The sequence below is a fragment of the Augochlora pura genome, chromosome 7, assembly GCF_028453695.1.
Source record: "Augochlora pura isolate Apur16 chromosome 7, APUR_v2.2.1, whole genome shotgun sequence".
In the NCBI taxonomy this organism is placed as follows: Eukaryota; Metazoa; Arthropoda; class Insecta; order Hymenoptera; family Halictidae; genus Augochlora; species Augochlora pura.
The window spans coordinates 41,125,054-41,262,222 of record NC_135778.1 but is presented as its reverse complement, the minus strand read 5'-3'; the positions used below and the strand labels follow the sequence as shown (position 1 = coordinate 41,262,222).

General features: G+C 35.6%; 22 protein-coding genes and 1 long non-coding RNA gene across 42 annotated transcripts in view; 9 read left to right on the top strand and 14 right to left on the bottom strand.

Moving 5' to 3' along the window:
- The window catches only part of LOC144473513 (ATPase family AAA domain-containing protein 2), a 12,545-nt gene extending 1,646 nt beyond the window's left edge, over positions 1 to 10,899 (bottom strand). Inside the window, 17 exon segments of the mRNA XM_078187434.1 lie at positions 1 to 2,497; positions 2,779 to 3,673; positions 4,061 to 4,096; positions 4,428 to 4,613; positions 4,689 to 5,167; positions 5,255 to 5,441; positions 5,709 to 5,890; positions 5,959 to 6,276; positions 6,359 to 6,651; positions 6,770 to 6,984; positions 7,116 to 7,300; positions 7,302 to 7,366; positions 7,474 to 7,540; positions 7,678 to 7,849; positions 8,033 to 8,390; positions 8,475 to 8,703; positions 10,244 to 10,899. The exon segment at positions 1 to 2,497 is cut by the window's left edge and continues 1,646 nt beyond it. Coding sequence (XP_078043560.1) covers positions 2,408 to 2,497; positions 2,779 to 3,673; positions 4,061 to 4,096; positions 4,428 to 4,613; positions 4,689 to 5,167; positions 5,255 to 5,441; positions 5,709 to 5,890; positions 5,959 to 6,276; positions 6,359 to 6,651; positions 6,770 to 6,984; positions 7,116 to 7,300; positions 7,302 to 7,366; positions 7,474 to 7,540; positions 7,678 to 7,849; positions 8,033 to 8,390; positions 8,475 to 8,703; positions 10,244 to 10,249 — 3,963 coding nt within the window. The 5' untranslated portion in view covers positions 10,250 to 10,899 and the 3' untranslated portion in view covers positions 1 to 2,407.
- Positions 10,900 to 12,013: 1,114 nt separating this feature from the next.
- On the top strand, positions 12,014 to 13,837 carry Spase22-23 (Signal peptidase complex subunit Spase22-23). Its single transcript, XM_078187505.1, has 5 exons — positions 12,014 to 12,446; positions 12,731 to 12,806; positions 13,216 to 13,302; positions 13,387 to 13,490; positions 13,583 to 13,837. The coding sequence occupies exons 1-5, from the start codon at positions 12,304 to 12,306 to the stop codon at positions 13,710 to 13,712; spliced, it is 540 nt and encodes a 179-aa protein (XP_078043631.1). The 5' UTR covers positions 12,014 to 12,303; the 3' UTR covers positions 13,713 to 13,837.
- Positions 13,838 to 14,129: 292 nt separating this feature from the next.
- On the bottom strand, positions 14,130 to 16,531 carry Noa36 (zinc finger protein 330 homolog Noa36). Its single transcript, XM_078187493.1, has 6 exons — positions 15,816 to 16,531; positions 15,477 to 15,647; positions 15,156 to 15,387; positions 14,880 to 15,044; positions 14,559 to 14,636; positions 14,130 to 14,482 (listed from the first exon to the last, which is right to left on the bottom strand). Exons 1-6 carry the CDS (start codon positions 15,933 to 15,935, stop codon positions 14,268 to 14,270), a joined length of 981 nt encoding a protein of 326 aa, XP_078043619.1. The 5' UTR covers positions 15,936 to 16,531; the 3' UTR covers positions 14,130 to 14,267.
- A 435-nt stretch (positions 16,532 to 16,966) lies between these two features.
- Positions 16,967 to 19,967, bottom strand: Taldo (transaldolase). Its single transcript, XM_078187492.1, has 6 exons — positions 19,777 to 19,967; positions 18,927 to 19,050; positions 18,001 to 18,240; positions 17,804 to 17,929; positions 17,566 to 17,702; positions 16,967 to 17,485 (listed from the first exon to the last, which is right to left on the bottom strand). Exons 1-6 carry the CDS (start codon positions 19,871 to 19,873, stop codon positions 17,211 to 17,213), a joined length of 999 nt encoding a protein of 332 aa, XP_078043618.1. The 5' UTR covers positions 19,874 to 19,967; the 3' UTR covers positions 16,967 to 17,210.
- Positions 19,968 to 20,432: 465 nt separating this feature from the next.
- Positions 20,433 to 23,481, top strand: Ift52 (intraflagellar transport 52). Of its 4 annotated transcripts, none has more exons than XM_078187477.1 (7): positions 20,433 to 20,634; positions 21,480 to 21,602; positions 21,686 to 21,903; positions 21,980 to 22,088; positions 22,177 to 22,459; positions 22,539 to 22,787; positions 22,860 to 23,479. In XM_078187477.1, exons 3-7 carry the CDS (start codon positions 21,774 to 21,776, stop codon positions 23,127 to 23,129), a joined length of 1,041 nt encoding a protein of 346 aa, XP_078043603.1. In that variant the 5' UTR covers positions 20,433 to 20,634; positions 21,480 to 21,602; positions 21,686 to 21,773; the 3' UTR covers positions 23,130 to 23,479. The 4 variants fall into 4 exon arrangements, with proteins under 4 accessions (XP_078043603.1, XP_078043604.1, XP_078043602.1 ...); XM_078187478.1 differs by lacking the exon at positions 20,433 to 20,634 and adding an exon at positions 20,753 to 21,064 and having other exon boundaries at positions 21,706 to 21,903; positions 22,860 to 23,481; XM_078187476.1 differs by lacking the exon at positions 20,433 to 20,634 and adding an exon at positions 20,755 to 21,064.
- An 874-nt stretch (positions 23,482 to 24,355) lies between these two features.
- Positions 24,356 to 25,865, top strand: Nf-yc (nuclear factor Y-box C). 2 transcript variants are annotated; one of them, XM_078187496.1, is made up of 5 exons: positions 24,356 to 24,409; positions 24,712 to 24,844; positions 24,909 to 25,376; positions 25,451 to 25,624; positions 25,692 to 25,865. In XM_078187496.1, the coding sequence occupies exons 3-5, from the start codon at positions 24,909 to 24,911 to the stop codon at positions 25,863 to 25,865; spliced, it is 816 nt and encodes a 271-aa protein (XP_078043622.1). In that variant the 5' UTR covers positions 24,356 to 24,409; positions 24,712 to 24,844. The 2 variants fall into 2 exon arrangements, with proteins under 2 accessions (XP_078043622.1, XP_078043621.1); XM_078187495.1 differs by having other exon boundaries at positions 24,358 to 24,524.
- A 94-nt stretch (positions 25,866 to 25,959) lies between these two features.
- On the bottom strand, positions 25,960 to 32,912 carry LOC144473552 (uncharacterized). The gene is made up of 3 exons (XR_013494606.1): positions 32,783 to 32,912; positions 26,936 to 27,233; positions 25,960 to 26,387 (listed from the first exon to the last, which is right to left on the bottom strand). It is a non-coding gene; the product is annotated as an uncharacterized LOC144473552 (long non-coding RNA).
- Eya (eya transcriptional coactivator and phosphatase 2) lies at positions 32,776 to 48,214 on the top strand. 4 transcript variants are annotated; one of them, XM_078187461.1, is made up of 9 exons: positions 32,776 to 32,911; positions 40,050 to 40,171; positions 41,268 to 41,436; positions 42,338 to 42,515; positions 43,605 to 43,740; positions 44,161 to 44,244; positions 44,786 to 45,048; positions 45,167 to 45,623; positions 45,729 to 48,214. In XM_078187461.1, exons 2-9 carry the CDS (start codon positions 40,060 to 40,062, stop codon positions 45,908 to 45,910), a joined length of 1,581 nt encoding a protein of 526 aa, XP_078043587.1. In that variant the 5' UTR covers positions 32,776 to 32,911; positions 40,050 to 40,059; the 3' UTR covers positions 45,911 to 48,214. The 4 variants fall into 4 exon arrangements, with proteins under 4 accessions (XP_078043587.1, XP_078043583.1, XP_078043584.1 ...); XM_078187457.1 differs by having other exon boundaries at positions 44,161 to 44,256; XM_078187458.1 differs by lacking the exon at positions 32,776 to 32,911 and adding an exon at positions 33,151 to 33,210 and having other exon boundaries at positions 44,161 to 44,256.
- A 67-nt stretch (positions 48,215 to 48,281) lies between these two features.
- 26-29-p (C1 family peptidase 26-29-p) lies at positions 48,282 to 52,767 on the bottom strand. 4 transcript variants are annotated; one of them, XM_078187452.1, is made up of 12 exons: positions 52,571 to 52,711; positions 52,066 to 52,115; positions 51,830 to 51,982; positions 51,573 to 51,745; positions 51,395 to 51,499; positions 50,944 to 51,103; positions 50,673 to 50,865; positions 50,389 to 50,606; positions 50,213 to 50,313; positions 49,625 to 49,756; positions 48,724 to 48,913; positions 48,282 to 48,641 (listed from the first exon to the last, which is right to left on the bottom strand). In XM_078187452.1, exons 2-12 carry the CDS (start codon positions 52,103 to 52,105, stop codon positions 48,457 to 48,459), a joined length of 1,650 nt encoding a protein of 549 aa, XP_078043578.1. In that variant the 5' UTR covers positions 52,106 to 52,115; positions 52,571 to 52,711; the 3' UTR covers positions 48,282 to 48,456. The 4 variants fall into 4 exon arrangements, with proteins under 4 accessions (XP_078043578.1, XP_078043579.1, XP_078043577.1 ...); XM_078187453.1 differs by lacking the exon at positions 52,066 to 52,115 and having other exon boundaries at positions 51,830 to 51,965; positions 52,693 to 52,767; XM_078187451.1 differs by having other exon boundaries at positions 50,389 to 50,865; positions 52,575 to 52,714.
- Positions 52,768 to 58,377: 5,610 nt separating this feature from the next.
- LOC144473514 (unconventional myosin-Ie) lies at positions 58,378 to 87,348 on the top strand. 3 transcript variants are annotated; one of them, XR_013494601.1, is made up of 22 exons: positions 58,378 to 58,621; positions 64,545 to 64,670; positions 65,369 to 65,458; positions 65,551 to 65,645; positions 65,917 to 66,094; positions 66,284 to 66,446; positions 66,590 to 66,697; positions 66,871 to 66,999; positions 67,718 to 67,914; positions 68,186 to 68,353; positions 82,529 to 82,699; positions 83,022 to 83,188; positions 83,390 to 83,603; positions 83,722 to 83,952; positions 84,156 to 84,440; positions 84,602 to 84,757; positions 84,839 to 84,978; positions 85,039 to 85,190; positions 85,332 to 85,685; positions 85,786 to 86,118; positions 86,280 to 86,457; positions 87,223 to 87,348. XR_013494601.1 is itself a non-coding variant. In XM_078187435.1 (21 exons), exons 1-21 carry the CDS (start codon positions 58,619 to 58,621, stop codon positions 86,354 to 86,356), a joined length of 3,537 nt encoding a protein of 1,178 aa, XP_078043561.1. In that variant the 5' UTR covers positions 58,378 to 58,618; the 3' UTR covers positions 86,357 to 86,834. The 3 variants fall into 3 exon arrangements, 1 of the variants encoding a protein (XP_078043561.1); XR_013494600.1 differs by lacking the exon at positions 87,223 to 87,348 and adding an exon at positions 87,005 to 87,136; XM_078187435.1 differs by lacking the exon at positions 87,223 to 87,348 and having other exon boundaries at positions 86,280 to 86,834.
- Positions 68,274 to 76,311, bottom strand: LOC144473544 (uncharacterized). The gene is made up of 3 exons (XM_078187497.1): positions 75,949 to 76,311; positions 70,846 to 71,058; positions 68,274 to 70,443 (listed from the first exon to the last, which is right to left on the bottom strand). The coding sequence occupies exons 2-3, from the start codon at positions 71,055 to 71,057 to the stop codon at positions 69,732 to 69,734; spliced, it is 924 nt and encodes a 307-aa protein (XP_078043623.1). The 5' UTR covers position 71,058; positions 75,949 to 76,311; the 3' UTR covers positions 68,274 to 69,731.
- Positions 87,349 to 87,738: 390 nt separating the features above from the next.
- LOC144473536 (odorant receptor Or2-like) lies at positions 87,739 to 90,393 on the bottom strand. 2 transcript variants are annotated; one of them, XM_078187484.1, is made up of 6 exons: positions 89,937 to 90,393; positions 89,582 to 89,762; positions 88,873 to 89,466; positions 88,593 to 88,700; positions 88,107 to 88,259; positions 87,739 to 87,869 (listed from the first exon to the last, which is right to left on the bottom strand). In XM_078187484.1, the coding sequence occupies exons 2-6, from the start codon at positions 89,672 to 89,674 to the stop codon at positions 87,810 to 87,812; spliced, it is 1,008 nt and encodes a 335-aa protein (XP_078043610.1). In that variant the 5' UTR covers positions 89,675 to 89,762; positions 89,937 to 90,393; the 3' UTR covers positions 87,739 to 87,809. The 2 variants fall into 2 exon arrangements, with proteins under 2 accessions (XP_078043610.1, XP_078043609.1); XM_078187483.1 differs by having other exon boundaries at positions 89,582 to 90,393.
- LOC144472019 (uncharacterized) lies at positions 90,248 to 114,876 on the top strand. Its single transcript, XM_078184648.1, has 3 exons — positions 90,248 to 90,412; positions 108,198 to 108,351; positions 114,779 to 114,876. Exons 1-3 carry the CDS (start codon positions 90,248 to 90,250, stop codon positions 114,874 to 114,876), a joined length of 417 nt encoding a protein of 138 aa, XP_078040774.1.
- Positions 90,817 to 93,971, bottom strand: LOC144473535 (uncharacterized). The gene is made up of 5 exons (XM_078187482.1): positions 93,651 to 93,971; positions 92,572 to 93,165; positions 92,136 to 92,243; positions 91,645 to 91,797; positions 90,817 to 91,130 (listed from the first exon to the last, which is right to left on the bottom strand). Exons 1-5 carry the CDS (start codon positions 93,888 to 93,890, stop codon positions 91,071 to 91,073), a joined length of 1,155 nt encoding a protein of 384 aa, XP_078043608.1. The 5' UTR covers positions 93,891 to 93,971; the 3' UTR covers positions 90,817 to 91,070.
- Positions 93,937 to 97,779, bottom strand: LOC144473550 (uncharacterized). The gene is made up of 6 exons (XM_078187506.1): positions 97,495 to 97,779; positions 96,671 to 97,264; positions 96,379 to 96,486; positions 95,805 to 95,957; positions 94,981 to 95,072; positions 93,937 to 94,046 (listed from the first exon to the last, which is right to left on the bottom strand). Exons 1-5 carry the CDS (start codon positions 97,777 to 97,779, stop codon positions 95,004 to 95,006), a joined length of 1,209 nt encoding a protein of 402 aa, XP_078043632.1. The 3' UTR covers positions 93,937 to 94,046; positions 94,981 to 95,003.
- LOC144473533 (odorant receptor 82a-like) lies at positions 98,716 to 100,449 on the bottom strand. 2 transcript variants are annotated; one of them, XM_078187480.1, is made up of 5 exons: positions 100,159 to 100,449; positions 99,489 to 100,079; positions 99,222 to 99,332; positions 99,004 to 99,156; positions 98,716 to 98,805 (listed from the first exon to the last, which is right to left on the bottom strand). In XM_078187480.1, the coding sequence occupies exons 1-5, from the start codon at positions 100,399 to 100,401 to the stop codon at positions 98,746 to 98,748; spliced, it is 1,158 nt and encodes a 385-aa protein (XP_078043606.1). In that variant the 5' UTR covers positions 100,402 to 100,449; the 3' UTR covers positions 98,716 to 98,745. The 2 variants fall into 2 exon arrangements, with proteins under 2 accessions (XP_078043606.1, XP_078043605.1); XM_078187479.1 differs by lacking the exon at positions 98,716 to 98,805 and having other exon boundaries at positions 98,925 to 99,156.
- Positions 101,682 to 103,669, bottom strand: LOC144473534 (odorant receptor 82a-like). The gene is made up of 5 exons (XM_078187481.1): positions 103,293 to 103,669; positions 102,576 to 103,166; positions 102,226 to 102,336; positions 102,008 to 102,160; positions 101,682 to 101,823 (listed from the first exon to the last, which is right to left on the bottom strand). Exons 1-5 carry the CDS (start codon positions 103,533 to 103,535, stop codon positions 101,761 to 101,763), a joined length of 1,161 nt encoding a protein of 386 aa, XP_078043607.1. The 5' UTR covers positions 103,536 to 103,669; the 3' UTR covers positions 101,682 to 101,760.
- Positions 108,531 to 114,818, bottom strand: Ehbp1 (Eps15 homology domain containing protein-binding protein 1). 3 transcript variants are annotated; one of them, XM_078187441.1, is made up of 18 exons: positions 114,344 to 114,818; positions 113,607 to 113,814; positions 113,343 to 113,524; positions 113,050 to 113,261; positions 112,839 to 112,974; positions 112,496 to 112,726; positions 112,088 to 112,277; positions 111,776 to 111,942; positions 111,483 to 111,705; positions 111,176 to 111,346; positions 110,566 to 110,646; positions 110,381 to 110,494; positions 110,045 to 110,245; positions 109,775 to 109,924; positions 109,484 to 109,701; positions 109,211 to 109,399; positions 108,907 to 109,024; positions 108,531 to 108,765 (listed from the first exon to the last, which is right to left on the bottom strand). In XM_078187441.1, exons 1-17 carry the CDS (start codon positions 114,445 to 114,447, stop codon positions 108,943 to 108,945), a joined length of 2,859 nt encoding a protein of 952 aa, XP_078043567.1. In that variant the 5' UTR covers positions 114,448 to 114,818; the 3' UTR covers positions 108,531 to 108,765; positions 108,907 to 108,942. The 3 variants fall into 3 exon arrangements, with proteins under 3 accessions (XP_078043567.1, XP_078043568.1, XP_078043569.1); XM_078187442.1 differs by having other exon boundaries at positions 112,496 to 112,648; XM_078187443.1 differs by lacking the exon at positions 111,176 to 111,346 and having other exon boundaries at positions 114,344 to 114,817.
- Positions 114,877 to 116,278: 1,402 nt separating the features above from the next.
- Positions 116,279 to 119,582, top strand: LOC144473523 (cytochrome P450 6k1). Of its 3 annotated transcripts, none has more exons than XM_078187455.1 (7): positions 116,279 to 116,374; positions 116,815 to 117,018; positions 117,125 to 117,494; positions 117,817 to 118,157; positions 118,240 to 118,473; positions 118,695 to 118,946; positions 119,034 to 119,582. In XM_078187455.1, exons 2-7 carry the CDS (start codon positions 116,835 to 116,837, stop codon positions 119,198 to 119,200), a joined length of 1,548 nt encoding a protein of 515 aa, XP_078043581.1. In that variant the 5' UTR covers positions 116,279 to 116,374; positions 116,815 to 116,834; the 3' UTR covers positions 119,201 to 119,582. The 3 variants fall into 3 exon arrangements, with proteins under 3 accessions (XP_078043581.1, XP_078043582.1, XP_078043580.1); XM_078187456.1 differs by having other exon boundaries at positions 116,327 to 116,374; positions 116,946 to 117,018; XM_078187454.1 differs by having other exon boundaries at positions 116,348 to 116,374; positions 116,799 to 117,018.
- Positions 117,963 to 122,113, bottom strand: LOC144473529 (uncharacterized). The gene has a single exon (XM_078187467.1). The coding sequence runs from the start codon at positions 121,585 to 121,587 to the stop codon at positions 120,172 to 120,174; it is 1,416 nt and encodes a 471-aa protein (XP_078043593.1). The 5' UTR covers positions 121,588 to 122,113; the 3' UTR covers positions 117,963 to 120,171.
- Positions 122,114 to 124,821: 2,708 nt separating this feature from the next.
- LOC144473546 (uncharacterized) lies at positions 124,822 to 129,117 on the top strand. Its single transcript, XM_078187501.1, has 6 exons — positions 124,822 to 124,849; positions 124,914 to 124,972; positions 125,287 to 125,460; positions 126,177 to 126,380; positions 127,248 to 127,534; positions 129,009 to 129,117. Exons 1-6 carry the CDS (start codon positions 124,822 to 124,824, stop codon positions 129,028 to 129,030), a joined length of 774 nt encoding a protein of 257 aa, XP_078043627.1. The 3' UTR covers positions 129,031 to 129,117.
- Positions 129,118 to 130,378: 1,261 nt separating this feature from the next.
- LOC144473547 (uncharacterized) lies at positions 130,379 to 131,746 on the top strand. Of its 2 annotated transcripts, none has more exons than XM_078187503.1 (3): positions 130,379 to 130,593; positions 130,683 to 131,194; positions 131,257 to 131,746. In XM_078187503.1, the coding sequence occupies exons 2-3, from the start codon at positions 130,692 to 130,694 to the stop codon at positions 131,393 to 131,395; spliced, it is 642 nt and encodes a 213-aa protein (XP_078043629.1). In that variant the 5' UTR covers positions 130,379 to 130,593; positions 130,683 to 130,691; the 3' UTR covers positions 131,396 to 131,746. The 2 variants fall into 2 exon arrangements, with proteins under 2 accessions (XP_078043629.1, XP_078043628.1); XM_078187502.1 differs by having other exon boundaries at positions 130,380 to 130,593; positions 130,657 to 131,194.
- Positions 131,392 to 133,199, bottom strand: LOC144473545 (uncharacterized). Its single transcript, XM_078187500.1, has 3 exons — positions 132,679 to 133,199; positions 132,321 to 132,597; positions 131,392 to 132,251 (listed from the first exon to the last, which is right to left on the bottom strand). The coding sequence occupies exons 1-3, from the start codon at positions 132,837 to 132,839 to the stop codon at positions 131,781 to 131,783; spliced, it is 909 nt and encodes a 302-aa protein (XP_078043626.1). The 5' UTR covers positions 132,840 to 133,199; the 3' UTR covers positions 131,392 to 131,780.
- Between the last annotated feature and the right edge of the window lie 3,970 nt (positions 133,200 to 137,169).

Sequence of the window (137,169 nt, the reverse complement as noted above, 5' to 3'; positions counted from 1 at the left end):
TTTTGTTATTTACATTATCAAAAATTACATGACAAAATAATGAAATTACTTTGCTAATTCCATTCTAAACGGAAAACATAATATACAAAAAAATAAATACTACATAGTGAGCATTTCTAAAGTTCAGTCTTCTTCATTTCTATCCTCTTAATAAATTTTAAGTTCTGATTAAATGAGATGTAGCCGTGAAATTTTTAATTAATGGGAAAGTAGTAAGATGCAAAACGAGTCCATTACTTTTTGACTGCATTCTATTATAGTTTTATACTATCAATGACATATTACATTCCTAAAACAGCTATTTGTTATCAATCACATAGTATTCTTTTAGGAATTTCATTATGTTCATTAAAACAAGTCTGACTACCTGTTGGCTTTATTTTGCCTACTAAATCATTAAAGTTGGATGAAGAAATGTATTATCATGTACAATTTGTGCATAAATGAACACCATGTATGTAGTTGATTATAACAGGAAGAACCACATTACTTCCAGTCGAACTGATCAAAGTTTTTCATCACGCATACATTATCTGGTAACTCTACTTCTTCACAGTTACAGTATGAATCACAACCAGTATATGAATGTAGAATGTAAATTTTACATTAAAATATTTACTAATATTTATATAGATAAATGTTTCCTTTGCATATCTTTAAGATGATTACCGAGGTATTTCACATTTATAGTAAAGCTTTCAATTCTGTCCACTTCTTTAGTAATGGTACAATGAAAACTTATTTGTATTTATTTCGTTTAGTATGGCTTACAACTTTGGTCAAAATAATGTGAAGAGCATGAATTGTATTTCAATTGTATCTTAATTACCATAACTAAACTCAATTCATCACATAAATTTCATTTAATTGCTTGCTCTAATAAGGATCAATTAAAAGTACTAATCTAAATAACAGACACTAATAATAAATAACATTATAATGATTCATTGGATTAATGCATTTAAGAATAATAGTATATATCATTTTTACATACATTCGTGTAGAATCATTAAATTAAATGTTATTTTAAGTTCTAGGTACATTAAATTCTCAATACCTGTCATTTTATTTAAACGATTTAAATCAAAACTAGAATATCGCTTTACTTGGGCAGATATGAGATTTAAATACTCAATGAAGTTTACTGCCAAATAACAACTAGAAATCGAAATGATAACTAACGAACGCTATCCAATACTACAATAAATTATTTTTAATAATAAATTATGTACAATGCCGAAATTTGTAATATGCAGTATTTAACAATGATTATATGATTTGGAATGTATTTACATATATAATCAATGTGTGTCTAAGTTTTTTTATGAATTTACCAATACATAAAGTAAATTTACTGACACTACGATACAGAAATGTCAGTTGTGTAGTAGGATTATTTTGCAGAAATTATCAAAGTATTTCTCATTTTAATTACACATTTTTGTAAAGATTTTCTAATGTAATACGACTTCGTCAACCGGAATAACGTAAACTTATACATGTGTATTTGAACTTATGCATCAGGATATGTCTATATTCAACATATACATCTACGTTAATCTAAAAGACTGTAATAATCCAAAGTAACAACTGGTGCATACAATGAAAGTAAATGTGTTGCCTGCATTATCCATATTGATTAATCGAATACTACTTCGTGAATATACAGCAAAATAATTTGATCTCATATACTGTAAAGTACCATGTATAAAAAGTATAATTAAGTACAAGTTTATTAAATTACTATCATCTTTGTATAACCATCATTGCAACATATTTTGTTGCTGTGAAACAGTATACTCCTTTGTGGTGTCGCTTTTCATAGTTAACTTGGAAATACTTTGCAAGTATCCTATGAAAGCTGACTTCCATAAAAATTAAAGTGTTTAGTATTCTATAGTACAAGAAATTCATTTCGTTATAATCAACTCCAATTTCTACAAATATTCTAATTAAATAAACAATATACAAATTACCATTAATATACGTCCATTCAAATATGAACATTGTTGACTAATAAGGATAGTCTGAAATTAGCTATGACGAAAGCCAATAAGGTTATAATAATTTGTAATTTCATATTTAGAAGATGAGACAAACGGTTCAATTTTTTAGCTTGACATATAATACTCCTTTTCGTGTAAATTTAATGCATTGATACATTTTATCATGTCCTTAAATATCAAAGTTTAAATATACCGTAATGTTGTTTCATTTTACTTATAAGTATATATGCAATAATGAGAATTGCTTCCTTCTATCAATTATTAGCAACTATGAAAATCAAAACAAGAAAATATACCTTTTTACGTTATCTTGTGTTTCAACAAGAATAATCGATATTCTTTGTTCCGTGTAAATATACAAAAAAGTATTGTTATAATGATACTAAAGATAGCAAAATGACTTATAGCATTTCTGTCTGATTAGCGACATGATGCCCTTTCTCGTACGTTGTCTTGAATTCTTCAAACCGTTTTACCTCCTTGAGCAAATCCTACATATATATACACAAACAGAAATTATAAAACATTTGATACTATTATATTATTTACTAAATATTATCTACTGATATAGATTCTATAAATCCGTGCAAATATTTAAAGGATAGACTGCAAATAAGACAAATAAGTGTCATGAAAAATAAAATAAATTATAGAGAACTTATGACGACATTGTAAAATAGTTATACTTGACTCACAATTGAATGTCGATTTATTTGAATAAGTATATAAATGTTGTAAATATATTGCATTTAATAAAATAGACTGTATTTACCTTTGGCAGTGATTTTCTATCATAACTCTGAGCATATTTTCCTACACAGCGACTCAGTTGCACATAGATGTCACATAAAACTTCGACCGGGAAATCTTTCGTAACATCGACAGTATGTTGCCATGCAGTTTCCAACTCATTCTTATCTACAATAAGTTTTTCGTTTTCCTCAAATCTGGCTGGACTAGAATCACTCTCGATAGCAAACGATAACTCGTCCATACTCTCTCGCCTAGACGAGGAATTAGATCCAGCATTCTCCGTGTTTTTCTCATGTTTTTCTTCTTCTACGAAACATATATGGATATTTTCAAGCTCGTCGATCCGTTGTTCAGTGACACAATTGGTTTGTGCTGTTTGCGCGTCTTTCGAATTTTCGTTTTGCGAATCATTTTCAGTGTCAGAATTATTGAACAACGGTACATGTCCGTTCAGAACACTGTTTGCCTCAGTTTCGAACTCTTGGAATTTTTCTAAATCAATGCTGGTAGTTTCATTAGTTAGACAGACTTTGCTGTCAAAAGTAGTAACGCTGTCATCAAATGCAATTTTTTTCTTCTTATGGACCTTTTTCACGAATCCCCTGGCCCAGGCAGGTATTCTACGTTTTCTAGAATTACTATATCTCTTTCCGTTCACAACAAGAGCATGACTAGGACTTCCAGTATCTTTTTTCTCACTTCGTTCAGTTGTCGACTCAGGTTGCTCTAGCGTTGATTTAGATTGGATTTTATTTTCAGTGTTATGATTACTTTTACTTTCGATAACCCTACGATTTTTCGAAATTTCACGACATTTGTCTTCAAAGTCGGAATCCAATTCTGCTTTTATTAACGCATACGCATTGTCACGAAGGGAACATGCGCGATGTCTTATCAATTTATCAGCTGGATCTCTGTGAAAAACAAAAACAAAACAAAATAAATGTATCCAAAAATAATTAAGAAATGATAATGATCGAGAAGCTGTATTAACTAACTTTAGTGGTCTTCAATATTAGATACATGTATGAAGTATTTCATAAAATTTATATATCACACTAGTCACACTGGATTCATAAAAATAATAAGAGAACGTTCACATAAACATGTATCCTGAGATACTGATAGATATCAATACTTAGAAAAAAGCCCGAACAGAATACATGTTTATATAAATAATTGTTATTATTTCTACGCATATATATCCAAGTTATTCTCGATGTGTTCCATATATAAGAGATTGAAGACCACTTAACTACAGAGCAACAACAGCAACGGATAAACAGGAAAATCTGGACTACCTCTTCAATATTCCAAGCGAAGGCCTATCACGTAAGCTGATAAGAAAACACACAATATGAATGTCAGTATGAACTTTAATTCCATTATTTATATTTATATAAGTTATATGAATAATATATAGTGAAAAATAAGTAACAACATTAATAAATATAAATAATAGCAAATAAAGTGCAACAAAACTATTGAAGAATGATGTATTTTCAATCCCAAAATTAAATTGACTTCTATAGCATATTATAATATAATACAAACCGTAAGTAAACAAAAATAGTATAAGGTCTTTGTATAATCCTGTTTTCGATTACTCTCAGATAAATTTAAATAACGGATTTAATAATGTAATTCATATACGATGAATCAACGAACCTATCAGGATTATATTCTAATGCATTTTTGCAAATTAGATCTATGTCGTCAAGAAAATCCCTGGCACAAAGATAACAGTGCATATCAATCTTTGTCATCATGGTTTCCAAGTCCATTGGCTGTTTTATAATCATGTTATAATCTGGTACTTCTTCCGTATCCACTGGTTTTGTGAACATGAAAAATCTAGTTAAAGAAATTTGTATTATTTAAATATCGTATAGTACACGAGTAGACAACAAATAATGTAAATATATTTACTGTCGATTCCTTGCTAGTTTTGCACAAATTTCTCTTAAAAAGATTCTTAGTTCTCTCAAAGAAACTTCTTCTTTTTCATATAATATCTTTCTCTCTTCTTCTGTTAATTTCTTTGGTATGGGATCCGGTGCTAAAGGAAGTTCTTCCAAAATTTCAATTTTATCGTCCTTTATTTTAGGCGATTTTAAACTTTGAATCATAAAAATGGGTCGGAAGAATTTCGATCTTTGTTCGGCCGTTGGTGTTTTCATCGAATAAACTTCCCCACGAAGCTCACTAAAGAGACTTCGCAATTGGTTAGGGAGATCTTGATACATCGTATCACTCGTAGCCAAAATTAGAATAGGCAATGAAGGATCGAGTGCTGCAATACGACACAAGAAAACTGCTTTCACAGTTTCAGGTACAAGTGGCCACCATTGATCAATTGACCGAATATAAATTATGGACGGTACATTCCTGGCAGCTTCATTAAATACCTACATTAGAAGAATGAATATACATTTTAGAAGATTATGTTTCGTTCATATAATATCTATTTGTTTTTAGAACTGTCAATAACGAACTTGCACACAGGTTTCTTCTGGAGATCGTCCACTCTCCGCAAAAAGGGTACTAACGTCTAATGTTTGAACGGGTAGATGTTCCATGTGATATAATAACGCTTGTGCTAAATGGGGCCCTTGACCTTCAGATAAATTTCCTCCAGAAATTAGTAACCTCGGACGATGGATTCCTTTAGTAATTTTAACTCTGAAAAAATATCTTTAATTTTATTAAACTAAAACTTATGCCATTAAAAATTAATACAGTAAGACAAAAAGTGTTATGTAATCTATTTCGTTAAAAACTGGATTATTGTAACAAGTGAAAGTTAAATGTACCGTTTTTCTGTAGAATCATAGAATCATAGAATTAATAAATATGGTAAGAATGGTATCCATTCAATTTACTTTAAATTTCCTATTTATAATATAACACTTTTAACTTCTGAATCTTTCAATTATAAAACTTCATTACTTCGCCATAACAGGATTGATTCCTTGAGGAAATACTCCTTTTATGGAACTTATTAACTCCTCCAGTGGAGGTCCTAGAAGAGGTTCCATAAATGCTTGCAATTTTCTTCGAGCACAAGGCGATACTCTTTGCGATGATGAAACGAGCATAGAACTGGCTTGTAAGAAATCTCGCTTTTTTACCTATAAAACATATAATCTAGTATTATATTAATTTATGATCGATTTACTGTTCGATAAGAAAAACATACTTCGACACGTTCAGGATCCAGAAGTAATCGATTGCTTGTCATATATATTTGGGGATATGTTCTTCTTAATCCCTGCAAAACAGCTTCAGTGCATAACGCCCTTAAATCTGATCCGCAATAACCTGTTGCCTTTTCAGCTAGTATTTCTAACAATTGTTCTGATGGAGAATTTTTCCATTTGCTGACATGGATCTTTAAAATTTCTAATCTTTCTTTCATGGCAGGTAAGGGGAAAAATAATTCACGATCGAAACGACCAGGTCTTCGCAAAGCTGGATCAATAGCATCTATTCTATTTGTTGCTCCAATAACTATAACCTAGTATAAAGTAGAATAATTGTAACCAATGATTAACAAGTTACTTTTATGCTCTGCATACGTAAAGTAAAAAATACTTTACCTCCCCTCTATCACTGAGGCCATCCATAAGTGCCAGAAGAGTAGACACAATACTAGCATGAATCTGATCCTGCTTCGTACTTCTAACAGGTGCAAGGCCATCTATTTCATCGAAAAATATTATGGACGGTTTCATTTGTTGAGCCTGCTCAAATAACAAACGTAATTGGCGTTCTGATTCTCCAACCCATTTAGATAGACAATCTGCGCCTTTTCTCATAAAGAATGCCATTTTTCTACTGCCTTGACTACATTCGTTTGCCAGTGCTCTAGCTATTAATGTCTTACCAGTTCCTAATTATTTAATATGAAATATTAATTTTAAAAATATACACTTTCATACACTGATGAATACTAAAATTTACGTTGAAAATATTTAATCGCATGATTAGAAAAATATTCAAAACAATACCTGGTGGGCCATGAAATAATACTCCTTTTGGTGGAGTAATGTGATAACGGTCAAATACGTCTGGATACATCATAGGAAAAACAACCATTTCTTTAAGGCAGTGAATGTGTGATTCTAAACCTCCAACATCATTAAACCTAATATTAGTATCTAAAGTTATTGGGTTTATATCTGCTTTGCGATCAGGTGGTCCACCTTGAGGTATTGCCGATTGCCTATTATGAAATTAATAAAATAGAAAACTCATTGTACAATAATATTATTATTTATTCCATTGCATACTAAAATCAATGGAATTATCTACAGATAATTTGAAAACTATACCACTATGTATATCATACCTCACCTTGCTTTCTTGCTTTTTTTTTTATCGTAACGCTGAGGTTCTGAATCACTGGAATCACTAGAGCTTGTACTTTTACTCCTATGTTTACGTCTTCTCATGGAATTGCTAAGAACACTTCTTAGTGCCTTTATAGATCGTCGAACCGGTTCTACATTAGCTTGAAATCTATCTACAGTCGGTTTTTTTTTGACGTAAGCTATATTTTCTAGGGCCAGGTGAATCTGAAGATTCACTTAAATCACTATCTACCACTGAAACATATAGATTACAATTTTTTTGTAGACTTTATAACATCTACGAAAAGTTTTGAAGGTATGCATATATCAAAACGTGAATATCGAACCTGTAAGCTTCTTACCCCTTGGTAATTGTTGTTGCGTTGATCTCCTAGTTCGTTTAATACGTGTGTACATATCTTCATAACCCTGCAAGTATTAAAGAAAAAGCACTATATAAGTATTTTCAAATACTTTCATATGAATAAGATTAATAATGTTTAATTGAAAAAAAAGTTATATCTAAAAGTTAACGCATATTCATAAAATTATAAAAAAACATGTACATCTTCGTTTTCAGAATTATCATTATTTTCTGCCTTCTCGCTTTCTTGAGAACTGTCTTCATCACCTTCATCTTGTTCTACTTTAGGTTTTACATCTTTTTCAATTAAATTTCCTCCTAGTCTTGTCACGGGACCTTCTCTGAGCCTACAGGGACTATCAGATTTTCTTGTTCTGTAAAGAAATCGTTTAAACATGTAAATATAATTGTTAAATGATCATGTCGATGTAACGTTTAATTTGATGTACTTTTAGATATGTATATATTTCAAAGAAATCAAGAACATCCATGAGATAAAATAAACCCCTAATTTCAATTTTCCCAAAATTTATGCATTATATTAGCAAATGTTTTACCTCGCATCTTTTTCCTCATTTGGTTTACTTCTAGTTCCTATTTTCTCTTTATGTTCTCTTTCTGTTCTATCTCTTTCTTGTCTATCTTTAAGATCTCTAATATCTTTTTCTTGTTCTGTTTTATCCCTAAGATCACGATCAACCCTACTTCTACGTTCTCTACTATTTTGTCGATCGTGTTCTCCTCTCTCCCTCATGTGCCTCGATGAATTTTTATTGGGAGGATGATTCTCGCGTGATCTAAGAGGCATACGCTCTCTGAGATCACGTTTTCTTTCAGGGACTTCATCCACCATCTCTTTATCAGATGAAGAACCATGTTGTTGAAACATGGGATAACCTTTTAATGTTTGTGTCCCTGAAATAGTATTAAATACAGATATTACGAATATTTAAAGATCGTGACATTTATTTGTTTAACATTGATTTTAAGACTGTTTACCTAAAATCCAACTAGTATTAAGATTATCATACGTTTGCATTCTGTTACGTGTACTGCGACGTACGCTTAAATTGTTCATAGATATATGAGAATTTGTATTTGAATGTGATCGCAAAGTACGTAAACTTTTCACCCTTCTGGCATTAGAGCCAAGACTTCTGCTTCTAGGAATAAAAATATCTTCTTCTGTATCCATCGAATCCAATGCAGCATCATCATCTGACATTATCTAAAATATGTTAATAACAAAGTGTCTCATTTTCATATGAATGATTTAGAGGAAGATGTATTTTTCCTATTTAATACAACTTGATGCTGGGTTGTCACTTTACTTTCATTATTTTCTTATTTTCCATATGACATAATCCCAACTAAAATAATATCAACAATACATTAATTATATTTTATAACATTTATATTTAATATATAAATAATGTAATGATATATTTTGTTATTAAAATATCACTTTTCTTAATTCACATAATACTACTGGTATTAGATGCATTTTATTTTGTATATATTTAAATATTTAAAGAAAATTATATATCATTTTAATATTGCACTCATAAATTAATATAATACATTATTATATGAATATTATACATAATATATATTTCATTATCGATTTTTATGCATTAACCAAGCTTAGTAATAATTTGAGTTATTTCATTCTAAAATGAAAAATTATTTCATAACATAACATGCTTATTTATCTAATATAATGCCCTTTTCAATTTCATTTATAATAAATGAATATATATAATTAATATTCTTTATTATAAATTTCAATAACTCGATGTAGAGCAATTGTGTTTAAAAATTAATGTTTAACACAATAATACAAATAACCTGCAGACTGGTCTTTATTGATTATTAATACTGAAGCTACTTTAATAAATACATATAATCTTCGAAAATAATACTACTACATTTTTATTAATTCACACTCTATATACCAGACAACTACAGAATATACTGTCTATTTTATATTATTTTTATATATTTTATATAAACAAATTAACTGCCTTTAATATAAATAAATAAATAAATAAATATATATATATATATAAAATCTCTTAAAAACAATCTAATCAGTAGGAACATTAGTTCTAACTAAATAATTCATAATTTAATAATTCAATCCCCTTTTATTTAATTTTTTAAATTTAACTTTGTTTCAGTGAACTATAGCACATTACAAAATATAGATATGATTATTTAAGAATTATGCTTAGATTTTATCATGTATTTAAATGAATATTTATCAAACATTAAGTGTGCTATAGAAAATTACATAATCCATTTTTGAACAAATATTCATTACAGTTAAGATTGACTAATTTATAAAAATTGCTCGTAAAAGATACACTTATAAAATGTTAAAAACTGTTTTGCAAATAATTATATCGATTGACATAAAGCAGCAATATCAAAGAACAAAATTTTATTGACAGTTAACAGGTGTCTTTTCTTAGTCTTCCCTATTTTATATATTGAAGCACCGCCCATTTAGATATATTTTTACAAAGTCGACGATTATAAAAATACAGAAAACATATTTTATTAAAATGTGATGGGAATGTCAATGAGTAGTCGTATTAAATATAAAACAATATGAATTGAAATAAAAACTACTTATAATAATCATAAACAAAGCACCATGAAAGCAATTAGTATAGTCTTAAAACTGACGAGTTTTAACCTCTACAAAGCTTGATATTCAAAAACTTGAAAATACAAAATGGTTGATACGTGACTACTTAAATTACCTTCATCTGGCTAGTTCTTGCTGCCAAATTTCATTTAGATTAAAAACGAAATTTGTAACGTCCGTCATATGCCCCAGGTAAAGTATCACCACTTTCTCGATTGAGTGCACGTAGCGCATGCACACTGAGCCTTCACAAAGGTCGTTTTACAATCGACTATCGCTTAAAACTATTATACACTAAAACGTGAGAAATTAAAGCTTGCATAATGAACGTTACAATCGACAAGCTTGCCAATGAGATACGAAGGTTTTGCCAGTACCGGTATGAAAAAGCTTGTATTGCAAACAATCTCTTGTGTAGACAAACTCATACTGCAATTGACCGTAAACGTATTCGCATATCTAACCTAACCTGTTCACCAATTGTGACCACTCTGGCCACAGATCACCTTTAAATATACAAAAGTGACCATTACAACTAATTACATACAGTTCAATTATAATCTTTCAAATATGTTCGGTAAATTATTACAAAAATCCATAAACAAAAATGTCCTATTTTAGTCAAATATAGAGAATGCAACAATCGGTACGAATTATACTATTTTATAATTATTATTGTTATAATATAAAATTGCTTGTATTTCTTTCATAATATCTGAATATATCAAAAAATTATGAGAAATCTATTATAAATAAACATATTAACATCTATAAACATCTACTTTAAAACAAACATATTATAAATGAGTAGAAGAATAAATTTTATGATACGCATTTGATGAAAGAATAGCTGTGTTTAATATTGAAATTTCATTTTATTTTATATTGTAGCACGCAATCTTTATCGTTATTAAAAATTATGATGTAACAGCAGAAATGCAAAATCATTTTTGATAGCGAAACTTGAACCGTTTTCAAAAATTAATACAACCATAAGTCCTACTCCTGCACACTTTTCATGCTCTCTAAGTTGGCTCGCACGTCCCCACCATTTTACTGCGCAACCAGCTTTGCGCAAATACTGTAGAAAGGGAATGAGATACAATAAGGAGCACAGAACGATACCTATCATATTCTATGCAGTGTTGCGGTCATGGATAGGAAACTTAGCCGTACTCTTTCCACGTATCTGATTGGTTGGCGCGCCATCTGAGGCACACGTCGAAACCATGTTTTCTCTCCATTATCTTACCATTCTCTCTCCTTGCACGCAATCTTTTACACTGTGTCTCATTGTTGCTAAAATTCTTTAACAATTAGTTTTAATTGTTTACCTATATTTTTCGAGAAATACTCCAAAAACCTTTTGAAACCCCTAGTGACTTTTATGAGAGGCTAGTGACTTTTAAAAATACAAAATTTCTGAAATAATGCATAAAACGATCTATATGATCTACTAAAAAATCGCTTCTTTTATGTAATCGATTGCACAACCATTTGCAGACATCAATTCTATCAATAAACATTGAATTTCGAAGAAACAAATACATAAGAAACTAGAAGCACATGCTGTTCATGGCTGCCAAATATGAATTGACAGAATTACTCAAAAAAATGCTCCAACTCAATGTGCAATGGCTTAAACAATTGCTTTTTAATTTCTTATTGTTGATCTGTAACTGTTTTTAATTGCTGCTTCATAGTTTTTTAGAAATTTACAAAAAGCTTCGTGTCAACTACAGACTTTCACGAAGGACTGCAGTATTTTAATAATATGTACATGGGTGGTCTAAATGACGCGGTATAAGAATAATCTTATACCGTGGTTCGTACATAGAATTTCAAGCTAATTGATTTTGAACCCATAACAAAGGTTTCGGTAGAAATTTTGTTTCAGGTTCGCGATATTGTGTTCAATGTATCAATGGTCGTTGACAGTTGTTAAGATAATTGTTACAAGCAGTTGCAACTAAATTTGATTTATTTACGAACGCAACCATATGATTGACTTATTTTTGAACACCGAACCGGTGATCTGTCGTGTCGAATTGCTGACGTTGAAAAGCGAGCGACGTGATGATGATTTTGGTTAGAATTTTCTAACATACAAATCGAACAACTGATTTACCAAATAAAAGTTTTTCACATTCTAATCAATAGTATTAAAGTGTAATAATGCATTCTCTTTTTACGCGTGGTAATGCTATTGCAGCTTATGCATTGAGTGTTCTGGCGTGTGTAACATTTTGTTGTTTTCTTTCGACTGTATTTATTGATTATAGAGCCTATGCAACATTAAATACCGTAAAAGTAGTTGTGTAAGTATGGTTATATTATTTCCATACGTGTTACAAATATAAATTCGAAGGAAAATAAAGTTTTAATTTAATATCTTCAATTATAGTTTATTAGCTTCCCATGTTTGACATTTCTTTTAATAATTATATGACCTTTTTAAGAGATTTTCTTATTAATAATATTTGTGTTTCTAGTTAAACTATAAGGGTGTACGTCGCAAATAAATTGTAAATGCATAGAGCAACAATTAGTACTCGTATCATTAACAATATGTCAAATAACCATTTATGTTTCAATTTTACAGAAAAAATGTGCCTGATTATAGTGCATCAAGGGAAAAGAATGATCTCGGATATTTAACATTTGATTTACAAACTGATATCCTTTTCTATTTTATAAGTTATAAATTATATTAATACACTTCTATGGTTGTACTGCGGGGATGGAATTTTACATTTAAATTTAAATTGGTAATATGATTGAAAAATAGAATATATGCTATGAATATTTAATGATTTTGGTCTGTATCAACTGTCCTGCTTTTAAAATTATTTTAGCTGTTCAAATGTTCATAAAAGTTCAAATATTAAACAAGTATCAAAATGTCATAAAAATTGTTTGTTTGTACAGTTTTTAAAAATCCTGAAATTGCTAAGAACTAATATAATATAGGCATATTTCTACTATCAGCTTTATATTAGAAATTTTGTGTAAAATTGTCAATTGCAGTGTTTACATGGAGTGAATTTACATGTGAATAATGTATAGTTTCTTTACATAGACATAAATCTTACTCCGTTGTTTAATTGGAATGTTAAACAACTATTTTTATACCTCACAGCTGAATATCGAACAGAAAACAATGATTTTAACCAGGTATAGTAGAATAATGAAATATTCAAAACATTTACATCTTATTAATTCATTAATAGACTAAAAATAAAAAGTTATTAAATCTAGGTAATATTGTGGGATAAAATAGTACTTCGAGGAGATAAAGCAGCACTAGATTTTAAAAATATGAACACAAAATATTACTTTTGGGATGATGGTAATGGTTTAAGGTAATGTTTGTTGCTATTAAATAATCTCCTAGAAACTAAAATAAATGATATTAAAATTACGTAAATTAATGTATTTTTCTTAATAATTTCAGGGGAAATAAAAATGTAACGTTAACGTTATCATGGAATATTATACCAAATGCAGGACTTCTACCAAGCGTCAATGCTTTTGGTTTTCATACTTTTGAATTCCCATCGGAATACACATCGTTGCGGGTGTAAGGACATTTATACATGTAATATATTGATATTCATTGTTTGCTCATTGTTGTTGATATAAAATAAGTGTACAATGAATGTAATATTATTTTCATGTATTATTATTAAAAATCAGGTCATACACAGTTTCATATATGTTCTTGTTTTCTTTACATATATTTTAAATTTAGTACACATGTAACAAATTTAAAGACAAATTTGAAAAATACTAATCTGTCGCTGTGAATACTAATTGATAACATTTAGTATTGTGATAATGATAATTATATTTTTTAAGAAAAAATTGTACAAGTTCCGTTTCTTTGTCCTAAGTCTATGTGGAGAACTGTAAAATTATTCGGTAAGACCTGGTTCTTTTGTGAAAAATTACAAGGACAATTTAGAACAGTATGGAAAAGGACACAGAAAAACGTCGTGTAATTATCCTTCTACTGGCGACTGTAGAAAGTAGTTACCAGAAAATATATTATAATTTTTATAAAGGCAACAATTTATCGTATTTATTTTTACATTAGTGATATTTTTAAATTCTTGCTAAACATTGTTTTTATTAAAATGTTAAGTTCGGAGTAACTTCTTGTTGTCATTTTCTTCAGTTTCACTTAATGATTCATTTTGTTCCCCCTCTATTGCCTCTTCATCATCATCATCATCATCATCATCGTCGTCATCATCATCATCATCATCATCCTCATCATCATCACCATCTTCTTCATCTTCGTCTTCATCATCAAGAGTATAATTCTCAGAACTATAACCCTGAGATTGATTTCCTGTGATAAAGAAGAACGCATATTAATAACTTATTAAACCATTAAATGCACATTAGAACATAAACAATTTTTATACCATAATAATTATAATCACTTTCTTCATCAGATTCATACAATCCGCTTTGATTTTGTCGACCAAATTTATGAGTTCGTGCTGAAATAAAAATTAAAAACTTTATATGAAGAAATATCTGAGTTAATTTACTAAAAGAAAGTGACATCTTGTTTAACATTATAAAACAACTACTTGTTAAGCTAGTCTTCCTTTTAAATGTAATCTGTAAATATTAAGTGATAAAGATGATTATGTATCGCATGCAGTTGTTTATAATTTCTGTGATTATGATATAACTATATTATTGCTCCTGAATATACAAGCAATTGCTTTGTTACTTACTTGACATGCTAAGATCTTTCGTCTGAGATGTTTCATAACTACATTTTGGACAAGGTATTGGCTTATTTTTTTCATACTTGAAACCTTTTCTTCGGACATGGTCTTCACAATAGCATGTTTTACACCTCAAACAGGAGTACTGACCCAAACGATTGCACGATTGACCTGGAATTTTGAATCACTTTGTGTTACGTCTTAATAAAAATATAAAAATTACTGGCAAATAATAATAGTATCTAATATCAAAATTAGAAAATATTTTATCGATATTTTTACATTTAAAACTTTCTGCTTCCAAAACTTGGCATGATGCTTGATGTTCAAACTGGTCATCTTCACAAAGGAAGCAGTTGCAAAATGAGCAGCGAAATATTCTACCACCATGATCCCATACACCTCTTTCACATTCTTGACAAATTGCTTCTGCCAATGGACATATACATGCATGAGTTGTAAGACAGCGCCTTCCATGACAGATCCATGCTTCGCAATGATCACATATTGCACCCTACGATTTTATGTGCATAACGTAATTTCAAAATACAATTTTGCAATTATAGTAGTTGCTACTTTGGATTACTTCTGAAACAAACTTACCACCATACCTAATCCAGTAGTAAATATTCCAGGATGACGAACAATGCAATCTCCAGTTTTTAACATACATTTCATCTTTCCACAATGTGCACACAAAGGTAACCGTTGTAGACTTTGACAAAAATAGCAAAATGCCCTACTCTTCTGTTTCTTATTGCACTTATCACATTCCTATATCATCGAAAAACATAAATCAAATGTGGTTTATATATTGAAATTTAATATACAAATATATGTCTTTATAAATTTTCATATAACATCATAAATGTCATCAATTTTATTTAATAATAAGGAATAGTTATGTATTTTTACTTAAGTTGAGGTTATAATGATACTTACCATTACTGCATTGCAAGGAAATTTCGCTAGATCTACTTGATCTTTTGCAGTCCGAATTTCTTTTTGTCTCAATTTTTGTTTCTCCGCTTTTCTTCTTTGACCTGTCTTTTTCTTTGGCATATTGTAGCTTTTAACTTCAACGTAACTTGTAGGAGCTTGTTGGGCGATATTGAAGTACTATGTATGTATCTATGATGTAGTAGCATTCCAATCACATACAAGGTGTCCCAAAAATGACTTACAATCCGGAAATGGGGGGTACCGGATCGAAGATCGGTTCGAAAATTTGTTACGCGTATGTGTTATATATCTTGCTCTTGCAAATAAACATGATATCGAGAGCTATGATAGTATGTATATGTTTTCCGCAATCTTTTGGATGGTTTTTGGATTTCCTTAATAACAACATTTATACATTAAATTTTGCATTTCGAGTAAATAATTATCTTTCAGAAAAAGATATAAAGATACTATTCACTTGTAACATTCTTTCATTTTTTCGCGCTAACATTCAGGGCAATGAAATAATTAGCAAGGATATATTCTATCCAACTTGTCAAAACATTGTCTACAAACACATACATTCGAAACATATCTCAATGTACATTAAGTATGGCTTGCAAATTCGTTGGTGAATGTGGTCGATAATTCTACGAGGCGAAAAGTACAAGTCTAATATCGTGACGCGTGTTTCAGATGGAGCACTAGCCGTACGGAGACACGAAAAGAGTAAGACCGCAAGCATGGTAAAGGGAGACAAGCTACAGTGGTTGTCAGTGTGACTGTTTCACTTAGGTTGCGCTCTCTTGCTCACTCATCATTTCCTCTCTTTATTAAAATTGTGAGAACAGCACTGTTTAGCTGTGGGAAGCGTCAACGAATCAGAAAAAGACAGTTTAGTGGGGCACTATTGTACTAGACCCTACCCCTCAAATCTCTAGGCCACAATTTGATCTAGGGTCTATGTCGTCGCCTCACCATAGTACACTACTGGGACTACCTTATTCTAAAGCATTTTTATCCCCACTATTTTAATCTGCCTTTATATTTGCTAAAATATGAAATAGTAATACTGAATGTATGTATGTGGTAATAGGTACGTAATAGGTTCTATCTTCATAGTTAATAATATCTTGTTGATAAATAACACATTTGAGAGATTAAAAATTTATATTTATGTAACACCATCCTTATTAAAAAATATAATTTTCTTAGCAAAAATATGATCTCTATACAATTTTCCATATTGTTAATGTATTATTTTAAAGATTTAAAATATTGAATGTCTAATACATTCACAACTATTATTTCAAAATAGTTAATATTTTGCAACATTATTATTTACAATCAAATGTTATAAGTATATTATAAGTTTGGATAAATTTTTGGTCTTATTTAAGACTGTATTTTTTCTTGCAGTAATTTTTCTAATTTGCGAACGTCTACTGCGAACTTGCGAATACCGTCGCTTAATTTATCAGACGCCATTTGATCTTCATTAAGAAGCCATCTGAATTCCGCTTCATCCAAACTTATCTTCTGAAGATCGCTTTTCTTAGCTGATTCCACTGAAAGTGCTTTACGAATCGGTTCATTACTCTTTTCTAAATCTTCCAATAATTTCGGACTAATGGTTAAGTAATCGCAACCGGCTAGTTCTTTAATTTCACCTAAAGGTAAAAATTTTGTAATATATTACTTGTATGTGTAATTAACGTTTGAAACATTGTCACAAAGACCAGATACTTACCAACATTTCTAAATGAAGCTCCCATAACAACAGTTTTGTATCCAAACTTTTTGTAATAATTATAAATTTTAGTTACAGATACAACACCTGGATCTGCTTTAGCTTCATATGATTTCTTATCTGTGTTTGCTACATACCTAAAAATTGATTTCACTACATGTATCGCGTTATGTTGAAGTGTAAATTTACTTAAAAAATTATTTCTTAATCCTTTAGATTTAAATTTGTAGTATCTTACCAGTCCAAGATTCTACCAACAAATGGTGATATGAGAGTAACACCAGCTTCTGCACATGCTACAGCTTGTGCAAAAGAAAATAGAAGCGTTAAATTACAATGGATTCCATATTTTTCTTCCAATTCGCTACAAAATATGAAACATTTTATAAATTTCTGTTACAATTAGTATTTTTAATAATAAATTTTTATCCTTACTTTGCTGCTTGAATACCTTCCCAAGTAGATGCAAGTTTAATTAACACACGATCTTTGTTTACACCAAGTTCTTCGTACAAACTAATTAACTTTTTTGCTTTTTCAATACTGGCTTCTTTATTAAAAGATAGCCTAGCATCTACTTCTGTAGAAACTCTCCCAGGAACAATGTTTAAAATCTCTTTACCAAAAAGAACACATGTAATATCTAAAGCTGCTTCAACTTGTTCTGCCAAAGTACTGAAACAAATAAATAAAATTATGAGTCCATAATTCACTTGAAATACAGTTGAATGCATAAAATCATTATATCCATTACCACTATAATATTTCGTAAACACTTCTTTTTCATATACATTTTATTTACATTCTTCTTTTCGTTTCTCTTTACAAATTTTAATATTCTTCCTTCTTACCATTAATTTTTATGTAATGTAATACATTTTTTTCTAAATATTTTCCTTTATACTTCTTCCTATATATTGTATTGCTTTGTATTGTTTTTCGAATTGCTTTGTCATTCCTACAATGTCTTAAAGCACCTTTTAATATACTTTAATGTTAATAAAAAATCTATCACTACTAAGTAAAAATAATATACTTGTTTTAAATAAAGCTTTCATTAATAATCAATAAAATTCTAACACTAACTGTTGTAATTAATTACAGAATTAGCATGCAATCTTGTCTACTTCTTGAGATACAAGTTATTTGTGAAAAAATTCTGTAATTTGTTGTAAAATTATACATGCTGTTATAGCATAAATAAATTATAAAATTATATAAATTCTTCTAATAATGTCTCTTAACTAATGCAGAGAGAAAGATAAAAAGTCAATTTTTGTGAAAATTATTATGTACAAACTTATTTTAAATATTTCGAAAATATTTAAACACACATTCAGCATATTAAAAAAAATACTTACGATCCAGTTTTCTTCCCATAGTGCACAGCTTTATCAATTAAATGTGCATATTTTTTTTGGCTAGCAGCAGCAAGAATCAAAGAGGGATTTGTAGTTGCATCTACTGGTTTAAATTGTTCCATCGCTGAAAATAATGCATAAGAATTTATGATGTTCATAGGCATTATTAATCTATCAGGAAATTTTTATTTGCAGACAGAAATCTATTATTTTATAGATAAACCTTCGTATTCATATCTTAGAGGTCACTGAAGACATTCACAGATCACATGAATAATACATTATGATCATCCCATTATATATTTTTATTATAATAATAGTATATTTATACTAATTTTGCATTTAATAAAAAAAAATAAAATCTACGTAATAAAAACATTACATATAATTCAATTCATAAAATGTATCTTTCATTAAATTATATTTCATAGAATATGATAGCAAGTTTTAATAGTTCCTGGAGAAATAAAATCAATTTTTAATGCACACTGGATAAACAAGTATCATATAACTAAAAATACAGTTATTAAAAATAATGAGATCGTAACATCGGTCGATTTTGTAATGTTCCCCACTACCGGATCTATAACGTAATCTAGAGACAAACAAGTATTTTTCCACTAATAAAATGTAGGGTATTTTGTAACAATAGAAACAATTGTAAAATAAATATAGTATTTAAGAATCGCATACGAAATAAATGAATATTTAGTATTTTAACATGTCTATAATATTTTAGAATTAAATAACAAATACATTATACATTTGTCTTTGTCATACATTGTGATAATTATCTTCACCTTTGGCCGAACACGTTAGCTGCGAATAATTTTTTCTTTCGTTTACTCACCTTGGAAGTCACCAGTATCGGCGACAATTGTCGTGAATTCCTTTAATTGCGTTAACGAGCTTGCCATCTTGACTTTCTTCGATTGAGATTCGCTCATTATTACAGATACTTTTATATGACGACCGAAGATCGAAATTCCTGCTTCTTACGCTGGAGTGGTCAACCGCGATACACTTTACAGGATTGCCAACTTGTACTATATTACCGTAACTAGGATCTTCGTTTGATAATCAGCAGTACGGGTGGGGCGGTGAGGGAGGGGGGTCTGATTCCTTGATATCTTGACTTTTGCCTACTATGTACTCTTAAGTTTGCCCATAGGCTATTATAAATTGTAACGCTGTTTACCAAACATCAGCATATGTTTGTATATATGTATGATACATATGTATGTTATATATTTATAATTATATTTGTAAATAATCATAATTTTGATGTATAATATTTTCCAATAATTGCCTTAGCTGCACCGCTGAACAATTTATATTTGGCGCGTTGAAAATTCGCAATACAGAATGCCATGTAATAGTCAATGCATAAAAGAAATATGTTTCCGTAGAATTTTCGCAAAGTCATTATTGAATACATGTATATGTACATATTTATGTAGATTGTACTTTATTTGACTCCACAATATCGTAAGCTCTTAATTTATCGGCAACAATGTACATGACACCAAAATTATAATTCAATTCCAGAACTTCAGAAAATATGCTATTGAAATTTATCGGCGAAGTCAATGCGGAAGTAGCAACATTAATTTGTCTCCTGTTTCTAATCAGATAACATTATAATAAAAATTGTGTTACGACTTTTATTGTCCTTATTGAATTATACTATTCTACAAAAATATACTCAGTATGTATAATATTTAATTTCAAATAAAGATGGAATTTGCATACTTATTTAGGCAATTTTTCATAATTGCGCCGAAAAATACACTTTTCTTATAATAGAAACGATTCATATAATTAACAAATAAAATGAAGTCTATTGTATTAATAATTGTTATGACAACACTGTCTTAAAGAATTTCCGAAATGCATGTATCAATCATTATTGTATACCGCTAAATTGTATATTCTAAAGAAAAGTATATCATTACGAGTGATTGTGCATTGTAGGACTATCATGATAAGAAATAATTAAATAATGCAGTAAACACATTATTGATAAGAATTATGGTTCTTACATAATCATGTTTCTCAATTATCTCATGTTGCTGCACCTATCTTTATCTAACAACGATATGCAACTGTTTGAAATCTTGATCGCGCGAAAAACATTTGTAAGTTCATATAACCGATTCTTTGTGCTACCTTACGTTCATTATCTGCTAATTTAACGAAATATTAATTAAGAAATTTAAAGGTGTTATATATTATTTCATTGCATACAATATTCATTTATTACTAGTACATAAGATTAAAAGTAGGATATATATATATACTATAAAATAGAACTGTAATATAGTACAATATGCAATATACGGGTACAAAACTACGTATGTACATGTACATCCTATGTATTTTAAGGCTGGATATAACATAGTTGCTAATGGTAACGCTTATAAATACAAATGTGTAGTTCGAATCATACTGTTATTAGTACAAGAGCCAATTCAGAATACGTAATTTATTTGATTGCAGTATTTATTAAAATTACAATAGTAAATTAATATTCGATATGAGCTCAATTTTCAGCGGTGGTGATAGTAGTGGTAATACGAATATTATTATTTTTGATGCTACCAAGTGCAAGAGAAAACTGAATGAAGAATTTAAAGTGTTGCAACGAAAATTGAAATCGAAATGGAAATTTGTTGAGTATGTAGTAACATTTTGCCTTTTTTGTTTTGTTTATTTTAATTTGTGGGGTAACGATTTTGTAAGTTGTAATTCTATTTTAGAAACAATGATCCATTAACAGATGAAACTTTATCAACATGTAAAGTGCTAGTGCTGCCGGGACCTCAAAATAAATTCACGGAATTGGAAATGAACTCCATTCGAACATTTTTAAATTCTTCTGGTCATATTTTAGTCATGCTTGGTGAAGGTGGTGAAAATAAATCAAACACAAATGTAAATTTCTTACTTGAAGAATTTGGTATAATGGTGAACAATGGTGGAGTATTTGATAATACGATGGTTTAAATAAAATTAATTTTTATGAATTATACTGATTAATATTTATCTTTTAGATAGTGTAATTCGTATGAGCTACAGTCAAATAATGCATCCAAAAGAATGTTTAATTTCCCAGGGAATGTCAAATAAATCAATATTTTCAAAAAATCATGATGAATATATGTAAGTGAATTAAACATAAAATAATAATTATACCTAATAAAAGAATGGAATATATAAGATTTTTAATACTTTTTTCTTCTGTTTCTAGAAATACAAAATATTTGTATCCATATGGTGCAACCTTAAATGTGGCTCAGCCATCAGTAGTTGCATTATCTAGTGGATCACTTGCAGTTCCAATGAACAGACCCATTTGTGCATATTATTATAATGAAGCTAGTGGTGGTAAATTAGTTGTCTTAGGTTCGTCGAAAATGTTAACTGACATGTATATTGAGAAAGAAAAAAATGATGTATTGAGAGAAATGATATTTGACTTTTTTGAATCAAAAGAAATCGTGACTAAAGAATATCAAATGGATGATGTAGATGTGAGTTCTAAAAATTTTATGTAAATTGTACATACAGTAATATTATTCATCATAATTAATGTTATGCTCCCTCATTTAGTTTTGGGAATACAATTTTGTGCCTGACATAACTCAACAAGCAGACAATCCAAAAGTATGCACACAAGATATGGACACAATGGATAATTCTTACGATTATACTAAATTATTCAAGCATCACTTGTATTCAATAAATTTAAACATGGTACCAGCTTGCATAAAAGCTTATGAAGTTTTAGATGTAAAACATGAACCTTTAAGCTTAATTCCACCACATTTTGAGTCTCCATTACCTCCTACGCAAGCATCAGTAAACATTTTTTTATTTGTACCAAATATGCTGTGAATTGCATAAATCCATGTTCAAAGATTGTTCTTTCAGGTTTTTCCACCAAGTTTTCAAGAATTACCTCCACCAGCTTTGGAACTATTTGACTTGGATGAAGCCTTCAGTTCTGATCTACTGAAACTTTCTCAATTAACAAATAAATACATGGCAACGAAAGATTTATCAAAAGATGTTGAAGTGGATCATTACATCAGAGAATTTGGAAGCCTAGTAAGAATACACAACACTAACATTCACACAGCAAAAGAAGTGTTAAATTCTGTCTTCCAATCTATATGTAGATATAAAGCCATGCATGAATAAGAAAATAGAGGTACTTGTAAAATTGTAAATACGTTTTGTATTTATTTATTATGTTATATATAAGCATAGAAATATATTAAATGATAATATATTACGGTAAAATGTTGCATTTCTTAAATAAAAAATTTAAAAATTTAATCACATTTTTCAAATTAATATTAAATAATAGTTTAAACAATATAACAAAATTCTAATATATCCAAAAAGATTATTTATTAATAGTACTCTTCACACCTATACGTTTTATTTACTCTTAAAACATAAAATTGTATAAATTATGAAAATTTAAAATTAGCAGGTATCGCATACATATAGGTTTTTATACTGATTTTGTATATACGTTTAATGTAATTTTGTCAGGTTTCCAAAAGCTGTAATATTCACTTAAAGTTTTCAAGATCTGCAGAGATTCTAATAATTCTAAATATTAATACACAACATAAAGTTCTCTAAGTAAAAATAGAATTCTCATTAACCTAGATTAACCGTATCTGGTATTACAAGTTCAATGTTTTTCTCGTTAGGTCACAAGTCCCCGCTTTGGTTTGCGTAACCACAGAACCTTCTAACTCGACAAATATAAGAAAGGTATATTTATCGATACAGTGCGAATTCTAGGTATATTTACCTGAAATTTTTTCATGAATTTCACGATTTTTCAGGATGTATATTATTTTTTAGCGAGGTTTTACATAACAATTGGGAAGATAGATATCTTATAGATATCTTTCATTTTCGAAGGTCAAGGTCATGTTAATGTCATAGTGTTATACATGTCTGAATAGATTATTCGTTCAGCTATACAATAAAAAATGATCATAGAAGAAAAACAGTTTTGTTGGATACTATTTATATTACGAAAAAAATTATCCCTCGGCACATAAGTATCCAACAAAAGTGTTTATAAGCGTATACACACTTGCATAGAGTGAAAAATTAATGTTTATAAAATGTTGATATTACATAAACTTGAGTAATTCAGTAACAAAAGGAAATAAAAATGATTCTTGGAGTAATTTAATTAAAACTTTAATTAAATCCAGGGACTGTAATAAAATGAATCGATAACCATGATGCAGATAACTATGTATACAATATTGATAAAATAGAAATTTACATTCTCCACATCTGATACAGAAAGTATGCGTTATTGCCATCTTGCATGAATGCATTGAACTAGAAAGCAAAATAATTTCATGTATAGTGGAGGCAGCACATTTGCTGATGCAAACAATAAATCTGTTGTGAGTTCCAGTGATTGTGAATAAACTAAAACATTTGTAAGTTAATTGGTGTCAATTAAATGCTGCAGGATGGTATTTAGAGTTTAACAAATTTTGTTTTATATCGTTTCAAAATTAACTCATAAAAAATGTCGGTATTTTTTGTGAATGCGTAAGTAAGAATATTTACCTTCCCACTGTTAGGTTATGTACATTTTTTGAATTATTTATATAGTTAACGTAGTTTAAAAAGATGTATCGTACTTTATATTGCAAAATTATGAAACCAGTTAAATAGATAATATTCTATTTCATAATAATAATGATATTAACAATGGTCATTATTTGAAACCATTCAGTAACCAAGATAGCGAAGTTGAAGGAGATTCTAATGGAGATCTACAAATTGCATCACCTGGTAATTCCGAAGCCCAACAGGCTTTGGCTCAGTTTTGGCCAAAGGTTACAGAAGAAATTAAAAAAATTACTACTGTAGGTACTACATAAATATTGTACATTTTATGTGATCAATACTAATGAATTAATGCATTTGTAGATGGACTTGAAAACGCAATCGTTACCATTAGCAAGGATAAAGAAAATAATGAAATTAGATGACGATGTGAAAATGATTAGTGCAGAAGCTCCTATGTTGTTCTCTAAAGCAGCAGAGATTTTTATACACGAATTAACATTAAGGGCATGGGTGCACACAGAAGATAATAAGAGACGTACACTTCAACGAAATGATATAGCAATGGCAATAACTAAGTATGATCAGTTTGATTTTCTTATCGATATAGTGCCTAGAGATGAGTTGAAACAAAGTAAAACACAAGGTGAAAGTACTGTACGTACATCTATGAACTCGGATCAGGTACATTACTATTTTCAATTAGCGCAGCAACAGGTGTCTGCTAATCAAAATGTTCAAAGTAGTAATGCAACAACACAGCCCATACAAATTGTACAACCATCTACAGGACAGATACAGACAATCAATATAGGTAGCCCAGTAGAACAGGTATATTATTCGCTTTTGCAATAGAAGCGTATTAACAATTTATCGAATCGTTTAATTGTTTATATGAAATTTAGGAAAGCAATAGTGCAAATACAACACAAACAGTAACAGTACAAAGTCCGCAACAAACGTCGAGTCAACAAGTCATACAGTTACAACAACCTCAGCAAACGCCTACCACACAAACTGGTGGTATACAAATAGTGCAACAAATTGTAACACCCAGTGGAGAAATACAACAGATACCTGTATGTATTTTTATTATAGCGTTTAGCAAACTAACTTATCTTCATTCACACTTATGTTTCTTTTCAGATACAATTAACACCTCAACAACTTCAAATGATTCGTATGCAAGTGCAAGGTGGAAGTAACCAGCCAATTATAATTCAAACTGCTCCAATACAAGCTCAACCTCAACTAATACAAGTCGCGCAAGGCACTCAAGCACCTGTCTTTCTGCAAGCAAGCGGAACCGACAATGAGTAAATGTTAATTAGTTTTAAGGAATATTTAATATTTAGTAATTTAATCCTAAACACGAAATAGGATAAAACAGTAAATGTAAGCTTACATGGTAAAGAATAAAATTTTTTAAAATTATTTCTGTGAATAAAACATCTTTTGGACCTTTTACCTACATAATTTTATAACATAATAAAAGATTCATTTAACTAACGGATATTTGCAAAACAAGTAATCATATCCAAAATTGTGAAGATTTTGCGATCGTTAAAAATTTTGTAGAGCTCTTTTTGAAGAGCAAGCACGTATCGGAGACCGGTTATAAGATGCCAATCGAAGGGTTGTCACTGAAGCGAAATGAAGTGAATTGAAGCGAGGTAAAGCGAAGAATAAAGATAAGCAGCAACGTAAGATGTAATCTGATTCGTACGTCGCGTTTCTTAGCCGCTGGCTGCTTCGCATGGCTGAGCTTAGGACTGGCTGGTGCAACTTGTATTATGTTTCACGTTGCTGTGGTTCTTGTCTGGCAAGTCCCGAGCGCGAAACCTTCAACAGTTACGAAACGTCATGTAATAATAATATATTGATATTTATGGACCTATTGACAAAACGTAATCAACAACTGTTAATGTTACGATTAAACAATATAATAAATACATAAATATAAAATAAGGAATAAACCGATGAATGGAATATACATATATATTTCAGAAAAATTTGTTTCTTTCTGCCATATTCAAACTTATAAAAAGCTGCTGTTGCCAGCAAATATTTCATCAATCACATCGTTTTTCGATAGTACACAGAAATTTAACTTACATTAATACTGATAAATTTTTAATGATTTTAGATTTGCAAAAGGATTTGTAAAAAAACAAGAAAACAGCATTGACAATATGTATATGCATAGAGATTTTTTTTACATGTTTATGATTGAGACATTCTTTTTATGTGAAATATTTTCATTATATCAGAATTTTTTGGTAGATATAATAACAGATGTGTTTTTATAATAGAGAATAATAATGAAAGAATGGTCATTTTAAGCAGGAAAATTAAGAAATAGGAAGGAGAGTGGAGAAAAATGGTGGCACCTCCTGAAGTCCTTTTATTAGTGGAGAAGAAAAATATGCTCCATTTAGTGACGTAGCCACTATGGTACTCATTGCCAAGGAAACCATGTGCATGCAATGTTGCAGTCTCGAACGTATTCGTTGAAGATTTTAATTCCTACTTCGAGGAGGCTCTGACGGGTCCTTCCACCTCTCGATCTACGCCACTGCTTGAATACTCGGATTTCACGACATGTTTACAAAGATCCTAGAGATAAGTTGAGAATGGCCGCCGCAGCCCATGCCTCCTCCATGGGTGTAAGGTGACAGCTGCCTGCGCCTGCGTTACATACATACAGGGTGTTCGAAAATTAGCTTGCTGTGTAATGAATGATTTATGAATATTACGACATAATTAAAATCTATGACCGCAAAGTCGCGCGAAACTCGTTTCTATTTTCCCAAAGATGTGGACAATGAATAATGGTAACTATGCTGTAAAATAAAGATTTCTTAAGTTTAGATTAACGCATCGAATCTGTAGAAAATAAACAACATATTTAAACCGATTTGTAGTTTCGTACGAATTAAATTATTATAATTACCGATGTTAGGAAATTATTAACAATTAAGTGCTAGATTCTTTAATTGTGGATATTGAATATGGTTATTGCTTAGGCTATGTTGGGTTTTCTAAGTCGTATAACAATAAAATGTTTCGCCTTCTCAACTATGGGACTCTGAGAGCAATAAATTTAACTGACAACAGGAATGACACTTTCGACACGGCACACCCCATATAAGGCAGTATGCGTTTACATACACCTATCCAGACGAATCTCCTTTGACGTGTTGGTGTGTGATCCTACCCTCGCGCACACATAGACGCAGAACTGAGGGAAAGAGAGAGAGAGAGAGAGAGGGGGAGAGGGGGGGGGGGGGATCTCGCTTACTTAGCTGGGGCTGAACTCACCCGCAGGATTTTTACACATATGTCCATTTGCTTTAACAGGATCTTTCCGTGAAGATGTATGGTTTGACAGGAAACAAAAGAACACTTTTTCCACGTAAAAAGGACAAACTTTCACTTTTTACCGGATATTGTTAAATTGGTCCGGCATGGTCGATTTATTAATTATAATTCACAGTATTAAATTGGAGCACTTAATCACGCGAACCTAATAAGTTGTAAATATTAATAAATGCATTCACGTTATTTCAAGATTGTTAAAAATTGTATTGAAATCGATTGATAGAGAAATAAGCTCCAGATATCGAAAGAATTAAAGTATGGTCGAAAAACTGCGATCTCATCTGTAATTGTTGGTAGAACGTATTTTTTAAATTTTCATTACCGAATCGTATAAAAAGAGAATTGAGAAAAACTAATCGAGGCCAAACTAATTTGTCAAACATCTTAAAATAAATACAAATCGTTTGGTCCATTCTCGAAAAACTAAAGGTTCTTCAAATATTGCAGCTACGAGTATATGTGTATATATAATGCAATAAAGTACCGCCTTTTCAATATAAACAGCATGGCGAAGAAAAGTTTATCGCAATAGTCTATTGGAAATATGTCTCTGCAATTAGATAATCTAGAAAATCGTTTATTTTCGCCCAGCTCTGAACCGTATTGTCTCCATCGGTTGGCCTTCGGTTCCTCGGGGGAGAAGTTAGTCCTTCCGACATTAAAAGCTGTATCTACATACCTGGGCCACCACAAAGTAAATAGCCTGCCTCGTACCGATGCACTTTTCCTAGAGTGGCCCGTTCGTGTATGTACCCTTGGGTGGTCTGCGAGTACGTATAGCTACAGAGGAACGCACCATTTGTAGGTATGTACATGTTAGTATGTAGGTACGTCGGAGAGATAGACCACAAGCCTCCCGCATACTTCGATGCTGGTGCTGGTTTGCACGCGGACGTATTTATCCGTACACGAGGGTTAGCGAACGCCTTGGTGAATGTATATAACTTCATGGCAAGCTTCCATGCCATTATATCATAAAGGTAGCAACTCCCCGTTCGGCCTCCTCTTCCTCCACTGGCAACGGCAACGACTACTTCGACCAACCCATAGAATGTCGACGCCATGTCTGCTTCATGTGCCTCTCTTTATTACCTTCGATATCTCTGTCGAACGGCGCAGCGGACTCTTGGGAAGCTCGGCGACATTCATTTCACGTAACAGTTGGCGAAATGCACTGTATTTCTATCTGCAACTGTAACTGTAACTGCCTGTAACCGATGTCGACATTGCGGACTTCTTCTCATGGGGAAGACGCTCTTCAACCGTTGCTTTGCCGCAAATATGGACGTTGCGGAAATGAAAAGCTCGGTCACCATATGGTTGCATGGACAACTTTTTGTCAAATGTGCTCACATTTGAGATATTATTGTTTCCAGTTGTCTTACCGACAACGCTTACTTGGTTTTTTTGGAGGGATTTTCTTGGATTCTTTTTGTCTTACAATTCCGTCCAATTAATCTTATTGTTAATATAATAATTTGAGCACATTTTAGACAAATCGACACTGATCTTTGGTTCAAATATAGTTGGAAAGAATAATTGTAATGGTGAATGAATGATGAATTCAAATTATTGTATGCAATTTCTGCAAACGTGTCGGAGGAAATGCGAAAGAATTGATTTTCGATCTGTTACCGTTTGCAATTTAATGAGCAGGATTATTTCTTTAATGTATCGCAGCTTCTAAATTTTAAAGGAAGGAACTAGAATATTATAATTTAATACTTTTAAAACTTAATATTAAAGATACCAAGTGTGAATTAGGATATTGAGCATTTTTCCAAAGATAGAAAATATTAAAGGTTTGAAAGAAAAGATAAGAATTATAACGTAATTTTCCTACGGCGAATTGTGAAATGTGTAAAATTGATTTGTACGCTATACGACTCTCAAGTTTTTTTGTTCACGATTTTGTTTTAAACTGAACCAGCATCCCGAAGGGTTTCTGAAAAGATCGCCGAAGAGCGCGCCTCTGATTTGCTTCGAATTTCGAAAAATTCCTGCCCTCCGTTCTACCGTAAAACTACGACCACTGACAGATCAGGCGCGCATTTATCCGACCCTCGTACTCTCATCCGTCATTATGTAAAACTGCTAATCCTCTTTGTCATACTTGACAAGCTTTCAGTCCGATCACAATCGCTTTGTATCCCGGCGGTTGTTGTTTATCGTTTACAGGTATCGCGGTGTTCGGATTGTTCAAAATATGCGGATGTCGTTTTTCTCCAACGCGACGGTAAACGCAAGTCGTGCCACCATCATTGGGAAACAAATTCGCACAAGCGCGTTTGCCGTTGCCTGTGCTTTTCATGCCACGAATATTACGTGTCGGGGTTGAGCGTGAGATAATAAAGCAATCGCAGCACATTTTTCTTTGCCCGGGATTCGAGTAGATACTCCTTTCATTTTACCCTCGATCTTTCTTCGTCTACAAGTTACATAGTTACAAGTTATAATTTAAATATTAAGAATTTAAAGGACGTGTTAGTTTGCAATGTGCAGGATGTATCATTTATTAATGTTTAATAAATGACAAAATGTTTAATTTTATAATAGTGTCTCCATGCATTGTATTTACGCACTTGCAATAATTTTCACAGCTTAAAAATGATCCGCCGCTGATTCTATTATGCCGTATCGAAAAAATTACGGTAACATTATGTAAAGTCGGGATGAAATTTGAGAATCCATCTAGTTGTTATAAAATACGCATCGGGTGTAAGGGTAGATGGTGCGAAATTAGGTTGCTACCCTTGTCTCGTACACCCTGATTATCATAGTCAAAAACATGATCTCCGCCTCATGGTTACGCTTTTATTCTTCGTGAAACTATTCGTAGAGCGTTGGTCGTAGTTCGTAACAGGTTAATAGCCGCAATATAAATTCACCAACGTTAATTAATTAATGCAACAGCTATCGTCGTTCGTTTCATCAACGGTTATTCAACGCAAAAATATTAACTGAATTCAGACATATACTCGTTAAATTTTAACACTGAAACTATCGGGCCTAAAAGTGATTAGTGGATTGGTATAACAATTTTAGTCATGTACCAACAACTCGCCGTCAATGCCATTTTACGATTTTTCTTATAGTATATCAGCATGATTGAAAAATCTGTTAATACTATTATATAATGTTGGGATCCTTGTGTACACCTTCGTGTATTCCTGGGACATTTGAGCTTGCAGAATGCGAGGAGCCGCGTGTATTGCCAAAAATCTGTTCTCGTCCTTGTGACAACTCTTCCTCGGCTTCTATAAAATAATTAGCGAAAGCGCGAATTTATATTGAAGTTTCGTGGTCTAACAATAAATTGCCGTGCTTACCGAAGCGATTTGCAGGTGTTATCGATTATCATCTCGCCGAAGAGAAGAATTCGAAATCGATGCGAAATGACGATCGGAGAGAATATTTTGGTGAATTTTGATCAGGCCATAATCGATAAACAGACGAAAACGACTGGAGGAATACAGTCTCGTTCCGAGAATAAGACGCGGACCGTTGGACCTCCCGTCAAGAATTCTCTATCTCCGATTATAAAACAAAGGAGCGGAAAAAGAAAAAACAAGACGCGTGCCACGTAGAATCGCGATGTAAAAGGAAGAAAACGGACGATCGTTGTCGCGTCAGATCTCCCGGCGCATATATTCTAAAACCTGTCCCAACCCAAAAAAAGGTGTTAAATCGAAATAATTGTGCACGTCCCGAGCTCCGTGGAAACAATGAACGCCTCAAAGGCCGATCCATCGTGACCAACAGTTACCAATAATTACAGCTTCCGTTACGTGGAAACCAGCTCGTGATTTAAACTCCCGCTGCACTTTAAACTTAAACGCACACGTACACGAGACAGCCAGCTAATTTCTCTAGTTTCTTCGTTACCACAATCTCCCTATGACGAGCTCTCGTTTCCTATTCTCTGGCCTTGGATTCGGACGATTCTTAAAAACGAACGGTGACAACAAGAGGTGACAATTATTCGAATGAGGGGGTGACACGAAGGAAGGGCTGTCTGCTCGTTCTCTGTTCATCGTCGCACGTCGACCTCCGTCTCGTCTGTTCGTCTCCGTTCGGTACAGCTGAGTGGCCGAGCGAGTTGCTGTTAGCTTCTCTCGTTCTAATTAACGAGCGACCTGTGTGCGTCCGACGGACGGAGCGAGAAAACTACGAGGAACACCGGCAGCAGGACGAAGAGGGGCAGAAGAATAGAGACGGGGGAAGAACGAGCGAAAGAGACGCGGGACGAGCCGGCCAACCACGTGACCAACGGGCGGGGGTGGCAAGCGACATTTCGCATGCTCAGAACTCCACAGGCTGTAGCGTATCGCACACCGAGCCGAGCCAAGCCGATATCCTGAGCAGGGAAACAATAGTGGCTGGCTGCGTCCGTGAGAGGGAATCCGTCAGAGAGCCTCGACGAACGAAAACCCGCACCGAACGTCCTCCTCTTTGTGACGGATCTCGAGCGCCGTTCGATTCCGCTCGTCGACACGAGACGAGAAGCGACGCAACGCGCGTTTCACCCTCTGCGACGGGGAACAACAACGCAGCGGGAGAACACGGGATACGTCCCTCGAGCGCGATCCAAGGCCCACCTTTCTCCATCCGTCGAGTTCGCCGCGAGTCTTCTCCGTCGGTCTGACAAGTGGTTCCTCGAATTCGCGCCGATTGATTATTCGTCTCTCTCTCTCTCTCTCTTTCTTTTCGTTCAGTTTTGGGTGTCGTCAGGGTTATAACGATCAGTGACAGGTTCTACCCGCCAGTGGTCACAATGATCTCGTGGTCGTGGAAAGTGCGAGAAAAGTGAGAGATAGTGCGCCCGAACACCGTCCAAGTGCATCTTAAACACGCACCCAATTACGAGCCGGCAACGCGAGGAGGGATGATGATGTTGCTATCGGAAGGAAACCAGCTACTGCTTTCTTGATCCACGAACACTCTTATCGAAACGTGCGCGTCCAATCCAACACACCGGATACAAGGTTTGCACGAATATTTCACTCGATTGAATCAACGCGCAATGGCTCGGATTGATAGTCTCTCTCCCGGACGAGAACCAAGTACGCTTGCAATCCGATGCAAAACGCGAGCGAGCGAGCGAGCGATCGATCGATCGAAGCGGAACATCACATTCCCAACCCGCTTCAACTCCGAAGAAAAACGTTAGAGAGACTGCCGCGGTGACGAGAAAGAGCCAGGTCCGAACGTCGAAATGAAATTGAATTTGTCGACGGCTGCCACGTGGGAAGCATGATGTATCGTATCCTATGGTTTCGTGCGTGTACGTGCGCGTTCCTTAAATTATTAGATGTGCAGGAGTCACGCATGCTACGCGGATGTGCTTCGGCGCGCGCACGCACGTCCGCACACGTGTAAAAGTCATTATTACTCGAGCATGCGTAACTTATGCATCTCATTCGGTTCGTTACCAGTAATGTATTTTAATTGGTCGGCCACTATGCAGCGCCAAGTAACGCTTGTACGCGTATGCTTCGTGGCCGCGACTGCGAGGCGTAATAAAACAGCTCCGCTCGCGACAACGCCGAACGAACAAATGACGCGGGTGGAGGACGAAGTGACAGACTGTCGTAGCGAAAATGATCGGGGAAAGCCCCCGAGTCTATGTTTTCCGGGTAACCGAAATGTCCTCGGAGGCGGCAGATCTGGCGATTTTCATGGCCGCGATGCGACGGACGAGAACGGTCACCGGAGCTGTCAGGGCGTTCCGTTCCGTTCCGGGGCGAGAACCTTTTGTCTTGACCCGCAGTGTAACCATCCCTCTCTTTATTTTTCTTTTTCCTCCTTTCAAACGTAAGCCGACCGTGCTCCGTGGGACACGGAACGTGGTGCACGCTGTGACTGTAGGTAGCACGTCGTAGCATGCATTCCTCTCGTTTCGTTGCATTTCTTTGACGACTGCCCGAATAGCGGCCACCTAAGCAACTTGCCGGCGATAAACACTTCGCTGCACGTTTTGTTTAGATAAGCCGAGTGCCTTTCGTCTTTCTTCGCCCGGGACTCTATTCCTTCGCGGAAAGTAAATAATAACGCGGCGGCGCCGGCTGCACAGAAAGGACCCGTGAATCTTCACGGAGGCGGATGTATTTATCAGTTGGGAGTTTCGAGTAACCAGGTCTAGATAACGAACCGATCGCACAGTTTTCATTCGTGAGAATTTCTCTTTAATCCGTTGACCGTCAATTTGGGCGATTAGAAAAACGTTGACGATGTTCGAACGATTCGTTTTAGAAAGCCGGGATTGAGAAATTGATTTTTCTTGTCTTAATTATTCTTGCACTTTGCTTACGTTAGGTCTGGACAAGTGACTTTTCACGGAGAGGCTGTACTATAAACTTTCGTCGCTTTTATTACAATGGTTGCTTGGGTCAAGTATTTGATCATCTTTCATTTTTCTGTAAAGGAATCTTTATAATTTCAGCACCTTTAAAATGAAAATTGCCAAACTGGAATGGCTCGATAAGTTTCGCTTTAAATATGGATAGCAAGAGAGTTGACACGTTAACCCTTTACCATCGGAAGATCCCCCTTTAGATTCTAAATTTTTGTTTCGTAAAATTTATACTAATAGCATCCTGTATTCAAAATTGCAAACTAATTAATTCAATTAATTATTCAATTATACAACGTAGTTCCTGTCTTACCGCCACGAACAAGAGATTAGAAAAAAAAAGGAGAAAGCGGACGACGCTTTCTTATGGTCATGCTCGGTTTCGTATTACACTAATGAATTTGTAAATTCGATGTAGATAGATATATCAAGTTCTTCTCTATTCGAGGTATGTTCATCAAACGTTTCTTTAACAGCTTAACGTTTATTCAAAGAGTTTGATTAGCTTTCATGGGAACGACAGAATCGACAATGTCAAGATAATATCAACTATTCTAGTAAAGTCAATAAAGAAGTGATACAGCAAATAATATTTACAAAAACTTTCGATTATTGCAAGTTCTTAAATTTACAAATGAAATCTTGGCAAGAGAAGCATCATTTTTTAAATGTAACGTTGTACTATAAAAATTATCAATTTTCTTGATCTTATCTGGCATTTTAATTACTTAACTACAGTTTTAAAAAGTAATTTTTGGAGAATTCAGTATTACGAAAGAAATGTTTTGACAGTAATTTCTGTAGCAAGGATCTTAACAGAAGGAATGATTCACGTTTTTATCCTTCTACGAACTTCTCTTTCGACTTTGCGATATTATTTTTCTTATAAAGTAATAATTAGAAACCAGAAAGACTTACAAGTGAAAGACACAAAGTATCACTTACGCACTGAATCTCTGCAAAACTTTTGTATTCTGCCTCCTTGCAATTTAATATACGTGAGAAAATATTTAATTTTCTGTTCCCGTACTTGAACAGAATACTGCGCGTTATCGTACGAATTACCGTTTTCTTATGTGTTTATAATCTGAACTGTAGATGTAATAATTAATTTTAAATTTTAAGTGAAGAATTGCAGTACGTACGCGATGGTTCTGGTTTTAACAGTCTCTCTATTTAATTGTTCGTTTTCTTCTTAATTTTCAAAGTTTATGTATAAGAACTATGAATCTGCACTATATTTTCTCTCGAGTTCGTACCCGGAAAAATCATATGGAGCATATTATATTTTACGAGAAAAATTTCACAGCGACAAATATTTTTAGTATTTCTAATTATTCGCAATTTGACCGCAGACAATCAGCAAATTAATACTTGAAGTTAATTACATTTATTAAATGATTGGTTACTGTGATTATAACACCTTATCTTATAGCAGGAGATGTATGAATAGCTGTGTCGCTTATGTAACTACCGAATAGAATGACATAATTAACCCTCGAAAGACGAATGGTCTTGCCGATGTGCGAGGCGGATGCCGAAGAGACGCAATCGAATAAGAAATACCCAATTTGTCGTATTCCACGCCATCTTTTGCATGAAAATCAGGTTCTACGTATTTTCTATGAAATTTATGTACCGTGGCTTTCTTCACTATTATGTATTTCACACAAATTTTCCTATATTTGAAGTAAATCAACGTTAGCTGGTACAATAACTAGCACGTAAGATCGGTAATATAAAACATTCTACCTAAATTATAATATTGTTTGTTACATCATTAAAGTGGTAGATGACATTTAGGTTCATGATCTTATAATTTATATGTATATTTGTTATTTCGACGTTCCTACAATGTAAAGGTTTTGCTTAATTAACCCAGTTATTAATTAGGGTGACGATTAGTAGAATTAGATGATACCGATGTTTTAGATGGGATTTCTACTTTATTTTTACCGTAAGAAATGTTTTTCGTTGATTTCCACTACCGATACGAGTAAACTTATTACACAATTCAATATAAAATTTTATGAAGTAATTTATACGAGCTGAAGGTTCGAATAAAATTTATCCGCTTATTATATACAATAAACTGTTTGAAATTAACTCGAAATTGTACACCTCTGCTACGTTTTATACATAATATATATATTATATGTATATAATACATCTATAATCGATTACATTTATTTTAGGAAAAGTGACATTAATATCGCGTGTAAACGAATACGATCGACATACGAGCCGCTCATTTGACAAACCGGTTAACTCCATAAATCAAAAAGTAGAGAAAAACGATAGACTTGTCATTTTAAACGTAAAAAGCTAAGATAATCAATCAAATGTTTTTACACTGAGGAAATAGGAAAATCAACAATATACTCCGTTTCAAAGTATTTATTTAGCATAATAATAATGTGTTTAATATATTAGAAACGCTCCGCGATGCTAGATAGAGATTATCGTTGTCTTCTTTTTATTCTACGTATATGTATATAGAAAGCGGTGGATATTGTGTAGAATATTTTGATCCGACAGCGAACGAGGGTTGAGACGTTTTCTTAAGGTGAGCAACGATTATTATCAGTTTTGACAGCAGTAGTATCGTTATTGTTAACGAAAATCAAGCAGCTTTGTGGTTGAAACGTTCAAACATATTGCCACGCTAATTGAGTTCTCGTCGTATTTCGATACGCGGCATAACTTCTTGTTAACGTGTCACACGGCGAACAATCGCGTCGATATTTACACAGAATGCTCGTGTCACGTGACACGTTCAGGCATAAAGACTTCCTCGAAACAATCGATCCTCGACGATGATTTATTCGAGCCCAAACAAAGCGCGGCAAAATATTTACCCCTCGTCGATCATTTAAATATGCATAATTCTACAAACAGTTAATTCCGATCTCCAATTAAGATTTGTTATATTTACGTAATTGTAATCCGAGCTACTTCTGAATAACGTTTATTTGACCTTTTGCGAACGTGAAATGTTGTGCGATATCATTGCTCAGATTTTATCCGGTTGCAATTTTACTATCACTTAGCGTTAATTAGCTGTCTTTAGATTACGTTTCTCGTAACAGATACTATCGATTTTGTATCACGGAAGGTGATAATACTGCACGATTTTTGTTTAAATACCGAAAACGAAACTTCGTTCGGTTGTAATCCATTATTATTTTCTATACGCGTAATGATAATCAAAATACGTTTCTTTCTCTTTATTTCAAATAGCAACGATATCTCTGGTCCATTCGTGTTCTGCTGTTAGATGTTAGCTAGAGGGAATCGCAGAGGTGTTCATCTTTTTGCGTAAGATGGATTATGTATAAGATAGAATTATTTCCTTTGTTCAGATTTTGATAAAACAGTTTCTGAGACACGCGACGCGCTTACGCGCAGCATAAGCAAACTGGCTTTCGGCTTTGAAATATTCTTTATAAATTAATTGGTGTTCGATTTCGCGAATGGTCTGTCATTATTCGCTACGATGTTGCCGGTATGGAAGCACCCTAATGCAACAACTTCCTTTTGCGTTCTAAGTAGGTATACGTATAGTGCAAAGTGCAGAGCAGGCGAGTTATATATGCGTGGGTAAGGGCGGAGCACGGGCAGATAGTGACTTGGCAACATAAAGAATACATAATGTAAAACATCGTGAAAGGAGGTTTCATTGGCTGTTCTCGAAGGATCCTGGTGTACGCCTACCCATCCGGTCACTCCACCTCTTCGACTCGCAATTGGCAGATAATAATGAACCTAGCGCGAACGCAAACCCTTTTCCTTCAACCGGAACCAGCGAAGACTGCTTTTGTTTCCACCGTTTTCATCAACTATCAATGATTCAGACTGTTAGATGAAAGTTTTGTTGAAAGTATAGCCATGTCTAAACGATTCTTATCAATTTTATTCACTCCGGGGTAGTAGTACTGGCGATTCTTCCGAATCATTCTGCGTTAACAAACGATAAATACAGTGAGTCAGATACTTATTGGTCACCTTTTAAAATGCAATAACTTTTTCATTCAAACTGGACTTAACGATTTGAATTTCTTTTAGATGATAAAAGAACAGGGCTTATAATAAACAACGAATGTTTTAGTGTACGGAATGATACTACAGTTTTATATACATGTTTTAGTATGCATAAAAACCTAAATATTAAAATCTGAAAATTTTGAAATTACAATCTGACCCGTTTGCTACATGGAATCGCTTAACCGAACATAATAAAGTTTTGATTATATCGATACTATTCCTAGTATCTATACTATTCCTACTGCCCGTGTTAAATAAAAAAATATAACTTTCATTCTTGTGTAACTTACGATTAGATTAACGAAGGTATTAGTTAGTTAAAACGGGAAAGACCAGTTCAAATTGTTATTTGAGAACACCTCTACAATGATGAGAACGAGTTAACTGGTCATCAAGGCTCGTTAATTTACGTGTTTCCAACAATTTTCCAGAAGTTGTCTAGTTTTCGCTGTTCTTGCGACAAATTCGCAGTTTCTTCCAACTTTTTTCAAATGCCTTTTTCACTTTGAAGTAGCAAATAACGACGCAATTAAATCATCATTGCCGTCACTTTCGTTAATTGAGTACAGTTGCTTATTACTTACTGTTTTTGTAGAACTAATTTCCAATACCCACGTTCACGCGCAGCGATGAAATAAGTATGTTTAGAAATTAGATTTGTGGAAAACTAAGAACATTTTTATTATCCAACTATAAAATATATACAAATTTTTTACTAGTCTTTTTTAAATCATTGACGTTGAGGACCACCGTTACTCTATATGACTCGCATCGTCTTCTTAATATGTGCGTTATTATGTATCATTAGTCGAGTAATTATGTGTTATCAATTAAACAAGCCATTAATGAATATGAATACTGAGTAGACAGTAAAAATACTCGTGCATGAAATATTGATATAGCCAACTATGACCAACAAGTCTTATACATTTGTGAGAAAAACGAACAGGCAAAATACAAACTTAATCCTTTCGGCATATATTCGATGAAGATTTTTATTTTGTTTTATGCGAGTATGTAAGTCCGTTTCGTGATTAATGAAAATACATCCGGCACCCGTAAACAGGAAATGGCTATTTCTTTTACACGACAACGCGTGTCCTCGCGTTACATCTACGGCTCAGCAAAAAATGATGAAAGATGTTAAACTCCCCTGGAAATAAATTGTGAATAAGCGAATTTGAGAACAGTTATCGAATTATACATATACATATTGATATCTCGCTGTAATTGGTGCACATAAAATATGCAAAGTGTGCCGCTTAACTAACGGACTTATGAGTAATTTTCATTGGTTTTTAAATTGTAAAGTTTCTATGACGTATCTGCAAGGAGGCAGCTTTCAATTATATTTTAATAACCTTCCAAGATATCTTATTCTTTACCACTTTTTCTTTTTTAATTTCTAGTACAGTACAGTGGCTCTAGTACAGAGCCACTTTTACTTCCATTCCTAGACGAATGAAATATTGTTTCGATTTAGAGGTAATATATTATATATATGTATATATATGTATATATATATATAATTTAAAATAGATTATATACGAAATATTAATCACGAGCCTGACTCGATGTTATAGTGCAGGGAGTTATGTAGCAGATTTTGACTACGCTAATGTCTCTGTGTATTTAAAGTCAATGTATTCGATAAAAACATTTTGAAATTTTGCAATATTTCGAGATTAATTTGCAATATTGCGTGCTGTGTGTCTCTTCTGTTTCAGATAGAGTGATATGTTAACCGAATACAATGATCCAACGAAGCCAGTTGGGGTTTTAGACAATGCTGGCAACGTGTCTTCATCGACCGAGGCCTCGGCACAGCATCCTCGAACCACAAGCAATGGTAAATCGATCGAGTTCTCCTCTTATCAAGAATTCGTTACAGAAAGATTTCTCTTTTTCCCACTACTGCGGCATACTTTATTGTTGCACCATAACTGAAATTCTAATTAATAAAATAACCGAACGAAATTAGCCAAATTATAACTAAAACCAGAGTTTCGCAATCGGACAATTTAAATATAATTTTTCGCTTAAGAAACAAGGTGTTCATATTTTAGGAGCGGTTTATAGTCTGGGACATTCGTCATCGGTATCGATTATTTTCTTTAGTGGCGACGTAGCGGAAAGTGCTTGGCTTCCGAAAATTGATTTTCATGTTTCCCGTTATTATAACTGGATAACTAACCAGCTAACCGTAGCTATATCTACAGTGTATAACCATAACTAATTAATTATTAAGTTGCGGTTCGTGCAATTTCGTTCGTACAGTGGAACCTCGATAACTCAAACCTCAAGGGAAACACTAAAACCTTCGAGGTTTAGAAGTTTCGACTTATCAAGGTTTCGAGTGAGAGAGATTTCATACAATTTATGAAACTTCGAGACGGAAAGGTTTTACTATAAACATTTATGTTTCGTGCTGCTCTCTTTGTATATTTCTGATCGATAGACTTTTTAATTCAGACTAATTTTTATACATTTTCCTCAATATTTTCAGATCTTTCGAAAAAAAAAGTGCGTAGACCATTGACCGTTGCTTAGTTAGTACAGAATGACGAGTTTGCAACAAGTCCCTCCTCACCTTTGTCGTCGTCTAGTCTAATGCATTGTTTCAACAAATTCAATAATTTCTGAATTCCTCAATGATCTACTGCTAGTAACTTGATCATAACAACGTAGAAAATCCTAACAAGTTATATTTTTGATGTCATAACGAGACGAAACTTATTCTCATTCGGCTTTCAAGTTATTCAAATTCGCAATTGTTTCTTGCGTTACATTCCTGCATGCTCTGTATAATTTATAGTAAACTTATATATCTCCAACGAATAATAGATATAATGAGATTGTTAATTTATTCGTATATTGCATTCTCGAGAAAAAGAGAAAAGTCACAATTGAAAACGTGTGAACACGAGACTTTTTGATCATGGTAGAGACAGAGGTCAAGAACGAGGTGCAGGACTGCCCTGAGAATGATAGCGTGCCACCCAGTGGAGAATTGTACATCGACGAAAATGCAGAAGAAAAGGAGCAGGAGTATCCGGACTCCATGGAAAAGACAGACTACAGTACATTGTACGGACCGAATCAATATTATAACAGGTATCTTTGCAACTTAGAAATCGTTTTCATTGTCCAAGATTTAATAAATCCTTCTGAAGTCTTTTAACACGGGCTCAAATAATTTAACCAATTAATACATTCAAATTCACTGCTGTTTAGAAACAAAAGACGTTGCGATCGCTTATACGAAACGTCGTTTCATCGTTAGTTCTAGAGTGAAATAATTTCGACCGCAGAAGATTCTCCCATTGGCGTGTCGGTCGAATTGCTAAACCAAAATCAATTTTACTTTTCAGCATTAAATAGCATGCGAGACGATAAGATATTATTTAAAATCTTCAACTAGACTGTGGACTACGCAAACTAAATATTTTTTGCATCACTTGTAACAAACAAGAGTTCGATAGAAATGATTTGCTTCTTGCAATTTAGTTTGTAGAAATTAAAAGTAATTTACCGATATTCCTAAGCTCTCTCGATATTTGTAATGCTACGTATTTCATTTACGCATTTCACCTACACATTTTTGCTGTAAATACATAATAGCCACGGTCTAGTTATCAAAAATATCATAACGCGTCAAATGTTACACGTTTTGATCGTTCACTTGTCTTTTTTTACTTGTTTACCAGGCTGACAATCTCTACCAGGGGTGGGCGGGTACCCGACAATTCGAGTTCGAGTCGAGTCTGGTCCCAAAAGTTTGTACCCGAGGCTCGGTTATCCGAAATTTTGCACCCACGAAGTACTCACCCACCTCTAGTATCAGTTACGAGTTCCATAGATTTTTATTTTTTCCATTAGAGGAATAATATTACAGCACATGTAAAAATGTGCACTTTGTGCATCTTCGCTTGCTGTATCGAGCGTTTACTTGTAATATTAATGTACGTGCTCGCGTGTACTATTATTAATATATATATCGCGTTTACGTTGACAGCTTGTATAATTCGCCACCATATACAACGACCCGAAAGGATACCTCGGCCTTGCAAAGCTCTTATTTATCCACGTACACCACACCAAATTCCATAACTCAGTATTCGTCTTACGCCCCGTACAACAGTGGCACAACGAATTTTCCGAACGTAGCCCAGAATATATCGTCATCCTCTCAGGTATTCATAATTCGCTGTATTTAAACCATTACGATCATCGACGGTAGGGATGGGATCAAATTCAATGTACAGGGTATATCCCAAGTATGCGTTGAACCTCGGAAAGTGGCGATACACGAGCGCTCGTTTCAACTAATTTTTTCCTTAAAGAATATGCTACTTAAAAAACCATGCATTTCAGGAGCTTATATAATTTGATACAAGTTGATTTCGAATTGTAGAATAATCACCTGTAGGTTCGTGAACGGATTTGTGATTAAAGATCATTATCCTTGTTGAACGTTCCAACTTTCAACTGTCTCGAGTCTCGAATTTCACGTTTACACTTAACCGAGTTTTGCGTTTATAATTAATATCGAGAGAGTACTGTACATAATATACTTATAAAAGGTTCGAACCTACTCCACCTAGTTCAAGTATAACTTGGAAATACGTATTTTTTAGGTTTTCCTTGCAAGTACAGATAAAAAGTGTTCGTCAACTTGATCCCATCTCTAATCAACAGTAATGTTAGCTTTTTAACTAGAATGGTCCTTTCACACGGCGATACGCGTACGTAATACATACGTCGCTACTCTGTAGTGTAGGAATCTCATTTGTACAGTCCTCGCGCGATAAGAATCCACTTTTACATTCCCCCTCTTACTAGCTGTAGTAATGGAGAGCAGCTCTTAGAAGGGGAATGTGAACACAAAGCTGTCTACTTGTCGCGCGAGGATTATAAATATACCAGCATCGATTGTGTTTCGATTTCTGCATGTTACAATCATTCATAATATATCATACACTTACACGCATGTCGCGATGCATGTATCTACAAGTGTATAGTATAGAAAAACAAATGAGACACGTATGCCTCGTACGCGTTTCATCTAGTAGAACCTTGTTGCTCCTTAGATCATAACTTGAACACTTTTTGAGATATTCCGTCGTTTACCCTTAAACGGGACGACACCCTGCGTATGCATATGTTAGCCGCGTCTAGGGCTCGATATATCTAGTAGTGCCAGCGCTTCATTTTCTACAATAATTAGAGCTATTTGACTTGTTGTCGTTCCATTTCTTACGTTACCTTTATACATATTTCAGAAATTGGATTATAGCGCCTATAGTAGCAGTTTGTACGGCAACGATAGGGTACCACTGCAGTATTCCGGATACTACCCTATGCACGGTTATCACACGACGCCGGCTTCGTTTAACATCGGAAACCTGAATTTTGGAGGTAACTCTTTTATTTATCTATTTGCTGTTTTGACAACACTCTCTCTCTCTCGAGGTTTCTACTTTTGAGCATTGTGCCAGGTGTAAAAGAAATAAATGTCACGACACCGCCAGATCGATTTTACACTCTGAATTTACTAGAAAACAATGTAAGAAGGATGGCGTAAAAATCACCTTGACTTTTTCACTCACTTGACAACATGATATTTTCATAGGAAGCCAAAGAAAAATATTAAATTCTATTAATAAAATTGTTTTCTTTAATTATTAATTAAACAAATCAAAATAATTTAATTCTCGGTGGAGATTCTCTATTATTTTCTTTTACTTTCTCGAAATTGTACCTATTTTTACAACAAGTGTGATATATTTTCTGTTAATAACGACTGCTTTAATAACGAACTGCCTTCTTTGTAAAAAGATTCGACCAAGTCTACGCTCACGTTGGACGCAACAACTCACAATGCCAGCGATCTTACCGCACGGGAAACCGCAAACGTCGAAGGTAACACGATTCGTACGTGTGATTTTATATCCTTACATTTTCCCTAGTGTTCATATTAAATCCTGTTTAATGTTGATTCGATACAACGTGGCCTTTTTAAATCCTCACGAACAAACTTTAAATATTCCATAACCACCTGTATGTATTATACTATATAATATATGCATGCCTTATAAGTTGTCATAAATGAAAACATAAATCGAGCTTAAAAATACAAGAAACACATAGACTTTTAAATAAAATTTTCGAAGCGTCTCCTCCTCCTCCTCCTCCTCCACCTCCTTGCTTATAATTAATCTTTGGATGTCTTTAAAACGTGAATGCGCAACGAAAAGATAAAACAACAAATAAATCACATTATAGATTGAATAATTTTGTAATAATACGTGCCAAATTTATAACTGTAACAGTCATCGGGCATTTAATGTGAGCACGATTACACCGTTAGTATCCTTCCTTTTTAGTTTAGGGATATCGTTTTCGTGCGAACGCGTTGTACTCGGGAAGCTATTATAAAATGTTTCGGACGAACGCATTTTAGGGGCGGCAGCGAAACCTTGCAGGCGCGGAAGACGCCAAAGCGGAAATGGAAACAGTGGTTCTGCGGATACGACAGAAGCCGGTCCCGATCGGATATTCATTTGGGACCTTGACGAAACCATAATCGTGTTTCACTCGTTACTCACTGGAGTATTTGCAGCAAAGCATCAGAAAGATCGCAATCTTTTGGCTGCAGTAGCGTATAGGATGGAGGAAATGATATTTAATTTGGCCGATACTCATTTCTTCTTCAATGATGTGGAGGTAAATGGCGTAATGTTTGAAAAGTTTCAATGAATTTTTCAAAATTTATTTAGTTGACGCCAGTGTGTAATTTGCGGAATCGGAATAAAATCAAAGTTGACAACATATTACTTCACAGGATTGCGATCAAGTACACATTGATGATGTATCGTCGGACGATAACGGGCAGGACCTGTCTTCTTATAATTTTGCCACTGACGGTTTCCAATGTGCGTCAGCAAACAACGGTATATGTTTGGCATCTGGTGTCAGAGGTGGTGTTGATTGGATGCGGAAGCTGGCTTTTCGATACCGTAAAATAAAGGAGATCTACAGCAATTATCGAAATAACGTCGGTGGACTATTGGGCGCAGCGAAACAGGAACAATGGTTGCAATTACGATCGGAAATTGAAGTGTTAACCGATAACTGGTTAACATCAGCCGTAAAATGTTTAAGTCATATCAATAAAAGAAGTCACTGCATCAACATTTTAGTCACCACCACACAACTGGTACCCACTTTGTCGAATGTTCTGCTTTTTGGAATTGGTGGAATATTTCCAATCGAGAATATTTATTCTGCATCGAAAATTGGTAAGCTCCATGGAAATTTACATCGTATAATCCATCTGTGTTCCACATATACAGAAACACATCTTTTAAGATTTGTACATTTCATTTTTATGAATAAAACTTTAGGAAAAGAAAGCTGCTTTGGAAGGGTAAAAGCACGATTTGGCCGGAGATGCACGTATGTGGTAATAGGAGATGATTCTGACGAAGAAACGGCAGCGCGTGCCCACAACTTTCCGTTTTGGAGAATAAACAGCCACTCGGACATACAATCTCTTCACATCGCCTTAGAACTGGGACTCCTTTAAACAGAACAAGTTAAAAATGTCTATCGGAACAAAAGACACTTCGGTTATACGGGATGTTTCCATTAGGATATTCTTTACCTTGTCGATGAAAGAGTGCGAGTAGGACGCTTCTATCAAAGATTTTAAATATTGCAACTATTTATTGCAATAGTAATACCAGAATCGAGGGTCAGCCATGATCTCTAAAATTGTCATACATGGTTACCAGGTAAGGCCGTTGGTCGATCGTTAGACATGTACCAACAAAAGCAGGGTCCACAAGTGATATAATAACGAAAACGGAATGAAAGTAACGAGAGAAACGTATTCGAGAAGAGCAAAGATTTATACATAATACGGATATTTCTAATTCATGTACGCTTTCAACCATATGTTCGACACGAACTTTTATTCGTTGGGAACTGTAGTATCTTTTATGTACTTAAACGCATTTTCTGCTTTACAAAATTATAGAAAAATGTAGAATTGGTCGGAAGGAATAAGATTTTCAGAAGAAAAAGATGTGGCGCGCAACTACGTTGGCTGTAATATTTAAGCGAACGAGAATGTTTCAGAACCATTTAAGGAGATTTTATATGAATATTGTGATACAATTTGGTCCAATTATTTCATTACAATGTAATCCCAGTAAACATAAAGAAATATAATGAAAGGTATACTTTTTGATCAGCAATTGGTGACGGTTATAGTTACGTTCATTCTTCTATTAACTCTAATACAAAAAGGTGTATTTGACTGAAATATTGTGAATTCTTAACAATTATTTGCTCGTGCGTATCGTATATTAATAAGGATATTTAGGTACATATATTTTTTGAATCGTCCATATCACAGTGCAATTAGAAAACGTCTCCGAATTTTCAGCTGTTTTGACTTATGTATATTAGCAGAAGTAGCGATTTAAATAAGATGTGAATGTCATTCAAATTTGAAATTCTATAAGAATCTTAGGACTGCATAAATAATATTTTCAAAGTGTATGAAAGTAGGTTGTTTAATTCAAATTTTAATTAATAAAATGGAAAAATAAGATTAGTAAATGATAACCAAAGTTAACGTTCAATAACTGTAAAATCAAGTTTATATAAGTTCTTTAAATGTATGGTAAATTCGGTTGAAAAAATTTATGGGAAACTATTGAACAAAGATATTTACACTTTATACGTGTTATAGATTGGCAAATTTATTTTTTCTTTCGTAAAATATGAACTTCTCTTTTCATAGTTTACATCTTTTAGATTTCCATATTTATTTATGTATTAATTTTATATCGCTGAATAATATTACATTCTCTACTCTTATTATCGAAACTTCGATATTTCTAGTTATATATTACAATACTTGGGAAATAATGATTTCGTGAATAATTAAAAATTAGTGGAAAATTTGAGAAGCACAGAATTTGCACAAGCTCTTATTATTATTGTTACGAAGTTGAAGCTAATTGTATAAACATCTTTTTATGAAATTACATTAAATATTATTCATTAATTCAGGCGAGAGAAATTACAGAAAAATAAAAGTCATATTGAATAATAACATTAAAGTATTGATCTTTATTTCGAAAATATATCTCGATAAATGATATATATGTATATATATCATTTAATGGCCGTATATGTATATTTCGCTTCTTATTTATCACTATTTTTATCCCGTGAGAAATTGATCTTTTTACATAAAAGTGTGTATCTTTAACTGGAATTGATGTTGGATCGCTAGAATCGGATAAGATTGAATGATTATGTGTTTTAAAGAAAGTGAAAGAATTTACAAAAAAAGACTTAATCGCTTTCGAAAAACTGTAATTATTGTTTTGCTTTGATTTACAAACATTCCTTTCTTTATGTATTCAATTTTGTACTAAACGCACAGCGATGTGAATTTTATTTGAGTGTACGTATAATTTTAAAACAAACTAAGAAACTGTATTAAGTAAACTGTGCCTATTGAAATTATATATATTTTTATATATAGTTGTCAATTTAATTCCATTATGAGATTGTAAGCACAATAACCAATATTAATTTTGTACCACAATATGACAGCGTAATTCTATAACATTATACGCATAGATATTCAAGTTTGTTTATGCTTTTCAAATTAAGTGAACGACGCAGTACTTCGTGATGTGTAAAATTCATTTTTGTAGTTAACTGAATTTCTGTTAAAAACATTTCGTCATATTTGTACATCCTTTGTTATATAAATGTTTTTAGTAAACGGTATTAAAAAGACTTATAATATATAGCACTTTCATGCTACGAATTTTCAATAAAAATCATCTAGTTTATGTTTATATCACATTCATTTTTATACTTTTTCTTAGTTAAGATTCGAACTTTATTTTAGTTGTACTTTACCCTTCATATTATTTAGAAAATTATTTTATTCTGTTTGTTTACATTATGCATATTTTTGTACATAACTATATCTTATAAGTAATGAAACATACATTTGATTTTTAATTTATAACTCCGTGTAGTCAAGCGTCCCTTCGTATAGATATTATGAAACATAAGAATAGAAAAACTGATTCAATTTTTTTACATAGTAACATATGTTGGATTTGTCAATACTCCACAATTATTATCTTTCTGAGACATGAGAATGTAGCCATCATTTCCCCAGTAATTGGACCATGAGTTCTTCACTAACCAATAATCCTTTCCATCCAGTTTACCATAACCAACTACTAAAACTGCATGATCCATATTCTCCTCTTTATTTCCTGCACAAAATATGTTACTCACATTACAAAATTATATTTTTATTTGTAATATTTAAAGATCATTCTAAACACATATACATACCACAAGCTTCCTCATAATATACACCGTGAGAATAGAATGAAAAAGTTTTATGAGCTGCATCAATCGATACTGAGATTGGACCATGTTTTGCAATGGCAAGTTTTAAAGCAGCAGGATCATTTCGTGTAACATTAACGTAACCGGTAATCTTCGCTGTTAATGTAACATTATCTATGTGACAATAACCATCCTAAAATAGATGATGTCAAAATGTATTAGTTCCTCACTTATCTGCATTTCATATACATTATATTCAAAGGACTTTGTACAACTGATCAGACAAATTAAAAATTTCTATGTCCTTCACTAAAATATTGCTATGGAAAAAATGTATTTAAACTTTAATTAAACTTATTTTACATTACCACTACATGTAATCACGTTTGAATAATTATATGAAAAGTTAAAGATGACAGTAAAAATTAAAAATAATGTAATTAGAATATAAAGAGATAATCAAATTTTGTACTCATAGTTAACACGATATTTTTTATAACTAATTAATATATATCTATGTTTTGAGAATAATAGCTAATTCTTAAATTACGAAGTATATTATTAACATTGTTAAGTATTTCCGAAATTAGAGATAGTAATAAAAAATATATAACATAGGTTGCAAATTGACCATATCATTTAAATTTCAAAAAAGATTATAAGTGACACGACTAGTATATATAGTCAATATGACTCAATCTTTTACAAATTACAAAGTTTGTTAATAAATATATTTTTTCAGTTTTGTTAAATATTTTAGAAAATAGTGATATCAAATTAAATTCGCGTATACATATGTAGTAATTGCATGGTGTCCGTTGTTAATGAAAATAAGAATGAAGCTATTGTAGTTATCAGTTTCGGTTTAGCAACTATATGTACTCGTACTATAAAATTTATTTACCTGGCCTAGGTAACCACCATAATCTTCTTCAGTAGGCAGTCCTCCATGTTTCATAATCCACTGATATGATCTAAAATCTTCACCACCATCACATCCATTATTTCCATAACCCCATGAACAGTCGATAAGGGCCTGTAATTTTAAAACAATAAAATCTAAGACACTCAAAGCGAACTACTTCATACCTTGAAAAATATAAAATAGCAGAAAATAATTGCTGTATAAGACATTATCATTCATACCCTACAACTTTTGTTTAAAATAATGTTCATATAATAGACAGTTTACAACTAACCTGGAATTAAATACGAATTGACTTACATATAACACTGAAACTACAGAACCCGTCAAAATAGCGAATCGTACATTCCTTTTTACAATGACTGAGATTATAAAGATGCCTTTATAAATACTTACTGGTACTATTACCAGTTACTACTATTATTTGTTCAGATGTACCTTGTAATAAATGATGTGCGATTTCTTGATAAATGTAGTATAGTTATTGTTAAAAAGCACAATGAACTAGTCGCATTTAGTACTCGTTAGTACCCTTATAATTAATCACTATATTGTAGATCTTTTTACCTGTTGAGACAAACGCGGCACTCTGCCATATTTCATATAATATGCACCCTCCACAGCACCAGTCGTACCAAAACTCCAACAGGAACCACAAACAGATTGATCTATACAATTGCAACAAATTTGTTGTTCAATAGCCATCGCGTCATCAATTTTATGTGATCAAGTAAATTACAAACCTTTAACAGGAGTAACAGCACCATACAACCTCCAATCTATAGAGTCTGGAATGTTCTTCTGTTCTCGTGCAACATCATAAGGGAACGGCTGTCCTCCATTGTAACCTTTAGTATATTGTTTACCACATAAGGCCTTTAACTCTAACTCAGTATGATCTGCCAAGTGATTAACGTCCAGCTGATAGCCTTTATTAGCGCGATTAGTGGAGTGGATAAATCTGAAAATATTGTTATTGTTAATATTAATTTCAAGAATTACATTCACATACATGTATGACACATACCTTACATTTTGTCTGAATACTTCCTTGCGCGAGTGATGCTCAACTTCACTCATGTACTCCTTGCCATGAGCTTTCTTGAAACCTTCAAAAGCTTCATTTACATGAGCATCGTAATTGTGAATAAATTCACGCATAGGATTAAACGTGTATATGTGTTTGTCTCCAGGTCCAGGGAAACTAACGCATGTTAAATCTGTACATATGTATTTTCTATAATTAGCATATAACTAAATAAAGTTGGTACTATCAATTATAAATATGTTCTGTTTACTTTCTGTAATCTCAAATACTTCGGAATTAGGCTTCTGGAACGTATACCAGTCGTAATTTAAATAATAGTGATCATAATGGGAGCCTAAAAGGCTGTTAAATCCTTTCATTTCATATTTCACAGGAACTGGTTCCATTAATCCTGGTGTGAGTGGTGATTTCTGTAGTTAAGTATAAAATATCATATATCAAATAATAGTTATAACTATCATAGTTATATAACTATTTAATATTTAAAATATGAACAACAGGCAAAAGCAGTAGAAACTTTTATTTTTAACGACAGTAGAGTAATTATGTGTAGCTAAGAAAATATATGTTTAATAAGTTAGATGAGTGTCTTGAGAGACATATCTTTTATAGGAACACACATTTCCACTATTATTTCAAAATATATATTTCACATTGAAATTGTTCAAATTTAATAACAATAAATATATAATAATTCTTACCTGATACTGTATCCAAAGAGTATATTTGTTTGTTTTTTCTCCTACTTCTTGTATCATTTGCCACTTTTCACAATTCACTCCATTCACCATCTCTTCTCCAAGACACTAATAAAAAATCAATACCATTTTACACTAAAATTTAATTAAGTATGTTTCAACACAAAAGGCAATTTTTTACCTCCATTCCAGTTGTGTCAGGAATAATAGATTGGGGTTGAATTTTGGATTCTTTAGTACCATTGACTTCAAGGCATGTTTCTTCATTCAAAGCTGATTCTGTGGTGATTGGTGCAATCTTTAAACTTTTTCCATATGATCCTTTATTTGACAATTGAAAAGTCTTAACCATTCCTAGTGATGGAAAACATCATATAAATTTTTCTGTATAAATATCAATATCGACTTAACAACAAAGTATAAACTGTTTTATAATACCTCCATAGTAATCTATTCTACTAGATCCACTTGAGCCATCATACCACGCATAAAATGGTTCTCGAATTTCAGCATAAGGAATATACAATGTTCCTTTCACTGTATAAACATTACTAAATGATGGAGACTTTACAGCCTCGATAAAAGAAATACCTGAAATGTCATACATATTTGAATCCCTTACTTTAATAAATTCCTATATAAAAAGGAATAATTAAAAATAAACAATATCTTACCTATAGCTATTAGTGTCAAAGTATATGTAAAGACGTGCATATTGATTCTTCTGTAACAAAATCAATGGACGCATTGTCTATGATTACAGATATATCTATACATTGGCAGATTGATAACATTATGACCCAAGTTAACTTTCCTAATCTATGTTATGAATAATGAAACAACATCATTTCAATATGGCATGTTTTATAAAAAAATGTATGGTACATTTAAAAGTTAGACAATATTTCATAGATAAGAGTTCATACATAAAGACTTCTTAAAATACATCTCCTATTTGAAAGCAGGAAGGAAATTAATAAAAACGAAAAGTGAAGTGAAAAAGCAAAAAAGTAAAGAAACTGTTTAAGGTTTAAAGTATTGTAAAAATACAGAATTTTGTAACATCGGTCATAAACATAAAATATAGAAATAGAAAGAAATAGCTAAATGCAATTAGTGAGATAGAATTTAATTAGGAGAAAGCTTATAATCTGCTTAGTGCAAGTAAACTATACTTACGTACTGTTACTTTGAATATCCTAAATCAATTGAAATATCCAGTGGCAAGAAAATATTTTTAGCTCTGTAATGTGTCTTCAAAGAACTTTTTTTACAACATTGCGAAGTCTTCGAATGTAAACACCGTCCGAATTCAAGAAAGTCACAGCGAGCACTGCTGATCCAACGGAGGTATAGTACATATATAGGTAGAATCGCGGACTGATAAGAATATTTCTGCGAATGAACTACTAGATATCTACAGTATGTATGTATAACATGTACATGCAGTATACATATACACATATATGCCTGATGTTTTGCTACTCCTGCACGTTTTGCTTACTCTTAAAACAAGCGATTGTACTATCTCTTTATAAAATTTTCTATTATTTTATATACGTGTGTACGATGTTGTACTGAATATCGGATACAATCCCATTTCTATGTTTCATAAATGCTGACTCAACTCAAAGTCTTAACAGTAAAATTGGGAACCAATCAGACCAAAGCAATTTCTATTCTGACCCTCGTTAACAAATTATAAACTGTGTCTGAAAATTGTGCAGCAGTAGAAACAACATACAAGATTAAATATAAATGCATACATATATGCATATGTATACTCAACGGATGTATATACATGTGACTTTGTTTACTAGCGATTCATTCAAGCACTTAATTATCCTAAAGTTCTAATGCTTGCACATAGGTTACAAAATGCGTATGACGGAAACGAATGTCAATGCACTACAAAAATTTCAGAAAGTATGCGAGTATCAAGATTGTTTTTTATTTTCATTAATATACGAGTAATACACACGAAAAATTTAAAAACCTATTGAAAATTTCATAGTAGACCGCAATGTTATCTACGTATCCGGGTTTCCCCTACATTGGGCTAGTAGATAAAACAAAACAGAATGTAATTAGAATTTAGAAATCTTGCCATATCTTTTAATGAACCAAAAGATTGCGATCTCAACAATTTTTAATCTGAAACGAAGGAAGTCGTATATCTTGGAACATCCAAAAACTAATTACGGAATATTATATATCACTGATGATCGGTAAGATTTCTCATTATCTATTAACGAGAAATATTAAAGCTAAATTCTTCTGTCGTTAAATAGCATTGTAGTTTTTGAAACTATAAAGATTTCAGGTTTTTACTTGCAATACATGCATTGGAAAGTAAAATTGTGCTAGTACCTCTAATTCCGGTTATAAACGTTTTTCTTATTTTTTTTTTTTGTTATTTTAAGTAATACCAAAATATAAAAAGGTATTTTAATCATTGTACAGTAAACTAGTTCCCCTAACATTTAATAAATATTCAAGTCACTTAGTCCAGTTTTAAAATAGTTCTACAGTTTTAAAAGGTACTGATTCACTGTATGTCCAATATGTTGCACCATTATAGTTCTTTAAATTGTTAAATAATCTTTTAACGACGCCTTCGAGTATCGGGTGCAGATAATTAAGTGTAATAAGAAATGTTTGAGTTTTACGGTTAGTTTTATGTTCAACGTTTTTCTCTAAATGATATATGTTGTATGTCTCGTCATCGATGTCTATGGTTTTGTTACACTACACATTTAACAAGAGTTTAAGGAAATCAAAATTATTTAACGGATAATAAAGTAACGTAACTGAAAAAAATATATATTGTAAGATTCGTATGGAAATAGGAAGAAATGTACACAATTGTTGCTAATGTTATAAATATTACTGAAAGTGATGAAAATTAAATTTCATTATTATTTCTTTATATTAAAACAATAAAAAAAAGGTTTAGAAATTATAGTATAGAACACTTGTACCGGTAGCTGTTTGAATAAAAATAAAAGATGTTGTTTCTTTTCTGGAAAGGATTTAGATGTTATATAATTTAAAAATAATAAAGTTATTTAACAGATAGTTTATCTTTCGTGTCTGTGACACTTTCAAGATCGATTTTGATTTTAATATCATTAATCTATCACAGGTTATTGGAAGTTTATTGCAGATAACGCGTTTAAATTGATTTAATCATATACATCCTGTCAATTGATTCAACCATATCTAATTACATTATCCGAAACGAATATCTTAAAGTTTGAATGTTGACCTTTGATTTTTATTGAGAAGGTTTTATATCTTTGATCTGCGTTGAAAAAGCGAATGTCTTCTTCGGCTGCGTTAAAAAAGTGAAATCTATAAAATGACAAATTTGTCCTAACATTTCTAATTGCTCTGTAGCTAAAGATTTCGACGCATCTTTTATTTAAATAGCAATAGAAATCATTTTAGGGGTTTTGCAAAAATATCCAAAACATTTTCGAGTTAACTAGCGACTATCACGGGGTGCTGGAGTATTTTAATAGTACGTAACTTCTGAAATAATGTATAAAACGATTTCATTGCTGATTATTGTCCTCTAATTATTTTGAATTACTTCTACAATTCGAGAACGTGCCTAAAAATTACAAGGGGGTCTCGACTCTCTGAAGTCGACCGACGATACACACGAAGTTAGTCGAAAATATAAATCTGCGTAGGTAAGGTAGAACCCCTAAACTCGTATAAATACAATAATGGGTGTTACTTCTGCGCACCTCTAGGCCGCTGCTCAATCCGTTAGCGACAGTTGATACAGAAATTTTCTTTACTGTCATTGGTTGGCAATTTACTGATGAGACAGTGCTGCCCTCACAGTCAAAGAAAAAAAGGGAAAATAGCGACCGAGCAAGAGAGTATGAAATCAGCACAACTATATCTGGAGCAAGTTACACCGACGAACGATGTTGCTTGTCTCACTCTACCGTGCTTGAGGACTCTTTTCGCACATCCATTCGGTTGGCCATCAGAGGCGTGCGGCGCGAAATTTCGATTTTTAAAGAAACTTCAAATAATTTAAATTAATTCAACAAAAATGGTGGCCCACTGGATATGTATTGCAAAAACAAACACGGAAGTATACCAAGCTTGCGCGTCACTTTAGAAACTCTAAGAAACAACGATTACTGTACATCGTCCTGGTAAATTTCTATCAAGAAATCAAGACTTCTATCTACTGTTAATCATTTTCATAATTTTTGTCAAGCGAGTATCAAAGAATTGATAAAATTGTAAAAGAATTCCTCCTAACAGTTCATTTCAAACACACATGAAACGATAAAACTGCAGAGTGAACTTGAAGGCGAGTACATATTCGTCGCACAACTGAATTCGTGGGACAACATAAATCTCGATTTTTCAATGCTATCCATCGTTACGCTTTCATTATTTAACAGCGACAGGACATTCACACTCATTGTACATGTAAATGAATCTTCGATTTGGAAGGCACACCGTTGAACTGTAAATAATTTGTAGTATCGATCACGCACAACAGCAAATGCTACTAGAGTATATGTAGAACACGTTGTTAAAAATACAACGTGTTATTCGACTCAGGTGTTGTTGTTCATGGCGGTTTGCATAAAGATCTAGTGTTTAATTGTCATTACAAGTGCTATTAGTGGTAGTATTAGAGAATGACTCGTAATAATTATCTAAGATGTGTTCAATTCCAAGCGGCATTTAGAAACATTCACTACACAAACCCTCATTTGCATCGAGAGATTAACACGTTCAATCTACATTGTTTATGCGTCTGCTGATACCCTCCAATCTAAACAGGGCTGTTAATAAGCGCAGTAATCTAATCAGTATTCTCGATAACGATTAGTTTTAGCAATACATTAGTGAATCACGGTGAATCACTATCGGTTTTCACATAAACACGAGAGTGATTCAGAGCAAGTATCATCACAAATACAATTTGGTACAGATACAATGGCATTTTTATAACAGAGCTTATTGATGGTCCCATTTTGAGGCAAAGGTCCAAGTTCATTTTTCTCATGTCATATCCTACCCACTCTATGTGTTCATCGGGACAAACTAGTTTTTGCTTTCACGAAATAGATAAGGGTTCAAAATAAACAAAATGAAAAAAATTAATGAAAAAGAAAAAAACGAAAAGAATCAATGAAAGATAAATGTCTGATAAAAAGAACGGATTGTGTTTACGACTGGATTCTCGAGAAATATTTTTTGGCTGGTAAAGTTTACTTAGATTGAAGTAAAAGATAAGATATGGGTAAGATATGTTTTTTTTAATCGTTTTACGACTTTTATAATAGTTTTAAACGTAACATTAGATTTTTAGATCGTGCTATGTATTCAATTCGTGAAATTTTAGAGAGAATTTGCCTAGTTACGTGTAACAGTGGGAAAAATTTTGCTTCATCGAACACGATCGAATAATATTAGATATACATATTAAGCGAACGGTTATAGGCGTAACAGGTGTTACCTGTGCTATAAACTGAAAAGTATTTTTAGAATGTACCGTTGTACAGCGAGAGCAACGGCATACGAAAGTGCTACCTGTTATCGGTGCAGCTGCAATTAGGAACAATGACACTGGCCACTGTTGTCTACCTTTCATGTTACCGACACTTTTATGTATTGACTGGTTCATGTTCGTTTGTCTTATCCTTTTGTTTCCTTTGTACAGCGGCATGAACTGTTTCCAACAGTTATTTCGATGTCCAAAACACAGGAAACTAAAAGCTTTAGTATGTTTTAGACTACGTCCATTTTTAACGAATCTCTATTTCATTTTAATATTGACTATCGACTATTTAACCGTATCATGTTCTGAATCATAGTCTTGGAATTATGTACCTACATACATACTTTCTAGGAGTGCCACAATTACAAATGGTAGGTAAAGGCAAATGGATTCGAATGAAAAACGATGCACGATTCATATACAATTGATTGTGAATATTTTTTTAGCTGATTTAGTAAGAAATGTTTAGTAGCAGTTCGTAAAATACGAACATAATTAAAAGTATTTTTTGAACGATTACGGTACGAAGGGAAAGCTTGCGAAGTGAATGTACCATCTTTCCAAATAAATCATCATAAATCTCGTGCGATGGTTAACGATGTGATGCTCTGTTTCGTGTCTCCGTATTCTAGTACAATCTAGTAAAAAAAGTTTTCACGTAGATTTACGAGCAAACAACAAAATATACGTTTCATGTATTTCTCACTTATTTTAACTCAGAATGATAGACACTAGACTTGTACTCCTAATACTATTACTACTATCACTCTACATAATTCTCTATTATAACTACACGTACTCTAAGATGATTTGTAAATAGCATTACATATATCTATCAACTACATCAAGCATTGTATTTCAGCAAGTATTTTATCAACATTTCTAAAGTCCTTCGACCTCATTCCACTCTTCTTTCATGTTCCATCTACCCTTTTTTGTTATAATGTTACAATCATTAATTTTGTCAAATCTATACAATCTGCAATCTACTGATTAGTTTGTGCAAATACCATAATTTCTCTCTTACCTTCTATAACAGTGGTGTACTATCTTATTCTTTGAGTTTTCGGCAGACAGAAAAATATAAATATTCTCCGACTAATTTTAATTTTCTAAAAATTTATTTTTAATTTTTCATTTCACACGTTCGCGATACTATGCTCCGGTAACCGATCAAACTGCTTGTATCAGCTTTTCGAATCAGCAACCGACTTTCCCGCTAATCTGTGTTTGTATATCACCAAAAGAACGAAGATAGTTGCAGTTATCGGTGGCCGAGTGAAGGGTAGAGAATTTGTCGGGCAACGCTACGCGTACGCATCGTATCTACGCGAGCGAGATTCTAAAGTAATTACGAAGGTAGGAGTACGGTTTTCAGAATGACGTTCCGCGACATGACGACAGTGTCTGTGACCGGCGCGGCGCACTGACTCATCGATCAGTACACGTCCGACCGTAGCACGGTTCAGCTCGCCTTTTCCGTTCCCCGATCGTCAAATGGTGTTCAACTCGGTGTTCCAACTCGGTTGTTTACCGTGCTGCCTGGTCTCCGATTCAGGTGATCGAATGCGAATCGTATCAACGACTGCCTTTTCGTGAGTGGACCGTTTTTGTGCCCTATTTTTATTTGGATACGAAGTCCTTGGACATAACCGACCACTGCTCCGCAGGTCGGCTACGTCGACATGGTAAGTGTTGGTAAACATCTGATTGGTTGCGAGTACAATGCGGGTTTTTCACGCATCTCTTGTCATATTTCGAACAAGGAGAATTTTCAGGTAACCGTAAAGATACTTCAAAATAGTGAGGAGAAAATACTAGGTTATACGTCTGCTCCAATTGATTAAGAACATTTCATTTATTCGCACAATAACATTTAAGACAATAAGAAAACGGTACAAAAATATTGACGAAATTATATTCGCAGGAATGCAATTATGTTTCGAATAAGTGGTACAGCGAATGCATAAATATTCGTAGTCTCAGTACGAATAAAGTGTTGTCGGAATAAAGGTATCAGTATTTACATTCGCAATGAAAAGAGACAAACTGAGAATGATTGATAAGGCAATTTGAAGTCCTCAAATATATGACATTGACTGACGATAAAATATAATTTTTAACGTAGACATTCACTTATCGGGTACGATAAGCTTAAAATGATAAGATGTAGCGTGGTTTGCAGTATCAGATATTGATATGAAACAAATTTAGCATTATTCTATAACTCTTGATATATTATACTCATAATAACTTTAATCATACAATTACAAACAATAGTTTTGCTATGAATTACTTTTTCTCAATGGAGAATACAATTTCTTTCAATGATCTCTAAGTATTCTGGTCAATCATTTTAATAGAGCTAATGACAATGAATAAATGCAACGAAATATATAATCGATCAGTATATTACAAAAACATAGAAAGTGACTTTCTTTTTTGATATCTTCGATTAATTGTGTTTTCTCTTAGAAAGCCGAAGTAACCAACAAGATTAATTTTTATAATGATAAAAAGTTCGATGCACGTGTTGCAAACGTTAGAGTGTATTACTGAAATCTTTACCTTGAAATTTATGTTAACGAGGAGACAGTTTAACGACCTTCAAATAAAAAGAAACGAAGGTTCCATAAAATTTCAGTAGCTGTTGACAATTTTGCGTATGCATTTCAGCGTATTGGTTTAAGAAAATAGTTTTCTTTCGATTTATTGATTCGAGTCTGCAGAAATAAATAAATACATTCGATAACGAAAATTAATATTAATCTATACGATGAAATCTCACGTTTCAAATGCGTTTGATTAATATTTTCTTTTTGCTTGCGTTCGAAGAATTTAATGACGTAGTTTCATTGGAAAATCCTGGCGAAGCGTGTGTATATTTATAAGTGATGAAGCTCGTGAAAAATGTAGGACTAAGAATATGGGATCGTTTCCGATTGTCCGCTTTCGATTTTGAGCTCGATTTCAAAGAAATTGGATTCGGAAGTGAAAGTACAGTTAACACCTGCATCGACCATTTTCTTTCATATTCTCCCATTTTCTTTGATATTCTCCCATTGTCAGCGTATCGACTGCAAATAAAATACCGTTATCGAAATGTGACTTAGGCGTGTCTTCTGTTGACTAATGTGGGTTAGTCATCTACAAACAGCTATTATGCCCGCAAAAACCATTCCTGGTATATTAATTCGCATAAACTCACTTTTCTGTATTTAAGGAAACACAAAAAGGAAATTAGGTAGCTACCGCAATGGTGTCATCATTATCTCATGACGAATTTCGTTGCGCATAACATGCGTATAATGTTTTATTTATTGTTCGATCATATTTAGAGCATCGCTCCAATTAACAGTCATACTTTGTGTTACCATTGAGTATCTGTATTATAATAGCGTACTATAACAGTCCAATTAATATAAATGATAGGTAAAAATCTTCCTTCCGATTATTGTAGAATACCTGAAAGATATTATTTTTGCCCGAGTCATATATCGCAGACATTGTACCGTTAATTCATAAGTGATATAATTCAGAGATACGCGCAAACGTTTTTATTACTCTGTTATTGTCAATTACAATGTAACCAGTGTTCAACATGGAGATTATGATACGCAGTCAGTTGTAACCATTGTCACTATTACAGCAAAATGAAATTCGCAGAAGCACTTGTGTTGAAATGGTAATAAACGTCTTTATTTTGTCTTGTCATTGAACCGAGGAAAAATGAATCACTTCCCGTTCGCGGGAAACAAAGGAACGTGTAATAGACAGTTTGAACACGGTGTAGCACGAAATGATCGGAAAGTGGAGCCAATCTTATTATTTAACAAAGCTTTCTCAGTGATCGGACGCGTAATAATGGCAAAAGCAACGATAATAGCATTGCATAATTTAACGAAAGAAAAGGCTGAAAAATCATACTTCGTAGGGTCACTGTTGATATATTTTTTATTGATAAATCTTAGAAAAAATAGAAACTTCAATTTCTAAAAAATGTATCATTCGTTTGAATTAAAAATCGAGATTTTAACCCATTCTTTTCTTATACAGAGCATTATTTTGGAAAATTTTATATTTTTCGAACTAAATAGTCGACAGCACGGTAAGAAGTATGACCTGCCATTCATCGATGATACTATTTGGTCTTTTAACTTTACAAAACATTATGTCCTCGTAACGTGTATCAATATCGTTCATATTTAAAAATATATTAACATAATTTAAAAGTAATCAGAAGGTATCATGCAGGTAAATTGTTATAGCCAAATTATACACGGTCAAGGTAGTTGGTTCACAGCTATCCGATTAACATAGTATCGACTATCTTGTGCCTTAATGAGAATTCCAATTAGAGCATACACAGAAATACTTGAGGCACTCAAAACTAATATTAACACGATCGAAAGAAGCAGGTCAGCGGTTAAATTAATTTGAACTGATACAATTAGCGCAGATAAATTCCTGTCTAATGGCGTACAAGCGGTAACGGGGAATCTGCTTGTAATTGCAATTATTCAATAAAAACACGCGGTGCATTAAATTTGCAAAAATTAGCTCTGTAAATCGCCGACGAGAGATCCGGATTGTACAGATCAACATAAACACCACTCTAATGAACTGCTTCGATCAATTTTTACGAGTTAATGCTTCTACTGTAGGTGTTGGACGTGTTAATTACCTCGTATTAATTTGTTTCTTGCTATCATTCTTAAATACGACCTAGTTGAAATAATCTAGTTAATTGAAAAAGACTTTGCATGCCCATCCATCAAACAGGAAAGACAAATATTCAATTCACAAATCATCGGTTCGGTGCAAAAAAAACGTCTTTATTAGATGTTAAAACATTGAGCTGTTAAGAAACAATATAGCTCTGTTTCAGAAGATTTTCTACTCCGCTCACGGCATAGTTTTCACAGTCTACGAAGTTTCAGGTTGTTCCAGCGAAAATTTCACGTGTACGTAACGTGCGAGTGAAAGGACGATGAAAAAATATTTCTAGTACGATTCCATAACTGGTGTTATACTTTGTTCACCATGTCAAGAAACCTCGCCCTTTCCTTCTTTCTTTTTTTGTTCTTTGATAACAAGAAGGAAGTCGATAAAGTCATACTTCAACAAATAATTGTTTCTATCATTTTGTTACTTTATTTAAATGAAAGAAATAAGATGCGTTTCTCAAAGTAACGAATGTAAAAGTAATTTACGATATAAATTTCTATTTCTAATCTATTATAATCCTAATTAAAGATAAAAAACCTGACAATTAAATTTTATATTAAAAAACTTTTATAATTCAAATTATAATTCTCTCTGTAGGAAGAGAGAGAGCGAGAGAGAAAGAGAAAGAGAGAGAGAGAGAGAGAGAGAGAGAGAGAGAGAGAGAGAGAGAGAGAGGAAGAGAGAGAAATTGTCTTCCTGAGCTGTAACAGTGTCTGTACACCTTGAGAACAAATTTGCATCGAGTCTTCGTTGTGTTGTGTCGTCGTTCTCTTGCTGCCTTGAGCTCGATAAACCGAACTCGAAGGAAGGCGCCTTGAGAGAAATGATTGCCGCTATTGACCGTGATGCATTACATGTATGTACATCCTGCATTATGGTTACCGGAGCTTTTTAGTCCCTGTTAAGCATTCCGACGACGACGCGAGTGGGCGTAAATACATTTACATCATCCTATTTAAGATCATAATGATTGTTAAGCAGTGAACCCGGGTCGTCTGCGCGTTAGCTGATATCAGGATTGTAGGAAACGCAGTTTGAGTCGCTGGTTAACGAGAACGCTATGCTAAAGCGCGACATACACCTGTGTGTACACTGCGATGTTGGCCACGGTGTGCATATTGTTATCTGTTACAGTTCTAACGTAGATGATAAGTATAGTTGACTTTTCGCAATTTTTCGTGTCCGTGTTATTTTTAAGTTTCATGCATTTTCTTTCTGTCACTAAATTTTTCTAAATACAAAGTAAACCAAACGATGCTCAACGTCTCGATAGAATTTAGTTATTTTGGTGAAGAATTCAAGTATATTGATGTTTAAAATAATTTGTAGCGGATGTCAATATTTTGAAAAATAACACGCACCAGACATTATTTGCAATATGTGTAGACAAATTAATACCGAATGCGTTCCACACGCATATTTAGAGATACAAAATTATATTTCTTACAAGATAAATGCTTCAGAATGTCAACGTTATAAAAATCATCCGTTATCTTCAGAAACCCTTTAATCCGTTAATTTAATTATCGCAGCATCTCCATTAAATTTTACTGCCTTATAAATGTCTTTATCCAGTGTCAATAAGCATGCGATGCCTAGTTTATTTGATCGTTATCTCTAGACTATTGTATAACAAGTAAATCATAAGGAGTGCAAATTGAATGAAGATATATTGATTGTTTCAATTATTTGAATAAGTCAGAAGTCAAATAAAAATGTTCAAAGCGATATCTACACGGTGTTTCGTATTTCACCGATTCAGTTTTCCCATAAATGCATAAAATCTGCAGTTCGGTTATGACTCTCAGGAATTCGTGTATATACATATAGATGGTCCACAGAATTGATGTTACCGCCTTTATTGCCGTGACATTGAATGTCGCTACGGGAGATTGTCATCATAGTTGGAAACTAAGAATCGCGCACAGTTGTATTCCGACTAATAATGCGGCGACAGTGTTCACGATATCAACACCGATTTGACTTTCGGCGACAATAGTGTTGACATCGCAGGCCACAACGCCAACAATCGGTCGGCAAAGTGATACCGTTGCGAGAATTTCACATAATTTGTATCCTTATTGCATAAGTTTGACCGTTGTCAGCAAGGTAATTAACATTTCGTCACAAGACTGTTTCTTTATATCAGTCAGGTTTCGTAGTTACGATGGACATGAACCGTGTGTAGGTTGTCGATTTTTAGCACTGGAACGTCATTTTAATAAAATCATTATTTCTATTATTTCACAAACTTTTAATCTTAATTTATTTCTCAAAATCAGTTATGTCACGGTGTATTTCGAAAAATATAATATTTATATTTGATATGTAGTAAATTAATTTTAAATATCTACAGTCACAGAGCTAAACAGATTCACGTTTTTGTATCCGCGCACATTCGTATTCTAGCACGGCATACGGTCGATAGTCTTGAATGTATCGAATGGAGAATGCATTGCAGATCAGCGACACAGAAATCATAATTGGATTTATGTGACTTTCTGCGCTTCATTGTCATCTGTATTAAATAAAGAGTTGATATTATATTACAATTACGGTATTTGAAGCACTTAAAGTTCGGTGTTTTAAAAAACCTGTCCGAACCTAATCGTGTGCGTAGGAACGTATACATAGTTGTCTTTTAATTCGATTGACTCGACTATGAATCTGCACGAGCTGCACGCATTTATGGCATCCGCAGTATAGCTGCATTTAAATTGAAGAGGAACATTTTACACACTTATAATCGAAGAACATTGTACGTGAAAATAAAATAATTATAGAATCTCAAATTTTATGACACAAAGGGAGGCTAAGGTATTTTCTTAAGACATGATAAAAAATTACTTTCATACATAGACATGTTATAAATTTTTGTTTCAGGTGTATCATTGGCAGAGTCAAAATGTCAAAGTTTCTGGCGTGGACGACATGGTTCTTCTTCCGAAAATATCGGAGGAAGCTATTATCGATAATCTGCGGAAAAGATACATGGACGACTACATATTCGTATCCTTTTTCGTTATTACGTCTAATCAGAAGCAACCCCGACTTTAGAAATTCAATGTACTATTTAAAACTGTATGGAATACTTGAAATACAGTGGCACATAAATAAGAATTTTCACACAAGAATTGCGCATGAACAAAGTAACTGAATAAATAAATAAGGCCCGTGAGTGTAACGTCATTTTCAAGACCACTGATCTGAATTCGTTATCTTAAAAGGTTTCTCTCCTTCGAGCCTAGAACATTCGTAAGACATCACGATATTAGATGGTATCGATTAGGCTCGGAGGAGCTACGTCTGTCATTAACGAATATTAATGTTTCTTAATTCTCATTATTCTATAATGTGTCGTTTAAAGTTGTTGAACTTATAGAAACTATTTCATAGAAAATGATCGCATAGATTTTTTAATACAAGCATATATTATAAGAAAAATGGTGTAACGTTAAACTAATTAAATACAACTTGCTAACAAACATTACGCAGAAATATAAAATTCAGGAAACATGAAAACAATCTAACAATTGTTAGACTATTTGATTTATTTTTATTTATTTTCTGATTTATGTAATCGTCTTGGAAAATTTTGATTTTGCATAAAGATCCGCAGTTTAGTTGCTTTCAGGACTCGGTATGTTTAATGTTGAAACGTGTAGAAACGATAAATGTGCAGAGTTAATTTCCTTAATGAGCAACAGACATGTATCGGTCCTGTGCTAGTGTCAATTAATCCTTTCAAGCAGATGCCTTACTTCGGAGAGAGGGAGATCGAAATTTACCAAGGCGCGGTGAGTTTAATTAATCTACTGTTTCATAGCGATCAAATTATATATATATATATATTTTATTTAAATTGTAATAAAAATATGTTTCTATTTAGGCTCCATACGAGAATCCTCCTCACGTCTATGGATTGGCAGATGAGATGTACAGAAATATGTTGATTGATAACGAAAGTCAGTGTGTTATCATCAGGTATTGCAATCTATTTTAACCATATATTCATTTTATCTCTCTGATGTTGATGATATAAAATAATAAACAATGATAATTACGTTACATATTACAATAGATAAAAACCGTTGCGCTTATCGCTACTATGTAGTAAGATACGCAATTGTCGTATCAATGTTTATATAACAGAAGCTACGAAGTATAAAATAAAGTGGAACAAAATAAGTGAATAGTCGAATATAAGAAATGAAATATAATAACTAAAATATTTAGGAATATGTGTTGCTTACAGTGGAGAATCCGGTGCTGGAAAAACAGTAGCTGCTAAATACATAATGTCTTATATTGCAAGAGTCAGCGGAGGTGGTGAGCGAGTGCAAAGAGTGAAGGACATCATTCTGGAGTCTAATCCATTGTTAGAAGCATTTGGCAATGCGAAGACAGTGCGCAACAATAATAGTAGCAGATTCGTAAGTTGTGTTTTAGTATGAACTTTACTAGAATCATCAAACCAATCAAAATGGATGTCAAAGCATTCTTTTTTACAATTCTTTATAAAATACTTACATTATAAAAATGTTTCTAGCAGAAGTTTTACGGCTTGGTAATTTTAATGTTAAGAAAATAATGAAAATATCTGAAGTACATTTAATTTCTAGGGTAAATACGTGCAAATGCAGTTTGGTCGAGGCGGCCAACCAAGCGGAGGAAAAATTTCGAATTTCTTATTAGAAAAATCAAGGGTCGTTTGTCATAATTATGGCGAGAGGAGCTTCCACGTGTTCTATCAATTGGTTACAGGCGCGGACGAACAAATGAAATGTAAATATCAATTGGTAATTATGTTTAGATAATTTTGATACACCTGCCCCTTCATCACTTTATTTGATCTTTTATATATTTTCATAAACTAGTCTTTTTAACATTTCTCGATTTAACAAGGTATTTCTTATTTTGTCTTACAGCCGAATTGGGATTAACGGATCTCAATTACTATCAGTACCTCAGCTATGGAGGGAATCACAGAGTTGAGGGTGTGTCGGATGCACGTGATTTTCAGGAAACATTAAAAGGTATTGCTGCTTAGCTGTCGAACTTTGTAATAAGTACTTGTACCTTATCGAAGATTAAATGTAAATTGTTTTATTGGACCGATTAAACGTTGATTCGTAATAGGCAGATTAAACACGTACTTCTAATAGACAGCATAAAATTCTTCAGTAAAATCACGATTTTCTCTTTTCAGGATTAAGCGTGATGGGATTAAGTGATTCGGAAGTGAATGATATCTTCGCAATAGTTGCTGGAATTCTTCATCTAGGAAATCTACAATTCATGGAGAAAGAAAATTATTCACAGGTTGCCGATAAACAGTGTAAGTATCCCTAATTATAAAAATTCTAGAAAGTTGTCAGGAAATTTGTATTTATAATTAATCTGTGCGTTGACAAAAATTTCATTCATTCTCGCTTCAAAATTGAATCCAACAAACTTTGTGCTGATAATTTCATTTTGCAAATGAATAAATTGTATTACAACACAGTCAGTGAGAAATCGTGCATTATACAATATCTAGATATAAAAGATGGATAAATTTTCACTCGGGAAGTATGAAATGAAATAAACTCGGCACAAAAGACGATAGTTTATCATTTCTGGCATTAGCAACTTTATTCTGGAGGGTTCTGCATCCTCGTGAATGCTGAAACTGCATAAAAATCGCAATCTAATCATTTCATTCGCACACGTGTATATTTCGTTCGTTCTATTTCTTTCTCAATCGTCTCGTCCTCCTATTCTTCTCTCGGGACATGAGTAAGCCGATGAGAAACCGTGGGAGCGAGACTCGATTCCACTACAATTGCGAAGAAGGTCGACTACTGGAAACTAAAATGTTCTGCACAGTCGAAGTTGAAGCGCGTTTGTATGTTCTTGCATAATTCTTCTTTGCAATCGCGCTTCATGAATGAATTCGGTTACATATCTCCCATTTCGACATTTTTATCTCAGAAATTAAATTGTGTAAAGTAGTGTAAGTAATTTCAGAAATTAGGATAATGCGGATCATGTAATAAATTGTTTGTTTGTTGCAGTGCTCGAGTTCCCAGCTTTCCTGTTCCAAATCTCGACGGAACAATTGGCTCACAAATTGACATCGCGCGAATTTGAATCTAAATGGGGAGGTCAAGCTGAGAGTGTTGATGTCACTTTAAATGTGGAACAGGCTCTTTATACTCGAGATGCGTTGGCAAAAGATATTTACGCAAGGCTTTTCGATTATTTAGTTAAAGTACGTATTAGTCACGTTTCAATAATTCCTTCATAATTAAAGAATGTTTAGCGATTTACATGTTCGATATAAAGATGATTGAAGTACAACTGTATTTTCTCGAAGTATACATTAAAAATAAACATAAAGATATTTAATTTATTCTTTGTAATGAAAATATAAATTGTCCACCTATTAATATAACAATTATAAAATATAATTAATAGTAGTATAGATATACTTTTCAATTATGTCCCAATTCTTCGATATAAATTGTGCTACTCTGTTACAGAAAATTAATGCAGCCATGGAAACTACGTCAGATGGTTTCGAGATTGGAATTTTAGACATCTACGGTTTCGAAATTTTCGAGAAGAACGGCTTCGAGCAATTTTGCATTAATTTCGTGAACGAAAAGCTGCAACAAATTTTTATAGAGCTCACCTTGAAAGCTGAACAGGTAAGTGCCTCTTTCTACTTATGTAATTCTGATATCCTAAAAGACTACCATAATATCTTCGATAAAAATTACGAGAACCGCTACCAATTAATATATTAAAAACTACTCGCATTTATTCAACTGCAAATTACATTCAAATTGATATAATAAAAATATCTTGATTCATTTAATACGTTCGAAACGTTTGTACTGTTTCTAAAGTAAACGCTAATACTTTACGTAGACAATTTGCATTAGACGTAAAGACACGAACCTACAATCGCAGAGGCAAGGTCTCGATGACTATTTAATATTCGTTTAAGTGGCGATTCGGATCACAGAATTCTAGAGAAAAATATTTATCGATAAATCAAGGAAAGTAGACGCGTCTTATATACGACTCAGAATATAAATTAGTATAGACAATCTCTGAATTGATGATACTCGCATACAACATATTCAAGAAATGTAATTCGAATCTATTGGTTCAATACACACGACATGAACGCTGCATAGAGAACGAAATCCATACAGATTGCAGCAATAAACGTCTTTGACGCGATTCTTTGCGTTACATCGAATTTTATTTGGTGTAAATTATCTAACATCGTTATACTTTAATTTACCGTTTTTATCCGGCTAGTAGCCCCGTTTTCAAAATTTCCTCCGTATTAACACAAATTATGCCAATTGTTATAACGATCGGAATACGTCAAGTTTCATATGAATCATGCAATCACAATCAAACTTAGGCATTGTAGAATAAGCAGTCAAAATATTAGAAAAATTTATGAAAACTGTTACATTTAATTTCTGACTTATTTAAATTATTAACTACTCCATTTATATGAATCTGTCGGGAAACATGTGAGTTTACACAATAGGAACTCATCTGCCTCCACTGACAAAAGATTATTCGTTCATTAATATAGGAGTTCACGTTCCTATAAAAGGATTTAACTGAAGATAGAGTTCAGTTAACCAGACACTGCTAAAATTTAGTTGATATAGATGGAGTTCATATAAATAGATCTTCACTGTATTCGACTCTCCCTACTTTGCAATTGAGGCAGCATTTTCAGTAAATGGTAGCAAAGTTCAATTGTATTGTTCTCGAGTAATTTAGATGACTGCACGGCTCATTGAAAATGAATTTCCCTGTGTTAATGAAAACTGAAAGACCCCTTGGACCTTCCCAACAGCGTTTTCATTAGGAAATTATGTTACAAACAGATGTCTCGAAGTCAATGTCCAAGTTCCTTCAAAATCAAATCCGTCTGTGTCTATCGTGTAACAAATTGAACCCAGATGGTTCCTGTCCATGTCTCTGACTCCACAACCTCATAGAACTGAGGTGTTCGTGGCACTGGAACCTCGTGGAGCTCACAAGTCGTGCGGATCAGGCATCGGGGAAACTATACCCGGGCAATATGTCTGTTCTTCGCAACGAGTATCTCTGCACTGGCGTGGTCTGCGTCATCAGATTTCTGCTTGGTATCTTCGATGGTGGTGCGGGTATCTGTTTCGGCAGTTCGCTGGAGGTCACCATAGAATTTTCGGTGGTGGAATCGTCCGCTCCATAGACAGATGCTAATCTGCTCAGCTTCTTCTTCTTCTCCGCGGTTCTAGAAAGATTTTTCCGGCTGGCATGATCCACTCGACGGTCGAATTTTTTCGGTAGCCGATTCTTCTTGTTAGCATAGGACCTCCAGTCCATCTGTTTCTGCAGGTACGGCGTCGCGTGAAGAAATTCCATAGAGTCGTCGCCCGAAGTCGTCCTCGTGGTTGAATCTTTTCGAAAAGAGCCACTGTGACCTCTCACGTTTACGTAGACCTTGGGCCTGTTGTTCTTCAGATAGTATAACTTCTCGTTGTAATTCTGAAGCTTCGGCGGCTCCATTAGCACGTGTTTGTCCTCGTCGAACATCTTTAACTTGAAGCTCGGCGATAGGCCGAAGTCCCGCACACCAAAGATCGAGTGCGGGATTACTTCTGGGTTAGGGTAGCTGTCGTTTTGCACCTGCTCGGGTGGCTTTAGCATTGCGTGTACGATGTTCTGCAGGTTCGCTGAATCCAGGTCGTCTCTGCTCTGCAGTTCGATCTCTAGGAAACTGAAATCAGGTTCCGTGATAAAATTAGGAAGTTGTTTGAATTGTAATGGTTGTTAACATAGATCGCAAATGGCTGACGCTGATTGTTAATTAGATTTAATTTGATTAATTAAATGACTTTGGTGTTATGAAATTTCCCGGTTTGAAATACGGCGCTTTATATGTATGCTAATGCGTAGTCGCATGTACAATGTGGTTATGGCTTACCGATTACGTGAAATAATAAGTATTAATAATAGGAGAATTTTTGTTTTAAAAGCTAAGAGTTTATAATAATCAAGTAGAAATTTCGTGTTCAAGAAACAAAGATGTCGCGATAGTTTCATATTGTAAAGAAAAAAAAAAAGAAGCAATTAGAGTTATTAAGAATGAGGTGAAGATTTCAAGGAACACAACGAATACCTGTAGTCATTTGTGTTCGGTCTTTCGACGTTCGAGCTTTGTAGATAACTTTGAAGAGCCTTGCCCTCGTAGATTTTTCGGTCGCTTAATCCTTGGTCCTGCGGTATATGATTCGGCGAAGATGGCGGCCTTGGAAGAACCATCGCCGAGAATGACGGATACGTAAGTACAAACAGTACGATCGTTGTGTAATAGTTTTCGGCTGCTGACATTCTGGAAATTCATATTGCTGTGTAAATTGTGAATCGTAAATTTCATCACCTTTTTAACTTATCGTAAAGATTTCTGCGTCCGTCGTGCAATTTTGTAATTGCGTTCAATTTAGATCTTTTCTGACCGTGTTTCGTTGTAAACATTAGAGAATGAATTTTTTAGAAAATTTAACGTGTTACAACTATGATTATAACTTATTTATTCACTTTCTCGTCACTCATTCTGAAGGTTACATATCATCGCAGTACTATTACTCCAAAGAAATTTCTACGGAAATTATTTCACTTTATTCTGGAAATTCGCAAGCGATGGCAATTAGCGATAGGAATAAAACCTGGAATACAGTGAAAAATGAAACAGTTTTTACTACGAGGACAATATGGCGCAGCGAATCGAAATCTCGGTGGTTCTGTTTCGTGGAAACAAATACAATCTTTTGCTACGCCGAGAAAAATGCAAGGTGTAGACAACCGGTCGAAAGAAATATTGTTCCTTTCACAAAAGGAAGTGAGCGAGCAATGAAAAACAGGATAAATTTAACGTCCCTGGTCAGCCACATAGAACAGCATGTAACGAGCGCGTTATAATAAACGCAGTGAAAGTTTTGCCTGCTCGCACGACCAGCCTGAAGGAACAAAATGATACAATTTCTCTTGTTTCACTTATATAAGCCGCGCAACGAATTAGTATGCATACCTCTTATGATCGACGGAATAACGTGACTAATAACAATTAGCTGTAATTACAAACGAATGCGATGAAACCGCGAGCCGTCATTTTAGGCTTGCTTTACAACATAGTCTCTCGTGGATTACGCAGGCCTTCTCGCGTCGGCGAAGTTGCGATCGTAATATTCGATGAATAGCAAACACTTCGCTCAGGAGGTTTTCATAGCCTTCGTTTTCAGTAAATGCGTTTTTCGAAACCATACGCGTTCGAAATTACTTGAAAGTAGTACAATCGTGCAATAAGCGATATTCTATGAATTATCGCCGTTCCAAGTCGTTTCAGTTTAACGACTATATTAAACGATTATTAAGGACGAACGAAATACAATTCGCTCAGTTCAAATACGCGTTTAAAGTGATCGCGAGTAAGTAGATGTCAATTAAGAAGTAATATTGTTTCACATTTCAAAGTACGAATATTAAACACTAATATCGTTCCTCAGTTTCAAACAAGAATATCAAATTGATAATGAATTATCGGTTGGTTCCAATCAAGAATCTCGAACTGAAAGTTGTTCCTCAGTATGAAATATGAATATCAAATTCATGGTTCGAAACCGCAATACCAAAGAAGGGTATCAGGCTTTTTTCTTTGATTCGCGCTATCCCGCTATGCGTCGGCGCGACTTCGATTGAAGAGTCGTGAACTTTTCGTTTAACCAAACGATTATTATCTCTGTTTCCGCAATGGAACAAGAAATGGTCGGTCGATCGGCAAAATATCTTAGAGTAATTTCCGTAATTACGGGTCGCTATTCACCCCGCAAAAGTAACGGAAAGGTCCTCCTTTCCAAAGAGATCTATGGTCTGGAGTCTCAGTAGGTGTGGTTCACTCAATGTAGGTTCGCGTTGTAACGGAAACAGGTTCTCTTAAAAAGTGCAAGTGCATTCGTTGCCCTGGTGAACGTACTCGAGACTACGCTCGGTGAACGTAAGAGTCCACGTGGAGTCGGTTTGTCAAATGGGTTTGGTTTCTAGTCACTGTAACGCACGGATTTGTCCGCTATCGAGTTTCCCATACGATACCTGGCGAAACCTTGCATATCGATACTTTTCCACGGATCATTTCATAACTATGAGAATAGTAACAACTAGATTTCGAATTTTATGCGTTTCCGACTATTGCAAACGAATGCAGAATTTTATGCGTTTATTACGTAACAAACAAACATATAATCGATGATTATAAATGATCCACAATTCACTAGTTTCTGGATCATTATCAATTACGTTTAGCTCGAAGATACAGATTTTCCGCCTGGGTTGCAAGAAATCGGAGCAAAACTTCCTTATTACAGAGTCAAGATTCGGAATGTTTTAAATCAGTATTCAATGGACTACTATTACCGAATGTAGAACAGGTTTTTATGTTTCCATTCGTTCTATACTGTCCCGAGGTAATTTTGTAGAATCGTCTTGACATTGACACAGCTGTCTAGTATTGTCTCATCGGTGGAAAAAGAAGTTATTGTTCTCACTATATTGGCAATGTAATTACCTGTCAATGATTTCCTCAAGGCTCGGAAAATAATAACGTGATTATTAGGAAAGAATGCCGAACGATTATGATGATTGAAGCGCGCTCTTTTGCCTTGGACGAATACTTAACTTCCAAAACTATTGACATTAAACATTTAAATTGCTTTTATCAATATTTTCTTAATATCGTTGCTAATAGTATTGCTGGAATGCATGGCAAATCCAATTGCTGCCACATTGACTGTTAATAACTTATTAATAAAATATTTACCCGGACATCTGACGGTGCAGTAGTCAGTTTTAAAAATCAAGATGTTATTTATTTGAAAAAGCGTTATTAGCGGAATCGTGAATCCAACCTCTGCATCCGCAAAGAAATGCATAAATTGGTAGCGCACTTAATTTCCGTGAAAGTTGGAAACTCAAGTAAAGTATTCTTTGCGGTTAGGCGATAATCAAAACATCGTGGTTCTCGTTATATTCCTTTTTTTTCTCCAGTCGCAAATAACATGCCGATTTATTCATTTTTTAAGCGACAATTCCCAAGCCCGATGGAAACTGTTACCCATAAACTATTATCTGGCTCGTCATTATTTCCATTATCAGATCCCAAACGTTCTCCTTCCATCGGCTGCTTTGAAAAGCCCCGTAGAAAATATCACCGATAAACATGTTTAATAAGAACATTTAATGAGAAGAACATCCAAACAGTTGCTCTTTATATGAATTAAAAGAAAACAATCATTCCTTATTGCATCTACGTATTTCCAATTGTACAATTTTATCGAATTGGCTTGACTTCGCTATCAAAATTAAATTAAAGTGTTTATCGACGTTTCAAGTGTTTGAGCAGTGTAAGCTGTAACGTGTACTTTCCTGTAACGCAAGCTAATTGCGACGGGTACACCGGCAGGTATTTAAAGGAAAGTTCATTTGTATTGATTTCACTTGCAATTAACTTTTACAGCACTCAAATGGCATCGAAACTTGAAAATAGAACTATTTTCTCCTAAATATATCCTTCTTCCGTGTAATTTTACTATCCCGAAAAATGTCCAAGCAAGCCCGTTTTATTCTCTTTTTATGGCAGCAGTAAATAACAAGTTTCTTCTTAAATAGAAACAAATAAATATTGTTGGCTTGTTTGTTCGGTACGTCTGTTGCATTATGCTGCGTGGAACCATTTAACGTGCAGCTTTATTTTCTTTTAATGCGGCGTCTTCCGTTTCCGTTGAATGCGTTCTCATGTCCTACGGGCGCAATTGGCCGAGTGTGTAAACTACATCGGTAATCATCATATTCCGTAATATTTAAATCATACCAAATTACCTCGCCCGCCATGAAGCTATATACTCTTTCTCCTTCTCTCTAAGAAACGACGGAAAATATTCATCAAAATAATCAATGTCGGTACGAGTCTTTAATTTTCTTATAATTCGTTCGGTAAATAGTGCTAGCATCGCAAACGTTTTCCTGTCCAATTATTGTGAATACCACAGACCTTTTGTAGATACTAAAGTTCTAATAAAGAAGCTTTAGTAATTTTCTTCAAAGAATATTAGAAGTCGTGGCTATTGTTGAGTGAAACAATGGAAAATTTAATGAGGCGGCACGTAGTCTAATTATTTTCCGGAAAATAATTGAAGCATAAACTCTCACTTTCCATTATTTTACGTTTTCTCTATCCAACGCGAGTCGGTTTTCCCGAGGACACGTTCACATATCGGTCCCGTTGCTTTTTATAGATTAGAATCATTTTATAGTCTACTCGCCCTAGAATACATTAGACCAACGATCTATGTTAAAATTAAGAACTTTCAAGTAATTAGGAATTCTAAATCGATACAGAATGTAAGCTAGATCTTATGAAATTGTTTAGGTTGTATTAAGCGCTATTAATAGCGATAGAAACTCGTTGAATATGTATCAACGAAAACGGAATTAATATTGACAGAAGAATCTTCGTTCCATTGATATTCTTTTGTAACCAGTTTTTGCAACCATGTTTCTAGTTTCGGATCAATTCAAGTTTTTGTGTCTACGCTGGCATTTAAAAGTGGCCACTTTTACGCGATCGTCTGCCATTTAAATAACTTATCAACGCGATTGTAGGCGTCGGTAAACTGTGATTCTTTGCCATTCGCGTGTTTACATAGAACAAGAAAACTGAACAAGAATGACATTCGTATTCTTACGATACCGAGGATTTCTTACCATAACTTATGTTTTAGTCAGCGAAAACGTTTGCACCTCGTTTTTGAAAATATTAAATGATTTACAATTCTTCGTCGGTTCATCGGTAAAATTGCTTTCATTATTGCATTAGGACACGGAAGCAGTTACTCTTTGTATAATATGTATAATGATTCCAAAAGAAATGATTCAATGGCATTATTGTTAAAGTGTGTAAAATCAAAACGATTAAAATGAAACTGATTCGTAATGAAGCGGGAGAAACGAAAGCGATTACCAGATAAGCAACCATTGTGTTTGTACAAAGACGTGCTAAAATCCATTATCAGACTTTAAGGAGATGTCCAAATAATCCCTGGAGAGTGTGCAAATGAAAAAAGGAAAGAAACGAGGCGCAAAGCTTTCGATAAAGAATTGACAAATAGGAAAATGAAGATTAGCAGGAAGATCACTCGAGAGTAATTTAACGAGCAGATCGTTTCAGTCCTACCTGAGACGGAAAATCGAAATAGGTTAGCGCGAATATGATCCTCCCGGGTCAATTGATCCCGTGGGTGTAGGCTGCGGTTGCTCGCGATTGTCTCGTGGATGCAGGATTCACGTTACTCGGTCCCAGTTTTCTCGAGCAACGGCGTTGTTTCCTTGGAGCGAGATCGGAATCGCCGCGGACCGAAAAAATCCATTTAGAACGCGACGCGCGCGATCAACGGGCAGCCGGATCCCGTGAGCTATTTATCGTTTGACAGGCACAACAGGAGCCAGGAACAGTCATGTTTCGCGCGCAAATGTACCGGTTCACTTGGTCGGTCTGCGGAGCGGACGGGAATCGCGGTGTCGTACACCTTGCACATACGCCGGTTCTGTTTGCACTGCGGCTAAGGCTCGACTGAAGGTAATGAAATGGTTAAGTGAAACGTTGATTCTCTCTCGCTCCGGCTGTTCCCCACCTTTCTTTCCGCGTACCTCCCTCTGCACTTTATTCACGACTGTCCGCGTAACCGCTACAATTAGTATTGTACGCTTCCTTCCGTTTTGCACCGTGACATTTTCTGATACGATTGTTCTGAAATTATTTTCGGTTGTCGCGAAACGCGCTTCTTTCAATGCCTCGCCGCCACAGCAACCGGGTAGATTCGTGATAATGGTTTCGTACGTAATTTATAGTACTGCGAGTAACTGTGAACATTTCTTCTAAATCGCAACAAAATTCGATCGTTCTGTTGACAAATTTGAGAATCAAAAAAGTATAGGAGACAAATAAAAATTCTCGAGGAGGCTTGTAACGGATATTTTATGCAAGGGAATGAAGCTTTAAATATTGTCTCTTAAGAATTTCTGCAGGAAACATTGTTGGACTTTTTTTAAAAAATCGAGTATCAAATTGAAAATGCTTATGTTACATTACTTGCGGTACTTTGTATGCTGCAAAATTTTTAATCTGTACTAAAAATTGATAAACTGTGGACGATTATGCGCATTACCATTTTCATCGACTTTTCCAAATAAGAGAAAATTCAATTTAACGACTGCACGATTCCTTGTGGTAAAAACAAGATAAAATGCTATTTACGTTTGTTAATTTTCACGGTTTCATGTATCTTACGAATCTGCACGTGTTACGGGTGCATAAAGATCTGCGATCGATTTAATCGTTTCGATCGAGCTACGCTAAGATGAAATTTCTTTAGAAATTTGCACTTTCTTCCGTTTAGCACCGTGAAATTATTCGATAATATACTTTTCATATAATTTGCTGAAGAATTCCGTATAATTTTCACGAAGCAATGGCAACGCAAAGAATTGCACAAAAAATTGAGTTGGATAAAAAACGAGTTAAAGGAGGATCCGCGTTGCGACAATTAACACGAGTAAGGAACCGTACGAACTAGTTACAATTAAAGCATTTTGTCAGTATTGGGACGAGGAACCTAACGGTTTCGTTATCCGTCGAAATCTCTAAGCAGGAACGTCGTGCAGCAGCAGCAGCGTAATTGTGGAAGTTTGTTTTATTTTCGGCGACGCGGATGTCACAGGAAATCCTGCTATTCAAGGCTGAGAAAATGGGTTGAAGCGGTTCATTAAGAATTCAATTTCAAGCATTCACCTACCGGAAGACGTTGTCAAAGGAAAACGGCATATTAGGGTTAACTTTACGACGCGTTCTCTTCTCTTATTGTGGTCCGGCTCCTTTCTCTGTACTCAACTTTTGAGTATGCGGCAATTGTAATTATTAACGTGTGCCGTCACGAATGGATGTTCCATCGATGATAGATAGAGGAAAGTAGTCTAGCTTTGACCAGCATTTAGGATTTTGCTTATGTCATGGCGCGGATATTAGGTATTTATGACGAAACTAATTTGGTAAAATGCAAAACTGTAAAGACTTGAGAAGACTTTTTGTACGAGTAACCCTCCTGTGATACGGTAGACGGGATCCTAAAAAGTGTCGCGTTTCGTGTAACAGTGTTCTGCGAGACCCACAGCCAGTACATCAAGTATAAATTTACTAAATTCTTTTTCTCAGAAAGGGTTGGCATCTCGGAAGAAGTAGCTATGAGATACGTACATTAAATGGTTCGGAAAGATGTTGCATATGCGTACGCACGCCACCTTCGTGATGCTGCTACATTAGAATTAATGTACTACCGTTTTCGTATTAAAATGTAAATTTTTTCGCGCGTTCACTTTCACAAAATGATACCTTATCGACGGAAATCGGGAAAAGATGCTATTAGCACTCTTCCCAGATACGAAGATTGTATAAACCAGAACATACAGATGAGCAACGCGTTATTATCTTGTTGAAATCTCGACGTTGTGTTATCAACGGAAAGTCGTTTCGTCAGATTCTAATTAGTCGGCGAAACTTTGTTGTTATATGTCTACCCAACTATTATAAAATTCGTTGTGGGAATGGCGAACGCGGTTATTTGCTTGTCACTTATGGAAAGTAGAATGGAATGTGTGTCTTTGCACGAATCTATTGTACGGGTTAGGTAATAATTAAAAATTAGCAACTGTTGAAAAGTTTAACGATTGCAAATAAATTTCTTAAATCCGAACTAGCGTCTAAACGATAGAGTACGCAGTTGTTCGTCGCATCTAAATAAATATTAATTCCACTGTCTCCAACCGCAGCGTGTATTAATTTGTAAGAAAAGCGTAGCAATTACTACGCTTTAAATGATGGAAATGCGAATGAAGTGGAAAGCGCGCGTTGCCAGCTATTAGGAAATTACGATCCGTATCTGTTTTTCTGACGCGCGCTACCAGAGCAGAATATACGTATAAGCAGGCAACAATACGGAGATCCTTATTGAGGGATGATTGATGCGGAGACAGATCCTCTGAAAAATGTTCACCGCAGTTAACCCAGAATGCAAGCTTATCTCTCGCATTATCTGTCTTCCTTAATTCTCTTGTTTCATAACGATCGAGCCACCGTTTCCCATAGACCTTTCAGCCTTTTGACCTAATTAACTTATACGCGTAGACACAATTAAGCGTTATAACCCGCAACGTAAAAGCACACGAAAGTAACCTTATACGAGCCACAACTGGAGCAGAAACGAAAAATGTGTTGGTCATGGAAATTTCGATAACGTAGGAACCTCGGAAAATAATAGGCGGAATTGCAAAACGGAAATCATTTTTTATAGCGTGCAGATATATGAAAGTTACAGGAACGTATTCGTATGGTCGTTCGGCGAATGTAGAAAAAGTGAAAGTGGCTGTTGTAAGAAAAATTTTATGATCGCTCAGCTTTAAATTATATTATTTTGAGCTGTGTATTGCAACATTTTTGTAGCGAGATTTTTTATCATTATTTTTACTTTACACGGTTGAAGGACAGGTGAAAACGGTATCGACCGATGAAATTATTAAAATGTCACGTCCTGTAGTTCGCACGTACTTAAAGACGTCCAAAATGTCGCACACGAGCTTGTACCAGCTGGGTGAGCTGGCAGTGAAAATGTTGATCGGTCGACCAGCATTGGATCGGTACTGATTTAACTTATTCATATGGTCGAGTAACTGTTTTGTTACCGAAACACGCATAGATTTCACCCAAGAATGCTTTGTCGAAGAATTTTCAAGACAGCTGCTTCGGTCGAATAGGAAACGCGAGCTTTAAGGGAAGCTTTCGGAAAGAAATCCGCGGGTCATGCGAACCGCCGTAGGTTCGGCGCGGCAGTGGTTAAAGGTTTCGTGTCGCAGTTGGTTTTACAACTGGCGGGGAAACAGAGGAACCGCGAGAAAGGTAGGTTCGTGCCATTAACGGGCCGAGATCCCGGTAAGGAGGTCGTCGTAACGTGAAGTAGAATCGTTACCTCGGGCACGGGCTAAGACGAAAAGAATCGTACCACTTTTGCCGTCACCTCTCGATGCTCGCCGCAACTAGACCGCGCAGAAAAAACGCGAGAGAGCTATAAGACGACGAAATTGCCCGGCTCCGGAGCCGCCTTTTGTCGCGGGTTCTGATCGTCTAGCCACGATTCGGAGCGGAACCGCGAAGGAGCTTTATCGATGTGGATCGTGAGAGATTCGAACAAAAGATAGGCCACCGCGCCGCGGATCTCGAACAAAGCCGCTCGTGTGAAAATAAATAACGCAGATCATCGGACAACAAAGACTCTTTATCGCCCTTTCGTACCGTTTCGCGGAATACACTTGCGAATTTCACATGTTGCCGCACCGTCTGGTGACTGGGACCAATGCTGTCGTACAATGGGTCCGTTTTACGACGAATTATGACCGATTGGCCATCGTACAATCTGCGACGATGAATAAACGAAAGGGGAAGAGACCACCCGTCGGTGTTATACCAGAAGAACGTCGATTTTCGTACTGCTTGCTATTTTTCTGTCATTTTTCTTTTACAATGTCTCCTCTTGTCTGCGGGGAATGAGACGTTTTCTACGATTGTGAATATACGCTTTAAGGCTTCGATCACAATGGATGCGTTCTTTTTGCGTGGGGTGACAAGTGCACGCTATAAGAAAACACTGTTTTATGGAATGTCTGATACTTTTTGCAACGGCTGTATTAGATGAGACATGTTCGTTCATGCCACTTTTCCTTATCATCAGTTTATGGTAGGACTCCATTCATTCAAACCAGTCGGAGAACAAGATGATTTAGATAATTGGTTGAGAGTCCACTAATCCCGCCTTTCACTACTTGTTTATTACTCCGCTCGTAGCTGATGTTCATATAACTGGATTTCTAGTTGCGCATATTGCTCTTGCGACTGTTATTTACAAAATGTTAAGTACGTACCATCGAATATACATACATATAAGCGGGATTCATTTTATATAATTTAATCGTCGGATAATGGCCTAGGTCGACACGGTAGATCTCGATCCTCTTTTTCCAGTAGTCGGTTCAGTTGACAAAAAGCTCCGTCTGGGCGAGGTCTAATAAGAAAATCGTAGTCGATTTCCGGGAAGCAAGTTCGAAAATGTGTAAAACAATTCGAAACACAACAAAAGGAGTTTCACAGTAATTTCACAAGTTCCGTGCGAACTGAAAAATTGATAGATTAAGACATTGTCAATTAAAACGTAAACGTTACACGTGGAACAAGCAAAGGGAAATTTCGAGGACGACTTCCCATATACGAGTTCGTTCACGATTCTCTCCCCGTACACGGCATCAATTTCCATCTGCGTTTTCGTTGCATTGTTGCCATTATGGAAATGGAACAGCCTGTTGCGCCAAGAAAACGCGCGCAGAAAGAGCAACGGTGATTATTAAACTTCTAAAATGAACTGCGAACGCGTAGAATTTTTCTGCGTTTCGCCTGGTTTCATTCTAACCGGCAGCAAGCAAATGTAAACTTAAGAAACACCCGCACACAATGACTCAACAGCCGTGTAAGAGTGTACGCAATCACTCGGAAATGTTTGATCGTTTATGGTATTTACGGTTCTTAGCAAAGCAGAAACCAGACGTCTGCTCCGCAGTCCATTGTATTATATTATAATGTAATTGCGGACTTGTTTCTCACCAATTACACACTGCCAAATTTGAACACGAGTGACCGCAAACAATTTTCTTCATCCGGAAATTTTAAAAACTCTTTTACAATTGATTTTCTCTGTCATCGATGTTTTCGTTATTTCGAAAGTGTTGCAACAAACGCGCACCGTTCGCGTTCGAACGAATTCACGATTTTGCTGTTCTATTTTGAAAGATACGCGTGGCACGGCAAGCCGGAAAGTACAAGTAAACTGAATTGGAAAGTTTTTGCAGTTGCAGGTCAAAGTTGTTGTTGGGGGCAGCGTCGTAAAAATAGTTCACACGGTCGCACTTTTCGCATTTCGAGGGTACACGGTTGTTCACACGTCGTTTTACGAACATGTGTACCGCGTTGAAATACCTCCGAGAAGCATGGTTCGTTCGTGTCTGTGTAGCATCAACCGGTTTCTAAATTGTTCTGGCCGCCTAAAATGGAAAGCCATTTTAAAAGTGGCTAAGCATCGCGTTATTACGCTTTTCCTTTCCATTCCATTCCGGCGATATAGAAATTGTTTCCGCGTGAGCGATGCGTTCTCGGTGGCATGCAATTAACCATCTTTTTGCAGCGTTTACATAATCGTTGCGTTATGATGTGCTAATCCGCAGGGGAGATTGTTTAGACGATGAACGAGAACCATCGTCACCCGTGAGAGAATCGGTTCAAAGCGCTGTTAATGCTCGCAACTCGACATTTACACGTTTATTGCTGCACTCGCGATATTCTCATATTAATTTCAATTAACGCTCCGCCGACAGTAGTACGGTTTTTCACTGACGCGATCTGCATAACGGGTCTACCAGTTTCCTGATTTCTTATTGTTCCAAGCTTTCAGAAAGCCGGAAAACGTACTAAAACGTTCGTGCTGGTCTTTTTGTTTAACGCGCAAGTGAAATCTTGACGTTTAAACCTGTTCATAGTGAAAATTGAAATAAAAGTTATTCAAGCTTCTCTCTCTCTTTTTTTTTCTCTTTTTGTATAAATTGAGAGGTACTGTAAATTGAAACATTGATTATTTCGTGACTGCAACATTGATTTGTGCTTTCAGGAGGAGTATGTAGCCGAAAATATAACATGGACACCGATAGAGTACTTCAATAATGCAATCGTCGTTGAACTTCTCGAAAGCAAGCGTCCTCCGGGTCTCTTCTTGGTTCTCGATGATGTCTGTGCCACTCTTCACGGCGGTAGCACCGGGGCTGACGCAGATTTGCAAAAGGTAAAACTATTGTACCTTGGAAAACAATTAAAAATGATAGAATTTACATTGCTGTTGTCCTCTTCCGACGGGATTCTCGCGATCATGTTCGCTCGGTTACTCGTGCCACATAGCCTTCGAGAAGCATTGTTTATTTAGAAGGTCGTCGATCCAGGATGCATTTATTTCTGCGAAAGAAATTCGCACCACTTCGCGAGATTTATTTTTTATTAAATCCAGTTATTACTACTAATTGGCAGCGGTGTTTTATTAGATTTACTAGAACCTGTACGCCGTATCTCATTTGGTTCGCTCCTTCAATTAATGTTGCCAACGTTTACAGAAACTTGCAGTGGCAGCGAACAAGCACGAACACTTTCAGACCACAAACGACGGATTCTCTGTGTCCCATTACGCTGGATGGGTTTCCTATTCCGTAGACGGATTTTGTGACAAAAACCGGGACGTACTGTTTTTGGACGTGGTAGAACTGATGCAGACAAGTTCAAAGTAAGTTACTCTCATCAATCGAGCCGCTAGCAAACGGTTGACGCGACCATAAGCAAAGCTTCCGACGCATTTAGTTTATTGTATCTTCGTTCGATTATTTGTTGTCGCTAAAACAACCAATATATAACAAATAGTAGGCGTACGGTTATTTCGACAAATCTCTGTCAATGTATTTGTTTTATTGTAACTGTAACATTATAGTTCTCTGATTCGAAAACTGTATCCACAAGAGAACCAAATGCAGAGAACAAAGACACTTAAATCGAGACCGACCACTGCCGGCAGCAAAATTCGCACGCAGGCTAGCCAATTAGTAAATCAGCTGATGAGATGCACTCCGCATTACATTCGGTGTATTAAACCGAACGAGACGAAGAAGCCTAGAGACTGGGATGCGGTCAGAGTGAAACATCAGGTATAAAAAAGCTTTCGGAAAGTTGATCCTTAACACGCATCTATTCGCTGAACGGTGAATTGCTATGTCCTATCGTTGAGAAACTATTCTGCAACTTCGATCGAGTTTGTTGTTTTAGGTGGAATATTTAGGTTTAAAAGAAAACATCAGGGTACGCAGGGCTGGTTTTGCGTACAGGAGGCCGTTCTCGAAATTCCTGCATAGGTATGCAATTCTGACGAAGCAAACGTGGCCACAATGGTCCGGCGATGACAAGCAAGGGGTGGAATGGATATTGCGTAGTCTTCGTATCGATCGGTCGCAATATCAGCTCGGCAGAATGAAATTGTTCATCAAACTTCCCGAATGTGTGAGTATAGCGATATCATGGAGCGCTAACTGTTCGTGTTCACGATCAAGCTTGTAAGAAAACTGCAAAACGATAAATTTATTTGAAGAATTGTCGACATCCTGTTGAATTATTTCAGCCAATTAAAATTGCAACCCGTGCATACAAAAATCTTCTTTTTGCATTCAAAGAATACTTATCAATGAATTATTTTATTTGCACAGCTTTTTATGCTGGAGGAAGCCAGGGATCGAAAATATAACATGTACGCCAGAGTGATCCAAAAAGCGTTCAAAAAGTATTTCGCTTGGAAAAGGCAAGCTCAACAAAAGCAGGAAGCAGCAGATTTGCTTTTCGGCCATAAGGAACGTAAACGAGCCAGTTTGAATAGGAATTTCATGGGTGATTATATCGGGTTAGAAGGCAAACCGCAGATAATTCAATTAATCGGACGAAGAGAGAAAGTTTGCTTCGCGGAAGTGGTGAAAAAGTACGACAGGAGATTCAAGGTATTGTTTGATTGTTAAATATTTGGGAAGACCAAAATTAAACGCTTTAAGCGTTTGAAGCGCATTTTGAAAAATTTTTGTAAATACGTTAAGTACACAGTGACTTCTGAAATTCAATCGATTGAATATGCATATAATAATGCGCGAAATGCTGATTACAGATGAGCAGAAGAGATCTAATTCTCACCAACAAATCTCTTTATCTGATTGGTCGCGAGCGAATAAAAAAAGGCCCGGAAAAAGGGAGATTGGTAGAAGTTATAAAACGTAAACTAGCATTCAATCAAATTAGTCATGTCTCGCTGAGTACGCTTCAGGTAAATGCAAAATTCGGAATCAACATTGTCTTTATCGTCGTTTTAAAACTATACCAACGACGAATTCAATAATCATTGCAGGATGATTTTATTATCATTCACACGAAAGAAGATTACGCCAGTTTATTGGAATCGACGTTCAAGACGGAATTTTTAATAGCACTGAGTAAAAGATACGTGGAAGAAACCGGACACATATTGAACAGAAAATTTAGCAACAAGTACGATTTTTGTTAAATTTCTATAAAATTTACACTGTATTCATACTATTCGTTTTACAGCTTAGAATTCAAAGTAAAGAAAGAAGGGTGGGGAGGCGGAGGGACGAGACAAGTAATATTCACGCAAATTGATTACGGCAATAAGGAAATCCTAAAACCCAGTGGGAAGACCTTGAACGTGTGTATTGGTCCAGGATTGCCTAGCACTATGAGTTCGTTCTTTTCACTATTTAAAATTAATATGAATAGAAAAAAATATCCATATAGTTCCGCAATCTTGCAATCAATGGAGACAATTTTTGGTTTATATAAAAATTGATCGATCAATTAGCGTATTTCCATCAATGTTTCAGAACCGAATGATCAACGTGCTAACGTCGTACATTATCAAAATTTTCCATTGTCCGCTCCTCAAACGACTGGATTGAGACCAACGCGATCAGCTCCAAGACCTGCAAACGCGGTACGAATTCCAAATGTGCACAAAACGGTGACCAATGATCAAATGGCACCCTCTAGGCCAGTTGTGCCGACCGAAAGGCCCGCTTTGCTAAATCCCAGACCCTCGAAACTAATACCAGCTCCGCGTTCAAACGTACCAACCACAGAAGTACAAAAAAAGAATCAGCTAGCTAAGCAGCCAAATAAGATAGAAAGTAATATGCCACTTATGGGCATGTTCACCAATCCGAAGGGAGCAGCTAGGGGTAAGTTCTGTGCGAATATTCATTGCTTGTTATGTCCCCTGAGGAGAGCCATCCCAGGGTAATTTGTAAGGTTTTACCCTCGTATTAATTAATGAAACAGGTTTCCTGAGATTTCCTCCACCGCCTTCGGAACCCCCACCCCCTGGTACGCCAACCATGTCGTCTGCATTCAAACTTCCCTCGACGAACGCTACCGACAACGGTACGAGTTGCAATAAAGAAATGCAAACGGGGAACGAGAACAACACCAAGTCAATATTAAAGAAACCGCAAAGAGCTCATGCACCTCGTGCTACCTCGATCGTAAAACCGATACCACAAAAACCACCACTACCTAGCCTACCAAAAGGGAAGGCTTTGTACGACTATAATCCGCAGGATCTTGATGAACTGGAGCTAAAGGAAGGTGACATCCTAGAAATACTCAAAGAGCGTAAGTTTGACCGTTTGTTAATAGTATGTCAATATACATAGAATATTTTAGCAGAAGCAATACAAGCGATTTTTAGATATTATAATAACAATTTTAACAATTTTATACTTGGTAACAATAACTGTGTAGCACTCTTACCAATTAATTATTGTCTGTATCAGACGATGGTGGTTGGTGGCAGGGAAGATTGAAAGGAAGAACAGGACTTTTTCCAGCGAACTATATAAAAAAGCTATGAACTGTCACACACGCAGAACTGTCGCATCGAACCGTTTCTGAACAATGCATTTATATGCCGAAGATAGAATTTCACACGAAAGAAATTAAATTTGTGACCAAGTAAGTAGCATTAAGTTTTCGTTCTAAAACTGCACGGAGCGTCTACCATTCATCGAGATACCTCGCAGAATTAGGGAAATTTTTACACGACCATTGTTTCATGGACAAGCGCGATGCAGTTTTAGAAATCGACGCTAAAAGTCCGAATAGTCAATAGAAGTTACCAAACGTTAATTTAAGTAGCCTATTACCTTTTGTACCGTTGAATCTGGTAGTCTGTTAAACTCGTTGCGTTTTCTAATAGCGAATCAAGAGAAGTTTACAATTTTTCTAACCGCAAGACTACTCGCCTTTTAGAAACACGAGAATGTTACGAAATCTAGGGACAAAGTTTATGATGTTAATTATAATTAAAAATACGAATTACGAACGGAAGCATCGTACGTTCGCGTTTATTTAAGAATCAAGCTACGCTTAACAATGTCGAAAGTGTCGACGCGATCCTGGAAATTGTATTATCATAAAGTACCTAAGATTAACGTTAAGTTTACGAAATATTAATTCACGAATACTTATACTTGTTTTCTATTTATTCAATAAATGTAAGGAGAGTAATACTGCCAAGTTGGGGAACCATAATACAGAATTATGTAGTAAAATGTTACTGACATTTGAGAGCAAGCGATACTTGAAGTTACAGAAATACGTTCAATAAACACACATGTTCGTAAACTCCCGTAAGCATCCTTGCGTCTCTGGAGCTAGGTGTCCTCGATTACAAGCAGATCAATCGGGACTTGGCTACACTTCATTGTCCATCCTTAGGTTGGATGCGTTCCGTTGTTTTGTATATTAGACGTTGCAAAACATCAGCAAAGTCGCTACATTTTTAACGTTCCTTCATGGGTTGGAGAAAGTTTCGCGTAACGTGCGTAGATGAGTCATCTGAAATGGTTCTCAAGAATCGGTGAACAACTGCTGTGGGTCGCAATGCTTAGTGTTGCTACAACAACCACTTTGTTTGACTTCGTCTCCTCCATGCAAAAGTGAGTAAGCAAATGAGTAAACATTTCGTGAAAATTCTCGGAATCCGTACGAATAGGGCATGTTTTTAAGTGTACCGATATTCGCTCTGATTCGTCTACTGTGCCGAAACCGCGACGATCGAAAGTGGGAAGTACCGAGATTCAGAAGTCAGAAGTCAGAAGGTTAAAGTACAAGGACGCGTCATTAAATAATTTCTGATCAAACAGAAGAATGTTCCTGTGTCAAAACAAAACAAGCTCTGGTGATTCGGTTTGTGTACATTGAAAAAATAAAGTTTCGTTTAACTACGATACATGTATTTCCAAGTTGTATCCACCTGTATTGTATTTACATCATCGTCGAAACAAACAATTTTATTCTCTCCGTCATTCGTCACTCTCAAGCGTCACCAACAAGAAGTAGTACGATATCGTTTTATTCATAATCTGAAAGGACACGTTTCTCAATAACAAGTCTCGATGTGTTAAAACGCGAGGTCCAGACAAATAGTTCGCAGAATGATTTTTGTTTTTATTTTGAAGTATCCATTATTGTGTCATAAACAATAGTTGCTTTAAAAAGTGATAATGGAAATTTTTGACAAAGAATCGGAAAGATAATTCATATGAATAATCTCGGCATACTTTTTGTCCACACCTCGCACTACCACGCGACTGCTCTACCTTTGCGAAGAGGTCTAAGGTAATCTCGAGTATGTTGAACACCCTCAGGACCATCAGTCTCTGCGACAATATCGTAACACAAAGTTTCCCGGTTTGAGCGTCCGAACGCTCGTACCAGTTGTTATAGGAAACCTCGTCGCAAAAAGCTTCGTTCTGTTCGGAGAAAAGCAATTCGAACATGTAGTACGAGGAGAAGACTCGTTTCAAACAGCATTTTATCCTGAAGTTAAACTTTTCTTCGATACGAATTTTATGTTTATTACTGAAATGCGAATCTTCGTGCCGCAACATTTTCTGACAAATAGTTTGTGCGTCAAGAATAAGTTGAAAAGTATTTCTTAATCGTTTTAATAAATTCGGTACGGTGCAGAAATATTCTTAAACTCTCCCAATGTCTTTCTAGCTCGACGTATTCTCTGGTAATTTTATTATGTTTTTTACGGTAATTTACGATGCGTTTTCCGAATTGTAATGCGCGATACAAACCTCAGAAGTGATCATATTTCCGGGCCAGGCATAAATCAACGTTTGGACCACTTTCGAGGAGAAGTAGAGGCTTAAAGTGAAAACTTTTTCGATCGGTATTTCCTCAGCCTGCAATATAGAGAATTAAAAATATACATACGAGGGCAACAGTAGAGTGGAATGACTTTTGATGTTGTGTCAGTTTTTGGAGTTGATATCCGGCAGTTGATATGGGAAATTTTTATTTTGCATATCGAACCGGATTCTACGGATTCTACGGAAGAGACGTAACAATACTCACCCGGAGAATCTCGAATATCATAGAGCACATGCCTATACCGTTCGTCAAGGTAAACGACAGAACAACAGGCGCGAAAACCTCTTGTATACCGTCGCCGCACGCGACCAACGTAGCGTGTCTGTCGATGCATTTCCGTAGAAGTCGCCTATGAGTTTCTATATCGTTCGATCGCTTCGCCAATTCTTCGAGTTCGACGGCCATTGCCCTTAATACGGAGCAAACGCGGAGGGCGCACATCATGAAAAACGTGTCCACCCCGGCGCTTACGAACGGAAGCGTGGAAGCAACCGAAGCCTCCGCTATGTAATGCATCGCGTAGCTAAAAGTTGAGGTGATCGGCCACGGGTAAGCCGACGGTACCACGTACGTGTAAGCCCCGTTCCGAAATACGATTACTATCAGCGGTTTGGTCACGAGCAGGAGCATGGTGATCAAATTGATGATGTATAAAGAAGACGCTAGTCGATAACAGATGTACAGGTAGCCGAAAGCAGCCGATTCTGGTGGTTGTTTCATCACCGACTCCTGGTAAAGTATCTCGAGCGTGTTATATATTCGTGATAATTTCTCACGGTGAAGAGTGAAGCGTATCATCTGAAACGGAAGATTTCATTAAAAACGAATACATCGATACTGTTACGGCTTTCAAAAGAGATTCGTTGTTCCAACTTCTTCTTTGCTATATATTTGTTGAAATGAGAGAACGTACCTTCACGGCTAGATTCACAACAGTACTGAGCAGACTGAACGTCGCGACGGCTGCACCGATCTCTTTGATATGAAGACGAAAAAAGTTCATCATGGCACAGAACAGATAGAAATATCCCAGCAGTACACAAATTGGTAGGTATGTAACAATGCCTCGCTGGTGTGGATAGAGTCCGTAAAACCTAAGCATACGTTCCACAAGATAAGTGTACTTTTCGTAGACTAGCATTTCCCGCGACATAGTTGAAAGTATACAGAAATCCTATCGCGGTATCCGCGAAGCACCATTGGCAATATTTTCTTAAATGGACCTAATACTTGTGCGGCTACAGCGACCGGTATATCCCTCTACTTACGTCTGCGATTACGGGACGATCGATCATCGCGCAACCAATTCGTCGCTCTTCAATTTCGTTGAATTGCTCGAGTTGCTTGAGCGAAAATCAGAGATGTTAAAGAATTTATTACGCTGTACCCGCTCGATATTTTTACCGGATTAGATGTTGCGGGACGTTCGCGATTACGAACGATCGTGCATAGGAAATCGGTGTACTTGGAATTTTCAGAATGCTAGGGGATGCTTTAAATTGAGATATTACGTGGGACGAAAGAGGGGAATTTGTACGAATTTGTAACGCGTGGGAGCGTGGGTGGTGGACGAGTTGGAATGGATGGAGGAGACAAGTTCTGTACAAAGGAAACGGCAGATCGCAATGACAGCGCTGCGTCGCTGACGGTAGAACGACGGGGGCAGCTGGAAAGCAGGCTTATCGGTCGGTTGCTGCTGCTGCATCACAGTATCCTGGAACAGAGCTTTGACTGGGTCGACGAGGTGCGTCCGTTTTTCTAGAGAAATCACGAATCGCGAATTAGAATTTATATCGTTATAGAATCGAATGTTGGTCGATTAATCACCGATTAATAATCAGGTTTAATCGGAACATTGGGGTTACAGTCGCAGCAATTACTGTACGATTTGTGAACGAAACAATCTTGTGTCAAGTGACACACGACCAGTGAAAGTACGTTTTAGAGTTCTGGAATGACACGTACGGATAAAAATATTTGTGCATCGAGTGGTTAACAATATCAAGTGCTGACTCAAATGAAAAGTTATTACAAATAATATCAAGATTATAGCGTATCAGAAATTTTCCATAAATATTGTACACGAATGAAACGATGCGACGGTGTGCAAACAAGTAAAGTGCTTCGAGAAAAATGACCAAAAACGATGCGAGGCTAAAATGGTTTCAAGTACTGCTATGAAAACGTAACTGTGAATTAATTAATTCGGATTTAAAGCACAAGGAACTGCCATTCAATCGTTTCTGAACAAACAAGAAAATAATCAGTGACACAACAAGCCATTGTTATTTACTTTCTGTACAATAAAAGATTAACTTCCTTTTACTACGAGATATTTGCAAATTGTATTCTTCACAGTTCTCATTTGCATCATCGTGAAAAACTGGCGGCCATTCTCTCTGTTATTTATCTTCTTCGAGCGTCGCCAACAAGAAGTAGTACGATATCGTAGCATTCATAATCTAAAAGCAAACGATTCTCAATACCACCAAATATCGCGGCAGTAAAACGAGAAGTTTCGACAAAAAGTTCGCAGAGTGACTTTGTTTCGTTTCGTGGCATAAACGTTGCTCTGTCGCTTCTCTTTCCGCTTTCAACGCACAGTCTTTTCATTTGTCGTCGAGTCTAGTGTTACGACAATACGTATAACTCGTGTTTCTCGCACCGTAACAATGTTAGCACGATCTTGTTATTAACCGATGTTACAGCTGGATTTTCCACCAATGTGACGCAACAGTATATATGTACTTTTATCACGTGGAAACAGATCTTTGGGTATACAATTAAATTCGAGAACTACACAGCACTGTTCTGCATAATGGAAGTGTCGCTAGATCGAGTACCAGCACGAGCGTTCAAACAAATACGCTTCCAATAGTGGTGCCGTAAATTTGGTTAAAGAATCAGGCAAGTAAGTTACCAATCACCCCCGCTAACTTTTTGTCAACATCTCGTACCGACGCAAGGTCGCGCTACCTTTGCGAACAGATCCAAAGTAACCTCGAGTATGTTGTACGCCCTCAGCACCATCAACCTCTGCGATAATATCATGACACAAAGTTTTCCGTCGTCAACATCCGAACGCTCGTACCAATTATTAAAAGAAACTTCGTCACGAAAAGCTTCGTTCTTCGGAGAAAAACAATTCGAACATGTAATAGGAGGAGAAGAAGATTTCGAAAGATGTATAAGTCCTGCGCTTATATTTCTAACAGCGTTTTATCTTCTAGCTAGGCTTTCCTTCGATATATGCTTTGTACGTTTATTACTAGACTGCGGATCATTGTGCGAGATAACAATTTTCTAATCGTAGATTGCGCGTTACCCGTAAATGAAATCTAAACGTGTCTCTGTTCTTGATCATTTTAATAGATCGAGTATAACGTGGGAACGTTCTTAGATCATTTTATTGTACGATTTATTATATTTTATGGTACATTTTACGCATTGCTATACGTGATACAAACTTCAGAAGTGATCATAGTTCCGGGCCAGACATAAATCAGCATCTGCATCACTTTCGACACAAAATAGATGGATACGGTGATAATTCTTCCGATCGGTATTTCCCCAACCTGTCATAGAGAAAACATTCGTGATCAAAAGCAGCTCATTTTGTTAATATTAGTATTGTATGCGTGTCACAGCCTCGTCAGACGGTTAACCGTTTTATTCATCGAATCGCAGTCTTGATTCTATGTCCATGCTTCCTTTCGATTCAGGATGTTTAAAATGCGAAAGGTCTGCTATAATAAATTTTAATTTTTTAATTTCGCTTCCATCGATTAAATGACTCGAACGCGGTATGAGAAGCGTTGAATGCGCTACTCGGCATATTATAGGTGTTGATACGGAAACTGTTCGTTCCGCATCACGATATACGAACGACAGAAAAGTACCCACCTGAAAAATCTCGAATATCATACTGCACATGCCCAAAGCATTCGTCAAGGTAAACGAGAGAACAACGGGCCCGTAAACCTCTTGTATAACGTCCCGACACTGGATCAACGTGACATGTCTGTCGATGCACTTCCGCAAAAGTCGTTTATGGGTTTCTGTATCGTTCGATCGCTTTGCCAATTCTTCGAGTTCGATGGCCATCGCCCGGAGCACCGAGCACACGCGAAACGCGCACAACGTGAAAAACGCGTCCACCCCGCCGGTTATGAATGGGAAGGAGAAGCAAATCAGCCCTTCGGCCGTGTAGTGCATGAAGAAGCTAAAGGACGACGTGATCGGCCACGGGTAAGCCGTCGGTGCCACGAACGCGTGAGCCCCGTTCCGAAACACAAACACGATCAGCGGTTTGATCACGTGCAGAGCCATGGCAGAAAAATTCAAGATGAATACGGAGAACGTTAGTCGGTAATAGATGAACAGGTATCCGAAAGCAGCAGATCCCGATGGCTGGTTCATGACTGTCCCTCGGTACAGAGTCTCCAGCACGTCGTATATTCGTTTTAGTTTTTCACGGCGAACGATGAATCGTGCCATCTGGAATAATACTGTCTAAAACACCTGCACGAATCGTCTTTGTTTATAAGAACTGCGTTAGTTATCATCGATGCGCAAAAAAGATGTTCCGACTTGTTGGACTTATGGAATGAATACTTTTCAACATAGTCCTTTTGCTTTTCGATGTATGTATGGACATACTCGGTTCGTCCACGTATACGGTATCGGACAAAATTCAGTGGACAAATTCAGTCACTGTTCGAGACGCTTCCTAAAACTTTTAAGCGACTAGAATTTTTTTTAAATGTTAGTGGGACTAATCTACTAGATAACGGTTATGTCTTTTGAAATTTTTCAATGTCCTCGTACCTTATTCCCATGAATTGACTAAATCTACCCAAGTACGCTAGTATAAAATAATGAAAAATAGTTCTCCGTGTCTGATTAGGATTCTGTTGAAAGTTTCAAAGGCTTTGTTGCGTCAATTGGTGGTTCGCTGTTTCTTTAAAATACGAAAAACGTACCTTTACGCCTGCGTTCACGAGGGAACTAAGGGCACCGAAAGTCGCGACGGCCGCACTGATCTCCGACATATGCAGACGGGAAAAGTTCACCATGGCACAGAACAGAAAGCCGTAACCCATCAGGAGAAGCATCGGCAGATATATGACAATGCCTTGCTGGTGAGGGTACAGTCCGTAAATTCTCAGGATACGTTTCACGAGATTAGTGTACTTTTCGTAGACTAGCATTTCCCGCGTCATCGTTGGAAATGTACTGAAATTCTATCGATATCCGCGAAGAACCACCGGCAATCTTTTCTGAAATGGACCTGATGCTCGTCCGAGCATTACGCTCTCGGCATACCTCGTCACCTGCGATTACGAGCCGATCGATGATCGTTCAACCACTTCGTCACCCTGCAATTTCATCGAATTGCTCCACGAAAATCAGAGATGTTAAAGAATTCATAGCGTTCGATACGCTCGATTCTTTCTTGGATTAGATATTTCAAGATTGTTCACGATTACGAACGATTTTGTACGGTAAATCGGTTCTAGGATTTTCAAAATGCTAGGGGATACGTCGATCGATATATATATATTACGTAGTAGCACGGAAGAGGGAGATTTGTCGGAATTTGTAAGCGCGGAAACGTGGGTAGTGGGTAACTTACGATGCACGGAGACAAGTTCTGTAATAGAAAACGACGGATTCCAACGATAGCAACGTCGCGAGCGACATACCAGTGAATAAAATCGTAAAAATAAGCTCCTGATGGAAAATTTGTGGTCGAGCTGTCGAAATTTTACTCTTTATAGTTCCGTGGTTTTGTAAATGAGACGTTCCAAAGTACATATCAGCGAGCAAACACGGAAACTTAAACGATCGGAACATTATAAAATTCTTATCGAACGGTTTTCAGATTCTGCACGTTATCGAGCAAACGATTTCAACTTGGCGTGATTTTTATTAAACAGCCGTCAGACGGCGCGGGTTCAATGATTCTTCCTTGGCGGGTGAAAGTTTCGCGTAACATGCGTAGACCAAATGATTCCGAAGGATCGGTGAGTAGCTTGCGCAGATTGAATCCTGCAATCGTTTACATATTGCTACAATCGTTTCATTTATCTAACTGGTTTTCCATGGAAATCGTCTCTGCGCAACGGTCGACAAACGAGTGAGTGTTTCATGAAAAATTATCAAACTTTATGCTAGTCTAAAATATGGCATTAACAACTATTATTGTGAAAGCATGACTCGTTATGAAACAGACAATTTATCAATGTATCAAAACAAGCTATTATTTATTTTCTATACAATAAAATATTTGACTACGACGATATTACTTACTAGTTATGTAAATCGTATCTTCTTTAGTTCTCATTCACAACATTGTCAAGCGTCGCTAATAAGAAGTAGGAAGATATCGTTCTAGTCATAATCTGAAAGCAAACGTTTCTTAATATCAAGCTTGTCGGGATGCCTTAAAACGCGATGCTCGGACAAAAAGCTCGCAAAGTAATTTCTGCTTCTATTTTAGCACTTTACCGACTTTGGTCATTTATCCATAAACATTTATGTCATTGCAGGCTAATAAAATCGATCTATTTCAATTTTATTTCATTTATTTTATTCGTTGCGAAAGCTCTTCTAAGAAACTGACAATAGGACGATCCAATACATTTACCTCAATAATAGATAAGAAATTATTGATCGCCGTGACAACCGATTCACAAACTGCCGGTTCGTAAAGTGTTAAAGGCAATGCTACCCTGTTACTATGCATTTCTATTCGAGCTTTCAACCGATAATCTCATCTATTATTGTGGCAAATTTTATAACGATTCGCGTCTTGTCGTTTTTGCAGAGTAACAATTTTTCGCAACTGCAAGACAAGGGTATACACTTCTCCAATTATTCACGAGCATCCAGCATAACTTCATATCGTAGCCTTTGGTGATCCAACGTGAGACATTCTTTTATTCTTGAAAGCAAAAAGTATCGCATGGAAACAGAATCTTAGATGTATAAACAAGATAAAACAAAAAGCATTAAAACGAGTACGCTTCAAAGGTGGTACTACAAATTTCATTAAAGAATCGGGCAAGTAATTTCTATTAATCATCTCCGCAAACTTTTTGTCCACTCACGGCACCAACGCAAGATTGCTCTACCTTTGCGAAGAGATCCAAGGTAACCTCGAGTATGTTGTACGCCCTTAGCACCATCAGCCTCTGCGATAATATCGTCACACAAAGTTTTCCGTCTTGAGCATCCGATCGCTCGTACCAATTATTAAAGGATACCTCGTCCCGGAAAGCTTCGTTCTACGAAGAAAAACAATTTAAACATGCAATTCGAGGAGATTAATTGAAGAAGTATACACAGGGTGTTCCAAAAGTATTTTGTAATCGATAAATGAGGGGCTCTTGAGGTCGTTCGAAGTAACTTTTTACTTCATAACAATTTTTTCCGAGGCACCGTTAACCAGTTATTAACGAAAAACATTGAGGTTGTTAAGTCGGGGTTTTTCGTGAATAATTCGTAAACGAGGCAGCGAACTGCATTTTCGCTGAGGAAAAAGTTACTTCAAATAACCACGGGTACCCCTATATTCGGAATGTAAGACATTTTTGGGACATCCTGTATAAGCCTTGGACTTATCGAGGTATGCTTTTGTTCGATCATCTAATTATACTATTTATTATATTTTACGCAGTTTTACGTAGCGATACGCGTGATACATACTTCATAAGTAATCATAGTTCCGGGCCAGACATAAACCACCGTCTGAATCACTTTCGAAAAGAAGTGGATGGCTACAGTGATCATTCTTCCGATCGGTATTTCTCCAACCTGGCGTAGAGAAAACATTCGTAAACGATAAAAACATCTTATGCGCTAGCAGACTGCGCACCTTTGTGCAAAATAAAAATTGCCAACGTTAATTATAACGCATGCAAACCAGTCGATATTAGCGTTAATACAGGAACTGTGTGCCTTTCGCGAAGGGATGTACCGACGATACAAAAGTACCCACCTGAAAAATCTCGAATATCATGCAGCACATGCCCAAAGCATTCGTCAAGGTAAACGATAGAACAACGGGCCCGTAAACCTCTTGTATAACGTCCCGACACTCGATCAACGTAACATGCCTGTCGATGCAAATCCGTAAAAGCCGTCTATGAGTTTCTATATCGTTCGACCGCTTTGCCGATTCTTCCAGTTCGACGGTCATCGCCCGGAGCACGGAGCACACGCGAAACGTGCACATCGTGAAAAACGCGTCCACCCCGCCGCTTATGAATGGAAACGAGGAAGCAATTATCGCCGCCGTCGTGTAATGTATCGTATAGCTAAAGGTTGACGCGATCGGCCACGGGTAAGCTGTCGGTATTACGAACGCGTGAGACCCGTTCCGAAACACAATAACTATCATCGGCTTGGTCACCTGCAGGAACATGGCAGAGAAATTCAAGACGAATAGAGAAAACGTTAATCGATAACAGGTGAACAGGTGTCCGAAAGCAGCCGATCCGGATGGCTGCTTTATCACTGTATCTTGGTACAGCGTTTCCAGCCTGTCGTATATTCGTTTTAGTTTTTCACGACGAACGATGAATCGTGTCATCTGGAACGATACTGTGTGAAAACGATTGCAGGATTCATCCTACGATGTTACAAATTTTTCAATTTTCCCGTAATTCAAACCCCATCAATTGACCAATCTATCGAGTACTAAACTGATAGAAAATAGCCAAAAAGGCTAGGTTTTGACATTTTTTAGACGTTCAAAGGATTTGTTCTGTCGAATTGTCATTTGCTGCTTTCTTTTTTTTTTTTTTTAAAAAAAGGACGTACCTTCACACCTGCGTTCACAAGAGAACCAAGCACGCTGAATGTCGCGACGGCCGCACTGATCTCCGATACATGTAAACGGAGAAAGTTCACCATGGCACAGAGGACAAAGACGTACCACAGCAGCAGAACAATTGGCAGGTATATCACAATGCCTCGCTGGTGCGGATACAGTCCGTAAAGCTTCAGAATACGTTTCACGAGATTAGTGTACTTTTCATAGACTAGCATTTCCCGCGTCATCGTTGAAAATGTACTGAAATCGTATCGATATCCGCCAAGTGCCATCAGCAATCTTTTCTGAAATGAACCTAATGTCTATGCGAGCACAACGGCCGATATAGCCCTTGTCCTCCGCGTGCGATTACGATTCGATCGATGGTCGTTCAACCGTTTCATCACCCTTCAATTTCGTCGGATTGCTCCACGAAAAAAAAAATGTTTAAGAATTTATTTCCTTCAATTCGCTCGAATCTTTGCCGGATTAGATGTTGCAAGGCGCTCGCGACTACCAATGATCTTGCACGGTAAATCTGTGCGTAGAATTTTCAAAATGGTTTAAGGTATACTTTGATAGAGTTATTACGTGGTGCGGAAGAAAGGGATCTGTAAAATTGTAACGTGTGTAAATATAGTTAGCGAACAACTTGGAACGGTTAGAGACGAGTCCTGCGCAGAAAACGGCAGATGTTGCATTGCTAAGCTTGTGAAAAATTCCGTGAAAATAAGCTGAAGGTTATCGCGTGCGTGGCTCGTTGGACTTGAAATCGTTATTCGTTTCATAGAAAAATTGTGAATCGTTAGCGTCTGTTGATTGATATAGCGGAATGTTTCGGCGTATTTGTAACCCGAATCTTCGTCGCACCAATGGAGAATAGCACCAAAAGATTCCACCATCTACTCAACGAGAGAGTGCAAAGTGACCAACACGATCAGCCCCCCCCAATACCTGCAACTGAAAGTAAGAGCCAGAATTTGCAGAAAAACGATTACAAATAATAAAACGATCAAACGATGCATGGCAAACATCTCTGGCGCCTGTAGATCCACTCTATCTGTGAGATTCATCCTATACAGTTGAACAAAACTTGCAATGCTATCATCAAATTTATGAAAAGTTTCAAATATATTCTTGTATCATCAACGAGAAGTGAAGAAAGAACGATGCTTGGGAGAACGAATTCACAGCCGTTTATCAATTTCCAATTTTTATTAACATTTGGAGCAAAAAATAGATTTCTATACTTCTAACTGTTATTTATCATCGTCGAGAGTTAGCAGCAAGAAATAGTAGGATATCGTTCTATTCATAATCTGAAAATATATGTTCAGTCATTAAATCTTGGAACTAAAAAACACTGGCTTAACGCAAAACTCCTTCGCATTGTTACATAATACAAGTATGTGCAAATATACAAATTCATGTTCCGCATACTAGTAAAAAAACAAAATTAATATAAATATATAATCATAGTATAATAATATAGTAACATAAAAACGAGATTGGACTACCTTGGCGAAGAGATCAACGCTAACCGCCATTAAACGACACGCTCTCAGGATCACCGATCTCTGCATCAGTATCATGAACGCGAGCTTACCGGATTTATTACTTATGTCCTCGTACCAATTGTTGCAGTAAACTTCCTGGCGAAAAGCGTCGCTCTTTCCGAAGAAGAATTATGTGTGTAAAGATCGGCAGTCTCATAATTGTTACAGGTGATACGAACCTCGGAAGTGACTACGTCTCCCGGCCAGGTGTATATGAATGTTTGAAGCACCTTCCCGGTAAGGTAAAGAGTTACCCTTACGATTTTCTCAATAGGCATTCCAGCGTTAACCTAATCATTTTTGTGCTTATTTATTAACTATTTCAAAAACATTCTATATCGATTATAATGATGAAAAAAGTTTTAGATCGCGGGTAAGTGTTTTCGCTCCTTTTGTCGATTGGCGTTCCATTGCAAAGGAATGATTCGCAACGCGTTCACACTGACCTTAGTGATCTCGAATATCAAGGCGCACATGCCCAGACAATTGGTCATCATGACCGAGAAAATGATGGGTCCGTAAATCTCTTCCATAACTTCTCGACACTTGATCAGAGTGACGTGACGGTCGACACAGTTCCGCAGGACCTGCACGGTGGTCTCGTCGCTCAGCTGTTTTGGCAACTTCTCCAGCTCGACAGCCATCGCTCGGAACACGGAGCTCATACGGAACGCGCACAGAGTGAAGAACGTGTCTACTCCGGAAGTTATAACGCAAAACGAATAACACATGCTCACCTCGAGCAGGTAGTGCGCCACGAAAAATGCGGTCGAGTCGATCGGTAACGGGGAAACCGAAGGAAACGGCGTCGACCGATTCGCGTGTTGAATTGTCAGACCTATCAACGGTTTGATCGAGTACAGAAACGATGTGCTGGCCATGCACACGTATTGGTAGTACCCCAGACGGTAAAACGGCAGCATAAATTGGAAAGCGGGCGAATCGGGGGGTTGCTGCATCGCGGTCTCCCGGAATAGAGACTCGAGCGTGTCGGCCACGCGTATCAGTTTTTCTCGACAGATCAGGAATCGGGAAGCCTGCAACGGTAGTAATCGTATAATAATTTGTTGAAATAAAAAAAGTTGCGATTGTTGATTGGTGAGCCGACAAACGTACCCTTATAGTCATGTTGACAATGGCGCTAAGCAGGCTTAAACACGCGGTAACCGCACTGATCTCGGTGATGTGTAACCGGACAAAGTTGATCATGGCGCAGAAATCTACGCAGTACGTCAGTATCCACAAGAACGGAAGGTACCTGCTGACGATACTCCTTTCGTAAGGATACAATCCGCACATGAGAAGGCATCGTTTTACGAAGTTAGCGTAGTCTCGGTACAACGGCAACTCCTTTGACATTGTTCAAGTTGACCAAGCAATTTAATCGTAATCGATGATTACTCATCGGTGAACTTTTTTGAAATGGAGCTAATTCGCATAACCAATCTTGATCTGCGTCGGTCCGTGTCCTTGATTGCAAGCAGATCGATCGGGGATTGGCAAATCCTTTACCCTTCAATTTCGTTAAACTGCTCGCAGGCTCGAATAATTAATTAGACTGGGGCGTTTTGCGGCCTTGTAAATTTGGTCTTGGAAAATATCGGCGCGCGTGCTCGGAGTACTTAAACGATTCGAACTTCGTGGGATTATTATTAAACGGCTAATCTAATACCTACGCTTTACCAGTTAAACGATATGAACTTCATGAGAGTTTTACAATAGTTAATAGCCATCTGGCGCTGCATTTTTAACGATTCTTCGTAGACAGAAAAGAGTTACGCGTCATGTGCGTAGCTGGGCACGCCTGAAACGATTCTAGTGTTATCTGTTAATATTCTGTGAATGTTGCAACGTGCAGGTGTTGTAAATTCCCAGTACGCAAGTAAGAGTAGTCGTCGTTGTTGTTTAAGTCGTGGAAAGTACTGCACGTTGTCGCTAATAAACTGTCACTGTTATTGTTAACCAACGTTTTTGTTCCCATTTATTATATTACCACGAAATTTCGTGAAATTTCCAAACAATAATTCCTACAGTGGTAAGTTTTTTAATATCAAATCTCAATGTTGCAACACAATAATCTCTGTTGTAATACAAAATTCGGGCAAAAAGTTCGCAGATTGACTTTTGTTTCTATTTTAGAGTCGATGGTCCTATTGTTATTACAGTCCCTTTGTTTGTAAACAAAGTTGGAGATTTTGGGAAGAGGACATACGATTGTTCTAGCCTCCCGACTCGTTTTTATGGTTGATGACAATCGGTAATCATAAAAACAAGTCGCGAAGATCGAATAGTTGTAATCCCCTCTTCCCAAATGGTCGATTCTTTGTCTACAAGCTGAAAGATAATTGAGGAGAATTTATTATATATACTTTGGATCGAACAATATTATTGTAGAGTTGTCATCGCTTTTCGAGAGAGTTTCAGGATAATTTGAGATTTTTATACGATAAAACATAGTTTGCTAACATAGTGTAAAAAAGGAGTACTGCTGTTTCTAATTAAACGAATTTTCTTTTCTTTATTATTATAAAATTAAACAAAGTTTCCAATGCTACCGTTAAAATCGAACGTTTATAGGGTTGTTGTATCGACAAGCAGAGAAAAAGAAAGGTATCCGGAGGAAGAATTTCGTTTAGGAGAACAAATCTACTACGATTGATCAGTTCCTAAATTTTATTTACATTGGAAACAGAAAATAGGTTTCTATTCATCGTACCGTTACTTGTCGTCATCGTCGAGCGTTACCAGTAGGAAATAGTAGGATATCGTTCTGTTCATAATCTGAAAATATACGTTTGCAGCCATTAAATCTTGAAAGTAAGAAACATTAGGTTGTCTGAAAAGTACTTCGCATCGTTAAATAGTACAAGGCATACGCAAACATATAAATTCACGTTTGCTTCTCAGTCAGAGAAAAAAAATGAACTTTCGATACAGCCTAATTAAAAAAATAGGATTGAATTACCTTGGCGAAGAGATCGACGGTAACCGCCATTAAACGACACGCCCTCAGAATGACCGATCTCTGCATCAGTATCATGAACGCGAGCTTACCGGATTTATTACTCGTGTCCTCGTACCAATTGTTGCAGTAAACTTCCTGGCGAAAAACGTCGCTCTTTCCGAAGAAGAATTACATGTGTAAGGATCGGCAGTTTCGTCATTGTTGCAGGCGATACGAACCTCGGAAGTGACCACATCTCCCGGCCAGGTGTACATGAACGTTTGGAGCACCTTCCCGGTAAGGTAAAGCGTTATTGCTACAGCTTTCTCGACTGCTATCGCAGCGTTGGCCTGTTACAGCGAAAACGTATTTCTTTATTCATTTTTATACTTATTTATAATTACTTCGAAAACAATCTACGTTAATGAAAATGATGAAAAAAATGTTAGATAGCGAGATATTCGAGCAAGCATGCAGAATTGAAACGCATTTTAGAAGAGTAATTGTTATTTCCAGACGAGCATTTCCACTCCTTCTACCGATTGACGTTCCATTCTAAGAGAACGACTTGCAACGCGATTCCACTGACCTTAGTGACTTCGAATATCAAGGCGCACATTCCCAGACAATTGGTCATCATGACCGAGAAAATGATGGGTCCGTAAATCTCCTCCATAATTTGCCGACACTTGATCAGAGTGACGTGACGGTCGACACAGTTCCGCAGGACCTGCTCGGTGGTCTCGATGTTTCCTTGTTTCGGCAACTCCTCCAGCTCGACAGCCATCGCTCGGAACACGGAGCTCATGCGGAACGCGCACAGAGTGAAAAACGCGTCTACCCCGGAAGTTATGATACAAAACGAGTAACAGATGCTCACCTCGAGCAGATAGTGCGCTACGAAGAACGCGGTCGAGTCGATCGGCAACGGATAAATTGCAGGAAACGGCGTCGACCGATTCGCGTGTCGAATTGTCAGACCTATCAGCGGTTTGGTCGAATACAGAAATGCGGTGCTGACCATGCACACGTAGTGGTAATAGCCGAGACGGTAAAAGGGCAGCATGAACTGGAAAGCGGGTGAATCGGGGGGTTGCTGCATCGCCGTCTCCTGGAACAGGGACTCGAGCGTGTCGGCCACGTGTATCAGTTTTTCGCGACAAATCACAAATCGGGAAGTCTGGAATGATAATAAACGTTTAGAAAGCGTGTAGTTTATTTGCTGAAATGGAAACGTATCTCTAATTACAATTTTTAGTCGAAGGGACGCCAAATTGGTTAATCACCAGTGCGTCGACGAACGTACCCTTATGGTCATATTGACGATACCGCTAAGCACGCTTAGGCACGCGGTGATCGCGCTGATCTCGGTGATGTGTAAGCGAAAGAAGTTGATCAATGCGCAGAAATCTACGCAGTAACCCAGAATCCAAAAAAACGGCAGATACCTGCTGGCGAAGGTTCGTTGGTAAGGGTACAAGCCGCACATGAGAAGGCATCGTTTCACGAAGTTAACGTAGTCTTGATACGACAGCAACTCCTTTGGCATCGTTCAAGTTGTCCGAACAATTTTATCGCAATCGATAAAGACCGATTGGCGAACTTTTTTAAAATGGACCTAATTCGCGTAACCACCGTCATCTTTGTCGATCTACGTCCTTGATTACCAGCGGACCGATGGAAACTTGGCTAATCCTTTAACCTTCAATTTGATTAAACCGCGCAGAGGGTCGAATAATTCATTAGGCTGGATGCGTTTTACTGCTTCGTGAATTAGATGTTGCAGAGCATCGGCGAACGCGCGCAACGAACTTAAACGATTCTGAACTTCATGGGATTTTTATTAAACAGCTACCTGATGCTGCACTTCGCCGGTAAACCAATTCGATCGATCGCGCGACTCGGTTAATCCTTTACCCTTCAATTTGGCTAAACTGCTCGCAGGCTCGAATAATTCATTGGGCTGGATGCGTTCTGCTGCTTTCTAAATTAGACGTTGCAGAGCATTAGCGAGCATGCACGGGGAACTCGAACAATTTCAACTGCATTGAATTTCTATTAAACAACTATCCGATGCTGCACTTTACCGGTGAAACGATTTTCAACTTCATGAGATTTTTATTAATCGGATTCTTCGTAGACGGAAAGAAGTTTCGCGTAATGCGCGCAGATGGGGCTGTTGTAAAAGGTTCCAGAAAATTATTGCATAGATAGGTATTGCTTGAACCATTTCATTTGGCTAACTCGTTTTCCAAGAAAATCCTTCCTAAACAAACGGTGAGTAAAAATGTGTAAACGTTTTGTAAAAAATTATCAACGTTTATACGACTAGACTAAAATGATTTCAACTACTGTTCTGTTAAGTTAACTGAGATAATTGGCCCTGACTTAAAACGTAAGTAGCTACCACTGAATCGTTTCTAAACAATATGTTCAACAAAGTGCCAAGCAGGCTGGAACACATGGTGATCGCACTGATGTTCGTGATATGAAGACGGAAAAAGTTTACTAAGCCATAGATAACAAAGCTGTACGACAGCAGAACTAAAATTGACAGATATCTAAGGAAGCTCCGCTGGTGCGGGTACAGTCCGCAAAACGTGAGAAGACGTTTCACAAAATTAGTATACTTTCCATAGAGTAGCATTTCCTTCGGCATGGTTGAAGACGGACGAAAATCTTATCGGTATCGACGTAGAGCCACCGGCGGACTTTTCTTAAGTGGGCCTAATGCTCGTCCGACCATAATGACGGCTACATCCCTTTCGGTCTAGGACCGCAATTATCGGTCGATCGATGATCGTTCAATCAGCTTTTCACCCTTCAACTTCGTCGAATTGTCCGAAGAAAATCAGAAACGTTGAAGAATTCATCGCATTTAAGAAGATCTTGGACGGTAAATCGGCTTACAAGATTTTCAACTAGCTTGTTAAAGATATTGCACGGTACCGAACAGGGAATTTATGCAAATGCGCAAAGACGTGAACAGCGACGCGAGTTAGAGTAGCGCCAGCTAGGAGCATAGATCTACGTAAGAAATGCCAAGTGTAACATTACTACTCCAGTGAATAAAATTCTGGAAACATGTTAAAAGTCTCTGTTTCGTTTTCTTACAGTGCTTTATTTGCATTTATTTATTAGTAACTACTGTGTGATACGTTCCGACACATTATACATTATTTCTTCCACATGAAGTGATTTACAAATAACACCATTTCTAGGAAAGAAAACCGTGTCCACCGCGAGACTAAGCATTGGCAAGAATGTTCATTGCTTTGAGAGTTACAATATTTCGGGTCGATACGTTTAGTAATAATAAATAAAACAAATTAAGGTTACTTTAGCGCAACGCTACGAAAGCAGACAGATATGATAGCATTTTCTTATAATTTTTCTTTTTTTTTTTACATAGAAATACGCGTACAGAGTATCTCGTAGTGTAAAGCAACGAAGATATCTTTTATTCGCCTGAGAAACCCAACTTGTATTGCACTTATGTAGTCGTAACATACTTAAATCTTAAAGCAACTTTTCGTATGTCAGTCTTTGTAATTCCGTCTGGCCACGTACTTTTCTTTTCACTTTGGATTTATCCCTTCCGGAATAAAAATCTGATTCTTTTTCACTATTCAATTTTCGCATGTCGAATTTCACGATTGTCCGAATAATTGCCACGAGATACACTGCGTCATTACAAATATACAGACACACACCGTCTCTGCTACATATTCGTCGTGGATAGTTCTTCACTCTTAAATACGAATGTATATTATATACATAGGCACTAATATGACAAATTATTGCTAAATTAACCGTAAAAATTTAATGTCTTCATTTACAATATTCGCATCCCGCTGGGTAACTTAAGGAAGATAATGGTAACAAAAGAGAAATCAGATGCACTAATAACAAATTATGATGCAACTCGGTGTCTCGCAAACGTTGCTAATTCGAATAGTCGACCTATCAATCTCAAAGCTTATTTAAAAAGAAAAAATCCCATTCTATTCGTGTCTCAAACTTTTGTCGTCACCCCTAGCGATGCTAAAGCTATAATCAGATTTACATATTTCATTTGGTACGTTAAAAAAACGGAAACATGATCGATGTAGACTCTCTAAAGTTAGAGGAAGAAAAGGAAGAAAAGGATATCTGCTTTTCAATGTTCCGTCATTTGGTGAATGTATACTCTTCTTATATCTTTAACGATCTGTTATGGCAGTTATTATCATTTATGATATGCCTGCGCTACTTCAACTATATATTACATCACCCCCAAAGTTCGACTATGAAGAAGAAAACATTTTTGTTATCTTTATACGTTTAAAAAACTTCTCGTATATCATGAAAACGTATCTTGAAAGACGACTTTTCCAAAGGATTGCTTAAATATGTTTCTCGTCTCTTAACATTGTATAAGTAGTTTTACAAGTGCATTTACATTGGTTACAAGCAAATTAATAGTCTATATTACACGGAGAAATGTGTGCAGACTTTAACTTCACAGTTCATTCTTATTCTTGAGATACAATGTATCTGCATTGTAAGGATTTACCTTTTTGTTAGTCGAATACCATTTCACTGAAAGTATTGAGTAAAACGTCTAAAATATATAAAACTAAACAATTCACAGAACACACGAAATAATACGAGAAATTTATTACAGGAAAGAGAGTGTTTGACTTAAGTATCGATTTATGTCTCTTGACCACCCCACTTCGTCAAATCTTAGGACGTAGTATACATATATTCAAATATTCCTTCCCATTCTGAAACTATTATAAATCTATTAAGAAATTACTAAAATTATACATTGAAGTACTGCTATTGCGACTTCTGAGCGAGCAGGCAAGGTGAAGGAAAAACTAAAAGGAAAAGCTAAAAAAACTTCCTTCCTCATAATTTTCCGACACTCGAGAGATCAGAGCTGGGCAACCGACTACTCTAACTTTTTACCAAAAACCCACACCTTTTCCTAGTTACCTATATAATAAAATCGGTCTGTCCGTGTGTTGACTAAACTGCAAATCTCTATGCATATTTCCATTTTTACATTTAATGTTATGAAAATAAATACATAAAGATGCGCAGTCTATTAATAACCCATTACATTCGGGTGTTTGCAGACTTCTATAATGTGGCTTACATTGTAGGGCCAAACTATGGGAAAATTGAGCAACTGCTTATGAGCAATTAGTTGACCCAACTTTGATCTACATAAGTTATTATCCCATTATTTATGGCTAGATCACTTCTGCAATATATTTCCCATAGGGACCAATTAGTTTTTTTTTAGTACGAATTCTTGCGAAACAAGAGGTAAAAGACAGAGTGAGGAGAAAGGAAGGAAGAGAAAAAAAGGATATACAAAGTCAATTAGGCCTCCTGCATCTTGATACTAAACTCAATAATAAATAATTAATATATTATAGGAAAACTTGTATATATTACTTTCCTAAAATGGCAAATAGTTTGCAAACGGAGTAAATGAGTATAACGGTTATAAACAAATTAGGATGTTTATATGGCACAAACAGAGATAAGCATAGTCCATGATCATACTGTAAATGGAAAAATGAGTACTGTTCTTTGATTACTATTCCACACCAATTCTTATGGAGTACCAATACTATTTCATCAGAATTTGTCTTTTTTGCTGTGAATGATTCATTCTTTTGAAGTGCCTCTAATGCATATGCATGCCATGATGTGATAAATATAAGTGTAATAATCAATGTCAAAGAATTGCAGAAGTAATATAGTATATATATATATATCATAACATTCCATTCTACTTTACATTTCTTTAATCTACAATAATGCTTTCAAAAGAGTAACAAAGAGAATCTCTTTTACTGAACAATTCTCAAAGTTGAAGGTGATAGCAAACTGACTTCGCTGGTAAACTTTCTCAAAAGCATTAAAGTACATATATTCTAGCACCTTATTTGAATTAGAAAGCTTTCATAATGATGTACAGTATTTTCCCCTTGCGATTTGAGATGGTGACACTCTTCTACAAGCATTCACAAAATATTGAGGAGCTATCGCTTTTCACTCGTCACCGCTACCCTTTCTTTCGAAGAAGATCGGAAGCAACTTGTAAATGATAAAAATGATGGTGAAACAGTGTAGGTTTCCCTCTGTAACGTCACGCACAGTCGCGTTACTATTCATATTTATTATCTTATTTTTCCCTTTCTATTTCCAGCCACGCGAGTTGTCAGCCAATGAAAGCAAAGAAAAAATTACATCTACTGCTCTCGGAGATCTGACTGTGTGTCTCGAATGGATCTTACAGAGGAAAAACTGTACCAAGCTGTCTTCAACCACGTCACTTGAAGCGAGGGATATAATTGCACGGAGTTAGTACTGCTCTTGTTCACTACTGCTTTCTTTATGAAATACTTCAAACGTGCACGAATATATTTCTATAGAAGCAAAATTAGTCTTTCTGTAACCGAACGTAACAACTTTTTTTATAAAATTACTAACACTATAACAAATTCTTTACTCATTCAAAGGTTTTTTGTTTCGACAGGGCGACTGTCAATTCAAATTTAATTCTACTATGTGATATAGCAATAGTATGTTGATGCATACTTAATAATGAATTTATATAAATATGAAACACTGATTATACAATTGGTATATAATTCATTGTAAAAAATAAGTTTCTAATCCTTACTGTCTCTCAGATTATGAAATCCTTGGCTTTCTTTACCGTCATGTAAAATTTTCTGGTTTCTTTGGCAACTCCACAGCAAAAGAGATAACACCTGCAATTACTAATTTAAAGTCAGAATCGATTTGTTAAAAAAAAAAAATGAATACGTCTCAAACAGGTTTCCTTTCATTGTATGTTTTCTATAATATAATATTAATACTGAAATATAATATTGAAATCGTGAAAAATGTACCTGTTTGCTGTCGCAACGAAGATACAATGAAATTCTTCATTGTAATACGCAATTTTTATTTCGCGAAGCTAAACCAGCTCTAGATAAATCACGCTCTATTTCGTCATCATCCTCTATACTGTAACAAAACAGAAATTAAAATAAATCTCTTCATTTGAGGCAAAAATAATTTGTCCAATGACCAATAGATTTTATTTTCGGCATTATCAATAGTAAAAAATGTGAAGAAATATTTATATCCTTTAAGTAGAAAACATCGATATTCTACTATCTATACGAGCATTATAAGATAATATATACTTACGCTCTTTCTTGCGTATCCAGATGATGAACTAACTCATCTCTTTTGTTTACAATAGACACTAATTCTTCTAGAAGTAAATTTTCACGCATTTTTTGTTCGGAAGTTTTTCTGGAATCTTCTACCGCAAGAATACTTCTTAATTCACGATTTAAAAGTTTAAATCGACGTTCCAAATCATCTTCTTTCTCTCTGAAATAATACAAATAGCAATACCAAATTAACGCATGTTATTAAAAAATTATCAGTTAAATGATTAAAAATATAACAATTTACAATATATTCAGTTGCATTTGTCTTCTTAGAAGAGCATTCTTTTTATTAACAAGAGTGAACCACAGAGACATCAGTCTTTCAGTTTCTTCTTCATTGTCGCTTTCCATGGCAGCACGAAGCTGTTTTTCAAGTTTGCCTGCTTGTATATCTATTTGAGTTTGTTCTCGTTCTAACGCTTCTAATTCATTTTGTATGTACGATGTCATGTCTTTTCCCAACTGTTCATAAAATTATTATAATTACCATACTCAATTTATAATTCTTATTTTAATAAATAAATGTAACACATACTCCTCTTAGTGTATATGATGTACCATCAGGACTAGTTTTGTCTGGTGAAATTCTCTCTATTATTTTCGAAAATGAATACAGAGGGGAACCGGTTTTCTTGTCACCATCAATTACACTTGGAGTTCCCAGGATATTTCCATTGTACTCGGACTAAAATGTTTAATAATAATTTATATATATATATATATATATAATAGATTATATTATAGATTAATAGATTATATTAATAGATTTATATATTTTAGACATGATCGAATGTTTTGCGCTCACTTTTGTACTAAATCTATCGCCAGGAGTAGATGGTGTGATGCTTCGTCTAGGACTGTTATTTTGATCATCTATCGATCGTCTGTCACTGTTATTCTCATCGAGCATTTGATTTGATGATACATTAACATCCATTTTTACTTCTGCTATCAAGCGTCTTGCTCTTTCGCGTAATTGCTGTTGTCTTTCGTCGTCATTTTGACTCTAAAAATTACAAAGTACCATTTTCTTTACGTGCACATCTTAACGCGAAGAATATAAAATAATAAATAATTTGTAAAGATACACTCATGTGTACGTTTATTCTATACAGAAAATATAAAATTGAGAAAATAAAACCTCAATAGGACTAGCGGCGGCAGAAACAAGACCAGCTGATTTTGTCTGATTCCTGGCCTGTTCTAACAGTTGTCTTGCACGTTCTCTTAATTCATCATGCCGACTGACTAATGGCTAATATTAAAAAAAATGGCAAATTAGTTGCAAGCTATAAACAACTTAAAAAGTGTACAAAGACTAATTACATGTTGAGAACGTTGCTCTCTGTGAGGTGATGATACACTCTGATATTCAGTAATATCACGACTTCCCTTGTCAGTTGCATCCTATAACAAGATGCGTTTACTACAGTTATTGCAATGTTATTTGCTATATTAAAATTCACAGAAGAAATTAATCATTTCTTTAAGTTTTTCATATAGAATAAGAATACCGAGTATTCGTAAGTAAATGATTCAAGAGTCAATGTAAAAAGAATAAATGAAGAAATGAAATACATTAGTGGCCAGAAAAAGCAGTGAGAATTGCTAACATGCATATTATTGATGTTGATGCATCATGCGCACATGCAAATGAACATAACATACATATAATGCTTATAATGATGTTGCAGACGGACATAAAGAGTACTGCACATAGAAGTAGTCGCATAAAATAAAGATATATCAAGTACTTGGTAAACAAATTTTCGTATTTCATAAATGTGCAAAAAGAGGCATTTAATTAATGTAACGTTGAAAATTGTAAGCACTAATATTATAAAATTATATCAATTAATCAAATTTAAATGAATTAAATAAAGATTAAGTAATGTCAATGCACTAAAATATTTTTGGAAAATTTAGATATACTGACATCTCGAACAGGTGATTGTAATTTGTTAACTGAAACTGACTGAGACCACTTCTCGTCGTCTATCTGCATATTTTCCTCTTCCTCGTCCGATCCGAAAGGATCTGTTAATTGTCGACGAGTCATTAAGATAGGACGATGCTGTACTTGAGGTACTCTTGGAGGCGATTTGTTCTGTAGTGGATTTAGTTCAACGCTTTGTAGTATCATTTTATACAAAAATTTACAATGCCACATAACAATACAGATAAATGATTTCACATTGATGATACACATAAATATAGCTTGCAAGTGAATATACACAACATACCTTTTCTTTAGATAAATATTTTTCTTTAGTTGGTGACAACACTTTCTCTAGAATACTCTTCGAACTAGCTAGTATGATGCCTTTAACATCTTTAACACTAGATGGAGATTTATCTTTATTGCATTGATCATGATCCTGGTTCTCAGTATTCAAACTCAAATGTAGTCTATTTTTTAATGAATCAATATTAGCATCCTCCTTTTTATTATCAAATGGATTCGACCTGTGGAACAATTAAATTTGTAATTTCATAGAAGAAATTGGAATAGAAACAAACATTACAGTCCACGTACCGCCTAATGTTGTCTATTTTATTGCTTTTATATTCCATTTGATCCTTCTTATGTAAATTAATTATTTCTTGACTAAACAATTGTACACTCACATCCGAATTATTGTCTGTATTAAATCTACCAATCATGTAAGAAGATTCATCTGTAGTTTTACCTATTTGATGTACCTATACCCATGGAATAAATTCCTTAGTAAGAAAATTATATACATATAAAGGAAATAGATAAAATTATTTTATACATGTATTTTGAAATCGAAATATATTGTTCTGATATGATAAAAGTGAAAGGTAAATATACTTGTTGTATTACCTCTAGCTCATGACCAGTGAAATGTGCTCTCAGCTGATATAAATATGTCATCACAGCTAACTTGTCAGGTACAGTTAATATATCCATATCTGCTGGTTCTATAACTCTAGGTATACCAAGGGCTTCACCGGCATCAAATGCTTTCTTACAGTTACCTTTTACATCATGCGGTAATAATGACTGTATGTCTCTGCAATGTTTTATTTAAGAGAAACAAATGAATATAGATCAACAATTTATAAATAGAACAAATAAATAAGATATTTGATTTACTGCCAAAGTATTAACTATATAGTGTACCTTTGTTTTCTCTAAAAAATACATAAATCTCTGTCCATTGATTTTCAATATCAAAAATATAAATAAATCAAATCACAAAATTTAACATATTTCTTTATCTTTACGTACATAAGATCTGGTCTAAAATGATGTATGATTGCACAAAATGCCATTCCATTTCTCCAAGAAGTTGTCAGATTAGTAACTTTTACACCAGAATAATCTTTAGTTACATCCTTACACCACTCCAATAAATCCTGGCCTGGTGTAATCTCTTTTAATCTAGGAATAGTAATATCGTTCCTTGTTAATTCTAATGGTTGCAATGGTAATCTCAGTGTAATGTGTTCAATGTTTTTACTACAAATAAATGACATATTTGTTAGAAAATGTAGTGATAAATTTTTGATGTATTATTGTTAATGTTACATGTACATTCCACATGATTGAATATATATGATTTTTAACATACTCATTTTCAACTGCAACACTGTCTTTTATTGATGATTTCTCTTTAAAAGAATCAACAATGCCTGTTAGACTAATATCACGAATGAAATGTTCATTATCATTTACAGGTGTAGTATTGTCCTTTGATAAACTTGCCACTGTCAATTTAAATGGACAATAGTATTATTATATTAATCTCCATATTTGTGTACATACATTTACTGCAACCTTACCACTTATTGGAGTGCTAGGTAGTTCACTTTCAGTGAGACTGCTTGTCATTAAATCAAGTTGCGCGGAAATATCTAGAATTTCATCAAGATTTTTCACCGATACTTCCTCAACATCCTCAGGTATATCCTCATTATCAAAATCATCTAGAGGTGCTATATCACTATTATTGTTAACTGACATTAAACTAGCCATACTCTGCATATCCTCGTCTCTGATAACAAAACAATGATATTAGATGAAATGTAAATCCCATTAATTGCAAGTAAAATTTACAATTTTAAAATTATCTTACGTTGCTTTGCCTTCTCTTAAGAAGACACAAGATAAAGTACATTCTAAAGAAGCACTAACAATTTTTTTCGATGTTGGCTTCAAATCTAATTTAAGTTGTTGTTGACTAGATTCTAAAGTTGCATACTTTTTCATATTTATATTTGTGGCAGCCACATGCCTTCTTTTACCAGTGGGAGAAACCTATCGCATATAATGTGTATACACATAAGTAGTTGATAAATATCTCTTACAATCAAAATCTCTTATAACTCCTGTCTCTTACATCTTCGATGACAAATGTCCAATCTTTGTCTTCTAACTCATGAGTTCTTGGGTCTTTGAACAAAGTTACAGAAACTGTGTGATTGTCGGGTACAGCCCAACTAATTACACCTTTCAGTGGATCGCTTAAATTAGGTTCCCAATCTAAAGGTTCTGAAGTAACTCTCCTACTACGTCTTGTCCATACAACGCTCAATTTATTTGGTTTCCTAAATGCAAAAAGTTGAAAAATTACATAGGTAAATGAATGCATGATAGAAAAATTAGCACAATTATTCAATATATAAACATTTTACTGTTGCGATATTGGCAAATAAACTGATTGTTGTATATTACAACTAATACAAACAAAGACATAAAAACTTTTAAATATAATTATATCGAATGACAATAATAAGATAATACACAAAATGTCCCAGAAATCATGGTATGAATGAGGTATTAAATTAGAAGAAGAGGTTTTCTCTTTGTTCAACTTGTTTTTGCATATGAAAGTTCCATATGAGCAATTCTATAATTGTTGTGATCCTTAGTATATAAATACATTAGTAGTATTTTCTGTACTACTGAAAGTATATAGATTTTTTATCTATGTTATGATCATACGTCCGTTGTTGTTCTATTGTAAATAAATAAGTTGATATCGAATTCTGTACACATAATGAATGGTTGTCTTATGTTGTTATGACACCTCCATTTTGTATAAAATGAAAAAGAATCTGCTGAGTAAACACATACCATTTTGTTGTTGTTACTAAAGTGACTTCATGATATGATACAGTAAACTGAAACTTTGCAGCCCTCTTGTTTACCCGCTGCAGTCGTTTCCAAACAGAACTCATTTTTTATTGAGCTGTAGTTTCCCGAAGAAGTGTAAAATGATGTTCAACTTAGAATTACTTGTAGACGCGTGTAATGTTATGCAACATTTTGTATAGAAATTTCGAACACTAGGAGATCAGCTGTTCACGTCGAGAGTAATACAGACACTTCTTTTTATTGTACACGGTTTAAGAACTAGAAGTCCAAGGTCCTTTAATCATTCATGCATCTGACATTTCTAGCTGCACCAATACATATAATGAAAGCAAGATCTGTCTTTTTATAGAAACACAGTCTTTCCTTTTATCAATACTATATCACACGTATCATTATCATTTTTTTTGTTTGCAGTGTCACCTACACAAAATACACCATGTCTGCTATCACACCAAAAGTACGACGGCCACGAGATCAAAAAGTTTCCCAATGAACTCGAACTCGTACCGTGACGAAACCTTTCTAGTTATTGATCTTGTATCACATGATTATATGGTAGGAAACTCGTTTCCTGTTATTGTTACCGAGCTTGATAAAACAGTGCATGCGTATTTTTACATTTCTGTATGTATACGTACGTACATTTTAAAATCCTATAATGTAATGCTCTTTATGTAAGGATTTAAATGAGATAAGTTAATACATAAGTTATGATCAAAATCAGTGACAGACTTTGAATCCTTACACTTTATGGCATAAATGTGTAATAAAAAGAACTATGAACTTTTGAAACAATAATATTTGAAATTACGATTGAATTATGCCATAATTATTTGAAAACAATATATATTTATTTAACCCTGCTTCTATTTCTAAATAAATGACACGAGAAATCACACTCCCATCTATAGTGCAATATTCTATGGCAGAAAAGGTATCGCGTAGACATAATAACATTACAGAATTTCGTAGAATTTCATATTATATTTTATAATTGGAGATTCTCTAAATATTATTGTACTATTATGTGCTAGGATTCACAGAAATTCATTAACTCAGGTTTAATTGTTTATAAAATATTAAACTTTTATTTTTGAACAATGCGCATATGACATGCAATGTTTATGAAATATAAACAACTGTTAACATACTAAATAAAATGTATATATAAATATGTTGAATATATTATACTTATTGTGTGTTCGTACGCGCGTGTGTGCGGGCCTGCGTGTGTGTGTGTGTGTATTAGAACAGTAAAATACTTTCTACTTATTTTTATTTAATCCATTAAACAATAAAAAATAAAAACCAAAACCTTGAAATTGAATAATACTTTAAAATACTACCAGTAGAGGGAGTTTTATGTTTAATACATACATGATATATTTGCGCGCCATATTTAAAAATTACTAATTTCAAATTGTCACCTACATCACTTAAATTTTATTTCCGATAAGCAATATTTACAAAAAATTTATTTACATAAAATAATTTTATTTACGAAAAATAAAATTATACCACAATTAAGATGTAATTTTGAATTCAAATTAAAGCAAAATGATAAAATTATAATTTTACACAGGACATTGAGCCTGATGTATTAAATTTTATCAAACAAAGTTGAATTTATGAAAATGTTGTCAAATTATAAAATTGGCAACCGATATTAACTGCTTAATAGTTTCTAATTTTAAAATATATGTTCATTTAATAGCTGACAATGATTTTTCAATTTTTTTTAAAACACTGTATGGAATATTTTATTGGTGTCGTTTTGTGTATAATTATTGAAATTGTCAAGTCATCCAGACGGCTTAAGTAGTGCATTATATAATGTATGCACGTGTATTCATGCCGCTACATAATATGTCTTAGCAATTACGATACCACGTGTACTTAATTAGTTAATTGCAGGAATCCTACAACAATTTGTATCGGAAATGCTATAAAATGTACGGGAAGCAGATTCTCGTCCGCAGTACGTTTCTGGTTGGATATATGTCAAATAAAGTGAGTATTACAGTATTGAATTTTCGAAGTAATTAAAATGTGTAACGAGTAACTTATATTATTCCCTGAACTGATACAAAAAGCGAATGAATGAATGTTTGTTTACTAACATTCTTCTTTATCTTTACTAATATTCTAAACGAAATTAAGCAAAATTGATTTCAAAATACTATATCATCTTTAAATAAATTCCATTTCTGTTGTATTATCAAACAATTGGATTGTAATGACTACATTATTAAGTAGTATAGCCATTGCACCGGTCGTTGTACATCTTTCGTAGAATTACAAGACAGTTATTCATGTTTGACGTTACATAACAAATTATGTTCTGTTAAAATTGAATTTAATATTCAGCAACATTAATTTTCAAATGAACAAAATATACAATAAAATTGATTGAATAATAGTTTTAAAAAATAAGTATTCACATATTGCAGAATCCAGACAATTAATCAAAATGTTGCTGGATGCGTGGATGATATCTGAAATTTTCGGCGCAACAATTCTCGTAATCTCTGCACTGTATATATATTATAAAATTTATGTCTTCGCTTTTTGGCGCAAAAAGGGAGTGTACAATGTGGAACCTACGTTCCTTACGGGAAACATGATGCCACTTTTGACTGGCAAAATATCACAAGGTATCTATTTAATTTTGCTATATTTTTGCTAATTTTATAACAACTTGCGTTTACATCACTAGTTGTACACACGCATTTAATTAACGAACTTATTGTTACTGTGTAGGTGATTTCTTCAAAGAGGCATACCAGCAAAACTGTGATCACCGGCTTCTTGGAATATACATGTTGCATAAACCATATTTGGTAGTGAACGATCTCGATGTAATTCGAGAAGTGTTGGCCAAAGAATTTTCAAGTTTTCACGATCGTGGAATATTTTCCAACACGGAAACAGACCCGCTATCGGGCAATTTATTCCAATTGCCCGGAAAAAAATGGAGACAATTAAGGGTGAAGTTGACACCGACTTTCACGTCTGGAAAGATTAAGCAAATATTTCCGATTTTAAAAGAAACGGGAGATGTGCTGGCAAAGTATTTGGATCGCAAAGCCGAATTGAAAGAATCGATTGACGTGAAAGAGGTTTTCGCAAGGTGAGCAATTGTGGAGGGGCGTCTAAACAGGTGCCAAATTGTGAAGAACTACCCTTCTATGCTACTTCACGTAATTAAAATATCGCTAAGAATAGACAAATTATCGATCTCCGATCTCTTCCAGCTTTACCTACCGCTTTTCGTTTAAAATGTAATAAAATCGCGAGATAAAATCATAGATCAACGTTTGAAGGGTAAATGTAAAGAGGAATCGTCCCCTTACAAGGTCCCGTTAAATTGAATCTAGAAAACACTTCGATAAACTCTATAAATTCGTCTGAATTTGAAGAATTTGGAATATAGTCATCAACCTTTTCTCCAGGTATTCGGTTGACATCATCATGTCAGCCGCGTTCGGAATAACCTGCGACAGTTTTAAAAATCCGGATAACGAGTTCCGTTACTGGGGTAAAAGGATATTAGAGCCTAAACCTTTGTGGAACAGTCTCCTATTTTTTGCGCCGCAAGTGTTCGATTGGTTCAAGTTGCCGTACAATGAACGGCAGGTCACCAAATTTTTTACCACTATGTTTCGAGAGACGGTGGAGCATCGTCAAACCCATAATATCGTTAGAAAAGATTTCTTAAACTTGTTGATACAACTAATCAAAAATGGATACGTTGATCCTGACGATGACTCGGCGATTGAAAATATTCAAGAAAGTAATGATCTACTCCTTATTAAACAACGATGTATTTAATTTTCATAGCTATTAATCATTTCGTACGTTTTCGTACTATTTAGAGGCAGCGGAGAATAAATTGTCGGTCTTGGAGGCCTCTGCACAAGCTTATGTCTTTTATTTAGCCGGATTTGAGACGTCTTCGACAACAGCCACATTTTGCTTGTACGAACTAGCAAAGCATCAAGACATGCAAGATAAATTGCGGAACGAAATTCGAACGGTTATGAAAAAGCACGGCGACATTACATACAACGCTTTAAGTGATATGCGTTTTCTCGACAAGGTGGTCTCAGGTTAGTATATTAATTGTATCCTTGGGGACGTAGACACCAAGCTATTACAATGCAACTGTAAATTATATGTATAATGAAATAATGAAAAGTGAAAGTTATAAACGGATTAATCAGAAGAAGATGAAATATTAATTGCGAGAGGTATGATTAAGAAAAGGAGATTAAACGGTTAGCAGTATTTTTTAAAATCGACCTACGATCAAGATTCAAGCTCTTTTCAGAAACTTTAAGGAAATATCCTCCGGTCACCTTTCTAAATCGCATCTGTACAAAGGAAGTACTGTTGGAAACCACAGGTGTGACCGTACCGTTAGGAACTCCTATAGTAATACCTGTTTATGGTATCCATAAGGATCCGAACATATATCCAGAGCCGGAGAAGTTTGATCCGGAACGTTTTAGCGAGGAGAATGTTAAATCCAGACATTCTTACGCTTATTTGCCCTTTGGAGAGGGACCAAGGATATGTATAGGTAAGAAGAATCGTTTATGTAAAATTTATTCAATTTAAACCAGTTCAATTCTAATGAATAATTTTTATTTGTATAATTTCTGTATAGGTTTACGATTTGGACTGATACAAGTCAAAGTTGCTATAATAAACGCATTGCTCAATCATAGGGTGATACCTACACCGGATACGCCGGACACCCTGGAATTTTTAGGTGGTAGCATAGTTTTATTGCCAAAAGGGGGCGTGCATTTGAACATCGAAACTGTGGCATGATAAATTTAACTATGAAAATTCATATTGCCCCACCTAGCTCAGATGATAGTAGAAAGATAGATGATAGTAAATATAAACCACTGAACGAGACGAGTCAATATGTGTAGTTCATCGACACATAAGTCTGTGACCTATTGTAAAATGTTTCGTATATTGTAATATATTTGATTTCCTTCCATTAATTCGTCTCGTTGAAGAGGTTTTACGTCAATGATTCTGAAAGGCCTAAGTTAACAGAGAGTGGGAGACAGAAAGAAAGACGACGCGAAAGATGTCAGCTGTGTTTAATAGGTCAATAACCATAATCTTCGAATGACCCGTTCGCTTTACTGCGTTTTTAATTTGGAATGTAAAATAAATATATAACTGTTTTGAAAAGGCACGATGAAAATGTATAATTTCGATGAATGTTTTTCTCAATGAGATTCCGACAATGATGAAGAAGTACGCTAGATGATCATAAATTAATTTGCTTTATCTGTTCACACCACGATATTCTATGCAGAACATTTGAAACTCCAGTATACCATTCGATCGTACAGCTCTCCGTTGAAATGAAAAAAAAAATTGAAGCATCGTGATCCAGAGTTGGATTTGAAATTCGGAGTGGGTGATTTCAGCAACGTTTTATTTCACAGACTGACATATGGAACACAACGGTATCCCGGTACTTCCGAACAGTAGATTCAAGTTACCCGCGCAGACATGGAACACATCGTTTCAGCAGCGATCGGACAAGGTGTTCGTTGAAATACTTGTTGAGCAACTGCATACTGTGTCACCGTTGCGCATCAATGCGTACAAGGATGCGTTGTTTCGCAGCGATAATACACAGCCTAATATGAATCCTCCTCGTTAGCGCGTCTATCTAATCGATGCTGAACAGATACGCCCCGTGCCCGTGTAGACAAGAGGAAGCTACCTCAAAGAGCAACAACTAGATTACACTGAAGCGTTGACGCATAGGGAAACTAATAGCGATAGCCCTTGATGTCGTAACCGTCAGCAGGTAAGGAGTTTGCTAGAGTAATCAGTTCGGAACGAAAGACTCCATTGCTTGCGCGAATATCGGCAGCGTCCGCAGCCGCAGCCGCAGCCGCAGCGGAAGCTAGAAGAGCACCAGGATGTCCCCGAATAGGACCAGCTTCTTGCAGTAAATCGGCTCCACGGAGATGACCAGCTTCTTGCAGCAAACCGGGCCCACGGAGAGGACCAGCTTCTTGCAGTAAACCGGGTCCACGAAGAGGACCGGCTTCTTGCAGCAAGCCGGGTCCACGGAGAGGACCAGCTTCGTGTAGATAGCTCGGTCCTCGGGCAGGAGCAGAGTCTCGTAGATAGCCAGCTGCTCGGAGAGGACCAGCTTCTTGCAAGGGACCGGGCCCAAGAAGAGGCTCGCCCAGTTGAAGCTGTCCTTGCCCGAGATGGGGTTCGGAAGCCTGCAGAGGTCCGGATAAGAGCGCGGATTCCTTGATTCCCCCAGCTGAGAGGAGAGGACCGGACTGCCTGATTTCTTCTGCTACCAGGATGGGCTTCCTCAGAGGACCGTCTTGCGGTAATTTGACCGGCGGCGTAACTTCCACAGGCTGGTGGCTCAAAAGCGCGGACGCGCCTGCGCCATCGGCCACGCTCGCAGCTGCAGCTTGCGCGTTATTCTGAGCTGCCGCAGCCGCGGTCGCTGCCTTCTCTGCAGCGTTCTCGGTCGTCTTGTAATCTAAACGCGCGGCTACGAGCTGCTCATCGACGGTTTCCGCTCGGGCCTTGGCTTGACCCAGCATCGTAGTTTGCGCTGCCAGTTCCGCGGAAGCTTCAGCGGCCGCCTGAGCCGCGCGATCTGCCGTGGTTTGAGCCGCGTTCAAGGCTGCCGTGATCACCTGCAACTGGTGCATCGCCTGCTTCGCGGACGTCCGCGCTGCATTCGCTGCACGCTCCGCCTGTTGCAACTGCAGATTCTCACCGTCCACTGCCACGTGGGCGTCCCGCGATTGCTGCTCCAGACCCTGTACCACGATCTGCTTGCCAGCGAGCGCGGCTGCCGCGGTGGCGGCTGATTGAGCCGCAGCCTGCGCCAACGTGTTTTTCGCAACGTACGCAGCCTGGCCAGCCGCGGACTCCTGGTTGCTCAACTGTGTGTGAGCCTGTTCCGCTGCACCTTTCGCGATGCCGGCCAGTGGACCGCCCACGCTGTAGCCTGGTTTCGTAGGCGCTCGAGGCGGGCTAATCGCGACTGTCGATACGCCTGGTTCCGCGTCCAAGTATCCTGCCGAATCGCCCAGACTCAGCGAAGGCTCGTACTCGTAACCACTCAATTGAGGGTCCAGCACTTGCTTCTTCGTAGGGCCGGCGTGTGCTAGGCAAACACAGCCCAGTATCAGGATAAGTTTCTTCATCGTTGAATTGTTCCTTCGATGATCCAGTGTCGGGTCTATGGATTCTGTAGAGAAAAATCACCGATAAATATGGGGATGCTTAATTTACAAGAAACATTCATTCATTTGTTCACGTTTTTTTTTTTTTTTTTTTTTTCGTTTGAGGAAACTCGACGTTTCATCTAGATTCTAGCTTGACGCTGTTTCCTCTCGCAGTTTTGCAATGTATAGTACGAGTGCGACCGTAACATTAAAAGAAATTGTCATTGACCTTCTTCCGTCTACTGTCACTTGAATATCGTAAACAGTAAATCGTGTACAGAATTACGTCATGGAAGTAAATCATAACAAATTTATTACGAGAACAATGACCCATAAATTATCAATCATCTACACAGATATACACTATTCGATCGAACTGTCAATCATATATGTGTTTGAATAAAAATGTTGGACGAATACTCATTAAAAGAATTCATTTAGTGAATAGTAATGAAATTGTTTCAAGAATATCTGTGTATGCGCGATATTAATTGTTCGCAAGACGAAAACAACTTATCAGATTTGTAATTTTGAATTAACGGAATTCTGTAAGATTCATGGTTGTTCGTTTCGCAAGTATTTACTTTCGCTCCGCTCGATATGAAGTAAATATAGCAGGATTACGTAATCGAACCGATAATAATCGAATAGTCCGCGCCTAATGGAGTTAATTCGTATAGCAACTCTGGGGAATATTGATTGCATGTCTCTTTACGAAATTCCGGATCGACGTAAAATATTCATGACGCACGTACCACCTTTCCGGCGCAACTCTGTCGCAATTACCGCTGCCGGTTCAAAACCAAAAGTCTAGTTCCGTCGCGCTCTGAAAAGCAGCAGTATGCGAGCGCATAATTAAGCTGCCGGAGTCGCAGATCTTATCTGCGTTTACGTGCGATTCTACGCGCGTGTTCAAATGAGGCAAAGTTTCTTCAATAAGAAACAACTTTTTGTCAAACACCCTTTCGAATCGGAACCGAGATACTCCTTGACACGGCATGAATCTGCAACTTTACGGAAATCTTTCTTATAGATCGTTCACGAGCTGAACACGTGTCTGTGAACTCTGCACTTTAATTGTTGCGTACAGTTTCTACAAACATCGCATTGCAAAAGATAACGTTGATATAGTTTAGTGATTTAGTTTACACGAAAGTATGTCACGAAGTTTCCTGAATCGAGAAACCTGGATCGATGAATAACGGATTATTGATTAACCGGTAGATGATGTGGAAACACGCTGAAAATACAGATCGTTTATAAAACGATTTTAATTTCCATAATTTCCTTAATTCCCTTCTATAATTTTCTCATGTCTCTGAAGAAAAAAATCATATACACGTAGTATACATATAATTAACGTGAACTAATATACTGTGTAGCGGTAGTAAACAAGTGTGCAGAAAAACTGAAATATTCAGGCTTGCGAAAGGGGTACGTGGACCAATTTTATGACTAGAAATACAACAATGAAAGGCCGGTACTAAAACTATGCTATTGCGAAACCGAAACGCACCATCGTAACCGTAAATGTGCCGAAGAAAGGATTTCATATTTCAGAACAATTGAAATCGTTCTCCTATATATTTCGTTGCGGACGAAGTATGTAGTGGTAATTCTATTCAGATTCATTTACATCGTCTTTCATTCATACCCATGAGAAACCATTCTATTGAGATTTAGAAAAAAAATTATGAAAATATGTCAAGGAATTGACTTTCGCAGTAAATGTTTCAAACGTGAGTAATACAGCGCAGCGTGCGTTATGATCATCGTGTTAGAAGTACCTCTTAAAGAAGGCGATCACAATTCTTAATCAAAATAGCAGGTGATTATTTCATTAGTAATCCAATATGTATCGTCATCTAGACGAAAAAGTTCTTACTGCAACCGATTAATCTTACATAAATATTGAAAATGTAAAATGGATGCGATTAAATAAAACTTTATTAAACTCAAACTCATAATTATTCTGTAGATGTTTTGCAATTTGTTTTTTTCATGTATGATATAAATCACGCATGCCACGAATAGAAATTTCACTTCGATGATTTGCTTTATCGTAGCATTAATATTTCTCAAAGAAGTATTAATACGTAAATTGATTTCAATTAATTACGGAGGTACACACAGATGAAATATTTTGACTCTCTACTTTTGATATGAATGTAGTCACGATCGCAATATAATAAGGCCATCAAATTTTGTTTATACAATAAGATTGTTAGCTATTACAAAAATTCGTTCTTTCATCTTCCACAAATAAAATAGCGAATATATATATATATATATATATATCTAATAATTGAAATCTATTATTCACTCACTGGAAAGATCGACGCACGAAAATGTAAATTTACCTAGAGGTTTTCCTCGTATTTCTAAAATTTAGAAATTTTATAAAGAAACACTTCCAATAACAAGCATAACAATTTATAAATCTGAATTGTATAAATAATAATTTAGAATAAAGAAAATTTAAGAAAATAATTGATAAAGATAAGGATTCGCCTAAAGATGCACAATCGAATCATCGCATTTCTGAGATCGGTAGTTCGAATAAATAATGTTTAGTACTCACCTGGTATAATAACTGGACCGATCGAGCGGGTCAGGAGTCGATGGTGTCTTTGCTCAAGGAAACAACTAAGAACTGATACCACTTACTTGTTCATTGGAGTTCTTATAGCTCTTGTAGTGTAAGCTGGTGGTAGTTGCGGAAGGGGTTGAGGACAGTACAAACAACGATTAGATTGCTGTGTTTTTCTAAAAGTTGCAAAAGAAGACACGTAGACAATTTATTATTTAAATTTTCTCCCATTTTTGAAAACCTAACGATCCACAAATATCTCCTATCGCTTATCTATATTATTCTCTGTCCATAATTATACAGATAACAAATTCGTAGTCTTCGAAAACATTTTATCTCTGTATTTACCTTTACCTAATTTTATGATATATAACAACACATATGTTGAAAATGCAATATTTTGAACTCGCTTTCCCTGGAAAATCCATACTTTGTGGAATACTCTAAAGTGATTTAAAATCGAGCATCTCGACGTGCAAGATTCGATAAAGCCGCGTTTCATTTTGTTTCCCCAGTCGACGTACATCCTCGCACCATATTATCCGTAAGAAATTTGCCACCTTAATGTATGATGATTTATATGAACTACAGTCCCTCGTTTACCTGAATTCATCACCTGCAGCATGTACTTCTTTTATATCCTCTGTATCGGTGAGTTCCCGAAGAAGTTCGTCAATACTCGACCCCATAACCAAAATCACTATTCTTTTAATAGTAATGCTGACGATTGAGAATCTCGATTGCGGAAGATATCATAAGATTCCAGTTGGTGCAGTAAGTTCAGCACCCTTTTTCGATGACCCACTTCTCCGATTGCATTTTTCGTTTGTCTCCCACCAAATCAAACGCTCCGTTAACCTACAACATTCTTTATTTCATATAAAATCTAATCAAATATATATTATTTATAATAATTTAATAGAACCCAAGCACAATAAATAGTATTATAACACATTTGGCCAACAATTATGCTTGCGCTCAGCATTCGAATAGTTTCTGAATCGATTCAAAGTATTGACGAGTTCTCGATATACATGGAATAAATGTGTCCTTCATCTAGATATTTCGTCGTTTTTGTATTACATTAGAATCAGAGGGAGGTGCGTTACGCGGAAGGTGAAACTAACAACGGTCATACTTGTCGCAATGGTGACAAAAAAAATCCAGAACAAAAAAGTAGCAGCCTTGCACAGAAAGCTGCGCAAGAAGCCAAAGCTGCCTCAGATGCTCAGAACATTGCTGGCCAGCAAGCCGCTCATCAAGTATGCCTATTTCTACGCCGTAAACAATAAATTTACAACGACAACTAATCGTAAGTTATTAGTAGGAACGAAGAGGTGTTCTTCTATTCGTAAAAACTTTGAAATTTTCACTGTTCCCTTGTGGACGATGGCAAATTTTTGTATCCGACTTTTGATACTGAATTATTTAATTATCGTTCAAGGTAGTAATCAAAATTAGAACACGGTACCCATGATCACAAATTTATCCTTTCACAACAACAGATTTTTCTAAACACCGCACGCACAGCCTATGGTAGTTTAACCGCAACCTACACTACGAACGACGCATTTTTTCAACAGCGCCCATTTTTCAGAATTGCATTGATGAATTGAAATGGTTGAAACTTGACACTGTACCGCATTATGTAAGTGCGCTGTGACAATTTCTAGCAAGATTTGCTTGGCACCTGTAGGATCAGAAATTTGCTTTTTGATGGACGTCTACGAGTATCAACGCCGCATAAGAAGCAATTTTTCAAAGCGTCTGTACGCGCCAACGATAAACTAAATATTGCAATCGTTTCACTCAGCGAGAACCGTTACTCAGATATTTTATTTACTAATCTTCTTCGGCATATCCTTTAAGATATGTCTTCTAAACACGTTGGTTCTTCCAATAAATCTTAATAGATCGTGCGAACATTTAAATTACTTGCCAGGAATTTCATGTTTAAATAACAATTTGTTTTGTTCAGGTGAAAACTCAGCTAGCCGAAAAAGCAGTGCACGCTGCTAAAGCTGTGGACGAGGTACTTTCACGGAAGAAGATGTTGGTAGCAGAACTGCAAGAAGAGGTGAAGGAAGCTCAATCGGTCGTGCAAGAAGAGACCTCGTCTTTGGATCGGGAACAATCGAATGTCAACGCTGCTTTGCAAGCTGCGCGACAATCTCAAGACCAGGTGATCTATAAATCTTTGCAACAAAATATTTTCAGAGACATAAATCGCAACACACGTTGCTGATCAAAACGAGAATTATTTTGAGTTTAAAAGCTACGAGTCAACACGTATCAAAATCGAAAGTCTAATAATAAGCTAGAAAAATGCTTTGCGAACCCGATCCAAAGTAAAGTACAAAGAGACTATTGTGGATTTATAGAATATATGTACACGTAATATACGCAAATGTGGAAAATACAACAAAAAACCAGCCTGACCAAGGATTGCTACCTTTCGAATTACTGCAACTGTGACTAAAACTTCATCGAATTCCTAATCGTTGGGTAGAACTTTTTTTTTTTTTTAAGATTCTACAACTTATAATTTCACCAGACAGTTTTGTAGCTTTATAAATTCAGTTCATTCGCATTGCAAAAGATTTTTCCTTTTATATTAATACACCAGAGGGTACTTGACGAGCCAAAATAAAAGTTTTCCTTTATCTAATGTTCACAAAGTAGTTAAATCAGAAATTTCCATAAAGATTCACGGTCTAGACATTAAAAGAGAAATGATTAATTTCAACAACGAAGCGAAGCCTGATAACCTAGGATCGTGTACATTCATGGAACCATTTTTGGGGATACAATTCAAAGAAAAATTCCATAAGTGTGTAAAATCGCAGCTGCGATTCTACCAAAGCCCCCAGGGTAGCTTTCGATCTCTCGATCGCGTATTGAGAAAGTCCCGGCGTGTGAATCATTGTATTATTGGCGCGCGTATTACATGACCTTACGAGTTCCGCGAAACAATTGACTCGGATTACTTATTCGAAGTACGTATATCGATATCGCATTTGCCGTTTCCGTTTCCATGGTTCGAGAACAGCTAAAGACGCTATCGCACGCGGTGCAAACGGCCAAAGCGAACGCGGCGAACGCGCAGGCGGCTGCAACCGGCGTTCAAAAAACCTTGCGAGAGAAAGAGGAATTGTTGGACGCGGCTAGGAGGCGGGTCGACGAATTGTCGAATCAGTTGAAAGTCGCTAGACAGGAACTCACTAACACGAACCGAGCGGCTGCCAAAGCGAACGCCGCGGCGACCGAAGCGAAAGCCAATGCTAGCAGGAACAAAAGGCGATTGGAGAACATCAGGAGGATGAGAGTCGTGAAACGGTAATTCATTTTACATCCCTGCTAATCGCTGATCGCGTTGTTACCAATCGCGCGTCTAATATTCGTATAACTTCGCCCATTGCAAAACTACCTAATTTTTTGAGAAAACAATGGGATATCATGAATGGGCAAGCTATCAATTTTTTTTCTCGACTATCAGTGCAGTGAGATCAAATTGATCCCTGTCGTGAATCCTCTTCGTCAAGAGTCGATACACATTTTCTTCAATGTTTACTTATTAGAAATGATTTAATAGTCTCTTAACACTAAACCTACCGTGCCGGTTAAAATGACCGGTTTTATTGTAAAATGCTGGAATTATGCAAACTCTTTCGCAAGAAGTGATGAAATAAATTTATTAATTTCAGCATATGTTATGAGAACAATTATTCAACGAAAATAAATAAATGCGGTAACGTCGTTTAAAAGAAGCAACACACGTTAGACACGCCTTTCAAACTGGGTAGGTTTAGGGTTGAAACTGAAAGATCGAGGACTTCTTAACAAGCCTGCTCTCGAAGCTGCTTAAACCTTGAGTCTTGGACGTTTCGTTCAACGCTATATGCCTATTTTCATAGGCATGTATTCTATAAAGTGCAAAATATTCATCTTGTCAAAGACAAGCAATTTTCTTTATAAATTAATTCGTGATCTTGGTTACCGAACGTTCGAAGCAAGTTGATCGAAACAAAGAACGACCTTCCACGTATGCCGAATGTTTAACGTTTGGTAGCTTGTGTCGTTGTTTTTCCGGAACAGCGATATGTATCTATACACACAGGGTTTTGCAATCTTTCATACGTAGCACTACAGGGTTAGCCACTTTAGACGGAACCACTGAAAGCGAGGACAACTGCGAATGGCGACAATATGACCTCTACAGAACTACCACGCGCGCGTCGAGCTTGCAACTTTTCACGCTGCTCGACTTTCCAAGGGTTACAGTACGAAATGTGGATAAGAAAATTGTTCGGTAGCGTCCTGATTCAATTAGTTCATTGTTACCGGTTTTGTGGCATACTTAAGCTTGCTTTTCGTCGATCTGATTATTTTTGAAATGCTTAACTGCGCTGGGGGGAACGTAGCTAATTGAAAGGAAATGTTTCTTGATTAAAGCCGATATACATATATTGCTCGCTGATAAAACCCTATAATTCAGCTTTTAAAGGTAACAAATTATTCTGTTAGTTTCTCAAACTAAATTCAGTTCCCATGGAACTGAACGTTGATAATTGTGTGTCCCGTCGTTCTCATATCTTGTCAATCACTTTCATTTATGCTGTCGCCAGAGGAGTATAAAGTAGCAACGCGACAGCAAAGAAATGGAACAGGGAAACCGCTCGCAAACGGAAAATGGTTTCGTTTCAAGTGGTTACTAATAGCTATTGTGAAATCATAATGCGCCTATCAAAATTGATTTTCATCGATCCAACTTTAATTATAGATATTTTACTTGTTTCTTTTCTGTTTACAGATGCGCGCACGATCAGAAATGAATGGTGAGCAATGTTTCTAGAAAACCGTATGAGACTATAAAATATTATATGTTGTAATTCTTAATTAGATACAAATAAATTTACACTGCAATCTCAAAACTCGTTGATAAACATTACATATTACTGCAGAAGCTTTTCCTGATCGGCACTTTAATTTTCGTCGTCCCGGAAAGCATTATTACGTCAATGATCTTTTATCATTAATACGTTTTAGTCACGTTCGCTGACATTTACATTGAAATCGTGACTTACCCCTATAGACGTGTCGACACGCTTCAGCAAATCAGGACCTTTCTAGAGCAAAACCTAGTGACGCATTTGCTCAGTGACTACATATACGAAAGTCATGCACACGTTCTGACCTATTCAATTGAACTCTATTCAGAAGTGTTTGTCCAGAAGTGGTGCCCAAAATCATTCGAACCGTGCTCAATTAATTGTTCAGAAAAATACTAATTCAGCTTCGTATAAACATTATCGAGGCTTCGTGTACATTTACGTTTTAGCGAATCTTATGGAATACTTTTACCTTTATTCGTTAGAGAAACTATATTTTAAAATTGCCGCCATCAAAACATCTGCAAAACATCTTGTATCCCTTTTTTAAGGGAATATTAAAAATGCGTAAAGATATCATAATTTTGATCTGTGTACCGGTACCGACGAATCCATCTGGTTATCTCACTCCCGTTCAACGAATGTCTCGTTCATCGGCTCAGGATTCAGTGGCCGGCCTAATCTTAATTGCCATCGGGCCCCTCCCACGGAAAGTGCACACCGTGAACGTGTACTTTTTGAAATTTGCTAGAGACTGCTACATGCGTAGATAAATGCTGTGCCCGCATAGTCGTACGTAAGAAACGCGGGTCAATACTCGCAGTTCGTGACTGTCTTACGTGTTCCTCATGCATATCACACGACTGTGTACGTATAAACAACTTGGTAATGCAACCAATTCGAGTGTGTACGTAAAACAATTCAGTAATGCAGGCGATTGAAGTGCGTATCCTTATATACATATAAACCTTTGCATTTCACTGTGCTGCGTCTTCCTAATTCAATAAACCGAAATATGTACCTTCATATGTAAATTCTTGTTTGTAGAATTCTGTAAATAAATTATTTCAATTTATCATAATAATTTTTGAAACACCGTACCAACCATTTTGTACAAACCGAGTCATCATCGGAACAAGTTTGCAAACTTATTTCATTTCCTGCTTGACAGTGTCATCTATCTTTCCGCACGTAGACAAACAGGTGTCTACTTCATCGACGATAACATCCCTTCTCATTATCATCCGAGCACTGTCCTCTACATGTATTTGTATTATAATCGCAATTCGCTTCTAGAACTTGAATATATAGTTTAAGGCGTAAGGTCAAAGGTCTAAGGATTCCCCCGGTTTCCCCTATCCTGAATATTTCTACGTTCCTGGGGAAAAAGGAGGGAACCGTTTTATAATACATAAACTTATAGTTATCATAAAAAGTATAGATTAACAATTGTTCGTTATGTACTAATTCAAAAGTTTTTATCTTAATTTAGGTAACCTATATTAGGTAAGGTATTGTTTACATTCTGCTTTTATGTAAATTATATTCTACGTTATTCTTTATTCGTAGGTTTTTAAGAATAATGTTTTTAATAGTTAATTAACATGGAGACCATCGTGAAAACTTCCATGGTAAATTTAACAGATGAAGAAGATGCACTTCTCAATGAAGCCATTTGTATGAGTTCAAATGAACTTAGTAAATTGTTGAATCAAGAAAGCACGATTGCTCAAAGTTCCTCGAAACCACAGTTTCATGAAGATAAAGTTACTGTGAATGTTACGACAAATGTCAATGCAAATATTAATACAAATGTGATAATAAATCATACGACCAACATAAAATATGAAAATAATGTTAAAAATAAACCAGAAGATGTGCGGTGTTTACGCAAGAGGACTAGGGATAATAGTACACACAATGAAGATACAAAGGTTTTTCGAAGCAGACGTAACAGTGTCTCTAGTTCTACTACAAATTCTTCTGACAGTAGCAAAAAGCATATAGAATATGAAACAGATCCTACAGTGTTGGCACGTAGACAAAAAGAAATAGATTATGGAAAAAATACCATTGGATACGATAGATATATTCAGGCTGTGCCCAAGTAAGAACTTTATGAGCAACAATGTTACTATAGAGGCATGAAATAATTAATTCTATTTGTAGAGAAAAACGTGCGAGAGAACATCCAAGAACGCCTCCAAAATATATTAAATATAGTAGAAGAGGCTGGGATGGCATGATGAAATTGTGGAGGAAACAGCTTCATCAGTGGGATCCTCCTGAAGATAACAATGCTGATTGAAATAAAATTGAAACTTTATTTTGTTACATAAATATTTAATTTTTGTAATACTATTTCTGGTTCCATGTCATTGTGGTTCCTGCATATATATATATATATATACATATATATACTAGATCAAATTTAGTGTAAACTTTGGTACATTCGTATACATACATATATTAAAAAGAAATTAAAGTAAATTCACAAATTTATATTATATATGTAGCACAAGAAAGTCCTTAATTTTGAAATTTTTACTAAACTTATTGTTTAGTTTATATACAAATACATGTAACTGTAAAACATGTACTGATTTATGAGCTTGAAGATATTCGAAAACACTTAGAAATAAAAATAAAGAAGACAGTATTATTTAAAATTTCTACAATTTTCCTTTTATATATTAAGTTTCTTGTTCAGTTATTTTTTGATTGTCTTCAGGTATAGTTTGTATTTTTAAATTATTGTTTTCTAATTGTTTTAATATATTATCTAGTTTTTCATTAGTCTTTTGCTCTATTTCATTCATTCTTTTCATCAGCCTTGTCTCCATATCGTGAAGCTTATTGTCAATGTAAGTCTTAATGTCTATATTTGATTCAATATGTTCTTTGTTATATTGTCCCACATCTTTTTCATGACTTTCTTTAACATTTTTGTTTATCGATGAGTTAAAGATATTCTTGTAACATGATTGTAGATCAACCGGAGCATTATCTTCATCGTTGAAAGGTAGTTTAGTTAAAAATTGTTTTATAATATCAGGATTAAAAACAAGCGAAGATGAAGATTTAGACTCGGCAATGGATTCTGTTATGTACAGCATTATGCCATATATCCATATAATTGAATCTTGGCTCTTTGTTTTCGTGAACTAAAACATTCTAAGTCAATTAATGCGTTCACAGAAACTTTTAAATTTCATTGTGAAAATCTTGTATACCTTTATACTAGCTTCGGAAGTAGGTGGGCTAAATTTTGTTTCTGCAAGAAAAACAGACTTATCTTCGTACTCGTCTACAAGGTCTGCAAATATTGTTGTTTGGTACTCTCCGTATAGCTTGAAAAATTCTAAAACATAGCCCTCTGAAACTATGGCAATATGTGATATTTTTTGATCGTTCGGTAACTTTATTTCCAGCATACAAGGCTCATTGCAGAACTGAGTCGGTTGTAAAGACATGCATGTACTCAGGCTGACTATTTCATCTAAATTGACGCTGTAAACATAGCCATAACAATCTTTTAATGATCAGTACAATATAACAACAATGCTTATTAAAAATCAAAATAGTGATTACTTCTCTTGTTTTTGAGAAGAAGCTGCCAATGTAAAAACATCTTGCCACGTTTTGCTGTTAGTGATTTGCCAATTACAAGAAGCTGTCAGATATTCTTTACTTAACTGCTTTGTTTTACTTGCTGAAAAATTATCAACTCCTTCATTATTTGAAAGTTCCATTATATTTACTATCTATTCCTCTCTACGAATTAGTTCTATTAACAAACAATACAATTTCTGTTTTTTATATTCACTAAAGAGGAATCTGTTTTCATACTTGTTACAATATGTTACAAATATTGAACCACAGACGAGGTACAGTCTGTGATTGAACACTTCGTGAATACCTGTTACTATCAAATAGAATTTGCTTAGTAGATATAGGTTATTCAGCTTCTATTTAGCGCATAAATAAGTTAAATTAAAGGTACTAGTTTTTATAAAGATATATTGTATATGTATTTAAGATATTCTTTTATTAAAGAGTAAATGTATTTTTAGTTCTGTGTAAAAGTTTCATACATAATATGTATGCGTAAGTACATCTGTACTCGGTGCTGATCTGAAGTTTGCTGCAGAGTACAGACTTGGCGTATATTTAATTTTGAATATTATATACGTTCTAAAGGTCTTCCTGGGCGAGCAAGGGAGACGATTGGCTACAATGTGAGAGGACATGGGAACCCACTGAACTGTGCAACAAATCCGAAGTGTTTACTGTTTCAGCAGTGAATAGTCAGCCAATCAGAGCAAAGGAAATTTCTATGCCGTACCTTGTTAATAAGTCAAGCTACAGTTTCGGAGTATGAATTACTGTACTCTCATTGGCTGACGAAATAGCTGACAATAATGTTGTCCTCATTGTCGATGACAATGCAAAGAAATGAAGAGTAATATAGATTTAGTCACCGCAGACTCACACTTTTCTCTGTTTCAGTCGGATATAATTCATTAGTGTACTGTTCCATTGAGATACAGACCGCTGCCGTACCACAGTATTTTCTACAATATCGATCAACTCGACACTGAGGCAGAAAAAGCAATGCATACAATGTCTGTAAGGGTCCTAAGTCTGTACCATCAGCTCAAATCAACTGTCGGTAATTTTGTCTAAAAGGTTTCAGCGTTTAGCCACTGTATGGATTGGTGCTATTGGGGTGTTTAAAGACAGCGAAAATGCGTGCCAAATTTTGTTCTTATGGGAAATGGGACAAAATTCAATTATTTGAACATTTATTATTTAAATATGGAATAGTAAATTATTTTTAATACGGTTTAATTATTAATATAATCAATTAATTAATATGCAAAACATTATTGAAATCTCTCCATATATGTATATTAATTCAAATGGAACTATACAATTCACAATAAATACAAGTTTAAATAAGGATTTACGGGGATTAGATTGTCTGGTTCCAGACTCTCACGAGACGTGTTGGATATACGGGACAGTGAATACGCGACCACGAACGCTAACAAACATAAAAGGAAGGAAATATTACCACAGAATGTTCCGTGTAATCTCCAGTACAAAGCCCATATTTCCCGAGATGAGTGGTTAAAATTACCTTATCGTGTCTGCAATTATTTTTACGCGATACTAATTTAGTTAAGGACGAATAGAAATGTTATTACATGTGCAAAAGCGAAGCGAGACCGTGAGATGGTGGAAACGAAATAGAAGATTACAGATGTAGAACATCATTTACGAGGATCGACTTATGGTGATTATTTTTTGGTTACATAATAAAAGGCCTGGAAAGGAGAGGAATGTGGATAGCACATGAACATGGCATTACCTGAAGATTAGAGGGGAAATGGGACTTCCCGAACAAATCACCCCTTCACTTAAGGTGTAACATCTAAAACATCGGAAAGGTGATAATATTGTAATTTCAATGAAAAAACAGAAGAAATTAATTATATTGTAACAAAAAAATACAAATTAATTTACATTATACAAAACCTCACAGATCGGAGGAACTGTCCGTCAGAAAGTAGGTATTAGGATTTATACATAGAAACTGTTGCCAATTAATCTGTAATTGGTGGTTGAGTAATTTTGTGTTCTTCTAATTCAGAGCAAGAGGGACTCCCCATTATTCGAGAGACAGTGATCGGCAAACGAGATTCAGACACGGCACGGTGAGCGCAAAGGAATACTTTCTTGGCGCGCGTTGGATTCCAGATCGGTGTTTGCACGTTCTGAAAATCGATAAAAATACGGATGCTCGAGATCGTGGCTTGTGTGTTGGTTATTAGAACTCTGTGTTCCTAAAACGGGGTCACGCGTGGGTGAACGAACTTGATGAGCGGGAGAAGGGGAGAGAAATCTACAAACGGGAAATCAGAGTAGCTCGTCTCCATTTGCGTAACACCGGTGTGTTAAAATGCATCATCGGAATACATTTCTCTCACAAGCGCCGTGTTCGAGTCGCATCGAACGATCACAATGCATTTGTCGGAGCGGGATGCATTTCTCTGCTCCAAAATATCGTGCCTGGTAATCAGCCGCTATTGTTACCGGTGCCGCGTCGTCGCAAACAAAGGATGTCGTAAACTAAACTGGTAATTACGACTCTCACAATTAACCAAAAAATGAACAGAAGATAGAAGTAATAATTCTACGATGCTTATTGCCCGAAAGCTTTGCAGGCCGCAGAAAGAAAACTATGCGTTGGACGGATCGAATACGTCTATCTTCTCACACGCTTTATCTCCCCGTTCATCATACTTTGTTTGATTGTACGTACTTCCTAGTTTCACTGGATCGTGGTAATCCCTCACCAAATCGGGCGTGCCGAGACTTCTTTTGCGAATCTTTTTGCTATATCGCAGAATACAAACGAATTCTACTTATTATTGTCGAAACCAAAATGGATACCGGACTTCCGTTCGCCGGGTTCCGGAGTTTTCTACTGTTTTAGAAGCGGAACCGTTGACCATAAGAGATTCGTCGTTCTCTTGGACAGATTGGACAATAGGAGAAGTTCCCAGGAGGTAGTAGCGTGATTTAAACCGGACATAGTAATGTCAGTTTACGATGGATAGGTAAAAATCATGGGTTCGTGGCTCGTTGTTGCATATGTGTACTTTAACGTAATCTTCGTTTAGAGAATGCGATACGAAACTGATAGAAATTGGAATAAGTTGAACAGAAGTTCGGCTCGCCAAGTTTCTTGGATATGATGTTTCGTCAGGAACGGCAAAGGTGTCGATGACGAAAACGATCTCATTATGCCTTGCGAGCAACGCAACGCCCGTATTACACACTGAGGGAATCGCTCAGCTTAATAGCATCGTTCAGTCCGTACTTGCCACCGATTTTGCAATGCAATTAGGCAGCACTATGAGAAACACTGCTTCAATAGTTTTAATTAATTGCCGTCACTTTTAATAATTATATACCCGAGTAGCAGCAAATAATAACATCAAAATTGTGACAGTTGAAATTAATATTCCCTTCGATAGGGATTTATTTTTAATTAATTTTGAGTGATTTATTATTATTATCATTTATATAATATTCCGGTCGTCGGTAACAAAAGCTGTGTACGTGTTTACCGGCGAGTAAAGAAATTGTTTCAGAAGATAGGAAAACAGTTTCGAAACTGGTTAAACGGTAATCACACGGTAGCAGAATAATGCTTGAAAAAAATCTGGATATAGATGCTCGAGTTTCGTAACTTGCTACGCGTGCTGTATCGGATTCTGCGCCGGTTTACGAGATCGTGATTCCTTTATGGCACGATCACGAGCTCCGGACAAGTATTAATTTACCGGTGTGCCGATGATATTATCAATAAGTTGCTACCAGTCTCTCAGTTTCGATAGAAAATTCGATAGAAGCTTCGGTTTTCATTCTCCTTCTGCTAAATACTTGGTTACTATCTTTGTGCGTGGGTGCGCGTGTGTATTTTATAGTATATAATAGATTCTTTTTGCGAATTCAACGAGCAGTGATCATTTAAATAGCCCGGCTGCATATTTCATGCAATTATTATAATACATTATATTTATAATTATAATTTCAATTATTATAACAATTATTATAATTATAATAAATAAAACTAAACACACCGAAGCGAAAATTTAAATAGGGAATCAAAATAACATGCAGACCGACGCGTTTACTTTTTCGATGAAACTGCTGATCATAGATCACCTAACCACCGTGTAATGTTACCAATAGCTCGATCACCCTGTTCGAATGATTGAGTATTTAGTTTACGGGCCATTACGCAATCAAATATGCATATCACATTCGGGGACCGCCTCTGACTTGAAAATCACAGTACCGTGAGAAATTGTCACAAAATAAAAAGACCGTAACAGTGAATTCTTGAGTGCTGTAAAAATGTACGCGGGCTTAATAAACCATGTAATACCAATCGTTATACGTCATAAATATCCAATGATTGATCATTCTGTTGCAAAACTTGCCAATGATTTTTCTCTCGTAGTTGGTTAATATTCCAAAATGTCTTTTTTATTATGGAGACTACAT

Coding starts and splice junctions, on each gene's coding strand:
- Spase22-23 (XM_078187505.1), top strand. CDS start 12,304: ATGCATTCTCTTTTTACGCGTGGTAATGCTATTGCAGCTTATGCATTG. Junction 12,447..12,730: donor AATACCGTAAAAGTAGTTGT/GTAAGTATGGTT, acceptor TCAATTTTACAG/AAAAAATGTGCCTGATTATA. Junction 12,807..13,215: donor CATTTGATTTACAAACTGAT/ATCCTTTTCTAT, acceptor ATAGACATAAAT/CTTACTCCGTTGTTTAATTG.
- Noa36 (XM_078187493.1), bottom strand. CDS start 15,935: ATGCCAAAGAAAAAGACAGGTCAAAGAAGAAAAGCGGAGAAACAAAAA. Junction 15,388..15,476: donor CTACTGGATTAGGTATGGTG/GTAAGTTTGTTT, acceptor ATAAAATCGTAG/GGTGCAATATGTGATCATTG. Junction 14,637..14,879: donor GAAAGATCTTAGCATGTCAA/GTAAGTAACAAA, acceptor TTTTTATTTCAG/CACGAACTCATAAATTTGGT.
- Taldo (XM_078187492.1), bottom strand. CDS start 19,873: ATGAGCGAATCTCAATCGAAGAAAGTCAAGATGGCAAGCTCGTTAACG. Junction 18,241..18,926: donor TATGGGAAGAAAACTGGATC/GTAAGTATTTTT, acceptor TATTTGTTTCAG/TACTTTGGCAGAACAAGTTG. Junction 17,930..18,000: donor GAAGGTATTCAAGCAGCAAA/GTAAGGATAAAA, acceptor CATATTTTGTAG/CGAATTGGAAGAAAAATATG.
- Ift52 (XM_078187475.1), top strand. CDS start 21,463: ATGAGCTCAATTTTCAGCGGTGGTGATAGTAGTGGTAATACGAATATT. Junction 21,603..21,685: donor TCGAAATGGAAATTTGTTGA/GTATGTAGTAAC, acceptor ATTCTATTTTAG/AAACAATGATCCATTAACAG. Junction 21,904..21,979: donor TGGTATAATGGTGAACAATG/GTGGAGTATTTG, acceptor TTTATCTTTTAG/ATAGTGTAATTCGTATGAGC.
- Nf-yc (XM_078187495.1), top strand. CDS start 24,502: ATGTCGGTATTTTTTGTGAATGC. Junction 24,845..24,908: donor AAATTAAAAAAATTACTACT/GTAGGTACTACA, acceptor ATGCATTTGTAG/ATGGACTTGAAAACGCAATC. Junction 25,377..25,450: donor TAGGTAGCCCAGTAGAACAG/GTATATTATTCG, acceptor TATGAAATTTAG/GAAAGCAATAGTGCAAATAC.
- Eya (XM_078187457.1), top strand. CDS start 40,060: ATGTTAACCGAATACAATGATCCAACGAAGCCAGTTGGGGTTTTAGAC. Junction 42,516..43,604: donor ATATATCGTCATCCTCTCAG/GTATTCATAATT, acceptor TACATATTTCAG/AAATTGGATTATAGCGCCTA. Junction 45,624..45,728: donor TTATTCTGCATCGAAAATTG/GTAAGCTCCATG, acceptor ATAAAACTTTAG/GAAAAGAAAGCTGCTTTGGA.
- 26-29-p (XM_078187451.1), bottom strand. CDS start 52,105: ATGCACGTCTTTACATATACTTTGACACTAATAGCTATAG. Junction 48,914..49,624: donor ATGGTGGTTACCTAGGCCAG/GTAAATAAATTT, acceptor CATCTATTTTAG/GATGGTTATTGTCACATAGA. Junction 48,642..48,723: donor ATATTATGAGGAAGCTTGTG/GTATGTATATGT, acceptor TATTTTGTGCAG/GAAATAAAGAGGAGAATATG.
- LOC144473514 (XM_078187435.1), top strand. Junction 67,915..68,185: donor TTTTCGATTATTTAGTTAAA/GTACGTATTAGT, acceptor ACTCTGTTACAG/AAAATTAATGCAGCCATGGA. Junction 82,700..83,021: donor CTGACGCAGATTTGCAAAAG/GTAAAACTATTG, acceptor CAACGTTTACAG/AAACTTGCAGTGGCAGCGAA.
- LOC144473544 (XM_078187497.1), bottom strand. CDS start 71,057: ATGTCAGCAGCCGAAAACTATTACACAACGATCGTACTGTTTGTACTT. Junction 70,444..70,845: donor CCGAACACAAATGACTACAG/GTATTCGTTGTG, acceptor ACCTGATTTCAG/TTTCCTAGAGATCGAACTGC.
- LOC144473536 (XM_078187483.1), bottom strand. CDS start 89,821: ATGTCGCGGGAAATGCTAGTCTACGAAAAGTACACTTATCTTGTGGAA. Junction 88,701..88,872: donor TGATATTCGAGATTCTCCGG/GTGAGTATTGTT, acceptor TCTATATTGCAG/GCTGAGGAAATACCGATCGA. Junction 87,870..88,106: donor CCTTAGACCTCTTCGCAAAG/GTAGAGCAGTCG, acceptor GTGTCCTTTCAG/ATTATGAATAAAACGATATC.
- LOC144472019 (XM_078184648.1), top strand. CDS start 90,248: ATGGATGGAGGAGACAAGTTCTGTACAAAGGAAACGGCAGATCGCAAT. Junction 90,413..108,197: donor GCTTTGACTGGGTCGACGAG/GTGCGTCCGTTT, acceptor TTCTATTTCCAG/CCACGCGAGTTGTCAGCCAA. Junction 108,352..114,778: donor GAGGGATATAATTGCACGGA/GTTAGTACTGCT, acceptor TTTTGTTTGCAG/TGTCACCTACACAAAATACA.
- LOC144473535 (XM_078187482.1), bottom strand. CDS start 93,890: ATGACGCGGGAAATGCTAGTCTACGAAAAGTACACTAATCTCGTGAAA. Junction 93,166..93,650: donor TCGTGAACGCAGGCGTAAAG/GTACGTTTTTCG, acceptor GTATTATTCCAG/ATGGCACGATTCATCGTTCG. Junction 92,244..92,571: donor TGATATTCGAGATTTTTCAG/GTGGGTACTTTT, acceptor TCTCTATGACAG/GTTGGGGAAATACCGATCGG.
- LOC144473550 (XM_078187506.1), bottom strand. CDS start 97,779: ATGGCACTTGGCGGATATCGATACGATTTCAGTACATTTTCAACGATG. Junction 97,265..97,494: donor TTGTGAACGCAGGTGTGAAG/GTACGTCCTTTT, acceptor GTATCGTTCCAG/ATGACACGATTCATCGTTCG. Junction 96,487..96,670: donor TGATATTCGAGATTTTTCAG/GTGGGTACTTTT, acceptor TCTCTACGCCAG/GTTGGAGAAATACCGATCGG.
- LOC144473533 (XM_078187479.1), bottom strand. CDS start 100,401: ATGTCAAAGGAGTTGCCGTTGTACCGAGACTACGCTAACTTCGTAAAA. Junction 100,080..100,158: donor TTGTCAACATGACTATAAGG/GTACGTTTGTCG, acceptor CTACCGTTGCAG/GCTTCCCGATTCCTGATCTG. Junction 99,333..99,488: donor TGATATTCGAGATCACTAAG/GTCAGTGTGAAC, acceptor AAAAATGATTAG/GTTAACGCTGGAATGCCTAT.
- LOC144473534 (XM_078187481.1), bottom strand. CDS start 103,535: ATGCCAAAGGAGTTGCTGTCGTATCAAGACTACGTTAACTTCGTGAAA. Junction 103,167..103,292: donor TCGTCAATATGACCATAAGG/GTACGTTCGTCG, acceptor TTATCATTCCAG/ACTTCCCGATTTGTGATTTG. Junction 101,824..102,007: donor CCGTCGATCTCTTCGCCAAG/GTAATTCAATCC, acceptor GTATATTTTCAG/ATTATGAACAGAACGATATC.
- Ehbp1 (XM_078187441.1), bottom strand. CDS start 114,447: ATGAGTTCTGTTTGGAAACGACTGCAGCGGGTAAACAAGAGGGCTGCA. Junction 110,647..111,175: donor TACAATCACCTGTTCGAGAT/GTCAGTATATCT, acceptor ATCTTGTTATAG/GATGCAACTGACAAGGGAAG. Junction 109,925..110,044: donor GCGATAGATTTAGTACAAAA/GTGAGCGCAAAA, acceptor TAAACATTTTAG/TCCGAGTACAATGGAAATAT.
- LOC144473523 (XM_078187454.1), top strand. Junction 117,019..117,124: donor GACTGGCAAAATATCACAAG/GTATCTATTTAA, acceptor GTTACTGTGTAG/GTGATTTCTTCAAAGAGGCA. Junction 117,495..117,816: donor GTGAAAGAGGTTTTCGCAAG/GTGAGCAATTGT, acceptor CCTTTTCTCCAG/GTATTCGGTTGACATCATCA.
- LOC144473529 (XM_078187467.1), bottom strand. CDS start 121,587: ATGAAGAAACTTATCCTGATACTGGGCTGTGTTTGCCTAGCACACGCC.
- LOC144473546 (XM_078187501.1), top strand. CDS start 124,822: ATGTACTTCTTTTATATCCTCTGTATCG. Junction 125,461..126,176: donor GCCAGCAAGCCGCTCATCAA/GTATGCCTATTT, acceptor TGTTTTGTTCAG/GTGAAAACTCAGCTAGCCGA. Junction 127,535..129,008: donor AGGATGAGAGTCGTGAAACG/GTAATTCATTTT, acceptor TTCTGTTTACAG/ATGCGCGCACGATCAGAAAT.
- LOC144473547 (XM_078187503.1), top strand. CDS start 130,692: ATGGAGACCATCGTGAAAACTTCCATGGTAAATTTAACAGATGAAGAA. Junction 131,195..131,256: donor TATATTCAGGCTGTGCCCAA/GTAAGAACTTTA, acceptor TTCTATTTGTAG/AGAAAAACGTGCGAGAGAAC.
- LOC144473545 (XM_078187500.1), bottom strand. CDS start 132,839: ATGGAACTTTCAAATAATGAAGGAGTTGATAATTTTTCAGCAAGTAAA. Junction 132,598..132,678: donor TCTTCTCAAAAACAAGAGAA/GTAATCACTATT, acceptor CTATGTTTACAG/CGTCAATTTAGATGAAATAG. Junction 132,252..132,320: donor CTTCCGAAGCTAGTATAAAG/GTATACAAGATT, acceptor AGAATGTTTTAG/TTCACGAAAACAAAGAGCCA.